The following is a 144,179-nucleotide window of genomic DNA, read 5'->3' on the forward strand; positions in this document are numbered from 1 at the left end:
CCTTAGTCCAAAGACATGCTCCGTTGGTTCCTTGGCGACTCTGAATTCATTGTAGGTGTGAATGTGAGCATGAAAGGTTGTCGGTCTCTATGTGTCAGCCCTGTGATTGACAGGTGACCTGTGCAGGTGTAACCCTGCCTGGTGCTCAATGACAGCTGGGATAGGCTCCAGGCCCACCGTGACCCTGAACAGGGTAAGCGGTATAGATGACGGATAGATGGAAAATGATTAATGTGATTTAAAAGGTTGAGTTGTAAAACAATCCCATGTAAACACGTTTGCTTATGCTGTTAAGTTGGACACTTTAAAATGGGGCCTAATGGGAATCGACTCGCTCTTGGAGCTGGCCTCAAGTGGCCGCTCGAGTAACTGCAGTTTTAGCATTGGCTTCATTTTGCCATCCTGGAGGTTGCCGCTTTTAGCAGACCCAGACCCAGAGATACCCTGCGTACCTTAAGGATTGGCCCACATCCCATTCTTCAGAGGGAGCTGACATGTTTGTTATATCTCAACCATCATTAGGTCCTGTCATTTCCAATGTGTTGGATGGCAGAATGAATCAAACCTAATGTACATGAGATTTACAGCAGGTGAGCTGCCAACATCAAAATGTATTCTGCAGCCGATCTTTCAAATGTAATCTGAGCAATTAATTGCTAAACTTGTTGCATTAAGTGCTTCTCCAGATTGATGGCCTCTTGATAAGATTTGTGCCATAAATAATTAAATCTGATGTTCCTAATAATAACGTTTGGTAGAGTGCAGTTTTAAATCTGTTGTTCTTTTTTGATAACTGCTTCCTGTTACCCCTCAACAAATGCTCCTCAGGATCGTGCATAGCAGTGCTCATTTGTTGTGTAGCATTGCATTGGCCCTGTTAGGAGGGTGGCTGTCCTTGCAGAGATGTAAGATTATGTGGGCCTGTGATGTGTTGCACATAAGATAACCTTGTGAGCACCTTACGAGCCATTACAGTGAGTCAGTTTGTCTTTTAACTGTGTAATTTGAGGGTCGTACATTACAGGAGTGAAAGGTGACGGGGTCAGACATTACAAGACATCTCAGTGGGAAGAAGGGCCAACACGTCTGTCTCCTCTTAAAGATGCATTACCACAGGTGAGAAGGGTTACAGGAAGAGTTTGTGAAGTGATGTCTCATCATCTATGAGGACTCGTACATCTGATGGACCTGCGGGGGTGGATGTTAGCAGAGGTAAACCCTCCGATGTTGGAAGCAGCCTCTTCAAACGCACTCACCTGTGTCCCTGGAGACACTGTGGTCATCAATGGAATCAGTGTAGCATTTTAATTAATAATTGTTGAATTCAACATCCAGCATGATATCTTGTGCATCTGTGAGTCCATCATGACCATCAAGAATTCCACACAAGCCCGTCTGTGTTCATCTGATGTAGATAAACAATAAGCGCGTCCTTCCCTCTCAGTTAACACAGCATGAGTCTTTATAACTTTTATTTTCAGTCATTTTTATTCTCCAGAATTGAAACCACCAACAATAAACATTTTTTCTTTGCTAGAAATTTCTGAGAAGCTTCTTAATTCAGTCCCTCCAGAGTTTTGCTTCCTTTTTCTCTGATAGTTGCAGCCAAAAAGTTGCAATGTTTGGAGTTTTTTTTTCTTCTATTTAACATGATACGATCCAAGGCAAAGATTTCGGTTTTCCAATCGATATACATTCCAACCCTCACCTGTGGTCATGGGCTTTGGGTATTTGGCGGCTGAAATGAGTTTCCTCCGCTGGGTGTCTGGGCTCAGCCTTAGAGAGGGTAAGGAGCTCAGACATCCGGAGGAGGTTGGAGTAGAAACGCTACTCCTTCACAATCGAAAGGAGACAGTTGAGGTGGTCCGGGCATCGTATAAAGGCGCCTCCTTTTTGAGGTTTTCCGGGCACGTCCAACTGGGAGGTGACCTCGGGGCAGACCCAGAGCTCGCTGGAGGGATTATATACCCCGTCTGGCCTGGGAACGCCTTGGGACCCCCAAGGAGGAGCTGGAAAACACAAATTTGTGGCGAAATCGTGGCAATGGACCTAAATTGCAAAGTTGTTGCAAATTGAATTTGCGTGAATTCGCAGGAACTTTGCAACTTCCTGAAGGGACTGTTAGGCCAGAGATATACTTGCTTTTTAAACTTGCATTCGCGTACACAACTGACTGCATCGTGAACATAATTCTTCACATACTTGTCTGTGCACTACACGTGTTACTGGAGGATACCTCCAGAGGGCGCACTAGAGAGCTCAGGCCGAATGCGCAGGATGTAAACAACAGACATGGCGTCACTCGAGGAGGTTACTATGATGTTCATTCTGAGATCACAACAGAAACAGCTTCTGCGTGTTCGGTGGACAGAACACACCGGACTCGGTCTATCAGCTCGTCTTCAGAACTTTCTGCCCTTGTTGTCCCTGCTGCTGTGTCGACCCCGTCACATCCCCTCTACCTCTACACTGCCCCTACTGTTCATGTGCAGACTGCATCTTAAGACTGCGTAGCGTTCATTTTTGAGGATGTGCACAGCCAACACTCATAACAGACACAGGGCAGCCATCATGGAGTTAACAGCAAGAACATATCCAGCCTTCATTTCAAGTTAAAGTAGCGTTTGAAGAGATCTAAGTTTGGTTCTCTGTTGGCATCACCCTTGTGGTCTTAATTGCAGGTATGTTTTCGGACCTCACTTTAACAGAGAACTAAATAGCATCTTAATGTTGAATTTGCATCCTTTGTTTTTAGATTTGCACTTGTTTTTAAAGTTTTATAATCTTTAGTCATCAGTCTTTTTTTGTTTGTTCTGCCTTGAAAATGTGACTAAACTAAAGCTAGGCAGAGACCAGAGCAAATAGGACCTGCTCTCTGTGATGGACAAAGCTTTGCAGGGTGATGAACACTGCACAAAATTTCTCCTGGGTATGTCTACATTAAATAATACCCAAAGAATCCTAAAGGCTTTCATCACTGGGCTGCAGTGTTGATCCACAATGTGTTAAATCATTTGGCAAAAGGAAGTGACTTAGTGTGTAAATCAGGCTGCACGTTAAATTCCACAGCTGAAGATTGCATAAGGCTTTATGAGTCCAATGAAAGAGTGTGTTTCTGTCTTTGTGCACACACTCAGTTTTAGTTGTGAACGTGTGCAGAGTTTCATGCATGTGCCGTGGACTGTGAATCTTTGGAGGAGCAGTTGATAACTTGTTTGTAGGCTTGTGTGTCTGTGAAAGCAGACTCACAGTGTGTAGAGAGGACTGCCTGTGGTGTTAATACAGTACATTTAGGTGTGTGTGTGTGTGTGTGTGTGTGTGTGTGTGAGAGTCGGCCCCCGCTCATGATCTACTAATGACAAATGGATGGAACGAGCCGGAGGAGCCCTCGATGGGGAGCCAGCCGTGTGAAGTCAAGTGCAAAATTGATATTTGAGGACAGCTGATGCATTGTGGGAGCCCGGTCTGCTCAGTGTCATTGGCTCAGTGTCACCGCGATGCTACACTGACTCTGCTTCTATCACGGCTTCATCCACAGAGGTCTCAGTCCCCTCCTCGCCGACCGTGTGTGCACGCTGTCTTTAGAAAACGCTCTCTCTGCCGCAGGGAGGATGTTCACAGCGTGAGCGAAGTGTAGCGAGTTCTGTAGAATGACTCCCATTTACTGAAGCGACTCAAATTAATGTTAACGTTTAGATGACCTGGAGTTACAGCAGATACAGATTCATTTCTACACAGGAGATTATGTTCGATGGAAACGGGAAGCAGAAGAAACAACAGCAGGTTCAGTTAGAAATAGACACATTTTCTGACCTTCAAGACCACCAGAGGCACAAACGATCACTTTTTAAGGATCATTTTTAGGATCATTTCAAGCTGAGATCAATGTAAAGGAAATATTTGGAGATTTAAAAAAAATAAAGGTAGGTAGGTTAGGTGGTAACGCTGAGTTTTTGAGTGTAACTGACAAAGCAAAATATGTTGGGCAGTGTTTTCTGTGGCGCACGGCGGCCTGACAGACGTGCAACAGCATCAGGAGAACAACATTCCTGCTGTGTCAGAGCGAACAGCAGTGTCACGTTGGATGTAAATTAATCACATCCCATAACTTAATACTAGGGAATAATTACCTTGCCCCTCAACCCCTTACAGTACATATAATGATTAAACAGGTTAACAAATACATTTCGTTCACAGATGACAGGCTAACAATGAGGGTGAGACACCGTGCTATTGGATAGATGTGACCAGCTGAATTCTTTATTACACATGAACACAAACAGTAGAAACATACATCTCTATGTACATATCTACATAGATTTGTCACAGCCCGGCTCAGGGGAGGGACAAGAAGGAGAGGACCACACATTACTTTTAACCAAAGATTTATTTAACCAAAGATAAATCGAACACTACCCATGTTAAACAGGTTTATGAGTAATGTAAAGTGTGTTGAATGAGTGTGAATGTAATGTGAGAAACCAAAGGAAACTAAATCAGGAAACAGTCCAACCCAAACAACAAACCCAGGAAGAGAGAGCGAGACTGGCTGAATCCAGCAGCTTATAGCTGAGGAGCAGCAGACACAGGTGCAATGATTAGCTGATTGCACTTCCTGGTTCTCTCCTAACAAAGGAAAAGACCCCACACAGGAAGCCAAGAGGGCTGTCACAATACATACATAAGAAAAAAAACTTTGTACCTTAATTCAAGTCTAAAGTCTCTTCACTCTTTCAACATCAGAGGAAACCAACAATGATTACATCGTGGATAACATGAAAATCATTCCTCCAGCTTTTTGATAATGTCAGGACGACAGCTGATGTCTTCATGACGGCTCAAAACAGTGACAGCAGGAAGTGAGCGAGCTTCATTATATTATATTGAATATATAAAGAAAAAACTTGAAGGGTGCCAGAAGGAAACCCAAAATATTAAACAATTTCTCTCAGAGCAGAAATGTTTTCTTAAGCAGCAAATAAACTCTCAGTCGGACTGTAAATTTAATAAACCCCACAGAAACGCTGCTTTATTACACCCTGAAGAAAAGTTAGATAAAAACCGTCATAATGAGAAACTAAACAACGCAGTCCTCAAATATGATTTTACATGGTTAAATGTAATTTAAAAATCAAGGACAGCGTTTTAATGACATTATTTATAATGAGTAAAAGCAAAACAACAAATAAAGAGAGAAAAAGACACGTTTGAATAACTTATATAATGGGTCCTTGAATTGTTTGTTCCATGTAAATGGAAAGGAAGGAGGGAATGTGCTCCCCTCTGTAAATACATGAATAGTTTTTAACTTAAATGAAGTAAGTAACAGAGATCCGTTTCCCTCCGACGTGATGGATAACTCTAAATTAAACCTGTTTTTGGTCTTTTTCCAGCTGATAGAATAAGAACAGCTTCACCGTCTGGATCCTTCGCGCTCCTTCGACACTGAACGATGAAACTGTCGGCTGATTTATTCCACACAAAACGTTTATTTATCGCAGGGACTCGCGTCCTTCTGCTCTTGTGTGGATTTTAAACAGAAACCTGCAGCGCCGGGAGCTTCCCTCCCGGGACCAAGCAGCCGGCGTGCCTCCCTCCGCGGCCCTGATGGATGATGTGGTGGAGGAACGGGACACGTTTCCCAGGAGGCCGAGCGTCTCACTGCAGGTTAAACAGCACTCAATACAGAGCCGCTCCACAAACATCTTCTGACGGTTTAGAGCAGAAAGCGTTTGTACAAAATCAATAACACAAATGATAAAAGGCATTAATTCACATCTGAAATTGCTGTGAAATTAACGGTGAAATCCAGGGTGCTTCACATGGAAGTGAGAAATGTTTTAAAAGGTCAAGTTGTAACTCGAGCTAGAAGATGATGTCGGACACAAATTACACACACTGAGAGCTGCCTTCAGCCCTCAAACACACCTTTCCACACAATTTGTACACATAAAAATATGCTGTAAAATATAGTAAAATGTCTTGAGAACCAGAAGAAAATTTGCCATGAAATTTGGTACAAGCTATCACGATCCTCAGAGGATGAATCCTACTGACTTTAAAAGGTTAAAACTTGTTTTTTTGAGTGAAATATCTCAACAATTATGAGAAGAGTTGCCATAAAATGTTGGTACACGTATTTATTTTGCACTGACTTTAACTTTTGTGACAACTTTTACCCTCAGATTCCACAGGATCCGTCTCCGGTGCGTTCCGTGTTCGCCGCGACCTCCGGAGTCGATCTCGCCCATTCAAGTCAATGCTCCTGACTCCACAGCACGCGCCGCGGCCCGTCTCCGGCGCGTCTCTCCGCTCTGCTCCGCTAAAGATACGCGCCCGGTCTATTTTTTGACGGAGGCCGCTTCAAGCACGTGTCAAGCTCAACAGAGCAGATCGTTCAAAACAGGAAGTCACACACGAAACCAGCATACAGCATCCGGTCATTTCAAAATAAAACACCATGTACTGACCGGTACAGACTCACGTTTTTTCCGTTTTCATAACAACAACAAAACGAAATCTTGAAAAATTAACACTTTTAATTAAGTGGTGTGCTCAGCCATGGTAGAAGCACAAAAATCACAGAATGATCTCCAGATGAGCAGATGATCAACCTCAGAGGTGGAAACTGAACCGTTGTTCAGCTGCTTGGGGCAGCGCTGCGCTGTGGATCAGACACGCTTCCTGTGGGTTAAGGCTTGAGCTGTTGATGGACCAGAAACGTGGCGCAGACGGAACGCGCCGGACAGATCCTGTGGGATCGAGGGGTTATAGCAGCTGAAATCAATATTTAGCCGTCATGCTGCAACTGTTTTGGTTTTCTCTCAGCTCTTACAGGATCATTTCTCGTCCTTAGCGGGCATTTGTTTTTCAAGAAACCCAGTGTGTACTAGCTTCTCTGCAGACCCAGCTAGAGACAAGCTGGTAAATACAGGACCACACCTCAACCGCGCCTCTTCCGGCATGAACTCAAACCTGCCCCTCTCCTCCTCTTTCGCTCTCGTATCCTCCAGCCCTCCCTCCCACTCTTGCTCTTTTTCCTTCTCTCTCTGTCCTCCTGTCCGTTGGGCCCCATCTTGAAGCTTCCTCAAAACGCTCACTGTAAGATATTCGACCTCTCAACGTCCAAGCATCATTCTCACCACTAAATAAATTGTTACATCATATCCTGTTGATGGTGAGGTCCTTGCTCGTGAATAAGCGGCCAGATATTTCCCTCAGGAGGTGGTGGAGACCAAAAGCAGAGATAAAAGAGGGTGGACCTAAACTCATCACACAGAGATGATAATGCTGCTGTGTCACTGCTGGTTTACAAAAAAAAAGAACTGTCCAAAGAGATGTAATCATTTAGTAGGATAATTCATGCATTATCGGATAGAGCCAGCATTTTGTTTGTCCATTCTAGGCTACTGTAGAAACATAGCAGACTCTGTTGAAGACCTCCTCTCCCTGTAGATATAAAGAGCTAAAGACACGATTAATTCTGTTGATTAAACAATTAGAAATTAATAAAAGTCCTCTAATTTCCTCTAAGTTCAGACTCGCTGAGCTGTAGACTCTTATTATTGTATATTTTTATTTATCCATTTAGTCTTTATGTCTCAATCTCGAAGATTTTCATTTAAATAAATGTCTGTTAAGTCACTGTCTATGGCCGAATGAGGTAACACAATGGTAATTTAGCCTATGGTGCAACTTCACAAGTGGCGCCCAGTAAGTGACGTGAGCCGCATCAGCCAGCAGTGGTTGGTCTGCCAGAGAGGGTAGGCGGAGCTAAGCAGCTGCTTTTCCGGTCTCTGCAAGTGTTGCGAGTAAACAGTAATCTACTATGGCTGAACAAACAAAGAAAAGATGGATGACTACAGATACAACAGTCTGAAAAGGAAAGCGACCGTCAGCCAGGAAAATCAGGAGTTACAGCGAGAGCCAACCGTGGACGTCACACATGCAGCACTGTGTGGATATCTGGGAAGTGTGCTCCTACAATTTATCGCCACAGGTGCCTCCAAAGAAAACTAAACCTTCGAGATTATAACTTTAATCTCTGCGTTTACATTTGTTCGATTAATGGTCTTTAAAGAATCCCGATAAATCCTCTGATAATTCTAATAAAACAAGCAGCTTATAAATAAATCAGTTCCTCTTTTGCTCCTCAGAATCAGGAGCGTACATTAATGTGCAGTTCACTGAAAGGAGTGTGAATAGCTCACGGAGCAGCTGTTACATTAAAAATAAACGTCCACGCTGCCGTTTGCTTTGACCTCATCACTTCCTGGTTCTCATTGGATGAACAGCGGCTCCTGGACCCTCAGCCACACTTTACTTATTGATGTGGATCATCTCCATATGTGATGGTGCGTGGCGTGGCATCACTTCACGTTAACATACGCTCCAATGAAAGAAACATATTTTCCCTTTTAAAGCCGGCCGCTCGCCCCTCGTGGACGGCGCCGCAGCGAGCCGGGCTCCTCGCTGACCTCGTGTACGACGACGCCTGAATCATTCATGTCTCATGTTCGCCTGCTTCTTTCAGCACGGTGATCCTGGAAGAGAGGGATGAACACGAGGAGAGGAGGAGAGAAATCAGCTGTTACAGGAGGGAGACATCACTGATCTGAGTGTTTACTCGTTTATTTTACTCTTCACAGGAATTCTGCTCATTTCTCCTCTTTTTTTACTCTATCCATCCCTCCTTTCCTTCTCAGTTTCTTCCATCCCTGTAGTCTTTTTTCGTTTCTTTCCTTTGTCTGTTCTTGCTTACTTCCTTCCTCTTTTTGCAGTCCTTTCCTTCTTTTCCTGTCTTCTATTATTGCTTCCATTTTTCCTCCATTCTCTCCATTTTTTTCTCACCCTCTTCTTTTTGTAAAGTCATTTCTACCCTCCTGTTATTTTCCTTTCTTAGTTGTTTGTTTTCCATCTTTTTTCAGGCAGTTATTCCTTTCTTTTTCATTCTTTTCATTTACTGACTTTTTTCCCATTTTCCCCTGCCCTCGTTCCTTCTTTCTTTCCTTCCACCTTTTTCTCACAGTCCATCTTAACACTCTTTTTTCCCTCAGTGTTTCATTTTTCCCCCTCTTTTTCTTCCATACTTTCCATCTTTCCTTCCTTTCATCCCTTGCTTTTCCTCCTTCCTTCCGTTTTGGCTTCATTCATTTTTACTTTCATTCCATTTTTCAACGTTTTCTTTCTTTGTTGAGGTTTTTTTTTTCACCTTCTTTTCAGGCAGTTTTTGGTTTCTTTTTCCTTCTTTTCTATTTCTCTCCTTCTTTCATCTCTTCCTTTTAATTCTCTTTTCATTTCCTTACTTCCATTATCTCTGTCTTTCATAATTTTCCTCTGTTCTTTCTTAATTCTTTCTCCTTTTGCCCTTTCTCCTTCCCTCTTTTTCTTCCTTACTTTCCATTTTTCCTTCCTCTCATCCATTGCTTTTCCTCCTTCCTTCCATTTTTCATTTATTTCTGTCCTTTTCCTCGTTCCTCTTGTCTATTGCTTTCCTACCTTTCTTTTTTCTTTTTCTTTTGTGTCTTTTCCTTTCTTTGTAATCTCATGTTTCTACGTCACATTTTTCCTTATTTTACGTTCACGTCCCCGTTTTCATTCCTTCTTGTTTTATTTAACCTTCCTCCAGTTTCTTACTTTATTTATCTTTTCTTTTTCCATTCTTGATTTCCACTTCCCATCCTTTATTCCTCTTCTATTTTCCATCATTGATTTAATTTCTTTTCTCCTTCCCTCTTCTGTCCATTTGTCCTTCTTTCTTTATCCTTTCAAGCTGCTTTCCCGTCCTTTCTGTCTTCCTCACATTTTTCCTTTCTTTCCTTCGTTCCCTCCCTTCCTTTCAATCTGCAGACTGTCCATCGTTCCAAGTCCATCCAAATCCTTTCTCCCTTTCATCCCTCCTTTTCCATTCAGGGATTTCGCCATCCCTTCTTCTCTTGCACCTCGGTCTCCTTTGCGACTGGACCGGAGCGAGACGATGGGAGAAATAGAAAACGGAACGTCACGAATCATGTCAGACACATCTTGCTAAACGTTAGCCTACAAGCTAACGTAACGTTGAGAGCTTCAGTGGAATTTAAGATGAAGTCCTGAGGCTTCGAGTGAAGTTTGAACAAACATGAACTTTTAAAGGGATACTGGAGTTGAAGTCTGTTGCTTCTTTGTCATGTTTGATGTTTCACTGACTTTAGCATTACATCTGTGTGGAGTTAAATCTCTAAGCTGTGTTTGTTGCTTCAGAGCAGAGCGTCCGTCCTCGAGCTCACTGCAGGACAAAATTAGCTTCTTAAAATTCTGAAATCTGCCAAAGAAGCTTTAATTAAGAAAAGAACATTTTGAGTTTCTGCAGATGATAAATGTCTCTGCGGTGTAATTTAGCGCGTGGAGGGAAAGCTGAGGCTGTGGAGGCTCAGGGGAGACGAGTGAAGCTTCATCAGCGGCCTGCTGGGAGTCTCCAAAACGAGTCGCCGCTGCGTCCCTGTCCGCAGGTGTCATGGCGGCGAGCTGGGACCGCCGCCTCAGTCCTCACCTGCCTCAGTCCTCGTCTAACCTTCAACAAGCCGCTCCGACCCCGACATTAATCATCTGCAGGCAGCATCGTCTCCGCGGTCCCCCGACACGTCTCAGAGGGACCGACCTGTCGTGCCTGTCTTACCTCTCGTACCCGTCCTCCCTCCGCTCCTCCTCCCGGGATCTCGCCTCTTTTTTAGCGGTTAACTTTAACCCCCGTCTCCTCGTCCTTCAGGACTCCTCTGAGTCGCTCTGTCCTCGTGACCTCGCTTGTCCTGTCTCTTTAAGGATGTCACATGACCTGTTTGCATAGACCTCACGCATATTCAGGTTTCCTTTAAGCGTCTGGAGAATCCAAACAGAAATATACTGAACAGTACTCGTTGATTTAATTTACAAAACATAACTCTTTCTTAAATTTGGTGCTAAATGTGCAGCATTCAGAGCCTTTAACACCGAGTTTCAGGCAAATCCTTAAAGAAAAACACCAAACAAAACAATTAGCACTTAAATTGTTGTAAATAGTGGATTGGATACACGGGGAGGAAAAGGACGGGCTATCCAGGAATAGTGAAATATAAAGCGGGCACTCTGGGGTCTACAGGGTTAACGTGGGGCTGATGATGTCACAGAGGAAACGTTTCTGCTGTGTTTGTTTTTATTGATCGATGAATCTTTACGATTTTCTCTTATTAAAGATCAGAAGCAGAGAAACGCTAAAGGCCAAACAAAAAAACAAACTCACTCAGTGATTGGTTGTTTGGTTCTCGTCTCTTAGGTCTGCTTCCTGATTGGAGGAGGCTTTTATAGCAGCATGTTCATATCCAAAGTTTTAGAAGCACATGTTCAAATACGGCTGCAGTGTTCAGCTGTCCACAAACTTTGGGCCGTGAAGCGTGTTTGAAATGTGTTTAAGAAGGGAAGCAAAGACACAAGGTCCATGAGACTGCATGAAACAGGTTTTAAAAATCAGAACATGTTTTTGCAAATTAGCATTTTATAACATCTGATTCCTGCTGTCTGCTATATATATGTCTATATTCCTTCTTCTAGTGTTCAGGTTATTTTAACTGTGTATTTATTTTCTCCTGTGCTGTAGTCGCTTTGATAACCTGCTGCTGTAATGCCACAATTTCCTAGTTTCAATAAAGTACATCTAGCTATTTAAAAAAAAGTTTCAGTAGTTAACTACATAAAAAACTACAAAACGTAACATCACTAGAATCACTATGCAAACAGGACAGAGCTGTCGAGGAGGCTGTGAGGCCCCAGTCATTGACATGCGCCTGCTAGCTTCACACACCTGCTCAGCCACCCCATCTCTGGAAGTGTTTAAATTTATCCAGTGATCGCAGTGACTTCTTAAATTCATTTCTCAGCGCTGGACTCGTGTCTACGAAATCTGTCCCCCTGTCGTGCAGCTGACATCGTTTCCCCTTCTCCTCCGTCTTTGCAGTGAGCAGCGAGATAGAGCACACGCAACGTAACGACGGCATATCGACAATGAAAAAACTGAATCTTTTGTTAGGTTAGATTTGTGTGTGTGCATTATGGAATTGACAAACAGGTAGGAGCCGGGCTCCTCGCCGACCTCGTGTACGATGACGGCTGAATCATTTATGTCTCATGGTCGGCTGCTTCTTTCAGCACGGTGATCCTGGAAGAGAGGGAGGAACACGAGGAGAGGAGGAGAGAAATCAGCTGTTACAGGAGGGAGACATCACTGATCTGAGTGTTTACTCGTTTATTTTACTCTTTACAGGAACTCTGCTCATTTCTTCTTCTCTTTTTTTACTCTGTCCATCCCTGTAGTTTTTTCCCCTTTCCTTCTTTGTCTGTTCTTTCTTGCTTCCTTCCTTTCTCTTTTTGCAGTCCTTTCCTCCTTTGCCTGTCAGTTATGCGAGGTGGCAAAGTGTGTGTATTCCCGTTATCAGCGGCACCTCATCCCGGTGTACATTAACGCTATGGCAACATTAACAGACTGTCCACGGAGCGGACGTGCCGCAGACTCTTTGCTAGTAACGGCTACGCCTGCAACGCGCACACAGCGTGAGGTTAGGTTGTGTGTGTGCGATCATTCGGCTTAGGCGCTCCGCAAAAACTCTTAGGTGCTGCGCCTAAGCCTTTATATGGTAGGGAAAACTGAGTTCATCATTCCCCAACACCGTTTCAGCCAGCTAGCTGACTGACCAAGTAAGTTGCTGAATGCTAACGTTAGCAGCTGTCTTATAGCAACTTTAATTTGAAATACAGCCTACTGTCGCTCTCGATTTCGACTATCAATTGTCTTTCCAATTGTTGATCAATCTGGGAGCGGTGCAATGATAATGATTCCTCTACATTGATATGACTAAAGACCTGGAACACAGTTGTATCACATTATAAAAGCACGTTAGCTTCCCACGCTGAGGGGAAATGGCTGGAATGGATAATTAGTTCCTTTAAGATAAATTAAGACTTCTGTTATTTGCTAAAACTATTATAACTACTATGAAATAAATACAGATAATATGATGTTGAATGAACCATCAGCGTTCTAACATCTACGATTGTGTGCACATCAGCTCCTCTGCCATCCCAAACACCCTTTGCTCTTTTCCTCTCACAAAGACATTTCACCACCGAAGCGTAACTCCAGCCTGGAGGATTTATTTTAGTTTGTAAATTCTGCACAAACTCCCGTGCCGTCCCTCGAGTCACATTAACTTTACAGCAGCAGGTTCATCAGTCTGGTTTCATCATTGCTGTTTTTGGGATCGTTCCTGATCCGGGCTCTCGGGGGAGACGCAGCATCTGTCGAGTTTCACTGTCACCTTTTATCAGCGAGTGTTCAGCTGCTAAACGAGGTGAGGGGACGCTCGTCGTACATAAACTGCTGTCAGAGAGAGAGAGACATCTTTGAATCGTGTTTCAGAAGCACGTACGGCGAGGAAAGCAGCTTCTTTGAGTCAAAGTTTATTGTGCAAAGTTAAAAGACGGTGATTTAAAGCGATGCTGACCTCCATGAGACGACAGACAGCTGTTCAATCTGATTCTCCACGCCGCTGCTTCTGACATTTAACCACCACGGAGACGTCGGCGCTGACAGATATCGATCATACATACAGAGACAGTGAGAGGACACAGAACAGATCACTGACCCTGTTTACTGAGCTGATCCTCGTCGACTTTCTAAAGTCCAGGACCGGGATCACGAACTGGATCGGGGACCTTCTGCTCGATCCTAACCCGGGAGATTTTTCTCAGCATGAACATTCTTTTACTTTCCAAAATGTCCCCAAAGGTCAGACACTATTTTTTGTAAATTTCATTCAACTTGTAAAACTTGTAAAAGTGCTGATTGGTCTGCTAACATGCACCGGTGAGGAGGAACATGGCAACTGAAAGATGTGTGCTAAGCAGAGGCGTGTGTCAGGGTCATAATGAAGATTTTAGTAGATAAATTGGCTCCAGTTAAAATCCATGTGAATGATGAAGTTTCAGTTTTAGATTGTGGTTCACTGTTGTGTCGAGTTGGACGGACGAAACTGTTCACCATTAACGTTAATTTTAACTCGTTACCTACCTGCGTCACACGTTAGATTAGTTTTGTGTCACCAAATATTAAACCCCCTCTGCGCCTCGTTCCACACACGTGTCATATTGTCAGGACGGCGTGTCGCCTGCTGTCCGTCTACCTTTGAACACATCGTCTCTACCGTCATTGCATCGCCTCGTTTATCTGTAACTCTGCAGCCTCATGGCAGGACTGACAGACGCAGTATAACCTTTACAGCTCTTTATGATGCTAACAGTCTGACAGTGAACTGGGCAGAGGCATCCAGTATTAGGCGCACCTGTTTCCATGACAACAAAACAACACGGGCTCTTAGGGCAGGCTGTACAACGTGAGGCGCACCACACTTACTTTTTTCAGTTGAAGCCTACGGTTTAAAAAAAGAGCAGCTTGCAGCTTTTTTTTCTCTCCTGTTGTTAAGGCAACCACCGAATCAAGCTGTCACTACTCTAACTGTATCATGAACTGACAGAAGGCTCTCCTTTCATCCGATTGGACAATGAGAAAAAACGCCCATGCCGTCGGGCGCTTTTCTGCTTTGAGTTGAAGTTTTTTCAACTCGAGGCGCAGAGAGCGGAAAAATACGTCAAAAAAGCCGCCCCAGCTGCTGAAACGCGTTCTGTCTGATCGGGCTCTTCGTCCCACCAGTGTCGTGGAGCCGTGTTTAGCTGCAGATGCTTCTTCACGTTTGAAGTCGAGCTCTTCACAGCGGACAAACACTTCTCCTCCAGACACAGCTTACATTTCACCGTCATGTTGTCCTCGTCGCTTTCGCCCGAACATTCAGAATAATGTGAATATTTGCACAAAGTAAACGCCGTCCTCTCTGACAGCTCGCTAGCTGAGTTAGCTAACTACACTTGCGCACTGACACAGCTGTAGGTTTACTGTCACAGGCAAAGTTTGATGACATTTTCTTTTCCATTCACCATCTTTAAACACTGCTGTATACCAGTGTTTACTACACGTGCATCCATTTGTGTGTCTTTAACCTCGTTTTTTCTTGTCTGTCCCTTTTTTCCACAGTAAATGAACCAATGTTAAATTTACCTGTTAGTCCTCCAGAGTCTGTGATCAGAACAGTGTGCCGAGCTACGGTCTGTTCTTCACAGCAGCAGTCTGCTATAAAGAAATAAAGTGACCAATCAGAATCAAGTATTCTACTGTGTAAATACATAGGTCCTTTAATGAAGCGGTTTAACAGAAGTCCATTTAGGGAACTCCACACAGACCTGCGTATTTGCAGCGATCTTCAGATGTGTGTGTTTCCACATATTCTCAATGAAATGAGCGATCGGTGTGCGAGCAGAACATCCAGTAGAGCTTGTTAAGAGAGATGTAGTCAGATGCTCCTCCACCAGCAACACGTCCTTTCTAATAATACCAACCCAGGATTCTCTGGATGTCTCGGTGACCTCCGTGAGCGTGTCCATGTCAGAAACTAAACCCTCCCTCTCCGGGTGACGGAGGCGACGGTGCAGCGGAGGTGTAGTAACAGGATTACAGGAGGCAGGAAGAGGAGGTCTGTTGTTGTGAACAGGCTGGTTGTTTCACAGATCCAGAGACCGAAACTGATCGATTCACAATCTCCTGAATGTCACCTTCCTCTCTGCTTCACCGGACAAACGAGAAAACTAAAGTTTTTTCGACACATCAGTCTCACTTGTGTCTGCGTGTTGGAGAGACACTGATTCTTAACGTGAAGCTGCTTTATTCAGAGTTTTAACCCGTTTTAATTACCAGGATCTGTTTGTTCTGGAGACGAGGAGACTGCTACAGATAATTCAGCTCGCCATCAAGAACAATGCTTAACTTAAAGAGTGACTGCACACTTAAACGTGTTTTGAGCTGTAATCTAAATATCATTTCTGGTGTTAATTCTTACCAAATGTATAAAAATCATTTCATGGGTTGGAAATGGCTCAAACACGCCATCTACTGTAAAATATCCTGATCGAGACACATCACTCACTAGAGTTTACTCTATTTTAGCTAGCAGACTGTACATTAGCCTTCTAGCTAACGTTACGTTACCACTCTGCGCCCGTTCTCTCTTCAGAATCAGGAATAACTGTAACAGGCGGCACATGCGGTCGGCGCTTGTGCACTTGCATTGCCTCGGCTCCGAAAGCTCCGGCTTCAGGCGTTAGCGGGGCTGGAGCCAACAGCTCGGACTGATCGGGACCCCCACGGTCCTCCACCACACTAAAGTGCTCTTCAGGGGACTCTGGAGGGGAGAAGTCCTCCACCTCAAAGAGCCCTCTGTGGCACATGTGCCTTGTGACTCTGTGTCGCTCTCTATTTTTCTCTGACCAGGGGAGGGGACGTCACTGAGCTGCCGGACACACCTGCCCCCCTCCACCCGGCTCTCAGCCCCGTGCCCACTTTGAGCATTTTTCAAAATCGTGCAGTGGGTGGAGTTATGGTCAGACCTGTGGCTGCAGTTACACTTTAATGAGAAACTACTTAATTCAGCGTAGCTTCTACTAACGTTACCTGCTCCTCCAGTTCTTGCTATCGTCACGTGTAAATGAATGGAAACTCTTCCTCTTCTTCTGGAGGCCATAATACAGGTTGATTTTATTCATGGATAAGTAACAGTATCAGAGTGAACAGAGTGGTATACTTCCTGATTCCTCCACGTTTAAGGCAGTATTGGATCCGATACTGTTATTGGCATCAAAACGTAATAACAACTATAGCCACTAGAGATCATGTAACAATACAAACTTAAACATAGGTCAAATTAAGCTTTTGATCAGCATACAGTCATATTTCTGATTAAGACAGACCCTTAAGTACAGTTAAGTAAATGTACTTACTTACCACCACTGCATATAACACTTTCAATGTAGTGCACACTGTACTGTACAGTGCACACAATACCTAAATGCACTTACAAACCTCTGTGACACTATCAATAAGAGCAGCGTGTCAGGTCATTACTCCTACAGGAGCCTGACAGGGACAAAAGCACTGAGTGTACAATAAAGAGAGAAGCCATAAAGATAATAAAGCGGTATGATTCTGCACATCGTGATTTACGTCTAGTCGCAGTGTCAAGGCAGGAGGAGCGGAGCGTCCTTTACGTGTCCTTCATGAAGAGAGGAGGGATGGACGGATAACACATGTGGCTTTTATACGTGCAGGAGGGCAAATTCACATTCTCTTTATCTCGTTATGTTCTGCTCACCTGAAACATACTCTAGCTTCCAGGCAACGCTTCTGCAACATGACGCGCTCCCTCTACACAGAAACATAAACAGATAAATATCAGCTGCAAATGAGTTCAGTGCAGGGATGAGAACATAAATTACAGTCATGAAAATGTGTAATGACTGGAATAAAGAAGAGTTTTAACACGAGAATACACTTCAGCAGAGAATCAAGCTGCCGTGTGTGTGTGTGTGTGTGTGTGTGTGTGTGTGTGTGGGGTGTGGTGTGAAAAAGAGAACATTTACGTGCATCACATCCTGCAACATGAAGCTCCTGATATGAGCTTCAATTATTTAGACTGAAACCCTCACACACACACACACACACACACACAAATCCATACAGTATATATGTACCCAAGCTGTATATAGTGTGCAACATTATTCAGGTTGATGGAAAACGGCATTACTGTGCTGTGAGAAGCCTGCATGTGTTTGATAAAGCATCTGTGTGTGTGTGTCATCATGCTAATGTAACATGTAGGATCTGACTTTTAAGGGAAACTGCTGCATTTTTCATACCTCCTGCATCCTGCTCTGAGGCCGACACGACGACCGTCTCTTATCAGCAGCTATAAGACGAGTTCTCGTCCTGCAGACTGAAAGTGACCTGCAGACGCAGCTGGGAGCGCCGGGCGATAAGAGGAGAACAACAAGAGTTTATCTGCTGTATCATCCGGGAGCCTTTTACTTCACATTCTGACATCGTAACTCAAGCGAAGCAGCTGGACTGTGTTTTTAGGTCGTTTGTTTTTTATGAACCGCGTTTAATCTGTAAGGAACCCTGAGAGGGTAAAATTTAACATCACATGCACAGCATTGAGCGAAAATGCAGATATCAAACCTGATACAGAAGCATGCTGCAAGAAGCAAAGACAACTGATGACACTGATTTATTCAGTGACTGTTTATAAAGATGGAAGATGCTTCTCTACCTCCTCTTACAAAAGTGAAGCCTAAACCCCCCCGGAGGGGGCGCTGCCATCTTGCTCATCTGTATCCAGAGTGTGTGCAGTACTGACGTCCCGCCCCTTCCTCTACCCGACACACACCTTTACCTTGTGTCCTTGCTGTATTGGAGCCCTCAGGTGGGCTCAGTCTGCAGCAGAACAGCTTCTTGTGTCGGTCTGAAGCAGATATTCACGCTGATGGAAAGTTCAGTGACTGTAGTGTTAGTGTTAGTTACGTCTCCTCTCGCCGTTCCTCCTCTACTCTGCTACTCGGGAACAGAACGCTGCAGGAGCCCCATTTGTCAACAGAGCTGTCAATCATGAGGCCACACCCCCTTTTTACAGCATCAAATAACTAATTAATAGTGTCAGAAAAATGAACACTTGGACATAAATCAGCATGATAAGAACTAACTATAATGACAGAAACCATGTTTGAGAAAAATGTATTTGACGTGTATTTTGATTTTATAGTTTGACTCATGTCCCATCTGTTAACATGGAGGAGGCGGGCTTTATGAGCTATACTGCAGCCAGGCAGCAGGGGGCGATAGAGAGGGTTTGGCTTCACTGTTAGGGAGCTGTCATGGCGGCCATGTTTTTATATTTTTATTGGGGGCACAAAAAGTGACATTTAAAACATTGTAAGTTAGAAATCAAGGAGCAGTCATCGATATTAATTTTTCACATTGATATTAAAACAAAGACAAAATCACAAATATCAAATATTCTTGCCACACTTGAAAATGTCTAAAAGCTTAACTTGAATGTAAAGTTGTTGAACTTGTTGAGGAAATACAGCGCAGTTATATTTTTCTTCAGTGCATCAGATTTTCAGAATAAGAGTCTTCTTTTTGATTTCTTCTGACTGAGCTGAGCGGCTGCAACTCTTCCAGATTCCCACACTGGTCTTTAATGGCGAGAAACACTGCTGGAATATCAAACACACTCACACTCACACGCACGCACACACACACACACACGCACACACACACACACGAAGAACACGGGTCACATTTTAATGGCATCATGTCAGTGAAGCTGGCAGGGCTTAATAGAGCTCTGCTGAGCTTTGCCAAGTCTCACAGACGGGTTCACACACACACACACACACACACACACTCACACACACACACACACACACACACACAGAGTTTACAGGACTGTGCGGCTGCAGATCAAAACGTCTTTAACGAGTTTGAATCTTTAATGAGTGGTGAGAAAAAGACGCTCCGCCAGAATCTTCTCCTGCAGATCAGAAGTGTGAAGAAACAAAGAAACAATCTTCACTCATTTCAGCAACAACTTGTGGATGTTGAGGATGTTTATTAGTATTTTTTTCCATCATTTCTATCAATAATACAGACTCAGCAAATAATTAGACTCCGTCGTGACGTCTGCTCGAGGGGTAGTGAGGCCGAGAGCAGGATAGGTGGCGGCCTCATTCTCGAAGCACACGCAGACGGTTAATGCGCCCCAAAGTGCGCTGCAGAGCAAACAGCGTATCTGTGTGGAGGTGCAGACAGCAAAAGAGCAAGAGCAAACTGCACGGAGCTGCAAAACTTCATGGGCGTGTTTGTGCTTCAATATCATCAGTGCAGTTGTGCTTTGCTTGTGAATCGGACCTCGAGACGGAGCAGATAGAGGGTGCAAATGATGCGCAATTTATGGAGCTATCAGCGGCCGCGATTCATCCTCCCCCCCCCTCAGTGTGCTACATGGAAGTGTACTAACAAAGTATCCAAATTGAGGAACAGTAGGAACAAATGCTTGCTTGGAGCAAAATGCCTTTGGAAGATTGGCGGTTCAATCCCTGATTCCTGCAGTCTGAATGTTGCCTTAGACAAGGCTCTAAATTGCTCCTGAATGCATCACCATCAGCGTGTGAATGTGTCTGAATGAGTTAGATTAGATCCTGACTGGCAGGTTGGCATCCTCACCATCAGTGTGTGAATGTGTGTGTGACAGGGTGAATGTGTCAGGAGTGTAAAGCTTTGAGTGGTCAGAGGACGAGAGAGGTGCTTTTCTAAGTGCAGTCCATTCACCACTAAATGCCTCTTTTCAATTAAGAGTGTGTACCTTTGTTCTTAACGTAACAGAGCAGCTGAACAGCGTTTTCCCTGCTGGCTAGTGTGTTAGCGGTTAGCTTGTCATGTGGCCAGACTTTAATGGCTTGAAAGTGGAAGCGTGATGACATCGCTGAAAAGGAGTCTGACAGGTCGCGAGCAGTCAGACGATCAGACACGAGCAACTCACTGTTATTTTTATTACCAATTAATCTGCTGAGCTTTTCTCAGTTCACACACACACACACGCACACACACGCACACACGCAGTGAGAGAGTCTGAGCAGCTGAGGTGTAATAAAAGGTGTTAATGTATTCAGGCTGTTAGTGATGTTAAATGGAGCCTGACGCCTGGCTGACATCAGCTCGACTCCCTGCAGCCACGAGGAGAGAGAAAGAGAGAGAGAGAGAGAGAGAGAGAGAGAGGTGTCTTATCAATGTTTTATTTAAATATTACTTCAATCAATATGAATATGATAACCTATATATCTAACACAAACAACAGAGAGTAATGTTGAATTATTGAGGCTCCTTTAGGCTGGAAATCTTACAAGGAGCTGCAGCCGGAGAATGGTTGTAATTTTAACACCAAAACCTTCATTAATTACCACATTTGTGCCAATTATTTATTCAACTTCCTGGTTAATTAACTAATTGTTTCTAATTGCGTCTCACTGCTTCATACGTTTCTTGATGTGCTAATCATCGTATCTGCTCTGTGAGGATTTCAAACGCTCAAGGAGAGCAGACTCGCATCATTAGACAGACAGTACGTCTCCATACTTTCTTTAGGAGGTGTTTCCACCGTGTCAAAGGGTCCTCATGGACAATCTGTTGCATTGGATCTGTCGTGCCTACACGTCTGTTCCCCAAGTCAGTGCCCTCCCCAGTTGGGGTATGGGTTACGCCTGGATCCCACAGGATCCGTGTCCGTGTCTGAACTGGTCTGTACATGGTGTTTTATTTTGAAATGACCGGATGCTGTATGCTGTTTTCGTGTGTGACTTCCTGTTTGGAACGATCTGCTCTGTTCAGCTCGAAGCGTGCTTGAAGCGGCCTCCGTCAAAAATAGACCCGGCATGTATCTTTAGCGGAACAGAGCGGAGAGACGCTTCAAGTCAACGCCCGTGATACCACACCACACGCCGCGGTCCGTCTCCGACAGATGCGGCCGACAAATACGTCCACAACCAATCCATCGGATGTATCCTTCATGGCCCAACGTGTCCCGAGATTCATTGTGTGCCAATTCAAACGATATGTCTGACTCTCAAGTGCCTGAGGAATAAACTTTATATGTCCGAGAGAAAAAAAAAGAAAAAAAGGGGCCTTGAAACTTCAAATGATCTTAAAGTTAAGTTACATGATGTTAGTTATGTTAGCACAATAGCCAACTAGTCACCTGTTGCTAGGCGACAGGAGCAGCACTTTGTGACGTAAGGCTAACGGCGGGAACAGCTGGTGACGCAAACAGGAAATCCTCCGTGGACGAAACCGTTTCATTTCAGTTCGGCTTTAGCGTCTTCACAGGCTACGAGTGACTCATCCTCCGCAGGCCGCGTCCTTCGAAGGATGCCGCCCCTGATTTGAGACACAGCTTTCATTCAACGGTTATCATGCTAATCTCGAAGCCCATTGGCTAACGATTTAAACTGTGGAAGTGACGGCCAACTTTTAAGTGGCTTCCGGTGTAGCCAGCAGTTTGTGATAAAGGACCTCTGGCCATGACTTTGTTTTCTGCGTGCTGAATTGTTTACAGTCCGACGAGCAACTTGGGAAGTGAGAATAGAGTTGGAGTGGAGACACGATGTAAGGAAAGATTGTTAGCTGCACTTGCATGTAGATATCTGTTTATAGAGATGAATAAAATGCTTAATTGTCAACAGATGGCCGCCGATGGGAGCCGGGGTGGCATCTCTTTCGCTCTGCCATGGACTGTTTCCTTGCATGCATCTAAATCCTGCTGAAACGCTCGATGACAATGCACCAAAAATCCTGTCACATGCCTTCACTTCATCTGACGCCTGAAAACTGCTCATAGAGATTACTGTCATTTACACACACCCACATGTCCCCAAACTCACCTGGCATAGATCTGCACTCTGAGTGCACCTTTTAACCTTTCTTTTATAAAGTCACATCCATAATGCTATGAGTTATGTGCTGTCATCAAACTGAAGGCGGTGACGCAGCCAAGTGAACTCTGTGGAAGTGTGCAGGTCGACTTCAGGCCTCCTGTGAATACGTTCATGAGTCTGATGGTTCAGGGAGGTCCGGACGGTTAGATTCATATGAAATGAGGTGATAAAGTGTTGACAGTATCGTTCAGCTGCTGCTTTAAATCACCCACTTTTTAAATGAATTGGGTAACGTGGAGGAGGAGCGGCTGATTTCCTGTCCTGTGTATCAAAGTGGGCTAATGGTGCTGAGTGGGAGAAGTAGGCCAGGATATAAAGTTAATAAATAAAAGAGGATAATGTAAGAGCAGCGAAGCCTCAGAGAGCTCAGCCTAAATTCTGCTCAGTATTTTTAGTCCATCTGACGCCTGAGAAACTGACGCGCTGCTCACTCTGTGAATTCAGAAGGAAAATGTCTGAAAACGTGTGACGGCTTGTGTTTGACAGGGAGACGAATGAGTCTGTAACACCCGTCAGTCTGACGTCCTGAGGAGCATGACGTGGATACAAATCACCTGCTTACATGTGTGTAGGTGTAATCTGCAGTAAAACCTCTTTATATGTTGTATTATATGTTGTGCGTATCTGTGTTATATGAAGGTCAGGACTTTATTATATTGTTTAGAAATCAAGCAATCATCTTGATGTTAATTATCTCATTATCTGACGACATCAACCCCCTCCTGACGACACTGTCTGAAGGTTAAATCTTAATTATCTGCCTGTAAACACTTAGAGTTCATAATTTGATGTAATAATCAGACAAAAAAACATCTTTATCGCTTCTTCCTGTAAGAAGAAATTAACGTCATCCACTTTTTGTTTATTAAGTTAAAGTTTTTATGTTTCGACTTCCTCTTCCCGAACTCTTTTTCAGTCTTACGCTTGAGCTGATGTTTTAAACTCTCGATGTGGCTCTTCATCTACTTCCTGTTCGCCTCAGCCCACACTTTACGGACTCACATTTGACCTGACACATCCAGCTCCTTCTGTCATTCATGCTGTTTTCACACCACTTCTGAAAAACAGCCGTACACTTTTATCATCTGGATTCAGCACTTTCACTTTAACTCTAAAGTTTGGTTCTATTTACAGTGAAAACTTTACCTCAACCTCACCGTTCAGCATGTACTCGTCTTCTTACAATTCACCGGACAATGTCCTCCTCTTTTATAACTTCATTAGTCACGTGCACTGAAAGTTACTGGAAATTCAGACTCAGAGGAGCCTTCTTACCGTGTAGTCGTATCATCAGGCTGCAGCGTTATGCAGGAAAAACAGTTCGTGAGGAGAGCAAAAGCAAAAGTCATCCCGGCTCCCATCAGCGTGATCTGAAGACGATTGAGCTTCTTATTGATCTCTATAAACAGACATCTGCATGCTAACAGCTAACAATCTGTTCTAGATCTAACATTTAACTTGAGATGAATTCCCTTGATGTTGTGTCACAAAAGCTGTTCAGCGTTTAGATTTCCAGACTTCCTCGAACGCATCAGATCGATCCCACCTCCGTTCAACAAACGAGCATTTTAAAAGTTTCCCTCTCCTCTTGAGGACAGACCTGACAACGCTTCAGTTTTTACTTAACTTTTACCTACAAATCTGCATCATGATGTTGAAATTTGGGCAAAGGTGAGAGCCGTTAATAACAAGTCAATCATAAGTCTCTCTTTCTGTAACGATGCAGCACGCGGAAAAGGAAGGCTTGGCAGGAAGTTGATTATCGCTTACCGCCCAGCATGTTCACCGGTGTCCCCAGAGGCTGTATCGTCTGTTAAAGTTTGACATATTTAGAGATCTGTCCAACTTATAATTTTCGAGTAGTCGGCTGTTAAATACAAAGATTTTATTCTCTTTTTCTTTTTCCTGTATAGCCACACACAAACCGTCTCTCAGCCTACACGAGTCACAGCTTTACCTGTAAGGCGCTGTTAGCGGGACATTAAAGGGGGGGTATTATGCTATTTTAAAGCTTCATATTTCCCTCTGTGATACCTGTGGAGTAGCTTAGCATAATTTACAGTTAAAAAAACTCCTCATGTTTCTCACACTGGTGCTCTGTGCAGGCCCTCATACAGCCTCTGCCTGACATGACTCAGTCAGCTCTGTCCCTTTAAGAAACCCTGCCCCTACAAGCCTGCTTTCTTCTGATTGGCCAGCTCTCCGAAGCCTGCCAAGGGGCAGAACTCAGGCGCTCTAGTCCTCTGGAAAGTAAACGCTGATGTTTCTTAACCAACTGGACGAGCAGACCCGCTGAGCAGAGCGGTGGAGGCCGACTGAGCTGCTGGGTGGGCGTGTCCTTGAACTGTGCCAGGGGCAGGAAGTTCTGCTGTGTCTCGGGCAGATGGCCAAATATAGAGTTCATCCACTTTGTGACATCGCAAAGTGAAGCGTCTGGAGAAGTCTGTCTGGAACCTGGCGTTCACAGCAGCCTGAGACTTTTTTAGCAGGGCATTACTGCAACATACTTTTACTTACAGACTTGAAACTTCACACACATTTAGTCTGGACATCCAACATTGTAACAAATTATATATGTACGTCTTAAAATGTGAAACAGCAAAACACCCCCTCTTTAATGTCGCTGGGTTCATCAAAGTTGCTTAACTAAGCTTTAAATGGCTACTGCTGAAAAGATGCTAACCATATCCAGCATCAGAAACCATTACCATCTACTTATTGATCAAATAATAAAATATAAACATATTCTTAAAGCATATATTGATTGTGTTGAAAGACAATATTGATTAATGCTGCCTTCAAATGGAACTTGACTGGCCGTATTTTCAGTGTGTGAAGAACAAGCTGTTAAACAAGACAGAAAAATTGACTGTGAAAAAGGGTTTTATGACGTGAAATTCTGATCTTGTTCTGGTTCTTTTAACATGTTGAATAAAAGTCCTCCTGAGAGAAACAGAAGTCATGAAAAGAAGACGTGAGGCGTGTTCGTCCTCCTGTCGTCCACATGAAACTCTTTAATCTTTAATCAGAAGAAAACAAGTCAACGTGAGTTTTCTGTTTAATGAAAAGTTCTTAACGGCAGAGCAGCAGAACAGACGCTGAGTTTATCTCCTCCTGTTGATGTGGACCGAGATGAATAAGGCAATGACCTACAGACAAACTGCATTCTGGGATTTGGTGTACACAACCTACTGAAGTAAAACTGAGGCCACTCCTGTAAAACAAAGATGTATAAGCTGTAAATAATGACTTCTAAAGCTTTAGTTTGAAAGGATTCCTCTTGAGCTGGTATCTTCTTAGCTCTTGAATTCAGATTATTTATTAACAAGTGTAATCAACAATGAATTAAACCACCAGCTTATAAATGCTTCATGTCAGAGAGTGGCCTCATAGTCTCAGAGACAGAGCGACTGTCAGAGACCGGGAGCGAGCTTCAAACAGCAGCCACTTCTGGAGCCGCCTGTCAGTCCTGTTCATGATGATTGTTAAATAAAGTTTTCTACAAAGATACAACATAGAAAATATTTAAATATAGAACTTTATGGTTTTGAAAATACATTTAATGCTCCTTCACGACAGCGTGGCGTCTAGTGAGAATGCTTTGCGTCCTTGTTGAATTAAAACCTACCATGCTGAATGCACGATGCTCGAGCATGGCACTGAGGATGTGAAATCTGATTGAATGCATAACGTTGAGGAGGAGAAGAGTCGGAAATCATTCAGAATCCTGCAGTTTTTATGATGAAACATGAAGAACTTTGTGCACCGATATCAAAACTCTGAGAGAATATTTTAAAGTTGGATGTGGTGAGTGAAGATGTTGTCTGTCCACTTTCAGAGCTGATAAACGACTCCATCGTCAGTAAGACCAGGCCTCTGCAGCTGCTGGAATTCTCTGAGCATTCAGAAAGCACGATTTCAAACCTAACTGCACTGCCGAGCGAGCCGGTGCTGTTTGCACAAAATGTTTTTCAGACATTGAATACTGCAAAGAAGACAAGTTCATGTTCATGTTGAAACAACAGAATGTTTTAACTCAGGAAGAGTTCACAGATCAATATCTGGTGAATAACCTGGTTTTTAATCACAGCGTTCATGCATCTCTGCATGCTCTCCACCAGTCTGTCACTGGGCTGCTGGGTGACGTCAGGTCGCTCTTTGTTCGATGGCTTGTGACCGTCCATCTTCCTCTTGATCACATTCAGGAGGTTTTAAGGAATTGCTGATTTAAGGAACATTTGGAGTCATCTCTTACATTTTTTTCCCATCCTAAATTTGGTGCAAAAATGACTAAATTGCCAAAAAAGCACTTGAAAAACACCAGCATGAACTACCCAGCAGCTGTGACTGTGGTCAGGAGAAGACATCATGATGCTATTGTCCTTTATCTATCGAGGGGCAGATTGGATGAGAAAACTTTCCGCCTTTTGGAAACATCCAAGATGGCTGCCACTGATACGGCTGAAATGACGCTGATCTCACCAGTATTAAATCAAGTGGATGGTAGTTCATGTTAGGTTCAAATGATAAATCTTGTCACGCCAAACACCAATGATGTGGACTTGAGACTTGGTGACTTGGACTTGAGTTGACTCGAGTCACTGTTTTTGCCAATAATATCATTATTAGACGGGCTGCTAACACCTTGTGTTTTCTCTTTATAAAGACCGGATACTACAGGTAAGAGTGCTGGATCTTGGGTGGAAAAAAAGTGACTTGACTTGACTTGCCCAAGAAAAAATGACTCGAGACTTGCTTGAGACTTGGACCAAATGACTTGAGCAAAGATGACTTGGTCACAACACTGCCAAACGCTCTTGATTTATGGTCTAGAAGCCAAATGAACTGGATGATGGAACTAGCTACTTCGCCTAGCATCCCTCCGCTGCATCAAATGTTGGGTTGCTCTGATTGGTTGTAATGTCCAGAGACATTTTGGTTTGTCCATCCATCTGTTATCGGTCACACTCACACCTACGGGCAATTTCAGAGTCACCAATGAAGCTAACGAGCATGTGTTTGGACTGTGGGAGGAAGCCGGAGTACCCGGAGGGAACCCACACATGCACGAGGAGAACATGCAGACTCCACACAGAAAGGCCCGCTACGTCTGAACCGGGATTTGAACCTTGTAGCTGTGAGGCGACAGCGCTAACCACTGCACCACCGTGCAGCCTCATTCCAGTTTGTGCCTGTAAATGAGCTGAGAGATGTGACGATGCCGAGAAGGTGCGACAGGAAATGATCCACACTATAATTCATCAGGAGGACAGGAACGTCTGAGTCAAACGTTGTTGATATCTTGTCGTCAGGGAGACAGGAGTTAAGACTGTTAGTCCCAAAAATGTAGAGACGTGATTGGAGATCGTAGGGTGCTTGAATGGGCCAATCAGCATAGGGAAAATATGGGCTCTACAATTAATAGAGGTTGGACAGGGGTGCCTTTTCCACAATATCTGTCTAATTACTGCTGAGAGATCCGCTCACAACCATGTGAGGAAAAGTCAGGGAATCACCAAAGTCAGTGAGTTTAATCTTCTGGGTAACACGAATATCTGCACCAAATTTCACGTCAATCCATTCTGTGGCTTTTGATTTATTACAATCAGGGGAAAAGTGGTGCACCGAGCCATGCTGTGAGCAGCATGGGGGCTCATTCATCAGCTGAATGAATGGTACTACGCCTAACTGTAGACATTTACCTGACTTCACCTGGCGTGAAAGCAACCTTAGTGACATGAAGCCCGACTAAACCATCACCATGTAGAAAATAACATCAAGAAGAGCAACAGAGGCTCAGGATTGTGAACAAGCTGATACATTTGACTGTCTTCAGGTTCATTTCCTGTCTAATTTATGTTTAGTTTTCTGGTAGTACATTCACCTTGTTGCCGTGTTTGATGCTTTTAGTGCCCTGGTTGGCTGTCAGTTTCCCCGGCTGCCTCTCATCTTTAAAATATGTCTCCTGGTGGCTCCCAAAAGTGCACAAAGTTTTATGTCTCATCATAAAAACGTCTGAAGTGATTTTTCACCTTCTCCACTGACTGATGCTGAACGTCCCAACAGAAACACCGAAGCTTCATCTCTCCTCAGACAGATACATGTTTTATCTTTAACTCATATACATGTTTGCTCAGTTAAGTCACTTACTGTATAATATCACAATGTGTGTGTTCTTTACATGTTTCTTATGGTGGAGCGGAGGGGGGGCTTCTGAGAGTCTCTGCCCCTCTGAGGACGTCTCATCGTCGGCTCTGTTCATCTTTGGTCTGTAAAAACGAAACAGAGTTTTGTGCCAAACAAAGCGATCGATCCAGCAGCTCGTCGTGATCCGCTCTCCAGACCTCCTGGAAAACAAAAGGAGTCCCTGTGTTCTCCTCCAGGCTGCAGCTTCCTCAGGTCACCCGCCGTGCGTGAAGCAGGGAGTGCCGGCGTGTCGCCCCGCGGCTCTGATGGCGGCTGATGCTGCGGCAGAGGATGCTCCGCTCGGCGATGATGGGCGATGGACGATGGGAACCAGTCTGTCTCTGGGGAGCGTCTGTTCCTGCCGCCGCTGTCAGGAGACCTGAGGACAGACAGGAGGAGAGACTGTCACAGACTATCAGAGCGTCAGAGAGGAGACGGACTCGAAGAATGTTCAGCTGCTGGAGACGGAGGAGGTCACAAAGGAAGTGAAGTTAACACATGAAGAAACTTGACATTGTTCAGTGTATAAAAGTATCGGCATAAAATAAACTGAAGGTACCAAAAGTAAAATGACTAGTTATGCAGAATGGCCCACTTCAGATGAATACAGCTGCTAAAGATTGAGCTGACTTAATTGATCTTCATACTTCTGGGCAGTGTGTAAATCTTCTCCTATCACATTATGTATAGACGTTTGTAATGCATGCGTCTGAATCCTCAAATGAAGAAATGTTTCTGTAATGTGGAGGAGCAAAACAAACAAGCATTCCACTCTGTTACACTTCTGTTATAAGAACAATAATATCTTTATTGATCCCCAAAGGGAAATTCACTTGTCTGGCATCTCATCTACCATTTACTGAAGAATTAAAAAGTCTGATGGCTGTGGGTAAGATCGTCTATATCTCTCTGTCCACCACCGTTGTTTCTTCGGTCCATCGAGGTGTTATGAAGTGATCCGTGTTGTTTAGAACGGCCTCGACCTTCTTCATATTGCATCTCTCCACCACATCCCCCAGTGAGTCCAACCTGGCTTTGTTCATCAGTTTGTCGGGTCGCCTTGCGTCCTTGTGTCTTATCCTGCCTCCCCAGCAGACTGCAGCATAAAACAGAACACTCACCACCACAGACTGATAAAACATCTGCAGCATCTTACTGCAGATGTCTACAGATCTGAGCCTCCTTAAGGAAAAGAGGCGGTTCTGCCCCTTCTTGTAGAGTGCGTCTGTGTTAAGGGACCAGTCCAACTTGCAAATGGTAGTTTGAGCCGTCTTTTATGGCAAGTACGCTTACAACAAACACACAATGGTGAAACAGTGGCGTACGCTTTTTTCTTATCCACTCTCTTCACTCGCCATCCCGCTCCGACTCTCCCGATCCGCAGCTCCAGGAATAATACATGTTGCTTCAGGCAGAACATCAGTTGGTGTCCATTAAGCATGAGCTCCAAACTGAGCTCATAAGGGAGGGTCCCTTATGATGACACCAGCACTGCGCCCGGACACAATCATACCTGCCATCCTACCGACAGAGTACAGCCACACTCACAGGTGCCTTGCCTGACACGTTACACAAGGAACAACTGATCTTGATCGTATTTACGGATCTTTTTATCCTCTGGATTTTTGTCAAATAAAACACAATGTACAAGAAAGTGTTGATTGTTATTTTCATACACACTGTTCTCACCACACAGAGGAACAAAAGGTGTTCCTTCAGTGTCAGAGGTACAAAACCAACAACGGCTACAACCATTTTAGTTCAGCGCCCGTCAATCGTCGGATGCCAGTATGTCTCTGGGAACGATGGCCAACTTCTCTGTACTTCCGGTGTAGCCATCGGTTAGCCATAAACGGCTTCCAGCCAAGACTTCAAATGAACGTTGCTTCAGAGGCGTCTTTGTACAACACGTATTAGTTTAATACGTAATGTCAAAATAGCTACAATAAATACAAACATGTGCATGGAGCTATTGATTTGAGCTGCTTAATTAAAAACTCTCCAGCCGCTCAGCTTCTCCTCAGCTTTGTGTTTTTCCTCCAGCTGGTGTCGGCGAGCGTCTCGACCTGAGCCACTCTGCTGGGCTTCATTAGCGAAAAGGAGCCTCACACAGACTGCAGAATTAAAACCCACACAGCCCTTCATCCAATTAAAGCAGCTGAGCTGGAACTCAGACTGAATACAGAGTCACTGACAGAATGGGAATTTATACAACAACACGTCTCAGCGTGTCGGAGACGCAGAGGGAGGAGGGAACGAGAGGAGGAACGGGGAGCTGAAATATCGACAGAAAGTGTAACAGAGAGAAACACTGTGAGGACTGCAAACTTAAAGAGATCTCCTCTGTGCTCTTAGAAGAACTGTTCCTCGTGAAACAGAAGGAAGAGAACTTAAAAGAGTTTTTACTTTAAAGCTGAAGACCAACACTGAAAGATTTCGACCAAACCTGCAGTCAGCAGTTTTACCTGAGCCGTCTGAGATTAAACAGGTGTATTATATTCTACCTCTGATTGTTTGTGAGCGCGGCAACAGGCTGCTGCTGAGCTCATCATTCGCCAAAAACAAAACCAGGAGCTGCAGATGTTATTACTTAATTATCAGCTTTTACTTTTAAGCTTGTAGGAAAGAACCTTCAAAGAAGTTTGAGCTGAATCTGCAGCTCCTCTCAGCTGATAGGTGTGTTTCAGCTCACTGTTAAGCCGCCTGGCCTACAACTGTACTGTTTGTGTTCACTCTCAGTCTCTTATTGCGCCATTTTAAGGGAAAAGCACTACAAAGCCACTGTGCACTACCTGCTCAGCACCAGCAGCAGACACACAGTTAGGTCCCGATCAGACAGAGCGTGTGCAGGCTGTAAAACACTGCAGCCCCCTTTTTTTCACCGCGTCATTAGCTGTCATTAACTTAATCGTTATATTGTAAACTGATCAAAGGCCCGCCTCTCCCTTCATCCGATTGGACAATGAGAAAAAACGCTTTTCTGCTTTGAGTTAAGTTTTTTCAGCTTGAGCCGCTCTGAGCGTTTCCTCAAAAATGCGAGGCGCACAGAAACGCAAAAGCAGCGCGCAAAAAGCCTGTCATTAAAAACAACAACAAAAAGCCGCCCCGGTTATCAGGCTGCAGAGTTACAGATTATGGGCCGTAAACAAAGCGATGTAATGACGGTAGAGTCGATATATTCAAAGGTAGCTGTACAGCAGGCTGCACGCCATCCTGACAATATAACGTGTGTAACGAGGCGCAAAGGAGGTTTAATTTTAACGCAGAAGTAATCAAACGTGTTACTGTACTCAGCAGGTAACGCAGTAACATAAGTAACGTAACTCAACATTGCTAGCATCACTAGCAAAACTGTAGAGGTGAATTATTCTCTGTCCTGAACACGTCGTAAGTGTTTTTTGATTTGATCTACATTACACTCGCATTTGACGTTGGCGCCACCCATCATGTGGCGGCTGCATCTCCTGGAGTGCAGACGTGTCCTCCTGAAGGCTCTGAGACTCTGATTAAAAACAGAAAGCTCCCGGGACGAGCGGGCACACTTCATTTCTGCCCCCTCTGTGGAGCCGCAGCTCTCTGTAATTGCTTCCAGGTGAAGACTCGCAAGAAGCAGAAGAAGCGGCAGCAGCAGGAGTGGCGGCACCTCTGAGCCGCTCACCCCTGAATTATTCATGTCCATCCTGTTTGACTGCAGCTGGAATCCTAACAGAGTCGGAGGAGTCAGACAAGGACGAGCTGGATTACACTGAGAACCATGCATCACACCGGAGCGGCATCAGCATTCAGACCGTCCCTAAACGCCCCGCTCACAGCTGATGAAACATGGAGGTGAAGGTGTGTTTGGAACATTTCAGATGTGCTGCTCAAAGTCCTGCTGTCAGAGCGCACGTGGACCGCCTCTCCACGCTTGCTGCTGTGATACGCTGCAGACCAACGTGAACTCTACAGTGTTCTTGTTCTTGTTCACAACACGTCATCTTTATCTCACAATCCAGCTTGTTGGTCACACTTTTCCCTCATGCATACAGGTGAAGAAAGCCTACATTTTTCCAGGTATAATTATAGCAATATCTCTCATATGTAAATGAAGAAAATAACAGCTGCACACGAGCCTGGAAATCATAAAATAGGCAGTCCTAACTCTGTATGTCGCCTCATTATCGTCCAAGTAATCCAGTGATTGTTTCCATGTTTGCAGAGACAGACAGGGACCTCCAGCTGCTAATGCATGATGACTTTCACCGCGCAAAGCCACTAAAAATAAATATAGAGTATGAAGATGGAAACAATTGCACAAGCATGATGAAAGGCCTCATGCAAAATAAAAAACTAAATATATTCATCCCTTAAAGAACAGAGACGCAACCGAGGAGACAAACTCTGCTCGTTATTCTCTTCCTTTGTCACTATGAATTCATTGTCAGACCGAGCCCGGGTTTGAAATGTCCAATCAACATGTTTTCACACACCTGGAACACTGATGCTCTCCTTTATTCATATACCAACAGTTTGTCAGCGTCTCTGCTGAAGGCAAGCAACACATCACAGAAATGTGCGTACCGGACAAACATACCAAGCCATTTTTAGCATCGTGAAATCGTGGTTAGATTTAGGCCGAAACTACTTTGTTAAGTTTAGAAACAAAGATCATGTCTTTGCTAAAATCAGTCACAAAAAACATTGAAAAACATCGTCGACTGGTTTCCTTCTCAACGACACCGAGGCCAAAGTGACTTTATTAAGAACCAACAGGGATCGAGGATAGACCGAGGGGTCCATTTACTGATGACGGATGGTGTTCTTTTCATTTAAACAAACGTCTGTCAAGTCACCGAATGAGGTAACATAATGGTGATTGAGCCAACGGTACGACATTCACAGACAAAAATCCCAAGCGGCGCCCAGTTAGTGACGCGTTTTCCATCAGCCAGCAGTGGTTGGTCTGCCAGAGAGGGTAGGTGGAGCCAAGCGGCTGCTTTTCCGCTCTCTGCAAGTGTTGCGAGTAAACAGTAATCTACTATGGCTGAACAAACAAAGAAAAGATGGATGACTACAGATACAACTTCAACAAGAAGTGAAAATCCAAAGAAGAAGAAACAAACTCGACGCTCAGATGAAGCAAACAGTCTGAAAAGGAAAATCAAGAGTTACAACCGGAGCCAACCGTGGACGTCACACATGCAGCACTGTCTGGATATCTGTGTGCTCACCGTTTATCACCATAGGTGGCGCCAAAGAGAACAAAATTGAGATCTTTGTGATTATAACTTTAAAAAAAACAACATGAAGTCAGATATAATAAAATTCCCTTCATGCTTTGCTGCGATATCGTGGGAATGGACAACACATTCTATTTCCAGGTTGTCAAATACCAGCACCAAAGGTGTCTCAGAAGCCCTTTCTCACACATGCACTCAAATTTCAAGTTGCCCTTTCAGACACGTCCCTCACAGCTGGAGACCAGGGGGTCTAATGAGGCCGGACATGATATAATAACTATGTGATCCTACAACAGGTGAGCAGAAGCTCCTGACTCTCTTCATCGCTCCAGTCTGCAGACATCTTTGCTGTTGTCCTGTTAACGATCCTTCTTCTTCAACCTCGGATGTTTTTAATCATCCTGTTGTTCGTCGCTCTTCTGGTTTCTTAGCGATTGCATGATGTAAACACCATCACCCCGCCCACTCGCTTGCGTTGAATGTTCCTGACTATTACCTGCTGCGTTCACACATCGGCTCACGCTCGACTTGTTGAGGACATTTCTCTTGGAGGATGAAAAATTCTTCTTTTTGTGTTCAGTGTATGTGTGCAAGAGGTTATACAGACGCACAATGAAGGGTTTGTTAAGAGTCTGTTTCAAGTATGTCTTCAGCAGGCTATGGTTAACATTACGGTAACAAGAAAAGGTCTGTTTCATTAGGTTTAGGGACAAAACTTCACGGCTAAATTTGGGAATGGGAACATGTGCTGTGTTCCAATTCAGGGGCTGCAGCCTGCGAAGGACGTAATTGAAGGCTAATTGCGTCACAGCGGTGCGTCGAAGGTGCAGATACGTCCTACGTTTCCCGGGCCACGAAGGATCCATCGGGTGCATCCTTCACGGCCCAACGTATCCTGAGATTCATTGTGCAAACAAAGCTCTTAACGGGCCGGGGAATACACTTTCAAATGTAAAAGTTTTTGGGTTCAATCGAACAGCTGCGATACAAATATCAAAGATAACGAAAGGGCCCTTGAAACAAATTATCTTTGAAATAATAGGTTAAGTTACATGACGTTGGTTATGATAGCTAATTAGCTGGCTAGCTACCTGTTGCTAGGTGCCGCATTTGGTGACGCAAGGTTAAGGGCGGGAACAGCTGGTGACGCAAACAGGAAATCCTCCGTAGACCAGAGTGTCTCATTTCAGTTCGGCCTCAGCGGTCCACACAGACTACGACTGACTCATCCTCCGTCGACCGCATCCTTCAAAGGATGCAGCCCCTGGATTGAGACACAGCTGCGGTTTGGGCTCATATAAAAAGTTGACTTTTGTTTTCCCGAAAGACTCCAATTTAGTCTCCTGAAGTCTGGTGCTAAAGGGCACACTGTGCGTCAACATGAGACGCTGAGAGCTGTGACAGATTGTCAGTGTCTGACGACGTGGGAATCACCACCAAATCTAATCAGTTCATCCTTCAGTCCGAGAGGACTTAGTGCCAGTTTTTAATATATTCCCTCCTGGCATCCTGAGATATTGTGTCACAAGAGCGGAACAGACAACCTGCAAATAAAATCCCTCTGGTGCAGCAGCAGAAGAAGCAGTGCTATCATGTTAGTGCAGTGGTTTATCACACAGTGGTGTTTACTGTTCCCCCAGAAAACAAACGCGTACAAACAACCAGCAGCAGAGAGCTCATTAATTATCATTAATCATCTACAGCTGATCAAATCTGCAGCTGCTGACGTTTGTCCCGACTTTTAATTAGGAGCTTCTACAGCTTCAGTAATTACCCGTACTGCTGACTGTCTCAGGACGTCTGTGGTTCGACGTAAAGTGGGGAGAACACTGAGGATGTAAAATCAGTGCCTTCAAACTCCCTGTGACAGCTAACAGGAGGTTACAGTCAAACTGACCCCTGAGCGTTTCCATCCGAGCGGAAAACGAGGCGAGAACAAGCAGCTGTAATCTTGTTCAAAAAAAAAGACACTTTACAGGCTATTCAGTCGCTGAATTTGCATCATGCCGTGTCCACGTTCACCTTCTCTCCAAGGAGAATTGGATTTCTGTCTGATTGAGCGGACTGTGATTTGTTCCTCTGTCTTTTCCTCCCTGTGCGACCAAAAATAAATTCAACGCACCACCGCTGCAGGTTTCATCCAGACAAGAGACATGCAGAAACACGCAGACAGGTAAAGTCACACGCTGTGTTCAAGGACGGTTACGTTGTGAAGAAACAAAAAAAACTCCAGGCGAGCCGACGCAGCGAGCCACAAATGAGTTCTGCTTTCTGCTGCGACGCCTGATTACACCTTTGCAACGGCAAATTACCCCCCCGCTCCACAGACTGTAATGATCATGTACGAATGTTGGAAATTAAATGTTCAGCACTTTCAGCCGCTCCCAGCTGACTGTTTAAAGGGATGAACAGCAGAGAGCAGGTTTAACCTCTTCACCACTGACGGCTCCATCTTTACGTCTCATTTATTTTAAACCCTCATTTAAATTTCTGTAAAGACTTCAGAGGGAAAAGTGTATCTGCTTTAGAGCCACGCGAACCTGCAAAACTGTTTGTTTGGCTTCTTGGGGGCAACGAGAAGTTAATATTGAACACATCCGGAGGTCAGGGGGCAACGTTATCATTGATCTGGAGTCGAGTTTGTTTCCACCGTATGAATGTAAGTCCTTATAAGCTCTGTTTTTGGTCTCCACCACCTCCTGAGCGAAGCGTCTGGCTCTCTAGCTGCTAAATGCTGCACTACGTTCACTAACTAGTCTCTTACTGTTCCATGCGTCTTAGGCAGTGTACTATATTTTTCTGGAGCTTTTTCTGCTGCCTGCTTTGGCTGCAAAATAAGCTTTAAGAGCCGTGCAAAAATAATGACTAAAACATAATATTTGCAACAATTGTCGTAACTATTGTTAGTTTTAATAATAATGACAATTTCAGCTCCACATGAGTGAAAACATCCGCACTGTAAAAAACACCTGGACGTCTTCAGGTGACCTCACATCTTTAATCAGAGCTGCTGTCGTGAGTCCGCTCGTCTTCAAACACTTCCCGTCTCCTGCTGTCGACTTCACAAAAGCAGCTGCGGGCCACGCAGTTTAAACCTGCGCTCTGATTGGCTCCCGCGCCAGCCAGACGGCCCAATGGGATCAATTACAGGAAGAGGATCAGAAGGCAGCACCTGTCACGCATCACTCTCTCCCGACCCACAGTGGGAGAGTCTTTAATTCACAGCCAGGTGTTTAAACAAGCAGATAACAGAGCCGAGGAGGAACACAGGAAACAAGCAGAGAGTCAGGGAAACACAGGGAGGAAGCCGATACACATACTGAGCGTCTTATAGCTCTGGGTCTGTTCTTCCTGGTTTGGTCTGCTCGAGGCCCCTGTGTACAAAAACATCTGAAAGAGTAATTCTGATATTTTCAAATCTGAGCCCTATTTGGACAAATGCGCCCAAACTGCCTGTTTTTACCTCTCAGGATGTTACTTTGAGTTTCTGACATTACAGAAAGGATCCCGACAGAGATCAACTTTTTTGTCAAGGTAAGATCCTTCTTTGAAAGCAGAAACAGCCGTTACATCACTCCCTTCAAAGCCACCAGACTCCATTGACAAAAACAGTAATTTTATCTCGCAGAGCACAGGAGTTGCTGGTCTACAGTTGCCTCAGTTGGTTGGGTTTTTTGTTTAATTGTGTGTTTCAAAAATATTGTGTTCATTCAAAACTAACCCTTTATCATTAAAGTCACATGATAACATAAACAAACTAACCGGTCGAGGCAGTGGCAGATCAGCAACTTCAGAAAGGTTAAATTACGCTTTTTGTCAATGGAGTCTGGTGGCTTTGAAGAGCTTTAAAAAAGCATCTTCTCTTTCACAAAGGTGTCTCTCTCTGCGGGGATCCTTTCTGGAAAGTTGTTGTGAGGGAAATTCTCCTCTTGAAGATAATTTCTTGAAGAACTGACAAACCCAACAATTTTGACAATTTAGAAACATTTTGAGCTGTGAATAAAAACTCTTGTACATGTGCTTGTACACCTGTAATCGGTTTGAGCCAAATTAGACAGTAAACGGCAAAGAACATGAAGACAGAGTCAGACTGAATGACGGATGTGTCCATTAACAGCTTGGCAGCAGATATTTTCTATACGAATACAATGCAGTTCAGTGTTTATAGCACACAAAAAAACGGCCTCTGCGTCAGCTGTTTTTTGTCACTGCGATCTCAGCTGGAAAGAGTTCAACTTTTGGAACACCGCCACGCTCGTCACTGCCTCCCTCACCGACCAATCAAAATCAAGAAGGGGCGGGACTTCTGATATCAGCTTTGTCAACAACAACGGCGGAGGAGAAGCTAATCCTTTCGTTTTTTCGAGGATACAATTTCCAGGTGTAGAGCAGCTGCTAACGCCAGGACACGACTCCTTTCATTGTTTTTTTGTTTCTTTGTAAAATCTCCTTCAATAGGCGGAAGCTGAACAGCTGCCTGGCAACTTACGCAACCTAGCAACAGTAAGCACCGGTGAGAAGCGCCCTGAAATTGAGGTCGTGGCCGCTGCCAGCACAAAAAACGCTGTTAGTGGACACAGGGCCTTACTGTCACAGTCACTGTTTCCTGTCAGGTACAGATGATGATTTAAACACAGCTATAAAAAATATTTAGTTTCTTACCAATGACGCAAATAGGAGGGTAAATAAGAGCATCATACCAAACAATTATTAGCCGGCCTTCATTACAGGACATTACTTTGTGCTGCTCAGTAACACAAACGCAATTAATAGCAAACAAACAAAATAATTACAGGAGAAGGACCGAAGAACAGCAGACCAAATATATATAAAATAATAAAATCAGGGACGACAGAAAACGGCTCCATTGTGTTGTTTGTTACACATCAGTTAAAATCACATTACTCCTGTAAAACAGCAACAAACAGCCTTCAGTTATCAGATGTGTGTGTGTGTGTGTGTGTGTGTGTGTGTGTGTGTGTGTTTGTGTGTGCGCGCTGCTGTTTCCATGACACTGCAGCGTGGAGTAAACTGGAAAGCAGGCGGCCTTGTTTCCAACATAATTGCTTTATGATGAATTACAGCTCGTGATGAGAAACAATGAGCTGCGTTTCTATTTATTCCTCTTCCAGAGCAGCAACAAGCCAGAAGTCGTCTCATTAATATCACAAAGCTGCGGCTTCGTCAAATATTAAAGAGGGTTTTAAACTCTGCTTTAATGTTCCAGGAGTCTGGAGATGTTTAACATCCTCCAGAGGGATTAAAGTCCGGCTCTGAAACACACAGGTGAGTTTTCAGGTGAAGCTTCTCTTGTGGTGTTTGCAGACAAAAAGCGAAGGCAATTTTCACCTCACCTACTTGTGCAAGTTTGACCGCAATATGAATCGTACTTTTTGCATTAGAAACAACATGAAATATTGACAACTTAACTGCGCCTCGTCTCGGTTTATAACGTCCTCAGCAGCGCTCACATCTCGGTTCTTCTCCAGGAACTGTCTGGATTAACTTTACCGCCAATTCCTGTTACCCGAGTTTGACCTGAGCCCAGTTTAATGACCTGTTAGCTCGGAAAGATGTCACTTTTTTGGGATGGACACCAACTATCTCAGCTGTAGAAAGCCTGTCCAGCTGTCTCTGGTGAGTGGTGGTTACATTATCCGTGAGCCAAAATCATACATACTCACTGCATCTAGCAGGACGTCAGTGAAACACAGGTTTCATTGTGATTTAATTCCAATAAACGGGTCAAAAGGATGCTAAGATAACTACATCGTGATCAGGCCTTCTCTGGTCTTTCCACATACTGCATCTTGCATTCGTGGTCATTATTGACGACGTGCACAGCCGACGCTCAAAACAGATGCAGGGAACGCATGGTTTAAAAGCAAGGACATTTTCGGCTTAATGGTGCAACAAATCCTGCACAGATCCTGGAGCTGAAACCCTGATTGTCTTGTTGAGCCAGCTAACGTAAAAAGAAAAGCCTGCATATGGTGATCTTGTTTGTAGTACAGCCGTCAGAAACGAGGTGTAAAGAGGCCGAAATAGAAGTTTGGGATAAGACAATCACCTTTTTTATTTTGTCTCCACTTTTATGCTTCTATGAGATTAGGGATAAGAAGATGTTCTTACATGAGGCTCGGTGTTAAACGGTCGTGTTTCCCTTTAAGAAGAAAGGTCCGAGCTCTGTCCATAAAGGATCCGTCTACAAGAACAATTGCATCCTTTGAAAAGCCTCTTCATTATTGTACAGAGACATCAGAGAGTGTGAAGCAGCATCGTGAAATCCCCATCCAGCCTCAGAGTATATCTCTAATTACATCCTCTCCACATTCTGTACATCATCCCGCCTGTAAACCTCCTCAGGGCTAATTAAACGTCATTTGTTCCTCTGATCCTGCTTTCGTAGTTTTAATGAACGCTGACTCCTCTGCTCGTGTAAACACAGTAGAGTTTGTGTCGGTCCGCCCACTCAGCGCGGCGTCTCTGTGATTTAATTTGCCTTACAGCGAGGCAATCAGATCTGCTGTCCTTCATTAGCAGAGGAGCTTGTTTGTGTGAAGCTCCTTTAAAAAAGGAGATTTTCTCGTCTGTGTGTTCGGAGCCGAGCCCGCGGCGACGGCAGACGCAACAACGCGCCGACATCTTTCAACCAAATGAAGACAAAGGGATGCAGAGTGTTGTGAGCGTCTGAGCCCGAGGAGACGCTCATCAGAGGGAGGACGAGCTCACAGGATCAAACTGCTTCTCCCAGAATCCTCTGCTTCCATTCTGAGTCTGGATTGAGGTCCAGGTGTTACAGAAACCTCAAATCACCATCAATCCTTCACATTGTGCTGCCAAACATGTTTTAGAGTTATTAAGACTGGAAATGATGTTAAATCTTCCTTTAAGAGAGGATTAGAGATTTATTAATGAGCGAATGCATGGAGGATCTGTTATTAAGGGATTTCTCTAATGCCTTCTGTGTCCAGATTACAGAATTAGGCTGTCAAAATGCAAATTAGACTCATCCAGAATTCATCCTGTAAACTCCCTCTGAACACCTGAGACTGCTTGTGACAAGATCTCAGAGGACAGCGTGGAAAAATCTCGCCAACGACATTTTGCATCAACGTATTTTTAGCTTTTCGTGTAATTCCTGACTTTTGAATGTACATGGATAAAGTCAAGTGACCTCCTTCATCATGTTAACAACAATAAAAATGGGGTTAAGACTGTATATAGTACAACTAGCTGCCATGACGTCACCAAGTGGCAACCTCTGGTGTTGAAAAATGAAGCCAATGCGGAAGTGCAAAAAACTGCAGTTCCTCGAGTGGCCACTTGAGGCTCCAGAAAACAAGCAATTACATTACAGCAGATGGGAAAATTTTTACAGCAGAAATAAACATGTTTACAGCCTGGTACAAAAAACAGTTTTGTTATAAATAGCTAATTTTATTGTTCAAGATAACTGTACGGGTTTAATTATATTAAGCCGTAAATTATAGGGGCGTGGTCACTTGAGTGACAGGTGGATCCTGCTGGCTGTCTGCTAGACACAGACACACAGACACTGAGCTTAAAGGTTTAATAAGCAGGATTTTCCTAGAAAAATAAAATATAGACTTTTACAAATGTAATATGAATCATCACTTCTGGGCCTCTATACATGTGTGTTGGTGAGTGTGTGTGCAGACCCTTCCCTCAGCATCTATTCTGTTGTTTTGCTTTGCACAGGAAGCTTTCAGAAGGGGCTCTGTTGTTCCCTGAGCCAATCACAGCGTACAGGTGAGTGTGGGAGTGGTTTAAGTTAGCAACTGGGCCCCATTCAGACCGGGGAACATGGTGAGAAAGCGATGCAGAGTTGGCCTTCTTTCTGTTGGACAGGTAGGTGCCTCAAACCGGGTAGGACAAACCGGCGGTTAGCATGCTAGCGCAACGGTAACCGTGATGCTGAGAGAGTGAGAGAGAGCTTCTGGTGACGAAGAGTCCAGGAGGAGGGGCCCAGTTTGACAAATGTGATGTGTGTTGTTGACAAAATGCAGGGAAAAATCCTACTTATTAAACCTTTAACTTGTTTGTGTTGTTGGAGCCTTTTGGGGATTTTTTCCTTCAAAGTTTGGACAAACAATCTGTCTCTGTCTCTTCGGGATTTATGGAACGTGGACATGCAAGAAGTCTGTGCTCCAGCTTTTCAGTGAGTTAAATGCTCGTGTTATTGTATTGATATATTTTTAGCAGTAAGTAGCAGGTATACTGTGCTCGCTATAGCTGCTTGTTAGCCTGTTCAGTGTTTATCAAACATTTATTTAATCGTCTGCCAGTAAAGAGGAGTCAGGAGTTGTTGGGTTTTCCCCGGAGAGATTACAGCGGGACGTATTGATGAGAAGATCGGTTATTTTATGTTTCCTGTTACTTGTCGTTCACTCGCTGCTATCTCACCGGGCGAGCGAGAGGCAAGTCCGCTACTTTAGTCTGAAAAAGAAACACCTGCAGTCAGTCACCGTCACGAACAGAATCTCCTCCTGAGAAAGTTAAATGAGCTCATTCACCAGCTAATAGATCAGACACAGACTGTTCACTTTGATAGCTTGGTGTTTTCCACCCCCCGCTCCTCTGCAGCTCCACCCTCTCATCCAAATTTGGTCACTTCAGGCTCCAGTAATCAACATGGCTGCGTCCATATTTCAGCTTCATTTACACAGTCGAGAAACCAATGGGTGACATCACGGTAGCTACATCCATTATTTATACAGTCTGTGGATATCACACACTGGTTTGTGGACAACAGTTTTAAAGTCTTTTGGTTGTCACCAAGGAAACACAATTCAATCAAGTGCGATTTTCTTTTTCAGTCACAGAGAGAGAAAACATCCCCGCATGTATCTGCTATCAGATGTCCTGCAGGGGTGCAGCAGTGTCTGTGTCCTCAGGAGGCCGAGCGGCGACGCTCCAGCGCTGTGACTCTGAGTGTCGTGACGGCGAGCGGCTCCTCGCTCTGCTGTCCATCTTTAAAACAACAAGTTCCCCACGGAGGAGAACCTCTCAGACGGAGCGGACAGGAGGAGGGAGGTCCGTTACCGCGCAGACGTGTGAAAGTCAGCGGCAGTTTGACAGACTTCATTATTCAGAGAGCCGACCGACTCGTCTCGAACCAGCCGACCAGAACGCAGGAGAGAGAGGGAGAGGAAGAGGGAGAGGGAGAGGGAGAGGGAGAGAGGGAGAGAGGGAGAGGGAGGTGTGTTGATGCCCATCAGAGGACCCTCTCAGCTCTGACGTGCAGACAGTTGGTTATAGATCTCTCTTTTAACATAATGTAAGATTGGAGCTAGTTTCCTGTAAGCAGAGGAGGAGATAAACTTCATGTCTCCTGTAAAAAGCTGATTCTTGAGTATTGATGGCCCTAACTGGGGTCAGAATAATTTATGTATTTAGACGTAACACAGGGAAAGTGTCTGATGGCTGGCGGGGCTGAGGACGGAGGCATTATGGTTTCAGCTTGTCTATTTGTCACCATATCTCAGGAACATTTGGAGGAAATATCCTAAAATTAGGCACAAACGTCAACTTGGACTTAAAGATGGACTGATTAGATCTTGGTCATCAAAGGTCAAAGGTCAAGCTTACTGTGACCTTTAGAAATGTGTAAATTTTTCGCCGTAACGCAAAAATTCACACACTGTTTATTACACAAATTTCTTGTAGGAAAAGAGATTTTTTTTTTTAACCCAAAAAGGTCAAAAGTCAACTTCACTCTGACATCATAATGTGACTGATCATATTTTGGTGGTCAAAGGTCAAAGGTCACTTGTATCTTTAAACATTTTTTGGGACATTTCAGCTCAAGTGTCTTATTAGATAAATTATATTTTTACACAAAAGGTCAAAGGTGAACTTCATCTTAATATCCTGAAAAAAAAAACCCTTTCTGGCCATTTCTGCCCCATTCTTGTCAACATGATATATCGCAGTAACGCCAGGAGGAAATACCCTAAAATTTGGACTAAAGTATGAACTGATTGAATTTTCGTGCCCTAAGGTCAAAGGTCAAGGTCACTGTGACCTCACATCCACCCATTCTTGTGTATTCGATTGTTCAGCAATGCCTGGAGGGAAGTTTCTGACATCTGTTTGTTTTTATGATTCCGTCAGCCCAAAAGAAAGAAGAAGAAAACAATCGGCCCACTCTACCGTTTGTTCTGACGTGGTGGGGAAAGTCTACTGATACCACATCATCTGAAGAAACACACACAAACTCCTTACTGAACTTAACTGAAGGTTTTTAAAGGAGCATAATGAAACATGTGAAGCGGATAATGAAGCTCATCAGTTGAAACAGTCTACAGATAAACACGGAGTGACAGAGAACAGAAAGGAGACGAAGAGCTTTTGTAAAAATCATCAAATCTTGAATGGGGTTTGGTTGATGTGATATTATCTGCTGCATTAGGAGGCTTTTGAAACAACTCCTGTTAGTCAGCCGCTGTGAAGAGAAGGTGGCAGATGGACGGGAGAGTGCTCATGGGTAGCAATTATTCAATCAACACACACACACACACACACACACACACACACACACAGGCTGCGACTCTAATAAGGGCCAGCAGCGTCCTCGTTAGATGATGTTTTTATGCTATTAGAAGCTGATGTTAAAATTAGATCTGTGATTGAAATTAAACACAGAGAAGAAGAAAAGGAAGCGATGAAGGGAACTGACACTTTCCAGCCCTGAGTTTTCGATGAATGTTGCATACATTAAAATTTATTATTCGGGAAATGAATATACTTTTGTCTCTGGGAGTGACGGGGACAGGTGGGTGATGAAAAGACGTCTGATAAATCCAACAGCGTGTGTCTGCACTCCTGCCTCTCTCTCAGTGACACCAGTTTTACTCTACCTTAATATTAACACTTTATATTTAATTGATATTATTGGTTTATTATTGTAACTCTTACCCTTTTACTGAATAGGTAATAAAGAGGTCCTATGTAGAATTACTTAATGTTAAGTGTTTCCTGTTGGAAGGGACGATGAGAAATAACAGAACAAAGTGAGTTTAGTGTAAACCGCCCTTCCTCTACCCTAACACACCTTTACCTTGTGTCCTTGGCGTGTTGGAGCCCTCAGGTGGGCTCAGTCTGCAGCAGAACAGCTTCTTGTGTCGGTCTGAAGCAGATATTCACGCTTATGGAAAGTTCAATGACTGTAGTGTTAGTGTTAGTTACGTCTCCTCTCGCCGTTCCTCCTCTACTCTGCTACTCGGGGAACAGAATGCTGCAGGAGCCCCATTTGTCAACAGAGCTGTCAATCATGAGGCCACACCCCCTTTTTACAGCATCAAATAACTAATTAAAAGTAAACTTGTCAGAAAAATGAACACTTGGACATAAATCAGCATGATAAGAACTAACTATAATGACAGAAACCATGTTTGACAAAAATGTATTTGACATGTATTTAGATTTTATAGTTTGACTCATGTCCCATCTGTTAACATGGAGGAGGCGGGCTTTATGAGCTATACTGCAGCCAGTCAGCAGGGGGCGATAGAGAGGGTTTGGCTTCACTTTAAAGGAGCTGTCATGTAATTTATCTTTTTATACAGTCATTGGTCTCACCGTGGTGGTCTTGACTCGGCCTCCTGGTTGCGTGCAGGTCCAGCCCGACTGATTGACCAGGAGATCACAACCTTCATCGTCCAAACACGGAGTCATCTCGCACCACTGTCGAGTCCAGACGATACGCACTACAGAGGAGGAAGAAGACGAGGAGAGACAGGTGAGTTATTTTGATGTTTGTTAACGGCCCTGAATGACTCACTGCTGTGTGACCCAGTTCCTCCTTCACTTTCACTTCATCAAACATTTGTTTTACTGTTGTCAGAAGTAACACACATCCACTCTCAGTTAAATGACTAATTAAATAGTTCATTAACATGTCTGTTTGCAGCCTGTTAGGGTACAAAATGTGAGTATTTTTTATGATTTGTTTCATCCCTCTTACATTGTCAGTCTTATAATAAACAATCCACTGATCCACTGTGACATAATCAGGGTTATCATTGTAGCAGTTCTTCGAGGCTATGTGGTTATTGAGTTAAACGTTAAGTAATTGGTGTAGTGGCCCTTTAAGTCTAGTTTGGCTTCGTTCCCTGTCTGTGAAGTTATATTTATTTAAATAAGCATATTTTCTTATATTTAGGTGTTAAAATTGGATGTTGGATGAGGACCAAAATCACTAAGAGTTTGTCCTGTGGGGGGTCAAAGGTCAGAGGGATGAAGCAGATCATTAAGTATATACTGTTCATTATTCAGCAGAGTACGGACAAACATCTGTCAGCTATTAACAGTATGCTCATCTCATTAAAGATGGCCGCCGGTCCCAGAGGGAGAAAACACACAGAGGAGAACAGAAAGTGTTCTTCATTATAAAGTTGAAAGATACAAGAAGGAAGCATCAAACACGATGACCAATATCAGAGAAGTGTTTCCTGAAACAAATACATGAAGCTGGTTGGCAGGACTCTTCTGTAAGTCTGCCAAATGACACCACTGGCTATAAATTACTCACATTTATTCATTTTGCAGAAAATAAAGGCTATCAGAGACAAAATGTTGTGATACTTAAATTTTGTTCAGCAACCATTCTTTAAAAATGAGTTCTACTTTTGTGAATTTCTAAGCATAAATGCAACTGCCAGTTTAAAAGCTAGCGTTCAGCTAAACACTTACTGCACAGGGCCAGTTAGAACCAAAGTCTTCCAAGTTGTTCATGTTCACAGGGATTCAAGTTCTCCGTCGCTGTGATGGATTTTCATCAGTTTCATGACTGTAATGATATTTTGTGTCACAATCGGACGGGAGAAGAGAAATTGAGGCGAAGGAGGCTCGGTGATTACTTAACCTGTCAACCAGCTCATTAACGTGAACCACACAAGAGTAGTGTTCCATTTCTGGATAATTGTGCAATATGTTGACATAACACTGCATACACTGTTCATTTGTAAATAACTCTTAGAACTTTTTCCACTTATCTCTTATTTTATTGTATATATAATATACTTCTATTATGTCATATATTTCTCTTTGCTTCTCTGTGTCAGAGCAACTGTAACGCACAAATTTCCCCCCGGGGATAAATTAAGTATTTCTGATTCTGATTCAATTTGCTAATCATTACTTTTATCCCCTTCGCTTTGTGATGTCAGGATATCCCACTCTCAATGGCAAAGCTTTTATTTTGGTAGCACTGGCATACATTGCCGTCATCATGTCTGGACTTATGTTCGTGAACCACAGTGCGCCACTTTCTCCGCTCCGGCCAAAGTAGGATGGAGAATGATTGTCCGTCGGTGACATGCCAGAGTCTGCAATGATACAGGTTTAAACACCTGCAGCCAGAGCAAATAACTGCGCAGCGTACCTCTACCAGAAATCCTACGACTGAAAATACGTCGACATAACAGGTAATACAACACTGCAACAAGGATGCCTGGACGTAGGAAGAAACACTTGCAAACTCAGCAAATGGGAGCATCCGATTCCTCCCCCCCTGAAGTAACACCACTGTTCCCATTGTTCCCATTAACTGACCATTTCCGTCCACTCACTGCCTGAGTACGAGCAGGATATTGACTCTAGATTGTCGAGTGTGCATCCACCTAGTTTTCCAACCCTCATTCTGCCTGTCTGATCGATTTCCTGACCCATGTTTTGATGATTCTCTGTCTACCACCTTAATTGGATCTGTGTGCCTGATCTAATTGTCTACCTGCCTTCAGACCAAAATAAAGGTAGGCTTTTAATTTCAACCTGCCTGTCTGCTGTCTGCCAATTGTGCCTTAGACTTCAGCTTCATTTTATTCCTAAACTCTAACAAAGGCATGACATCATTGTCCAACAACGCGCAGCACATTGCAACGCAGCATGACACAACACAGCACGCATTATAAGACATAGCTTTAAAGGAATAATTAATATAAGTGTTTTTTTTACTCATAGTAGGTTATAACAGTCAGCCTGTCAGCCTCAGTTACCCCCTGTCTCTCTCCGTCATCTCGTTTGAAAATGAATTCCTCACTCAGAGGGATTTCCTGCTGTTTGGGCGACGCTTTACTGACCCAATCATTCCCGTTGTTCCAGCCCCGCTCTCATTCCCTGCGTTAAATTAAACTCTGTGAGCCCAGCCGGGGGGAAAGATGAAGAAAATGAAAGTCTGTACAGGCCTGTAATACATAACCAGGTAATCAGTTCTCCCTTTGGAGCGGCGGAGCAGCGGTGTGATTGTGATAGCCCGTTAGCCCCCAATTATCAAACCAATTTCCTATTGAACAGCAGCTCCCCTCAGCCATGGTACTTAATTAAATCCTCACATTGCTCTCGCACCTCTATCATGATGAAGAGAGGAGTCCTCCCACGGAACGAGGAAATACTTCAATTGCTTATGAAAAGGTTATTTAGAATTCCGGTCCAGGGTTCAGATTCTGAATTACAAATAGCATCAAGGTTGGATTAAAATAATATTCCCCATTTACATAAGTGTTCTTGTTCTCTGTCTCCTCCAGAGACAGATGAGAAGACAGATATCTATTGCATTTCAGTACAGCAAAGTCCAGGACATGTTGCCTAGTTTAGCACCAGAGAAAGGGGGGAAGTGCTAGCCTAGCTTAGCACAAAGCCTGGAAGTGAGGGCAAATGCTAGCCTGTTCCTATCAAAGCAAAACAGCATCCTCCTTCTTACAAATCCAAGTCTTACTGATTTATTGTGTTAGCTAACAACCAACTTCCTTTGACCAAGGGGATACGTGACCCTAAGCTAACTTGACCCAAAGGCCTAAGCTAACAAAATGCTGGAGCTAACTTGGTAACTGGAACTACAGGATAACTCTACGCTACTAGACCTTGAGGCTAACTCTGTGCTAGTAGGAGTCAGAAGTTAATTAATGCTAAGGGGACTCAGAAGATCACTTTAATCCAACTTGACTAAGAAACTAGCTGATGGGCCTTGATGTTAAGTGTAAGCTAAGAGATTATTGGATCTAGAAGCTAACTTTAAGCTTATAGGCCCTAACTCTAAGCTAAGGGGCAGAGAATCTGAGCTAACATGAACTAGAGGGTAAGTTTAAGCTGACTTAACCTGAGCTATAAGCTAGCGTGACTTAAAGGAACTCTGAGCTAATTGGAACAAAAAGCTGAACTGTTAGCGTTAGCGATTAGATCGATGGCCTACTGTCAACCTGGAACCCGCTAAATAGCACAAAGACTTGAAGCAGGGTAAACCTATTCACTGAAACATTGTGGTTTCAGCGGCAGTTAGCATTTAAGCTATCGTTCAAGGCATCTCAAATCTCAGCGGGTCAGGTTTGAGCTTTGTCTTCACTTTGTCAACTAAAGGAAAAGTAGAATGTATTTCTAGCGATGCTTAACCCGCTCAAACAGAGCAGTCACTGTAATTTTTGTGTCTAGAAAACGTGAAGGATTGCGTTGTTGGATTGTTGGGAAAAGCCGCGGTCATGAAACAACACAGAGGATTCATTTCTCTCTGAATTTGGACACTCGAATAAAAAGAATATTGTGAAATATAGAAACGGAGCATGATTTAGTTCAAAGCCCTTCTTCTTCTTCTGTTTTCAAAAGGAGGCTGTCAGTGCTTCCAGTGTTTCCAGTCAAACCTGTCGTTTGTGTGTGTGAACAGAGACAACTCATACATAACGGATAACGGAGAACAGATACTGAATGCAATTGGTCGCCTGCTGAGAATTTCATCTAAAACATACAACAGACATTAATTAGCTCGTTAATGTCCCTGCTGTTCACGTCCTCCGTGTCGTCTTGTTTGGCACGTATGGATAGATTTCACCACATCTCTCCCTGTGGCTCAGTAGTACAGCACTGAGCACACTCAGACTCCCCCTGAGACACAATAAAAGGTGTCAGGGAGCAGAGCGGCAGGAAACAGCAGCAGCCTGTTTGTTTCTGAGAAGACGACGTGTAATCACAGCTCCTCCAAGTTTCCTGCTGAGGACGAAGATGGAAGCCGACAGAGGCCGCAGCGTCTGCTGATTCGCCTCTTTCCTTCATCGTCCCGGGGCGCCTGTGCTGAGTGAAAACGCCACATGCTTCCCACCATAACGCCTCCATTACCTCAGCAGTGTGCCTGTGTTTTATCAGACGTCTCACAGTGAGGCTGTAAGTGCTGCTGTTTCCTGAAATCGTCTGGAAACAATCAGACTGAGACGTCGACTCAGAGAGAGAAACAAAATGTCCAACAAGGACCTGAAACACCTCAGACTGAAACATTAACTGGACCGAGCAGATCCAAGTCCAAGGGCCCAGCCTCAAAATGTGACTGTTCATGTCAAGTCATTTCGTACATTTTTAAGATAATCCTAATTGAACTGTAAAACATCATGAAATCCTTGATTTTAAGAAACTTGCATTTTATTGGCAACCTTTTTTTGAGATCAGTGTGCTGCTCAACGTCACATTAACATGCGGACGGGATTGAACCACCGACAAAGCAATCAGTGGACTCCCAACTCCACCATCTGATCTACAACCATCATAAGCAGTTTTAGTTTAGATAATCAAAAGGTTTGCACACTAGCAGCAAATCTCTATGGATGGTAATGTGAATCACTTGGTCCACAACTTTGGACAAAATCAATTATATTCATGGTCCCTGAAGGATAAATGGAGCCTCGGCTGTGCACGTCCTTAAATATTAACACTACGCCTACGTGAGATGCAGTCTGCACATGAGCAGTAGGGGCAGTGTAGAGGCAGAGGGGATGTGACAGGGTCGACACAGCAGCAGGGACAGCAGGGCAGAAAGGTCTGAAGACAAGCCGATAGACCGAACCCACGATTATCCACATCTGTACGATGTGTCGTTGCCGCTGCACAGAGACAAACATGCCTGTCAAACAGCTGCAGACAGATAAGTTCTGTTTTAGAAGTCGACGTGGAAATCTGCAAAACTAAATGGGAACAAGTCCGGGAGCGTTACGTCTGTGCAGGGAGGAACATGTTGGAGAGACGGAGTGGGGATGGTCACAGAAGCTGTTTCTGCTGTGATCTCAGAATGAACATCACAGTAACGTCCTCGAGTGTCTCCATGTCTTTGGTTACTTCCCGCACATACAGTAGCTGCATCCAGCCTGAGCTCTCTGGTGCGCCCTCTAGAGGTATCCTCCAGTAACACGCGTAGTGCACAGACAAGTATGTGAACAATTACGTTCATGGCGCAGACGGTTGCGTTCACAAGGTTAAAAAGCAAGAATTCCTCCGGCCTTAGTGTTAATGAGCAAATGCTAGCATGCTAACATGCTAAACTAAAAGGGGAAACCTGGTAAACTACATTCCCTCGTAAGCGTGTTACCATGCTGATGTAAGCATTAAGTTTAAAGCACCAAATGTGCCTAGCATAGCTGCTAGCATAGCATTACAGCATACTCTTGTTTCTTCCTCTTACCTACCCAACAGAGAATACACTGATGACATTGTGGTTTTAATTCTCTGATGGGAATCATTCTTCAATGGGGACCAAACGTCGCCCAAGTTTTAAGTTCGCCTGATATCAGATACAGGTTCACAGCTGAGCAGAAACTTTAAACTGCACTGGGATTAAATCTTGTCATTAGAATGAAGACATACCTGCAGGTTTCTTACTTTCTGACCAATAAGAACACTAGAATCACTAATCAGGTGGTCAGGATGATGTACCTGGTGTTTCTGGGAGAAATGGTGCGTTTTCAGGTGTTAAATATAGAAAATGGTCAGAAACAGAAAACAGACTCTTACATTAACAAACAATGTGCAGCAGAGACGCAGTGGATTAATCTCAGGTATCAGCGAACACCTGAACACCTGCAAGCGCTTCACCGCCGCACTGATTAATGAACGACCACAACGCAGATCCATCCACCGCCACCGCTCAGCGCAGTTCATTTATCCGAAAAGAGAGGAGGCCATTTTGTAATCACTTCATTCATCAAAGACGGCGTCCAGAAGGAGGGACGCTGCCTCGTTCCCCAAGGACGGCGCGAGCTGAGAGGAAGGAGCGGAAAGGAAACGAGGCAAAGAACAAAAAAAATAAATAATAAACACTGTTTCAGTGTTTACAGGAAGCGGACACAGAATCCAATAATCCTCTTTTAAAGAACATTTTTAGCTTACTCTTGTTTTTCTCTCCTTGTTTTAATCATCTTTTAATTTGATTTTTTCTTATTGTCCTTCTTTACATTTACTTTCCTGAGGGTCATATGCCTGTTTTTTTCTGCAGAAGCACGCTGAATTTAACGGAGATGTTTCCTCTTAATTATGGCTTCAAATGTCCTAATAAAGGCACAGATTGTGTTAGTGCCATATAGCTTTCACAGGACATTAAATACAAGATACTTGTCTCAAAATAGTGAGCTAAATCTCTCACGATTACAAGACAAACATCTGCTGACGGAAGTTTCATTTCTTTCCTTCCCTCTCTCTCCCGTCTCCGGTTCTAAAGTCAGAGCAGGTTTTTAACGTCGCTCAGACTCCAGGAATCTTTCCGAAAGCCTCTGAGCCTGCGGTCCCTGAACGCACCGCCTCTCTGCCCTTTTCAGTTCGTCTCCACCTGACGAGAAACAAAAAGGTCTCGTCTCTCGTTTGTTTGTTTCCCCACAGAGCCTCCGACCATCGTGGCCTTCTTTATTCATCTCTGTCCATCTGACAGGATTAACGTCTGGAAGAAAACAGCAGGAATATTCTAAATAATAACATCAGGGAGTCAGCTGACAGCTCAGATTATTGTGTAATGATTTATGTAAAGAGCAGCTGCTTCAGAGTCGATTATTGACATTTTTTAAATCAGATTTTGAAACGCTTTTCAAGACAAACCAGGATTCAGTAAACACATTATCTGCAGGTGATAATTCCTCCCTGTGTCGCCTCCCGCTGAAATCACCTCCTCACAATAACCAGCACTCACATTTAGAGTCAGCTGAGGTATTCCAGCCGGAGCTCTGAGACGTGCGGAGACAGATGAGAAGTGACGGCGGTCTGATCCTCCCTCTGAGCAGCAGCAGAACAACAGAAAGCAGAGCGAGCGGCTTCCAAAGATACAAACTGACATAAATACCAACGCGCAGCCCTCACCAGCAGCCGAAAGGTCACAGAGATCCAAACGGAGCAGCTGCTGCGGTCCGAGATTTATGCAAGACTTTGTGATCACTGACTGCACAATTAAAATGTTTCTGAAACTCATTTAAGATGACAAAATCAAGGCAGAACATGAAAGATTCATACAGATAATTTACAGAGAGATACAGATGTTAACATTCTAAAAAGTGTTACTTAAATAAAACTGAAAAAAGGAAATAAAGGGAGGGGCAATGAGTTAATGACAATGTTTTGAACCAGTTATATTGTTTCAAATTAAATGCAATTTCTAAACGTATTCCATCTTGTGACTGGCTCATTGCACGGCTGGAACATGTTTTGATTAGGGCTGCAACTGACAGTTATTTTCATTACCGGTTAGGGGAGACCGGGGTTAAATTAGACAGAAGCTTGAGGTGCTGAAACGGGTTTCCCTTTCATGCTTGTAAATTATTTTAACAGCAAATTAAACATCAAAGACACTCATGTCGCCCATCCCTATATTTATCAATGGGGTTTTAGTGGACACCAAATAGTTTTAAAATCAATACAATCTCTATAGTTCTCCTCAGTGCCCTTTGCTTTGTTTGAATTATCCTCTTTAACTAAGTTTAATGAAGCATTTAGTGTTTCAAAAAAGTAAGGGTTGTAAAAACAATGATTCATTTATTTATCAGACTATTTATTTTGTGTTGGTAGGTGTCTGTGTGTGTGTGTGTGTGTGTGTGTGTGTGTGTGTGAAAGAGAGATAGAGAGAGAGAGAGCAAGTGTGTGTGTGCGTTTTAAAGAACGTTAGAGAACATATGGATGATGTAGATGTTAGGTTTGCAGACTTTCTGAACTGATTTGTTAAAAAGAAAAAAAAGACCAGGTAACAGGGTTACAAAACAGTAATCTACTATGGCTGAACAAACAAAGAAAAGATGGATGACTACAGATACAACTTCAACAAGAAGTGAAAATCCAAAGAAAAAGAAACAAACTCGACGCTCAGATGAAGCAAACAGTCTGAAAAGGAAAGCGACCGTCAGCCAGGAAAATCAAGAGTTACAACCGGAGCCAACCGTGGACGTCACACATGCAGCACTGTCTGGATATCTGGGAACAGTGCTCCCGTAATTACCGTTGCTCAGCTGCTGCCAAAGAGAACTAAAGTGAGATCTGAGATTATCACTTAAATCTGAAAAAAAACATCTACATGGAAATTACTCTGACTCTCACCTCAGTGTTCTGAGTGAGCATGGCATCAGGCCAAATGTTTGATGTGGACATGATAAAACAGCATCCTATCGTTTGGCTGTAATTAGCACTTGTGACAATCAACCCCGCCCACCCCGTAAAAATTCCCCCACAGTGCTGTAACGCCTTCAATATGCTTCTTTTATCCCACCCGCAGTCCAAAACTGAGACTCATTTACTTTCATAAATGACCAAGAAAAGCAACAAATCCTCTCGTGTAAAAAGCTGCGAGGAAATGTATTTAGAGCACCAAAGATGTTTTGTTTTGTTTCTGTTTTTTGACTCTTCATGTTGTTTTCCACAGAAACAGTGTCCCCTGTGTTGAATAAATTCAGATTTATTCTGGACTACACCTCTGTTTTCTCTGTGAATCACCGAAGAGACTTCAGAGCTTTTGTTACCTGAGATTGCAACAGAAAACACAAAGTGGCATAAACACCAACATGCAGCTCTGCGTCAGTCAGAGAGGATCAAAGGAAGGTTAAAGTTTGCACAACATCAACACGTCCAATCAGACAGCTCTGTGTCTCTTTTGATGCCAAGCGTGTCAGCTATCTCATATGGCTGGAATATACGGGTGTCCACATACAGAAGGGTTGTTTTAAATGAAAGGTAGTGCTCCGTTTAGTTTGCTCTTTTTAAACAAATACAACTTTTATTTTAATGATATGTAAACAAGCAGCAGAGTTCGTTATCCGACATCTCACAGGATATCTAAGAAACAGCAGCGATGCAGATGTCGCTAAGAGTTTAAGGTTTTTCTGATACATTCAGAGCGGAGAAACAGGAAGTCACTGATGAATCTCTGAGCTCAGAAAACAGGTCGCAGCGCTCAGCGGCGCTCTCACATCGAGTCTGCTGCTGAAAATATCCTCCCAGAGCAGCAGAGCGCGTTCAAACAGCCCCGATCACTGACGGCACAAACTTTAACCTGTTCTGCCCCAAACACTCAAATTAAAACCTCCAACAACACAAACAATGAATTAATGTAAACAATATCCTTTTGTAACAGGTAAGGCATTTAATCTGTCTTGTTTGAGTCAGATGAGTAGGCTATTAATCTCTGTGTATCCAGTGCAGCTAGGCTAGCTCAGCACAAAGACTGGACGCATGGGGAAGAACTGTTAGCTTAGCTCTAGGCAGACACCCTCTCTTCTTTTAAGAGTAGACTTAAAACTTTCCTCTTTGATAAAGCTTATAGTTAGGGCTGGCTCAGGCTTGGACTAGCCCATAGTTATGCTGCTATAGGTTTAGACTGCCGGGGGGATCTGACACACCAAGCTTCTCTCTCTCTCTCTCTCTCTCTCTCTCTCTGACTCTCTGACTCTCTCTCTCTCTCTCTCCCTTCCTCTCTCTCTGACTCTCTGTCTCTCTCTATCTCTATCTGTCATATTAATGCAGCTCATTAACTCTGTATTTTCTGGTCCCATTAACATTACTAACCACATATCTTCCCGGGAGTTCTTGTGCTCCCTTGTCTTGAAGGTTCCTGAGGATCGTTGCTGCAGACCACCTGCTGCTGTGGACCTGCTCGACTGCAACACCTACTAACATCAGCCTTCCCCATAGTATCATTATTGTTGCTGCTAATGCTAATAGTAGACCTGTTGACTTCAACTGTTACAATTACGATTACCTCAGCCTTTATCATTACTCTGCTTCTCTCGCTAATTTATTTATTTATTTATTTATTTAGCCAATCTTCACCCTAGTCTACCACTATTATTGGCATTGTAACCATAAGTATGTGTCTGTTGTTGTTCATGTAACAAGGACATATGTTGTTGTGGTAACAAGAACATATGTTGTTGTTGCTCTCTTTGCCTGTCTCTATCCTGCATCTCCTTCTATCCCATTTTCGGCCCATCCAGTCGAGGCAGATGGCTGTTCAACATGAGTCTGGTTCTGCTCGAGGTTTCTGCCTGTTAAAAGGAAGTTTTTCTGCCAATGTGCCGAATTGCTAAGTGCTACTCATGGTGGATTGATGTTGGGCCTCTCTTTAAATAACTTAACAAAGAGTCGGTCTAGACCTGCTCTTTCTGTAAAGTGTCTCGAAATAACCCTGGTTATGATTTGGCGCTATACAAATAAAATTTGATTGATTGATTGATTGATTGAGCTCTGACAACACTTCAAAAGCCGGTAGGTTTGCAGGGAATTGTCTGATTTTAGGCCAATAGCAGCAGGAAAAAATGTGTAGCCTTACTAAAGCTAAACTAGTACAGATATCAAAATTAGGGACAAACTATGCTAACATTACCAAGCTAGCACAAACGTTATGTAAGACCCACATGTGACAGAGCTAATTTTACAGATTTTACAACCTCAAACATCAGACTGTGGTTGCTAATAAGCTAACAAGTCTTAGCCAGAGAGCAAATGTTACCTAGCTAACATGTTTTCTTGCTAGTAAACTGAACTTTTGGGGTAATCATGGAAAGAAACAGCAAGGGAAAACTGCCAGACTATAGCCGGGTAAAAGTAGCTAGTAGCTAGCAAGCTAATGATGATCTTTGGGAACCTTTCGCAAACAAAGTAATTTTTGACAGTTCAAAGGTGTTTAAAAAACAAACACACTACATTATAGTTTATGAGCTGTCATTATTACAAAGGCTAACAAAGTAGGCAACGACATGTTAGCTTGCTGGTTACAAGTACCTGATGGTCGTAGTTAAAGAACACTTGTGGAGTAGGTTGCGGATGAGTTGAACCTAACTTAGGATAGACTTGACGCAGAGGGAACTGCTTGCCGAGCTCAATCAAAAAGAAGAACATGAAGCAAAAGCAACTAAATTTACAAGTAACCTAATAAACTAGACAGCAATCCATCCTGTAGTGTGACAGTACAGGTGGAGTGAGTGGGTGAAAGCACAGTCTCAGTTATGTATTTGTAAATATGGTCATTTTGGATAGCTTGTGCAAATTGTTATCGCCCTGACTGTAGAAAATCAATGATGATGTAAGAAAAAGCTCATATCTGGAGAAGAGGAAATATTTGAATTTCTGTTGAACTGCAGCTGAGAGAGCGGCAGGAGCGACTGCAGAGGTTCTTTAACTGAGCTAAACAACTGTTCACAGCCTCTGAAAATCACCAGCAGAGCCTGTAAATCCCCGCAGAGCAGACCGAGTCCCTCCAGCTGTTGTCATCGTCTCCAGATGGCAGAAACAAAAAGAGAAAGAGAAAGGAGGAGACAGCCGGTGATGAAATGCGATGCAACTCTGGGCTGTTCCCATCTGGGCTCTGACTTTGTGAACCTGGCAGTCCAGACGAGGAGATGTGGAGGATTCAGAGGGAAGCTGCAGGTATCTCCGTGTTTGTCTCCTTCATAAACTGCGCGTTTAAGCCTCTGCATACCGACAGCGGACATCTTTGTTCAAATATAAGAACAGTGTTAAAATATCTCTCATTAATTTGTAATTTAATCTCAAAATAAACCTCAGCCATCCATCTGGTCTTTGTGATTATTGTCAAGAACAAGACAACCAGCTAGAACAGAGAGCCCTTAAATAATTGAAAAGCTGGAATAAAGAATTTACAGGAATATGTTGGAAGCAGTATGGAGGCCATTTTCCAAGAGGAAAATATTCTTATTTTACTTTATGATATATAGAGTTGGATGTCTTGAATTTTGGACTCTCTAGCAATCAGCAGTAGCGAGACTATCCGGCGGAAAGAGCTGTCCTCCATTAAGGAAGACACCATCGTGTTTTTTTAACAGGTGCACATAATGGACGACAGAGCCACAAAGTTTGCATCAGGAGAAGGTCGGGATGACAGCTGGATCAAGAAACCATCAGACTTTGAAACGAGACATCTGTTTCCTGTGTCGGACCTACAGTCAGCACTCAACCATAAAATGATCATAGTCACCATGACAACAAAGTTCCCCGTCACTTCAATGATGTTAGAAGATGTTTGTTATGAAGGTCACGGTGTCATTTGGCAATTACAGAGTCATACATTCCTGCTGTGACTCGGCCTGGAGACATGACTGTTTGTGTCAATCAGTCGCGGCTTGCCATCTTTCTGGTAGTTGCTACAGGCCAACTTTTATGAACAAGAACATTTAGAACATGTCATATTCCCTCAAGGAAACATCAAAAAGACCGGACAAACCTTTCTTCTGCATCACAGCTCCACCTAGGTCACAAGGAATTAAAGGCGCAGGAATGGTAAGACGCACCATGCAGGATAAAGCAATTGATTGTTGCACCATTCGCCCATTCTTGTCCCGACCTGACGCCCTAAATCTTTCAGGTTGGGTTTTCATTTAGCGGACACGACACAAACTAAATCAAAACATTTTGGTACCCGTCTGAACCATCACTTCTTCAGATCAAAACATGTCAGCTCTTCTCAACAGTGATTTATAACAATTCGGAAAGTCCGCTCATAAAACACGTCCTTGGACAAATATCAGATGTTAATGACTTGGAGGATGATGAGTGTCTTACCGTCTACGCAGGCCGGTCTGGCTCGTGTCGTCCCGGCGATCTGTCCCTTCCTGCAGGCGCAGCGGGCCGTCTGTCGGGCGATGGTCCTCCTTGGCTGGCTGCTGTCCCGGTCCAGAGTGACGATCTCACAGGTCCCCGCCGCCAGCTGACCTGAGGAGAGAGCAGAAATTTTACATTAGTTTCACCTGTTGTCAAGTTTTACAGTCATTTTGTAAATCACTGTACTTTTTGTTTTAGATCTTTTTAGATTTTTTTCTGTTAAGCAACGTTCCAATGGTTCCAACTGAAGAGGCACAAATAGAGCAGAGCTTTTAATCGGGCTGGTTCACCAAGCGATGCAGAATGAGCGTCCTGACGCTTTAACTCCAACTGACTACTGGTGCTAACGAGCTATCAGCTGTTAGCTAGAGAGCAGTACAACTCGTCCAACAACGTTTAAGTCTCTTTGGATGAAGGACAATATTTCAGGGCTTCTCTTGCCAGCAGAGGTCCATGGATAACTGATGGCCAGATATCCAGGCCAAGACTTCCTCTTCTGTCTGCTGGTAGATGTGTAGATATCTGTTTATAGACTCTGATTTAAAGCTTAATTGTTGTCAGATAATGGCAAAGTGTTTCACCTCTTTTGCTCTCAAAATTGACCTGATGTTCCTGAATGTAAGGCAACTCAAACATCCATCTGTCATCTATACCGCTTATCCTGTTGTCATTGGGCATGTCTTACACCTGGACTGATCGGCAGCCAATCACAGGGCTGACACACAGAGACAGACAACCTGTCACGCTCACCTTCACACCTATGTGCAACTTTAAAGTCACCAACGAACCTAACGAGCATGTCTTTGGACTGTGGGAGGAAGCCGGAGTACCCGAAGGGAACCCATGCATGCACGGGGAGAACATGCAGACTCCACACAGAAAGGCCCGCTACGTCTGAACCGGGATTCGAACCAGGAACCTGTGAGGCGACAGGTCACTATTACTGAAACAGAAACCAGAATGCTTCTAAATACCTACAGAGTCTGCGCGTGTATCTGTTTACAGAGATTAGCCGGAGAGTCGTGAGCCTGCTGGTTCCAAACAATTGGAGGGAGGATAAAGGAAGCGCTAACTTTTCTGTGAAATAGGTCGCAGATGTGTTCAGCCAAGCTTGGCATGACGACTGAAAGCAGGGGATTTTGTGTCTCCATCAAATGTGTGTCTGAATAACATATTGTGACCTAATAATGTGGAAACCGATCCACCCGATCGTCTGACAATAGAGCCAGGAAGGAGCTCAAACTGGTTCAAAGAACTGGATAAAGTTGTCCCACTGATTCGGTGAAAATACGGTCCCTGTAACGAGTTGTTGGTTCTGATCATTCTGGATCATTTCTCCTAATTTCAACCATCCCGACTAAAAGAAATCTGATATCTGATAGAAGGAGAAAATGATGAAGATCTATTAAACAGAGAAAGCATCAGGAGAGACGGCAGAGGCTCTTTAACCTCCGCTCAACAACCCTGCACAGAGTCTGAAAACATGCCTGACCTCCCTGTTCTGCAGTTTGCAGGAGCCTCAGTTTAGAGAGTCAAAAATAGATGCGGAGCTTTTGAGTTTGTGCTTGTTAAAAGTGCAGGTCAAACCGGCTGCTTCTCGGAGTGATGCAAAAGCAGCCGCTTAGTGTGAAACCGCTGAGAGGTCAAAACCTACACGGCGCTGTTGTGCAACACCCAAACAGCGGAACAGACGAGCGGATGTTTCGCTAACAGTTCTCGGTCTATTTCTATACAAGGTTACCTCCCAGTGTCACCTGCATGTGGTACCTGTGTTTAAGAGCGCTAATAGTGAACTTCTCTCCTCTGTAGCTGGATTATACATCCAGAAGTAAAAATAGCCCCAGCACTCATTATTAATAGCAGCGGTGCATGCAAAGGTCTGTGGATCAGATGTTCAGATAGGAGTTCACCTGTATCACACAGGGAGTCATTAATAATGAGGAGCTCTGCGACTATATAAGATCCCACCTGTAGGAGAGAGCCTCTGGTCGCCCTCTTGTGTTACTGAGTCATGCTTCTGCTGGATTCATTTTTAAATACCGGACTGTTTTCTCAGCAACAAGCGTGTAGAAAAGGCTGCAAAGTGACAAGTGTGTTGATAATTATCATTAAGTGCCTTTAATTATGTGGGGTCTTTTGTTTTGATGCACTGTTGGTTATTGGTGTATATCGTTAAGATCACACGATTGGGAGCGTACCCACAGGCTCGCTGTATTCAGTGATGTGTGCGTAAATGCATAAGAAGACCACACACGCACACGCGCACACACACACACACACACACACACACACACACACACACACACACACACACACACATACACACGTTATCTTGTATTGCAACTGGATTACCTGTAAGCCTGTCACTACTACGGAGGAAATAAAGCAACATCAACCATCGCTCGCCTCTTCAATACACACTCTTGAGCTTTGGCCTTAAGTGGTGTTCTGGCCGACACACTGACTTGAATCTAGTGATAAACCCCAACTAGCACCCGGATCAAGCGGTTTCCTATTATCTCCACGACGAAGCGAGTAAAAATATTGCTTTTATATTAATGAGGAAGCATCTTTTTTATCACAACAGAGAAAGTGCAGATGTTTAGAGGGACACGGTTTATTCTCACAGCTGACAGATGGAGGTAAAGTATATTTCTTCTGTTTCATTCTGACTCAATAATTTCGGCCATGTCCACACGTACACGAGTATTATTGAAAACAGAGTTTTTGCCTCCTTCGTTTCCAAAAAAAAATCCCGTCCACACAAGCACGGTTATAAAAAATCCCCGTCCAAACGAAACAAACGAACACAACAGAAACGCTGTAATGAGAACGCCACACCAACAGGCGGCGATATAACTCGGTCATGCAAAGAAGAGGAAGCTGCGTTCTGAAAAATACTCCTGTACGTGTGGACATGGCCTAACGCCGGGGACACACCGGACGTGGAAGCGCCGCGAATAGCTGCGAAGCGGAGCCAGTTTCCTTCCGGCGCCCATGTTAACCGATTGTGTCGTTCACCCCAGACCTCCGCTGCCCTGCCACGATCGTTTCGGCGCCTGGTCTATTTTTTGTGCGAGCCGCGAGCGATCGTGTCAATCCTGGCAGGAAGTCACTCGTGAAACAACGAGAGAATCCGGTCAATTTTCAAAATTAAAACAATTTTCAAAATAAAACACCGCGATTGACAAATGCGATGTTACATTTGTGTGCTTTTATATATTTGTCAGTATCTAACAGAGCGCGAGAGAGATGAAGATACACGCACGCACACAGGAGCAGAGGCGCTTGTTGACCGGCGCGGAGAAATGCGCGTCTGGTGTGAACAGTAGTGCTCCGGCTCGCGCACGATTTTTGTTGTGCAGCGCTTCCTCGTCCGGTGTGTCCCCGGCGTAAGATTCACTTCAGTTATTTTCCGTGGTTCATACTGAGTTTGGGTGAATAAGACTCCGGCTGGCACCTCAAAGTCAACAATGCAGACCTTTGCATTTTGTTTGATTCAGCTGCATCAGTGTACACAGAGACTCAGAAGGACCAATCAGAGTTCATTATGAAGGGACTGGTGGAAGCAGATGTACTTTATTAATACCTGAGGGGGAAAAAAACAATGTTTTCACTGTGTAATTACAACATGCTACACACACCCACATGCACAAACAGGGCCCTGTGGACATGTATTATTGCAGAGGTGTCAGAGCGCGGGGGCTGCACATGGACATGTGCCCGAGCAGTTGGGGATACTGTGCCTTGCTCCAGGGCAGAATCAGAGTTCTCTTCTTCTTCTTCTTGAAAACAATCAAACTCTCACTTATTAAAAGCAGTAAAACATTCATTAAAGCAGCTTCATGTTAGAAATCAGTCTCATTCGCTCCCAGGCGTCAGGAGTGCGTCATTCATAAGGTTTTAAAGGGAATCAAATAATCTGTAAAGGTCTCCTTATCTCCCCAAAACAAATTAAATCTGGTTTGAACACTGAATAAAAATCTGCATCTCTCCGGTGGTCTTTAGCAGGGCGTCGGGGGTTTCTGGCTCAGCTGCGCGAACTTGAGCTCAACTTTGTGGTTAAACATTATCGTTAAAAGCTACAGTAACATGACATAAGAATTATTAAGCTGTAAGGTTTTAAAGAGGGGGTAATATGCTGTTTCACATTTTAAAACACATATATAATGTTACAATGTTGGATGTTCAGACTGAACGTGGGTGAAGTTTCAGATCTGTAGGTCAAAGTATGTTGGAGTAATCCCCAGGCATCTCGGCTCAGTCTGCAGGCTGCTGTGAACGCCGGGTTTCTCTACATGCTCAGTGCTGCTGCACACGGGACAAGAGGAGAGAGAGCAACTCGTAGCTGTGGGCAGAGGAGCCGTGAACTGCGATTACTCTGAGCAGCAAACATGGGAATGAATTACAATGTAATATATTTCACTGGTCTGTCACTTTTTAGAAAGAAAGGGTCTGAAAAGTCGCTGAATCTAGCGAGAAAGTCGTTAAGTTGGCAACACTGGAGGAGGGGACGCACTGAGCTGCCGGACACACCCACCCCCTCTCGGCCCCCTCTCGGCCCCCTCTCAGCCCCCTCTCAGCCCCCTCTCAGCCGCTTGCCCACTTTGAGCATTTTTCCAAATCATGCAGTGGGTGGAGTTATGGTCAGCCCTGTGGGTGAAGGACCTCTTTAAACTGCCGATAACAGGCACATTACACTCCTCTGAAACGTCCTCGAAGACCTTTAATACTTCCTCAGTGACCTCTAAAACAACTTCAGGGACATCTTTAATCTTCTCAAGGAACTTTAAAACCCCCACCAGGACGTCTCGAGGACCCTTGGATGCTTTCAGGAGCTCCGTTGTCCCCGAGGCCGACCTAAAACCTCCAAGCAAACAACAGAATCTGACAGATGTTGATGTTTCACTGGATAAGTGAAAACTTCTGTTGCTCCCCCTCTTAAGAAAAGACCGGACCTACAAGAACCAGGAGCTCAGAGTTATGGAGAAAGATGGAGGTCGGTGTTCAGCAGCAACTCATTTAAGACGAGTCTTAACGAGTAGCACAAACTACTCAGAGAACTCAGCAGCCGCTCTGAGACATTTATAAACAATATATATTGTTTGTTTAAAAGCTGTGAAAGACCAAAAGCAAATACATAAAACTATAAAACTATCTTTCTGTTTTTAGTGAAGACACATATATCTGTGAGTTTATGTTGTTATTTTACCTTTTTCTGCACGCTGCCCTCCTTCAACTGTTTAATAAAAATCTATTCTGTCACGTCTGCAGCTGTTTGAAGTCCAGACAGTCGGGGTGAGGAGCTTCAGCTGTCAGCGGGAAACACGACGCAGCAGCAGCAGCGCTCAGGAGCGGAGAGGTTTTGATGTGGCGAGCAGCGTTCGCTGTCAGCAGCGTCTTTGTGAAACACGAATGAAGGCACGGCGCTGTTGTTTCTATCGGCTCAGAGACGCCGCTGCTGTCCGTCACGCGAGTTATCGTTCAGGAGGATTAATGTCTGTCTCCACACAACACACAGGCGGCTCCACTTCTGCAGGAAATGACATCATCACAACAATGAATAAAAGCATCGTATAAAACACGTCTTTATGGACACAAATACTTCCAATGGACGTGGACTTAAGTCAGACTCAGATTGAAGTTTGGTCTTCAAACACTAACAGTGCTCAGATCTGCGTGTTGAGACTCTGCAGTTTTAATGAAGCTCATAATTACATCTGACAGGCTGCATTAGCCCGACTGCTGCTTTCTGTCTGATGTGTTCTCCCCATCCTGTTAGCCTCCAGGCTACATGGAAGCTAATAAACTCTCTGTCTGAGAGCCGCTGTGATGAGAGTTATCACCTCCTCCTCCTCCTCTCTGTCTGAACCCAGACTCAGACCTCTGTGAGCTCTGTAGGAGCAGCAGTCTATGTAGCTTCATGTTAAAGGGGTCAAAGGTCACAGTCTGACAGCTAATGATATGACACACAGAGGAGAGGACGCTTTAACCTTCATTCCTCTGTGTGTGGTCGTATCTGATGCAAAGGTCAAAGGTCAGAGGAGGGAAGCTCTCACATGAAACCACAGAGGAGTGAGGGAGACTCTGAGGAGGAAAAATCTACATTAAACTCGGAGACTCAGACGAGGCCGGACCTCCTTTTGCATCAAGGAGAACCGTTTTTGTTATCTGCCAAATGTTCACTGAAAATGTCTGTTGATCACACTGTATGTCTGGATAACCCAAAGCTAAAGGTCGCGGCTCAGGGACGGTGATGTTCTCTGTTAAAAATCTAAATAAGACATGCACTCTGCCCCTGACATTTTCCAGAGTTGCCCTTTCACGCATGTCCCTCACAACGGGAGATTTTCCCCGTCGAAGGGAGGGCAGGTCTCATGAGGCAGGAAGTACACGCAGTCCGGCGAACGATGTCAGCGTCAGCCTGAAGCCTGAACCTCTTGAATCTTTGCTTTCGTCTTGTTAACGATCCTTCTTCTTCAACCTCGGATGTTTCTCATCATCCTGTTGTGCGTCGCTCTTCTGGTTTCACACCGGTCACATGATATAAATGTCATCGCTTCGCCCACTTGTCGCGGTGAATGTTCCTGCTGCGTTCACACACCGGCTCACCCCGACTTCTTGCAGACATTTAACCAGGAGGCTGCAGGAAAAGTCTGCAGAACGTCGGCTGTTTGCGTTCACATGTGCAGCCCACCCGGACAATGTTAACAAATATTTAGGGTCTCTTATGCATGGGGACACATCTCGCTGTTTCTCCTGTCAATAATAAACCTGTTACACTTAGCGCCCCCTACAGGTTGTTTTGACTGGATTTGCATGTGTTTTCTGGATTTGCAGCGTGTTTGATGTTAATGTATTTGTTTCGTCCCTTTGCAGCACGTTTCTGTAATCGTATTTGTTTTGGACTTTTGCATGTGTTTCTGAATTTGCAGGCTGTTTCTTCTGATGGAAACCGATCGGGCCGTTGCAGCGCGATTGCACTCGTGAGTTTTCAGGAAGAGTTGAAACTTAAATCAATCTATCAGCAGGAGCTTCAGCTGAACAGCTGCGGTGCATTTTTTAAACATCACAGGTCGACTTTTCTGTTCCAGTGATCTTGAACCCTCGGAGCGTTTGGGATCGAGAAGCCCCGGAGCTTTCTGCGGTAATTGGGAGTCAGTCTGTTTGTAGATGACGTCAGAGACGCTGCTCGCTAACAGACATCCCATGATAACCGGAGAGAGCGGCAGTGGCAGGTTTCTGTTTCCTCGTTAGGCGCAGCTCATCATCGGCCCTCTTTAGCTCTCCATCTGTTGTGGCTCACAATGATGAGAAAGTTATTGTTTCTCATCTCTGACAGACTGAGCAGATGATGCTGCGAGAGGACAACAGAGCGCTCGCTGTAAACACGATTAAAGGGAACTTTTTGTAATTGTTGGACGTCTTTAATGATTTAAAAAGCTGCGTCCAGTTTAGTTTTAGAGGAGATTTATCTGTACTTTAAATCTGTTTAATTGCTTCAAACCCTTTTTATAATACGAGCACGAAACAGGTTTTCAGACCGACTCTGCAGCTTCCTTCTTTCTGCTCGGAGCTTTTAGCTGAAGGTCGTCTTATTCTCCCCTGATGAAAAAACAAACACAATCCCTCCTCTGTCGTGACAGGAGTGGATGCTGTGACCCTGTAACATCCTAAAAAAGGAGCTGCTCTGACTCCAGATTAGCAGCTCATCAGGTGGAGTACGCACACAGTAAACACCTCCTACAAAGAAAATAACCATACGGACATATGTAAAGATCGTTAGGTCAGAACAGGTGGCATGAGTCTGGCATAATTTTGACGCCCACGATGGAGTCTTTTTTTCCGCCCTGTTTCCAGCTTGCACCACAAAACGACATCTATAGTAGTCATGCTAACTCCATCTACTCAGCCATGACTTACTCTGCATTTTCCCTTCTTTGTTTTCTGGTGCAAAATGCAGACAAACAAGAATATCTCCTACATCTTCATGTTTTTTCTTCAGCCTCCATTTGTTGATCCCTTGATTTCAAACATAGTCCCCAAATGAAGACTGTGAGAAGCAGCTGAAATGTTATCAAGGCTCCTCAGATTGAGAATAGACTCTTTACGGCTCTGTTGCTTGTTTAGTTCTTTAACTCCCACATGAATCAACCTTTAAGGTCAGCTGTTTTTTACCCACGCATCATCGGAAAAAATCAGACACATCCTGTCTGAAAACGAAGCAGAGAAACTTGTTACTTCTTAGCTGGATTACTGCAACTCTGTTCTATCAGGCGCATTCAGCAAGCTGTCAGTGCCAGTCCAAAATGCTGCTTCAAGTGTCCTGACAGCAAAAGAGATCACATCTCTCCCGTCTTAGCTTCTCTGCTTCCTGTGAAATCTAGAGTAGGTGTTACTGGTCAGGCACCATCACATCTTAAAGAGCTCATAGTGCCATATTACACCTGTAGAACACTGTGCTCCCGGGATGCAGGCCTGCTTGTGGTACCTAAAGTCTCAAAGACGACCTGTCTCCACTTTTTTTTCAACGGCAGAGCCCACAATCTCAATTTCAGAGCGCTTCTCACCGGCGCTCCCTGTTGCTAGGTTGCGAAAGTTGTCTGGCAGCATTTCTGCTCCCCTCTGTAGTGACCGTTAAGTCTGTTTTAAATCACTATGCTGAATATTTGCTTTTATTCAAGGAAATTATACAAAGAAAACAATGAAAGGAGTCGTGTCCTGGCGTCAGCAGCAGATCTACACCTGGAAATGTATCCTCGAAAAAACGAAAGGATTAGCTTCTCCTCCGCCGTCGTTGTTGTTGACAAAGTTGATATCAGAAGTCCTGCCGCTTCTTGATTTTGATGAGCCGGACAAGCGCGGCGGTGTTCCAAAAGTTAAACTATTTCCAACTGATAGCGCTAAGAGCACAGCGACACAGAACAGCTGATGCCGAGGGCGTTTTAGCGCGGAGGACACTGAGCGCTGAACTGCATTGCTTTTGAAGACAAAATAGGTGCTGCCATCGCCGTTAGTGGACGCAGGCCCTCAGTTATCAGCCCCTCTTCTACTAGTTCAGGTCCGCGAGGCATTGACCCTCGAGTTGGCTTAAAACCTTCCTTTTTGGTAGCGCTTCGGACGGGCTCAGGCTTGGACCAGCTCATAGTTATGCTGCAGGCTTAGACTGCCCCTGCCTCTCCTCTCTCTGTCTGCATGTCCCATTAATGAAACGTTGCATCTTCTCGTGTGCTTTCTTGTTTCACAGGAAAATAACTCTTCCCTCCATCGTAATGTTCGTCTACTCTCTAAAAACGCCCACCTGCAGGACATTCTTTATTATGGTCGTAAAGAAAATCCACCATACAGATAATGTCTAATTTACTTTTTATATCTTGTACATAAACGTGCTGCGATGACTTCCTGCCTGCAGGGATCCATTTCCTCCCTCTGATCTCTGCAGTTAAACTTTTACACGTTTATTTGACTTTGTGATTCGGCAGCAGAAGCCTTTCACAGCGTCTGCCTCACGTTACTGCAGAATAATGAAATTACAGCACGATGTTTGGACTTCAGCTCCTTCAATCACAGCTGACATGTAATCTATTCATGAACAAGAGGAACCGAGGTAAACTGACATCTGCTTGATATGAGCGTTTATTACCCGTCTTTTTTTTAATTCCCGGCAAATTGAAAATAAGAACAACAATCACAGGAAAGCCGGAGTCGCCGTGTTTGTCCTGAGAGTGAGAGCAGAGGAATAGTGATGAGGCTGAAATTGGTTTGGACGTGACGCCGAGGCTGTTTGCTGATCCTCCTGATGACGGCTAATGAGTCTCTGCAGCCGGAGACGATTCCAGAATCCAACATGAGGCCGGACACGAAGTCTGTGAAGCTGTTTGGAAACAAAAGCAGCAGAGGACTTTAACACGAGTCAAGGTTGTGACTGTTGGGTGTGTTTAACAGGATTACCGAGAGCAGCTTTCAGACAGCAAGTAGCACCGAAACAGAGAGATCAAAGATAGACTTCCTCTCGTCCTCGGGCCCGCGACCTGGAAATCAATAAAGGTCGGCCATCATCCAGATTCTTAGACGAGCTGGTTACTGTTGGAAGGCCCGCTCCCGAACACGTGGGGTACATTTCACTTCCATGTCTCAACGACCTACACAAAAAAGTTATTCAAGCAGGGAGCAATTTGAGGTGGTTTTCATCCCCTACCCTGCTCTGAACCCGAGCCGCCATTTTGAGCTGCTACTTCCTCCTGCCACCTTCCAAGTTGAGCCTGCGCTTCCCACTTCCAGTTTCCAACTTCCAAGTTGAGCCTGCCCTTCCCACTTCCAGTTTCCAACTTCCAAGAAGCTCTGGTGGAGGATAAAATCTGAAGACATGGATTTTGTTGTTGGTGATGGTCGTAGGAGGAGAACAGCGGGATGCAAAGCCTGCAGCGAGATTAAACTTCAACAGATCCACCACGACTTCATCTGTCACTACAAAACCGAAGCACTGAGGAGGCTCGTGAATAACTGACTTGACGTAAAGAGACTTGACTCTTTGCACTAACTTGAGACCTGTGTGACTTTCTCTCCTCTCTGATGATCTTTAAACCGGAGCAGCCGTTATCAGGCGTGCAAACTGTTGCTTACACATCATGTGACAGTCGGGACGTTCATGTGCTTCATGAGTCACCGTCGTCCCTTCAACATGATGCTCGAGTGAGCGACGCGATGACCTGATTAGGGAGTAAAACTTAATCTCATCATCTCTCTCTCACGTCTCCGTCGGGGAGGAACGAAGGCGAGAGGAAGGGATGAGAGTGAGGAGCTGAATGAGAGCATCGTGTGTAAAAACGATCGTACAATACAGAATATTTAAGAGTGCAGAGACGGAATCATGTATTCATCATAAGGACCCCTCATGATGGAGATGTGTGAGAACGAGCCGACTAAACTCTGCTTCAGTCTTAACTTCAGTCTTAACTCTGTAAGGAGGTTAATGAGAGACAAACATTATTATCAAGAGGAGATTGAGACAAAAGCTCTAAAACAAGAGTCATCAAACAGACACGCGTGTAAAACTGCTCATGGGTCTCAGACACAGAAAATACAAGTCTGTTTTCTCCGTGGATCTGAAGCAGAAGCAGGTTGGCGGCTTCTTTCATGCAGATGTGTCAGATAATCAGTTCTGCTGCAGAAAGATGAAAATCATAAAATCCAGCAGCTGCTCATTGAAATTCAACAGTCGGAGCTCAAACGCAGTCAGCTGTGCAGGTTCAGGCCTCCTGAGAAGCTGCACGGGCTCTTATTTTGAAGGGGTCTGTCAGTGTCAGCGCTGATTTGAAATGTCTGTCCTGGACTTTTTAAGGTTTTTAAATAGAGGAGAGGTGGAGCGTTTTTTTCAGATTTCTTTATTTAAATAGAAATTATGCAAGAATTTGTACCTTTTTGTGATTTCCCTGCAGTTCTAAAGGCTAGTCAAACATTTACTCTTGTTCGGCTTACGCTCTGTTACTTTTCTTTTCTTCCTCCCCGTCAACCTCCTCTTTTGTCTCTTCACCTCAGCTGTGACGTCCGTGCTGAGAATACAGAGCAAAAAGCGGTAAAGGTGGACGTTTTGCTACCAGAGTTTACTGCCTGAGAGCCGAGTTGGAAAGTGTAACCCCTCGATCCCACAGGATCCGTCTGCGCCACGTTTCTGATCCGTCAACGGCGCGAGCCCTCGCCCACAGGAAGCGTGTCTGGTCCGCAGCGCAGCGGAGCGCTGGCCCAAGCGGCTGGATTTGCGAGATCACAAGGCCGCAGGAGAACTACATTAACACGCGAGAACTGAGAAATCACGCGATAACATCAATGCTAACAGAGCAAAACACAAACTACAGTTCAGTTTGCACCTCCGAGGTTGATCATCTGCTTATTTGGAAACCATTCTGTGATTTTTGTGCTTCTACCACGGCTGAGTACACTACTTAATTAAAAGTGTTCTTTTTTCGAGATTTCAGTGTGTTGATCTTAAAATAAACGGGAAAAAACGGGAGTCTGTACCGGTCTGAACATGGACTTCAATGGGCGTGATCGACTCCGCAGGTCGCGGCGCACACGGAGCGTGGCGGAGACAGATCCTGTGGAATCGAGGGGTTACACAGATCTTTGAAGAGGTCACACCTGTGAAACCAAAGTTACATATTGCAGGAACAGACATTAAGGAATGAAAGAGGAACCATTCTTTGTGACCTAAATATGACAGCATCAGAGTAACGGATACTTTAAGAGGATTTACAGAAAAGTCTGTTAATAAAAGTCTTTTTAGAGATCAAAAAGATGAAACTGATTTTTTCCAGGCCCTGCTGTACACGTGACCTTACAGAGAAACACAGAGCTCTTTTGTCCTGAGAACAAACGAAGGTCCCTGCTGGAGGAAAAGTTTAAAGGTCAGCACTAATGCGTTTCCATTAAACAATCTCCTTGAGTGTTTAGCACCGTTTAAGAAATAATCACCGTCCTAACAGGCCTGAAAACACGTAACAAGATGACCGTTCACGTACACGGGGAGTGTGTGATGCAGTGGAAAGGGGACCAACAAGAGGCGCAGGTTTAGCTCAGCGGTCAGAAAGAGCACTCGACGCAGCGGCTCGGGCTCGTCATCCCCCCTCTCCTCACACATTTCCAACACTAGCCACTTTCCTGTCAAATAAAGGCAAAGGCCAACATCCAACAATTAAGGCTTTGCTCAGGTTCTCTCCCTACAAGCAAAGCAGATTACACCGCTGGACATCAGAATCATTCTCCTCTCGCCATTCGTCCTCCACTCTGCTAATCCAGAACTGATCGGCTGCAGGAGCCGTATTGGTCAGCAGAGCTGTCAATCATCATTTTGACAGAATCAAATAACTAATTAAAAGTAAACTTGTCAGAAAAAATGAACACTTGGACGTAAATCAGCATGATAAGAACTAACTATAATGACATGTTTGAGAAAAATGTATTTGACGTGTATTTTGATTTTATAGTTTGACTCATGTCCCATCTGTTAACATGGAGGAGGCGGGCTTTATGAGCTATACTGCAGCCAGTCAGCAGGCGGCGATAGAGAGGGTTTGGCTTCACTTTTAGGGAGCTGACATGTCGGCCATCTTTTTATACAGTCTATAGCCTAGACACTAAAACACAGAATACTTTTCATACTTCATCAGGGCCGGCTGCTTTCCGAACAGCTCTGTTTAAAGGGCTCTAAATACCTGAGTATAGGTGTATGGGTAATGCTTCTAAAGCTTATGAGTTTCACCAAAACATTTATTGTTCATTATATTTCTTATTTCGCTTCCGTTATCCTTCTGTCTGTGCATTTTGGAGTCTGTGTGTGTGTGTGTGTGTGTGTGTGTGGGCGTGGTGACGCAACTACGTGCACGGGCCAAAGACTTCAACATGGCCGGAGGTAGGTTTCCGTTAAGTCACACTTCGCTGATAAATGTTCACATAGTTGTTATTTGGATGCAACCAAACTGCAGTGTTCTGTTCTATGTAATATCCGACTCCGACAGAGTTCGCTAATTTAAGTTTTTAATGAGTTTGGTCTTGAAGATAAAAAGCTAACACTAGTTAGCTTCCTGGCTAGCTCCGTCATCCCTCGATAATGGTGCTTGTTGCTCTTTTATAAAGGGAGATGATGGTTGCAGACCCACAACACACACAGCTCACCGATGTCTGTGTTTCTCTCTGTTGCCACAGCGGCTGAAAGTAAAGAACCAGAGCCCACGTATTGTTTCCTTCATTCACTGCCAGAACACAACGCAGACGTACCACACACACAGGTTAAATAAGCTTTGACACAGCGTGTGTTCCCTCCAATACAAAATTTGGTTCCAGTTTTTTTTACATAAAGTTCCTGACCTCAGAGTTTCCTGTACTTCCTGACTTGGTCACTGCAGAGGCTTTTATTTTGACGCTCTGATTGTTCGGTCACGCAGTCTTTTATTGTCTCGCCTGTGTCTCAGCGATCAGAGGGGGTTTGGACATTTTTTTGTTGTGCACCGAGGAGTCGTGCTCTGTGCTGAATCACTCGCTGATGTTCCTCCTCCAGAAGAATTTATTCAAATCCAATTACACCCTCCGCAGCTTTTTGCTCCGTTAATTTCTGTTTGTTTGTTTTTCTCTCCGCTGCTGATTTGCTCTTTCTTTCTTTTCGCTGTGTGTTCATAATTCCCATGAATATATGTTCGACTTAATGGAGCGTTGAGAATTAATTTGGACTCTGAAGGCTCCTTAGGTAAGCTTTCTGCACCGCGGGCACGACAGTGAATCTGCTGCATAATAGGCTTGTTTCCAGGATCTAAATGAGCTTTATGAGCGGGAGGAGAGAAGAAAAGAGAAACTCAGTAAACAGACAGCGTGAGGGAATTAAACTCAGGGAGCAGTTTGTGCTCATTAAAGCTTTTCACACTGAGATGATCAATGAAGAAAAGACGACAAGAGAGGCACCACCTCCTCAAACTGTTCTTTATGCTCTTTAAAAGCTTCACTTGATTTCCTGTCGGAGTTTTAACGACTGTTTCCCCGAACACGTCCCCGCACGTCTCACCGTGTGCAACATTTACAAGATGAACCGTTAATCCGGTGTAATTAAGAGCGCAAAAGTTCACGACAGATCTGATACTTCACCTGTTTGATGCAACATGAAGAGACAGACCTAATCTCCCGTCAGAGTAAGAGTCTGAGCAGCATCACAGGAAACTGTAACCTGCACAGCGGAGCGTTGGAGCTCTGTTGCATGTCAGTGAGCAGCGGCTGGATTTCTGTGATCTTCCATCTTTCTGCAGCAGCTAGTACATTATTATGTTCCGAGTATAAGTTTATTTATTTATTTAAAGCCAAACCGTGATCTTCTTCCTGAACCTGGTCAACATTTTTGCTGCCTGAACTTTATTAAGTGTTTTTTGTGCTTAAACAGACACAAACTGTGACCGTCTCACAAAATGAACCCGTGTTAACGACTGTAGCACGTCCAAGAGTCATAAAATGTTAAATGATTGTCAATAAGCTTTATTTTGAAAATATGACCAAATGTGTTTATTTACTCTCACAAACTTTTATTTTGAAAGTCTATTTTTAGGCTGCATATTTATAACCTGCAGGTGCAAAACTGACAGGCTGTGAAAAATAAAATATGGCCGACGTGACGGCTCCCTCAGAGTGAAGCCAAACCCTCTCTGTCGCCCCCTGCTGACTGGCTGCAGTATAGCTCATAAAGCCCGCCTCCTCCATGTTAACAGATGGGACATGAGTCAAACTATAAAATCAAAATACACGTCAAATACATTTTTCTCAAACATGGTTTCTGTCATTATAGTTAGTTCTTATCATGCTGATTTATGTCCAAGTGTTCATTTTTCTGACAAGTTTACTTTTAATTAGTTTTTTGATGCTGTAAAAAGGGGGTGTGGCCTCATGATTGACAGCTCTGCTGACAAATGGAGCTCCTGCAGCGTTCTGTTCCCGAGTAGCAGAGTAGAGGAGGAACGGCGAGAGGAGACGTAACTAACACTAACACTACAGTCATTGAACTTTCCATCAGCGTGAATATCTGCTTCAGACCGACACAAGAAGCTGCTCTGCTGCAACACGGCAAGGCCACAAGGTAAAGGTGTGTGTCGGGTAGAGGAAGGGGCGGGACGTCGATACTGCGGCTCCACCAGCCGATCTCTACTGCACACACTCTGGATACAGATGAGCAGGATGACCGCGCCTCGCTCCCGGGGGAGTTAGGCTTCATTTTTGTTCAAGAGGAGGTGGAGACGCGTCGGCCATCTTTATATTTGACTTACATTTCTCCTGTAACTAACACAGGCAGAGGGCTCTGCCCCTTTAATGTAAGTGTGTTTTGAGGACTGCTGCTGCTGTGTATGTGTCAGATTGAGAAAACATGGTTGAAGTTCCCCTTTAATCCTGATAATTTAACATTCAGCTGCATGAGGAATGTTTACTCCTCCTTTATGTCTTTTTAGGAAACGACCTGACGCCTCAAAGTGGACATAAAAGTGTAACGATCATCTGATGTGCTCTGAACTCATAGCGCCTCTTCGGCTCAGCGTGCGTTTAACTCAGCGTTTGTTCTCCAAACTGTCGCCTTCACTTTACATTAAAACATTAGGAGGTTATTAGTGCTGCAGAGCCTCACTGAGGGTTAAAGTGAACACTACAGAGCGCTGTGATAACGAGCTGCACACAGGCTCATTACAGCTCCTGAGGAGGGAAACAGACGCTCTTTGATTTTATTTCATTCCTGTCGTCTTTAAGCTAAAAGCCTCCACACGGATCGCTGAACACTTTTACACTGCGTTACATTTTCTGTTAACTCACAGACTGAACTGGACTCTCCTGAGCTCCAGGACAGAGACTGGGCTGTATGTTACACACAGACGGAGTGCTGTGGATTACTGCAGAGGATTACAACAGCCATCACTGCACTGTAACGCTGCAGGTACAAACAGAGTCATGGCTTTACATCACTGCGATAAAAGACACACAAGAATTAAAACAAGTCGATAAGTTTAAAAAAATAAAAATAAAAAATAGGAAATAACATCTAAATGTTTTTAAACTTTTCAAACTAATTAAAATAACAAAAACTAAACAGACCTGCAGGTTAATCGCAGTTTTATAAAGTCAATTGTTTCAAACATCCATCATCTACATCTTCTCCTGTTCAGGGGCGCAGGGGGGCTGGAGCCTATCCCAGCTGTCACTCGGCGAGAGGCGGGGTTACACCTGGACTGATCACCAGCCAATCACAGGGCTGACACACAGAGACAGACTCTTGCTGTGTTCGAAATGCCGTACTATACTAGCAGTACGTACTGATTCGAAGTAAATCTCCAGTATGCATGGGACCAGTCTGCCTCGCCTTTACCTGAAGAAGCGGCGGTTATTGTTTACTTCTGCCTGGCGTAGCAGACTGCAAAATGAATTAGAAAAGCTCCTCCATACTACAGACTACCGCCGAACGCAGTATGCAGTATATAGCATGTAGTGTGTAGAACAGCCAAGCTTTCACACTCACGCTCACACCTACGGGCAATTTAGAGTCACCAGTGAACCTAACGAGCATGTCTTTGGACTGTGGGAGGAAGCCGGAGTACCCGGAGGGAACCCACGTATGCACGGGGAGAACATGCAGACTCCACACAGAAAGGCCCGCTACGTCTGAACTAGGGGTTTGAACCAGGAACCTTGTAGCTGTGAAGTGACAGCGCTAACCACTGCACCACTGTGCAGCCCGGTGCAAAATGTTGTTGCTTTATTGATAAATTAACTTTACACTTTACTTTGTCGGGCCTCTGACCAAAGATTGTCCTGAGGAAATGGTTCAACCAGTAATAATGAGACTCTTTAGAGACCTGATTAATTATGTCACAAATGTATTTGTATCTCTACTGTAAAAAGAGAAGAGTCCTTACCTGCCAATTCTTTCTCTGATGCTCATTAGTGTTATTTTAGGAGAATACCTGATAAAATAACAACATCGATTTTCCTTTGTTCAGTAGAGGAACTGGAGAAGAGTCAAAAGGAGCGGTTAAAACATGAACTGAGGATCGTTCACCATCAGCGATCTAATCACTAGACTTGGCGCCAACCAGCTGCAGTTTACATCCATCAGTGTCTCCACAGAGTGACAGAGTAACTGTCGCCTGGAGATGGAAAGTATTTTTATATCTGAAAGAATGACTTGCGTACAAACAGCAAAACAGCTGCATAAGTAGAGCTACATGAAACAGGAGCGGTCTCGCCACAATCATTTACAGCAGGGACACGATGCCCGAGAACGTCTCTCTCTGTTTCTCTGCAGAGCGTGTGATTATCCACACAGACCCTCACAAGACGGCAGAACTAGCAGGTAAATGAGGGTAAAAACGGAGGGCAGACTGCGTACAAGCGTAGGTAGCATCGCCTCTCAGACAGGTAACAAATTAAAAGTTAAAAAATGTAGTAAATTCCCTCCAGGCGTCGCTGAGATGTAAGCTGTGTCCTATTTCGAAGGCTGCTTCAGATGCAGCAAATGCGTCCTCCTTTTCCCGGGCCCTGAAGGATCCATCGGGTGTATCCTTCGCAGCCCACCGTATCCAGAGATTCACTGCACGCTAATTCAAACGAGAAGGTGGACTCTCAAGCGGCCGAGGAATACACTTTAAATGTAAAAGCTTTTGGTTTCAACTCAGTCGAATAGCTGTGATACAAATCTTAAAAAAAGAAAACTAAGGGGCCTTGAAAGCTCACATTATCTGACAGGTTAAGTTACCTGACGTTAGTTATGTTAGCTAGTTAGCCCGCTAGCTCCGAAATCCTCCGTAGAACAGACCGTCTCATTTCAGTTCGGCCTTCGCGTTCTACGCAGGCTACCAATGATGCATCCTTTGTGACCTCCCTGAACTGAGACACAGCTATTGTATTCATGGAAGTGGGGCAAACATGAGGTCACAGTGACCTTTAACCTTTAACCTCCAAAATCTTGTGACTTAATCCTCTTTGTGGACGTTTGTGCCAAACTGGATTAAATGAAATCCACCTGTTCCTGTGATATCACGTTCACGTGAATGGGATAATGGGAATAATGGGCAGGAGAGTGGTTTCCCAGAGCGTTATGGTGTCACAGTGAAGTTGACCTTTGACCTTTTTGATTTAAAAAATGTCATGATTTCATGATTTTATCTGTGTGAAATTGTTGTAAATAGCGTATGAGTTCTGGAGCTCTGGATAAAAAAAGTTTGAGTGATCAAAGTGACCTTTGACCTCTAAAATATAAGCTAATCTCTAAGTCTGTGTGGACGTTTTCGCCAAGTCTGAAGAAATAAACCTCCCGCTGTCAGTTTGCAGCGCGGAGGCGTAACAACTGTGGTCATCATTTCTGCATTACTCCTGAGTTATAATCCGTTCACTCTCGAGTCTCAGCGGATGTTTGTTCAAGATGTAATAAAAGGTTTTCACCACACTCTCACAGAAGTTGACGGGCGTGAAATGAAGACCTCAAGCTTTTCCATAGTTTTTCTTTGGACATCAAAAAGTTTTTTGTCTTAGAGACGCAGAAAAAGTCGGTGTAACAATAAATGAAGCTTCGATTAAAGAAGAATAAACATCCGATCTGTGCGGCGGGACGAGGAGGGTTTAAAACCTGAGACAAACACTGAAGTCATATTTACAGTCTGTTTTACATTTTTCTGGATTTAATGGATTTTCTTTCTACGCCTCCTTGTTTTCCTCTTCTTCATGGTTTAATGGAACATCAGAGAGTTAGCACCACCTACTGTTAAACCGTACCAGACGGAAACATACTGCAATCTGCATTTTCTTTTTCATTTATATATTTATTTTTCTGGCGTTTTATGCCTTTATTTGAGAGGACAGTGGGTAGTGTCGGAAACAGAAGAAGAGAGCGTGACACGCTGCAAAGGGCCGAGGGTGGGAGTCGAACCCGGAGCCGCCGCATCGAGGAGCTGGCGTCCCAAATTTGCATTTTGTTTTGACAATTTTCGTTAGCTAGCTATTGATCGGAGAATTTGCTCTCCCGTCCAATTAATGTCTTTGTTACTTTTCTTTGTTCAGCTTTGTTGTCTTTGTTTTTGCCATTTTTCTGAGTAAAAACACTGTGAGCAACTTAAAACCGGAATCAGAGCGTGTTTTTAAATCCTCGACAGGCGAAGCTGGTTTTCGTTTTGTTCTGTCGTAGAATCGGAGCTGTTCAGGGACTCCTCGTTAAAAAGATTCTTTAATAAATCAACTGATTTTAACATTTTTCTGTACCTCATAGTGAAGGGTTACTAAAACATGTTTCGCCTCATAGAACAATTCATTAAAAAATAGATTTTTTGACTGGCAGAAAAGTGATCAACAAAAATGTTGTTGTGTCCGTTTCTTTGTTCAATATGAATGTATATTTAATGTCTTTGACTTCAGGACTGTTAAATACTGTGATGAAGGTTTTCCTGTTTGACTTCTGATGAATCAAGAAATAATCTTGTTTCACTAATAAAAGTGATCATTAGTGACAGTTTATCAGGCTTCCATCTTTGCAATGAATGTGGCAATTATAGAAAATTATTGAGTTTCAATGAGGAGAGGAGCCTGCAGAGAGAGAGAGAGAGAGAGAGAGAGTGTGTGTGTGTGTGTGTGTGTGAGAGAGAGAGAGCGAAAGAGAGAGAGAGAGAGAGAGAGAGAGAGAATCCCTCCAGTGAAAAGCAGCGTCTCTATGCTAAAGCTTAGCCCGTCTCCTGAGTGCCTCAGCTCGGCTAAAAAGCCCAGTCCGGCCCGGTCCGAACCTCCGGCTGGTGTTACATCTTATCTTTTCTCCCTCTCCAACCTTTAAACACCCCCTCACTGCTGAGCACACACGGGACGACAGGTGCGCAAAACACGCACGAGTGCGCACACATGTAGGTTTTAACCCCGTCAGTCCTCAGATCACTAAATTCAGCTGGAAGAAAGATGGACTGTTTATTGTTTGGTCATCCTTTAAGTGACCTGTTGAGGCAATTTGGCTCGCTTAGTTTGACCTCACACAAACACACGCACACACACGTACCTTCTCGGAGGATCTGGCTGTGGAGGAGCAGCAGGAGCAGGAAGCAGACCGCAGCGGCAGTCAGAGCCCAGGCCAGCCGGAGGAGCTGCATGAGGGAGAGCCGCGTGCCGCAAGAAGGAGCCAAAAAAAAGTCCAAAGTGTGATTATCCGCAGGCTGGAGCCTCCTCACTGCGCCACATCCATCCCGAGCAGAGCCAGAGGATCCCCGGGGTATGAAACCATGCACGCGCCTGCAGTGACAAATCCAGAATGAAGTATGTTTGAAGCAGCAGAGAGGTTTGAGTTCCCCTCCCCGGACTCTCCGGGTGTCCCTCCTCGCCTCGCTCACCGGCGCGTCACGGTGCGCAGCGGCGGCCGGCAGCAGATTCCCGGGATGCTCCCCTCCACCACAGCATGTTCATCAACACACAGAATCTGCTCCGAATATCAAGTTTTCCAGTTTTCCGCCTCCAACTTAGAGCTCTCTGCGCGCCGGATCCATCAGCACTCTCCGTCTGCTCGTCCGCGTAAATCCTCCCACAAGTGGATGAACCGACACCGGGCCCGGCTGGAGCTGCTCAGCGGGCATGTTGCACGTTTCCCCGCCGGGTGTGTCGCCCCGCGGACCGGCTGCTCGGTGTCCGGATGGTGAGGAGAGAAGGAGGAGGAGGAGGTGCAGCTGCTGCCTCCGGGTCTGAAGATGCGCCGCGATCTGCACCGTCTCTCTCTCTCTCTCTCTCTCTTCCTCTCTCTCTCGCTCTCTTTCTCATCCCGGACTGACGTCACGCCGGTTACAATAACGCGTGTCAAATCCATCCACAGACACCGGGACAACAGGGGCGGAACACTGGAACCAGAGGGTCACTTAAAGTGTGCGTATTAGTATTTCATGAGTCATCTCTCGAGCATTAATAAGAACCGTTTTTGTGTTGTGACCGTTTAAATTGTTTTCGTTGAACATGCAGCCCAGGGCTACGGTCCTCATTAGGGCTGTCCTTTTTCCAGCATCTGATCTATGAAACAACAGAAAACTGATCAACTGATCAATATTTCTTCAGATAAAGACGTCTCGTTTTGTCTGAGCAGCAGGATAATGGACTGCACCTCTAACCACTTGTTGAAGTGCTGCAGTTTGGTAAAGATTTAAACGGCTTTAGGTATAAAATAAAAACGTTTATATAAAGTTATGTCACATAAGTTTCATTAGAAATGTGACATTAGTGAAGTCACGCAAAGTTTGCATAAATAGTAAAATAGTAAAAAGGTTTATGATATCAAAGATGAGTCTCATGAAGCAATCAGAGTAAAAATAGAAGCTCATATCTGTTAGTAAACGTAGATTAAAAACAGCTAATTTTGCAGTTCAGAAAGTCTCTCCAGACTGGGTGCGGCAGATCAAGTTTTGATTGACATCTGTCTGGCTCCACCCAAAAAAAACCCACGTGAGACAATCAGTGGAGTGTAGCCCTAAACATGTTTGAGTCGTCCAAGTCAGAATCAGAGGAGGAAGGAGAAGCCTGTCATCTGTCACTTATCCACGTCATATCATAGTTAGCAGTTAGCGGTTAGCATACACATGCAACATTAGCTGAGATAACACTATTCATTTTTTAAAGTAAATGGACCGCACTTATTTAGCGCTTTTCTAGTTTCCGACCACGCGCTTTTACAGTACATGTCACATTCACCCATTCACACACACATTCACACACACATTCACACAGTGATGGCAAAGTGCCAATCTCCAATCAGATCAATGCTCATTCATGGAGATGCCTTCAGGAGCAACTTGGGGTAACCTAAGAAGGAAGGACACTTCCAAATGTGACTGGAGCACTCAGGGATCGAACCTCGAACCTTCTGACTGAGACGGCCCACTCTTCCACTGAGCCCTAGCCACCCGCGAATAAAAGCCATGAATAAAAAGCTAAACAGTAGCTCTGTGTAGCTAGTGCTGTATGATTACAGAGCTTTACCCCCCCCAGCCGGCGTTCAACACCTGCCGGTGAAATTAAATCATCAACGGCCCCATTTAAGTCCCACAGCTGAAAAACAGACGGCCGCGGTCGACACCTGCAGCTGTCACCTTCAGGACGAAGCTAACGCTCGGTGTGAACAGCCAACTCGCTGCTGTGCGACTTTTCCTGTGATTTGTTCACATAATTGATCCCATCGTTTCCGTAGTAAATAACCTGATGTAAGCCGACCCTGTTCAACACTTCCTTATACTTTTTAGATTCTCACTTTGACATTAATTATCGTGTTAAAAGGCTGTTGTGGATTTGGTTTCCAGGGGCTCTGAGTGAGACTCTGAATGCAGGACTTTCACTTTTAGTATTTGTACATTGTGATATTTATACTTTGACTCAAGTGAAACATCTGAATAGTTCTACTACAGCTAATTGCTTTTATCTTTCATGCAGGAGTACATAACATATTTTCCACCCCAGCTTTGTGCCTCGTTTATATTCTCATCCTCCTGCTGCTTCCTGCATCATGAAGATCACCACTACAGTCAGATTTAATCCTCCTGTATTCTAATGTTGCTACAAACAGTCTGTTTCTGTGGTTGGAGAAGGAAACGGTTGATTCTCTCTGGGTTGTTGGCGAGCGGCCCTGCCAACATGAATTATTACACAAATCTAGCAGCCAACGACTCTTTTAATGTTTTCCCTGAACTCAGACGTGATTGTGAAGCAGCTCAACAATCTGCTGCTCTTTACGTTCTGCTCTAATTACTGTGTTTTATTATAAAGGAGTAAATTATTCACAACTTCTAAAGAAACTGAGGCTGCAGCGGGCTCAGAGGCTGCAATGATACAACATGACACTTTTCAAAGGACATTTTCACCTCATTCTGTCTCTTCTATATATTCTTATATATTTATTGTTATATAAAAAATATATCATTTATGCAGTTTCTGAAAGTTAACGTCAGATATTAACTGTTAGATCCTAATAAAATTTAACTTGATACATTAAAAACAGTCTTTTAGGATTTGCTTTAAAATGTTACATAATTTAACCTAAAGTTTTATAAACTCACATGAATAAAAACATGACATATTTAATAAGAAACGTGAACATAAAAAGACGCCTTTAAATGTAATATCAATGAAAATAGATCCTCTACTCCGTCTTTAAATTTGAATTAATATCAAATATTTTCATTTTATTGTAACATACAAAAATTGCCTTAATCAAAGAAATAATGATTTTGTTTGATGTCTTTTTATACTTTTATTTTATTTACTAGTTATTTATCTAACAAGCTTATTTCAGCATAACTGTTTATTATCTATTTTATATATATATATCATTTTGTTTTAACTGGAAAGATCTTGCCGAGATTGTTTCCTGCTGAACGATGAGGCGTTCAGGGTCTGCCCTCTCTCCTCGCCTCTCTCGTGGTGCATTTAATTGCACTCTGACTTGTAAGTGATCTGCTGTCTCACAAAACAAAGGTCAGAGCTGAAGGCAACACCTGCCCGCCTCTTCACCTGTCGATAAACCTGCTGAGACGACATGTGCTTTAACTAGGAGCCTTTGGAGAGGAGGAGACTACCTGTGTGTGTGTGTGTGTGTGTGTGTGTGTGTGTGTGTGTGTGTGTGTGTGCTCCACTTCTGTGTTGTGAGCGATGTACCCTAGAAGCACCCATTATTTACAGACACTGTAAAGACAACCTCTCACCCCCATACTGCAAATATGTTAGTCAAGAGTTCCCCGCAGTCATATATTCTTGTAATGTATCTATCATGATTGATGGACACAGCCACCGTGACGTCACCCACTGGTTTGTCGCTCTGCTTTTTTGTAGCCTCAGGTTCAGCATTCTGGCGGCGGCCATGTTGGTTTTCTGGCGCCAATAGTGACAATATTTTGACAAGAGAATGGAGCTGGATAGGAGCTATCAAAGTTATCAAAGCTAAACAGTCAACACCCGAGGCTAGTTTATTAGCTGGTTAATTAGCGAGTTAACCGTCATGTTTCCCACAGAATGAGATTCGATATGTGGTCGTAGTTGTTTATCAGACTAAAGAAGCACAGAGAGCTTGTTGAAAGTAACGGACTCACTGCTGGCTAGCGTGCAGCTTGGTAGGGAGAGCGAGCAGGTGAACGAGACAGACTTTTAAATAACCAATCTTCTCATCAGTCCATTAATGCCAACAGCAATCCTGACTCCCATGCATGGCCCGCAAGAAATATATACATGTAGGAGGAAAACTGAACGAGCTAAAAGGTCCAGGTACGGTGAAACCCCGTAGAGTTGTCACGCATAAAGAAATGAGCTGTAGAGACCAAAACCGTTTGTGTACCAGGCTGTGAACATGTTTCATTCTGCTGTAAAGTTTGGCATTTTATTATAGAGCTTAATGGGAGCCAGCCCCATGTGGCCACCTGAGGAACTGCAGGTTTTGGCACTTCCACGCTTGCTTAATGCTGCTTGGGTGGGACATGATACTGATAGTGTTATGGTCTTAAAGATTCTCTTCCTTGTGTGTTTTACAGTAAAAATATGAGGATGTATCGCGGACGCTTTAAAGTGTGTGCCTCATGAGTCGTTAAGTTACGAGGCACGGCTAACATGCTATGGTGGGAGGATATGATCTTTGCAAACAGGAAATAGAAGCCTTTAAAACGCCTACACAGGGGAGTTACAGCAGTCCAGGCAGGATGACATTAGCATGACACAAATAACACGATTAGTCACAGGCTGTATTAAAATGAAATTACAGTGTAATGTGAAATATATCACCTACCTGTTGGGCTCAGTAGAAGGATGAACTGTAGCTGTCTGGAAACATTAATTCACCAAATCATTTTTCATTAGATGAGCACACAATCATTTCCACAAACATCACATGAAAAATATCCGGCAGTAACATCTGTCCTCCATGCTCAGTGTTTGCAGATGAAAGATGGCAGATGAAGCAGTTGGTTGTTGATGGAGACGTTTGATGATGACAGCAGCAGCGCTGTGCATCTCCTCTCTGAATGAATCCATCCGGCTGATTGATCGTTCAGTTTCAGAGGCCTCAGGTTGTGTTCATGCTCTTATCAAAGCTCTCAGCAGCTCCTGTCTGTCAGACAGACTCCATCTCCGCTGCCCTCCTGCCCTGACGGGGATCCGTCTCCGTCAGGTCGCGCTCTCCGGGCCTCTGGGCGGCGGTGATTATTGCTGATGTTTTCCTGCCATCGATTAGCTTTCCAAGCCGCCGTCAGTCAGCGGTCGGAGGCGTCGTATGAGAAGAGTCTGGGGAGAGAGATCAACACCAACGCTGTCGAGGCTCATCTGGTGTCTGTAACAACACAGGAAATGAAAACTGTCCGTTTGACAGGATGGAGAGTCGGGAGGTGATGAAGACGGTTCAGTCAAAACAGAGACAGCCTGAAATGAACACCTGACACAAAACTCTGACCATAAACTCTGTTGAATAAGCTGCAGACATGGTGGAAGTTTGATCTAACTTTCGCTAACTTTAACACACTGACTGTACAGAAAAAGTGGACGTAGCATCTTAGTTTCAAAAGTGAAGCTAATGTGGAAGTGCCTTAAACCTGCATCCTTCTAATGGCCAGCAGGGGGCGACTTTATTGTTTGCAAAAAACATCTGATTGTCTGCAACGAGATGAGAAAATGGCCTTCTTTCTAAGTTGATTTATTACCTCAGTAAATATTTCACTAATGAGATTGAAAGCAAGCTGTCAATCAGGATAGAGACATGGCAACGTGTATCCACTCTCTCGTCCAAGTACGGTCACTTGTAGTTCACACAGTGGCTACATCCACTTCTTATATAAAGTCTATGCTTGAACTCTCAATCACAGCTCAGCATGTGACACTGTTGATCTAACACAGCTCTCTAGACCAGTTCAAATGTTAATTATTAAAAAGAACTTTGATAAATAAGACTTTGCACATCTGGTGTTCCCCAAGGCTCCGTCCTCGGTCCCTGTTGTTCTGAAGCTATAGGACTTTTTACTTGGTGATATAGTATAGTGAAATAAGTAACGTTAAAAGTTTAGTTAAAGTCATAAGAAATTAAATACAATAATTATGGACAAGTTTAATAAAAAATAGGTAGACTGCGTAATGCTACATAAAAAGTTGAAATTAAAAGCAGGGATTGTTTCTAAAGGATGCATTAATGGAAGCTCTGTCTTCTCACCTCCCGCCCAGATGTCTTCGTTGAGCTGTCAAATAAAAGGTCAAAATGCCCCGAAAAAAGAAGTAAAAAATAAAAGAAATGGAGATCAATACTCTGAAACTTCAATCAATGGCACTGCCCATAAACTGCTGTTCTTTATGTCGTCCTCTGTAAGGCTCTGCTAATATTGGATTTGGCTGCAGCTGCCCTTAAACACGTCTGTCACTCAGGACTGAGACGTATCTGTATAAACCCTATTGAATTGCAGTTTAAACCAGCTCCAGGCTCAAATCTGATTCACATTTAACGTGTTTTCAGCTGTGCAAACTCTCGCACATCTACCTGGGTACAATCTGGATAGATTTGTGCTGGCAGTCTGAACACGGCCCAAGCTTAAAACACTGAGGTAGTTTATTTTTTGGGACCATATTTGTATGAAAGAAGGAAAGGAAAGTGTAAATTCCATTATCTCCTTGGATGTTGATGTGATTTCATGGAAATCAGCTCCACGCGTGCTTCCCCATCCAATGATTTTTTTTAGCCGGCGTGAAGGAAGCAGAGGAAACAAATAAAGGGGGAGTGATTCTCTTGATTCCTTCGACGGAGAATCTTGAACTCTGTTTCTTTAGTGTCCCTGTGTTTGTCTTTAGTGTCTGCGTTTCCATTGTTTCTTTAGTGTTTGTGTTGCTTCTTTAATGTCTGGGTTTGTTTTTGTTCCTCCAGGAGCCAAATTAACTCTGCAGCAGGGACAGATTCACTCTGACGAACACCGTTTATTCGCTGGTGATCAGAAAGCGTGTAAAGCCGGCAGAGAGATCGTACCTGCGACTAATGAGAGTCCTCGATTCAACGATTCAAAGTAAAACACAAAGAAAACATACGCACCTTTTTTTCTTCCTGTGCTACAAAGACAATGTGTTATCAAACCTCGCCTCAGATGGAGACACGGTGGTCAGCCTGGTGGGTTTAAAGGGCTAATTGTGTGACAGTTTGAATCGGGCCGAGGGCCTTTGTTTGCACATCACCTTTTTCATGTTCTGTCTTGTTTTGATGTTTTGTGCATGTTTTCATCAGAAGGATAAAGTCTGCTTCCTTTCACTGTTGATCGTTGTGTTGTGTTGTTAGGCCGTGATCGAGCGAGGTCTGAACTATTTTCAGAAACAATTAACCTTCTAAAACTAAAACTCTGTGTCCATACTAGTGGCTCTGTTGGACTTTGAGCTAACGTTACGACAATGTTAACGTGTGTAATGTTTATTGTGTTCATCACTTTAATCTTAGCATGCTAACATTTGGTGATTAGCTCCACACACAACATACAGCCATTACTCTTGCTACTTTTTAGTCTCATAATTTTTATCTCATGGTCATAGCTGTATCTTTTAGTTTTGATATATATCTCATAATTTTTTGACTTTCTGACTTTCTTATAATTTAGATTTTTCAATCCTAAAACTGTGACTATTTATCTCATAAATATATGATAATATATAATAATATCATATTAATGACTTTCAGTGTTGTGCCTTAACGTGCCAAAAGAGCTCATATTTTAGGTGAACAACACAGTGATTGACTGCTCACGCTCTGAAAGGTACCAAGAGTCTCCGTGCACTGTGTTTCATGGCAGCCGAAGTCGGATTCACAGCACCCGGCTGATGCCGCTAGCATTTCAGACAATGCAGCTACCTCTGCAACTGAAGCCTGTTATTATGAACAAATCAGTGCCGATTCCAAGGGGAAAAATATCACATTTTTTGCAAATCATGCCTTCGGGTCCTAAAAAACAAGTCCAACATCAGTGACATCAGCAACAAATGTGAAACCACACATTGCGTTGACGCATGCGGCTGGTCTCGGGAAATATCTGCGATTGAATGATGACTACGAGAAATGATTACTGATAAAGAGAAGCTCACTGCGGCTAAAAACAAACAACTGAACCTGAACTAGTTCATTTTTATCTGTGTGAACTTATGTCTTCTTTAATTCCATAACCTATTAAAACTTACCGTATAACTTTAGGATATTATTTTGTTCATCTTTATTATTTTACTCGTGGACATGGGCTGTTGTGGGTCATACACCAAAGAGTTCAGACAAACTTCTTCCTCACGGTGGCGCTATATTGAAGGTCATGAGGTCATCAAAGTTAGTGGGAATCATCCTCCTGACGACATGAATGTCTGTAGAAAATGTCATGGTTATCCATTTCACAGCTGATGAGATATTTCCACCTGAATGTTGGACGTTTGGCGCTGCCATCCACAGAGCTGTGAAGCTAGCACGGCGCTAAAGAGGAGTCAAAATGAAATCAACCGGACATATTCTGATGTCTATGTGACGCACAGCAGGAATTAAAACCCCTACAGTACAGTCGACAGCCATCATTGCCTCAGTATAGAGACTGTCACATGAAGCTGCTGTATTGATGATTCCCCCCTGAAAGCCTGAACCTGCCTGCCCTCTGGCTTCATCGTGTTTCTGTGGCGCTCACTGAAGTTCAGCCAGCTGGAAACCTGCTCGATGGCCTTCAGCATGTGACACGTAAAGATGACATTTAGCCAAAGCCCACCAACTTCATGTGATGTGGAGGTGCTCAGTGTGTTTTCACGCTGACCTTTAGAAATGTTAGGCACATGTGAGCCCTGTGGTCCGACTGAGCTCGGATCAGACGCCGAGCGCTCTTCAGTTTAGTTCAAATGCAAATATGAGCATTTTTATGTGACACCAGCGATCACTGCTCACATGCTGGCTTCAGGTATGATGATTCATTTTTACTATTTCAAGCCAAATGTCCAGCTTTGCTCACTGTGATTATCTCTGTGCTTTTGTGTCTGAAGTTTTGCAACAAACCTTTTAAAGTCACTGGCCTGAAGTTAAAAGTTACATCGTTCTGTGCGTCTATTGAACATAAAAACACTCTTTTAATTCTTCCGACCTTTAGGCTCCATATTTCGCAGAGAAACGTAAAGGTGCATAAAAAGATTCATTTCCAGTTCTGCCTGCAGTAAAAATGAGCGATGGATTTTCTAACAAAGCGTCTTAAAAACAAGCAGAGACGTTTCAAAGAGCCACTCTCCTGCAGATATTGCAGCTGTAAAACAACGCTGGGATTTAAACATCGTCCGTACGGGCCGAGAGCGAGGACTGGTTCACTTCTTCACCCGGAGGAGAGAGAGAGAAAGAGGTGAAACAAGTTTAATGTTCCCATAAAAAGAGGAGGATGCAGTGAATGAAACTGGCCCCAGGTCAGCAGTGAGCACATTTCATCCAAATTCAGTCTGAAATTTACATTCTGTTGCCTGGCATTGCTATGCAGCGCACAGAGCTTCTCAAGGCAACACATGAAATATCTGGAAGGAGTGAGAGAAACTTGACTTTGTTTCTTTCTTCCTCTCTCGCTCTGCGTTTCTCTGCAGAACTCCAGCAGCAAAATGTGCAGAAATTACAAATAAAGTAAAAAACGTGATCAAAGATGCTTTTTTTTGGTTCTTTTCACACATTTGCACCACAAAATAAAACACATTTCTCCGGCTGATAGTGAAGCTGTAGAATAGATCACCTTAACGATAACAGGAGATTATTTAATGCCGTGTTTTACGGCCGGAAGAAAACAAAATAAAACATTCATGATCAATTTAATTGTCTCCCACAAATTACAGTTAAACTTCTAGTCTGCAACAAAAAAGGATTTGAGAGAAACATTGTCGCCTTTCATGAGATTTAATAACAAAACATTTCACTGTCAATATTGACATCTGTACAAAGGTATTTCAACACTATTTCAATTTTTTTTTCATTTAAAACACAAATTACAGCCAAAAACACACAAATTACAGCCTACCATCTGTTTTCACCTTCAAGTTTGCAATCCTGCTAGCTGCTAGCTAGCGTTAGCTGGCAGCCTACGGTAACTACGATTGTTGTGAGGGTGGCGGCCGCGATGGCGATCATGACGGTGCGTGTCCGTGACGAAGCGTTAACAACAATCAAGTTAGCTTTCACAGAACAGCACTGCAGCATATTGTACATAGGCGAAATCATTCTTCTTCAGGTCGGAGAAGTTGGACCCACAAACAGTTTACGTCACCACTTAATAACCGGATAGTGCCATCGTCTGGGTAAAATATTGTAACACAATAACACACCTCTCTCTGCATTTTATACTGTTATACTGGCCGCACCGGTTTATAGGACGCAGCCCACTTTTTGGATGGAAAGAAAAGGTTTGTGGCCTTTGTGAATATTCAGATAATCAACAAAAACTTACAGTCACATATCAGTCTGATAAGATTTAACTAAAACATAACTCAACCCAACTTCTTATGCTGCCGAAAGCTGAACCTGAATAAAACATAAAACTAGGTGTTGTTTTGGAGTGCGTAAAGTGCATGTGTAACAGGGTCATATATGTATCTTTATCTCTCATTGTCGTGTTGCTCTTGCTGTCTTGTTGTAAACGTGAGGCCCCCCAAACTCCATAACGTACTAATGTCCTCCAACTGTATTTCTTCTTCTGTGGTAGTTTCTGTATTTTCCTTTTGCCTCCTCCCTCTCATACATTTCCCCTGTGGATGTCATTTATTTCAGCTCATGTATAATCCTAATCCAACCACTTATTTATCTTATTGATTTGTGTATATTTGTATCTCCCACAATGTTTTGATGTCTGTCCCATAGCATCTGTTGCAGCTGGTTTAAAGCTACGGCCAGCTGAGCTAACATCTGTTCTATTTATTGTAATTTTGTAGGAGTTGGAGTGGGCAGTAGAATTAACATGGAGGATCTGTTTCACTATGCGTTTATCAGAATTACAACGGTCAACCATAAAGAGATCCCTGCTCACAGCAATCTTTCCTCTAAGACCAACACAACACAAGACACACACCAGTTACACATGCTTCTGTGAGCACGTTAACCTCCAATAAAATATACAGCCTCATATTTTAAACTGTAACCAATCACGAGTTCAACCTTCAAACAGTGAAGTATTAAACTAACATAACTCAAATCTGGCATCAAACTTCACAAAACATTTTTCCAAAGAAGAAAACAAAACTTACCCACGATGCTCCAAGAGACAAGCGTCGTCACGCACGTGTCACTGGATTAACTCCTTAAAATGCATTTAAACACAAAGCACATGCTCTCTTACTTCCTGATTGCCTGTCACATGACTACCTGTAACTGACTTCCGGTGATTCTTAAAGGGACCACGCCAAAAACATAAACGCCTTAAAGTAAAAAAATAAAACAGAGAAAACACTTTAAACACGTTATCTTAACTGTAACAGCACAATTAGAGTTTGTTTGAGGTTGAATTTGACATCTTAAGAATAAGACTGACTTGTTTTATGACTCTTTTTTGACTTGTGTTAACATGATTTAAACTTTCCCAAATCTAACCAGGTATTCATGGTGAGCAAACTGCGACCGTTTCACAACCCTTGTCTAACACACCTGTTGCTGGCACCCTCTAACAAACATATACATAGTTTTTCAACCATTGGCAGTTTATTCTGTTATCAAGGTAAAATTAAGGTGTTGGTATGACCTGTTCTGAAATCTGCATTAAAGTGATACTGTACAGACTTTTGAGGTCAATGACTAAATTTCAGGTGAGTTTTTCTCTCCCCTAGGTTAACCCCACAGCCCAGAAGAAGCCCCTCCCCCGCCCTGACCCCGCCCCCTGCTGCATCCCTCCTTATCATCTAATAGCCACATTATTCAGCCGCCGTCTCTAAAGGCTGTGCTGCAGCTGGATTTATGGTCCAGCTTTAAGTCAGAGGTAGAGCAGCACATTAGGCAGATCAGAGCGGCCTGTGTGGAATTATTATGCTCACTTTACTGCACAGGAGGAGGATTAATTAAAGGAAACAAAGAGGTGATACATCACCGGGACGTCACTTTATTTCCCACCACAGACGCACACACAGACTGTGGTTACACTGGATGCAGAACACAGAGTGAGGCTGCGGCACATCAAGCACCACAAAGAGAACTCACTGCAGATATCAGGCTTCATATTTCAGTGAAGGAGTCCTGGATAGTGCCACACAGCTCCTGCTGCTATGGTGGAAAACATTAAACATATTTAAAAGTTTATGTTTTATACTTAAATGCACACAAAGTTGGGTTTGGTGAATAAGCATGAGATGGCTCATAAGAGGGGCGACCCCAGAGCTCATTATATTGGATAATCTCAATGTTTAGTCCCGTTACTACTGAACCCTAGATGGACGACATGACAGCTCCCTAACAGTGAAGCCAAACCCTCTCTATCGCCCCCTGCTGACTGGCTGCAGTATATCTCATAAAGCCCGCCTCCTCCATGTTAACAGATGGGACATGAGTCAAAGTATAAAATCAAAATACACGTCAAATACATTTTTCTGTCATTATAGTTAGTTCTTATCATACTGATTTATGTACTTACCTTGTACTTGCTCCCTTGATGGTGACAGGTGTCCAGATGGTTTCAAATTGGTCCACGAGAGAAATTCAGACGACGGTACGCAAGCGAGACACAACGAAACGAGTGAGTTTAGGTTTTATGTATCGCATTGAGTGGGAGTCACACACCTTTGTTTGTGACAGCCGAGGTTCGATCCCACGTCTCCGTGTTGTTGGTCGGTGTCCTTCCCCACTGGACTATCTTCAGCATTGAGGAACGAAAAGAACCAGAGAGAGAACGAAGATCAGACTGACGGAGGAATCTGCATAAAATTCACCTTTATAAATCTGCAGAGAAAAACCTCCAGAGTCAGACTGGACTTTTTTGGGATAATTATGGATATAAATGTCAGCTGATGTTTTAACTTCAAGGACCCCTCTTGTTGGTAACTGTTTGTAAAGGCTCAGGTAGCTCACCTGGATAATCTGGTGATCACTAACTCTGAGATTACAGGTTCAAATCCCTTTTGTAACCTCTTTTACAAACAGCCTTTGGGTCCAATCGAGAAACATTTATTTCTAGATTATTTACGCAGATTATTATAAGATTTAGAGTTTTAGAGATAAACACATTTTAGCACCATGACACACCTGCTTCTGCTCCATTATTATATCAGTATGAAGCTTAAACCGCTGAAAATCTTATCATGTCTTAATTGCTGTCATGGCTTTATTCTCCATGTTTTTATCCCAGCTTCAGGTATTATTGTTGTTTCTGTGATAGCCTGTTAATCCGGTTGTAGTAGCTCAACTGACTGCTGGGCTGCTTTTTAGTCCAGAGATTGAGGGATCGAGACCTGTTAGTGACTGTTGTGTTCTTTACTCTGCCACAAAAGATCATTTACTGCTGTAGTATTTATGTTAAAAGGATTATAGAAGAGATTAGGAAAATCTCTCGGCAACATGATACTCTCTGGTTTATATCAGAAAATACGACTAGATCACCGTGATGACAAAATCTTATGGCTGTTCTCATCTAAACAACAGACTGTCAAAATACAAATGAAAATAACAAAGATAATGTAGTTTCAGTTTGCAACTTAATGTAGTTCGACATGTTAACCAATGGTTTTGAAACACGGAAGTTGTTGGTTCAAATCCTGTTTGGAAAAACAAATCTGTTTCTCATTGCCCATTTTGTTTATACTTCAAGACAACGCACATGTGCAGAAAGAGCCAGGAAGTAATCTGGTGAAAAGCTTACTGATTAAACTACCCCTTTGCAACCAGTTAAACTTTCACTCAGTTTGGGCCCTCTTCTAATTGAGGTGTTAATAAGGAGCATTTGTATTCAGTTTGGGCTTCTAAACCAGTTTAATCTGAATATTAGGCCCCTTTTAAATGCAGATTTTGGCTCCTGGGTCAATATCACTATAAAGTGCCTTTGGTGTCCTCATCAGAATCACTCAGTCATCATGAAAATGTAGTAGAATAATGAAACTCTGAGGTCTTATTATAAATGGCCAAACATTTACACACATATCAGTACAATGGTAAGTCTCTTGAAATGTGTTTCCTTCATTTTATACCATTTTTTTTAATTGGATGTATGTGATTTTGGCATGTCCCACACACTGCTCTGCTTACTACAGTGTCTGTAATAAGTGGTTAAATGATACTAAATCAAAAATTTTTTTACATGGTTGTATTGTCCACAACAAGTTATTTGATAAAGTGAGTAATTTTGATTATGTATATTCTATTTTCATAATCATATTAAACATTTTGCATGTGTCCCTGAAATTGCTGTCCACCCTGTCATTATGGGGTAACTGCCCTTTTAAGAACCGCTCTGATGTCATCAGGGACGTTACTACCACCAATTTGTCTTTCTTCAGTGGAGGCTGAAACAGTGGCTAGTTGCAGAGTAAGTATTTATACTTATATTTCGTAATTTTCATCATATTATGTGTGTAGTTGGATGTTGTCAAGCTTAACATGTCCACTCTGTCATAGTGAAATATCAATTAATATAAAAACCTTTCAGAAATTTGAAATATATTTGTTAAACGGTACACAGTCACCTTGCTAACTGAATCATCTTGCTAACTGAAGGTCCACCATGTGCTCATTAAATGCTAACATTAGCCAAAAATGTCCACCCTGTCATTGTCCACCCTGTCAGCAAGCCTTCCATGACAGGGTGGACATGGTTCGTGACAGGGTGGACATGCGCATAGTTTACGCCACATGCTGATAATGTTACACATATTACAACTATTGCACACATAAAAGAGTGGACAATATGGACTTTTTTGGCAATATCGGTATTAGCAAGCCTAGTTTGATAAGGCAAGCCTAGTTTACCTGGACCGCCAACCCCTCTGGGGTTGACAGACGCTCCAAATCCAAATCACTTGACGATTTAAGATGACGTAGCAGCAACACGCAGCCTCAGTGAGTCTCCGTTTCAATTTATGGGAAGGTTCGGCCTTCAAACTATATACCAGTTTTAAATTGTGTTGATAGGCCAAGTAAAACTGGACTTACGATAAATAATGTACGCTTTTCGTGAATATTGCCCTCACGTTTGGTGCATTTGGTGCAGGAAGAAACAGTAAAAACAGGCTTTTCTCACGAAAGTGTTTGCAAGCAGGAAGTGCTTGCAAGCAAAAAACACCTGAAATCCCCTTATTATATGGCAAAGCACGTGATTTGGTTGCTGAGGAACAGGGGGAAGTTGTGGGAGGGACAGCGGCAAAAGAGTGACAGCGACAATGACTGTGATAGAGCGATAGAGATAGCGAATTTTGAGAGTTGAGAGATTTGTGATATTTAGCGTGTTTGGAGTGTATAGTTAGTGTGTTATGTAATGTGTAGTGTGTTCAGTGTGTAGTGTAGTCATTTTTTTGGTTTGTGTGTCAAAACAATGAGGGTTAGGGTTAAATCAAAAGTAGTCAAAAACAGCCAATTATAAGCTGGACCAGTGTGTAAGGGAACATTTTGATTTGTCTTTTTCAAGGAATGAGCTCAAAAGGAGCTGAGATAGCAAGGAGATATAGGGAACGTCGTGATGCTGACCCGGACAGAAGAAGAAAGTACCTTGAGAAAGAGAGGGACAAATGGAAGAAAGACAGAGAGACTGGAAAGAAGAAGGGTGTCAATGAGCTCAGTGAGAGAGAGAAGAGGGCAAAAAGAAAGAAATGGAGAGAGGGAAAAAGTCAAGCCAGAGCAAGAAACAGGGCCAGTGCTTTGCTACAGTCAGAGACACCACCCAACTCCCCTGCAGCTCCTGAAACTCCTGAAAATCAGCCTGAGCCAGGGCACTCCAGGTTAGATCACTGGAAGTTTAGCTGATGAGACTTATTAGAAAGTTTAGATTTATTTGAAGGACAATTATCAACTGTTTATGTCCCCATAAAATTACACATTGATAGCTAACTCGCTAAACTCTAACTAAAAATCCTTACAAATATTTTGTGTTTCAGGCAACGGCGTCAAGGGGAAAGCATTCGAAGGAGTTCGAAGAGGAAACTGAAAAAACAGATCAAAATATTGGAGGCACAGCTCGCAAAAGAGAAAACTAAAACTGAGAAATATAAGAAGAGGTTCCATAGGGCCAAGAAAGAAAGTGCGTCCAAATCACCACGTGCAAAAGTCAAGGCTTTGTTGGGACGTCAAAAAGTGAATTCACCCATCAAAAGAGCTCTTCTTTTCCATACATCCCTGATTGAAGATATTAGAAGTAAATATGCAAAAAACAAACAGAGAGAAGCAGTTGATTGCAAAAGTGGTCAGTGGAAACATTCTGAATAAGTACAAGCTCCAAAAGCATGCCCAGACTTATTTTGGCTACTCTAAGAAGAGAGCAAAGTATCCTGTGGATCTCACCTACCATGGGAGGAGGTGCGTCAGTCAAAATGAGATTAGGAAGAAAGTTACATCATTTTTTCTTCGAGATGATGTTAGTCGAATGACGACTGGCCGCAAACAAACAGTCACGCGGCTGAAGAAGAAGATGCAGAAGAGGTTGCATACCGATACAATGAAGAACTTGCATAGGAGGTTTCTCTCTGAGCACATTGGCCACATGTCATACACCTCCTTTTGCCATCTCAGACCCTTTTGGGTGGTAACCCCCTCTTCCTCTGACCGTGACACATGTCTCTGCAAAAAACATGAGAACTTGCAATTCATGGCCAATGCCTTGCAGAGCCAAGGGTTGCTGTCCTCAAGAAACATTGAGGAAATGTCTGAAGTAACCATGTGCGACCCGAAAGCCAAGGTCTGTGCTTACGGTGAGTGCAGTGAATGCCTCCTAACTTGTCACCCGATGCTGAAAACTCCTGGGGAAGGGAACATTCGTTTATCTCAGTGGATGACAGAGAAAATCACAAAGGATGAGAAGGTGTCAACAATCACAGTGAAAAGGGAGATAACAACAAAGGAGCATGACCTTAACACAGATTTCCAGGAGAGGCTTCTCCATTTTAGGCGCCATGTCTTCAACATTAAATGGCAGTTTGATGCCTACAGGGAGCTCAGGAGGAGCCTGAAGCACAATGAGTCCCTCTTGCATGTAGATTTTAGCGAAAATTACTCATGCAAGTACAGCGAAGAAATACAATCTGTGCATTTTGGAGGCTCACATCAGCAGGCCAGTCTGCACACTGGAGTGCTTTACACCGCTGGTGAACAAGCGCCACACACCTTTTGCTCCATATCACCCTCCAGAAGACACGACCCTGTGGCCATCTGGGCCCACCTTGATCCAGTGCTGAAGGTAGTGAGAGAACGACACCCTCAAGTCAGCATACTTCATTTTTTCAGCGACGGGCCTGCAACGCAGTATCGACAAAAGGGAAATTTCTTCTACCTCTCAACGGAACCCTACAAGTATGGCTTCAAAGAAATAACATGGAATTTTTTTGAGGCTAGTCATGGGAAGGGGGCACCAGACGGTGTGGGTGGGGCCCTCAAGAGGTCAGCAGACCGGATTGTGGCCCATGGAGGAGACATCCCTGATGCCCAGAGCTTGTATGAAAAGCTGAAAAGCCTGGACACATCTGTCGAGCTGTTCTTCGTCCCAGAGAGGGATATTGAATCAAAGACTGAGGTAAAAGCTATAATCCATTATCCAATGCAACCCATAGTCCTTCTGTCCCGGTTTCTCTCCCATCCAGATTACAGACTAGTTTTGTCAAATCTGATCTTTTCATGTGTTGTGGTTAAGTAAAATGTATTAATGTTTGATTTTCCACCCCCTCACTATAGGTACCTGCAATAGCTGCCATAAAAGGCACTATGAGAATCCACCAAGCTATCAGTCTGACACCCGGCCAGATGAAATACCGAGACATTTCATGTCTGTGTAAAAGGGAGGAAGGTGTTTTGGACTGCCCCTGCTTTAACCTTCACGAGGTCACTCTAGCTGATGTTCCTGTTTCATCTGAGTCCCCAGCATGTGGAAAGACACCAGATAACCCTAGGAGACCAGAAATGATTGAGGCAAAGCACATTGGCGAGTGGTGCGTCGTAAATTACGACAATGAAGCATACCCAGGTTTCATCATGGATGCAGAAGGGCACAGTGTGAAAGTAAAGTGTATGCACCGCAATTGCATAAACAAGTTCCACTGGCCAAGTCTCCGGGAGGACATCTGTTGGTACCATGACGGGCAGGTACTTTGCCTAATACCAGAACCACAGGCTCTGAACAAGCGCTCTGTACAGATTGAAGCGTCTGCTTGGAAGTATGTGGAACAGCAACTGCAGAATTGAGCCACATATCTGCAGAAAGGGAGAGACTGTTTGGTGTGTGATCCCTCTGTAACATGCGTTTTTTTTAAATCAACCATTCTCCACTTAAAAACATTTTTCTTCTTCTTCTACAGTTGAATGTTTGACTTTTACTGTGCAGAATGATGTACAAAGTTTAACACATTTTAAGTTTAGTTTACATGGGAAAAGGACCTCTGACATTTTTTTTTTATACATCACTTACTTTAGAATTATTGCATTTATGAGGCCAGTCGATGACTTTTCACAACGTGTCCACCCTGTCATGTCCAAGGTCCACCCTTCCATGTCATTGTCCACCCTGTGATGTTCATGTTTTATGAAAATTAACCAAATATTTTCACAAGTTAGTGAAACCTTTTGTATGGTTCCTTTTTAAACTAATTAGCCCCAAATAGTATTGTTTGAAAGTTTGACCAGATATCTTTGTTGTTAGATTTTATTTAGAAAAGAAAGTGCAACTCTTGCAGATTTTATAGAGAAACAAATAGTTTGCCATAATTTCATTATTATCCTAATACTTTTCCCATTAACTAAAATATATTGTTTAGAAAGGGACTAAATGGCTTTCTGAAAATGTACATTTTATAATCATTATGTAATTACAATGTATTTACTCTACTTTGAATTTGTCCACGACATATTTTGCTGTTTGCATGGACATTGTCTGCTTGCAGTTAATTAATGAAAAGTGTTGGAGCTTGACCAACATGCATTTCTAACAGCATAACATCTACTTAATACAATGAATATGAAGTTCGATGGAAAATCTCAGCTTTTTATTTTGGAAATGGGGAAGTCTCAAAGGCACCTTATGGTGATATTGACTCTCCTATGTGTCTCTATAAAACCATTTCTTCTTCACTCTCTTGGCTTTTTTTATTTTTCCAAGTGTAGATGAAATAGAAATCAACTTTCTCCGTGCAAATAAGTAAAAGTCTTGTTGGCTCATTGGGTAAGAGATAGCTTAGAAAGTCACAGGTTGCAGGTTCTTTTCCTGTCTTGGACTGAAAATCTAATCATTGTCAAAAATTGACCCATGTAAGAGTTAAACTAAGAAAAGTGCTCTTTGATGTACATCGTTATATTTAGCACAGAATCTTCACAATAGCCACACGGCGGCCATTTTTCTTCTGACGTCACGCTCAGGATGAGAGAATGAAAATGGGAATCTGATTAACCAGCAACTGAAAAGACAATTCATATAAATTGTATTTCAAGTTTAAATGCCATAGTTACCCATTAGCTTCAACAGATAACCTGAGTGTTTCCAAGCTAACATTAAATTCATCTTGGAATTTATGGCTGAATGCTAACATAATGTTTGTAGCTGGTGTTGTTAGCTAGCAAACATTATACTAAGCTAGGAATTTAGCCTTTATTAAGTTAAATATCAAAGCCTATTTAAGCATTCATCAGGTTCCTAGCTAATGTTGTGCTGAGCAAACGTTAAATTAAGCTAATGTAAATATTCAGCCTAACCCTCCTGGCTAAAATTCTAGCTAACGTTAGCTAGGAGGTGGCTGAATGCTGACATTAGCTGTTTTTTTTTTATTAAACTATGGCCTGATTTTCCTCAAGAAGTTCACAGTTCATTTTCTTTTCAGTTGCTGAAAGTAGTGAAATTATAAGTGCGAGATTATAAAAGCGCCTTAGCTTCCACCATGAGCGTGACATCAGAGGGAAATGGCCGCTGTGGGAATATTGTTCAAGCTTCCTTTTTTAGCACAATGTTTTGGTTAACATGTAACTTACTCAGTAGCTTCTTATTTCCCCCTGTTCTGGCGTTCAAACCCAGAGCAGGAGCCTCTTCAGGATGTTTGATGACGCTCTCTGGCAGCTCATTCGTCTGAGCATGAGCAGTAAACAAAAGAGCAATAAGAGCTCCTCTGATAAGACTTTGATTCATCCTGTTCTCTTATCGCCTGCTTTTCAGAATCACCTGCAGGCCTTCTTTCCATCGACACACCGAACCCTCCCCACCACAGCTGTTCATCTGAGGAGTTTAGGGTAGCAGACAGGAAGACGGCGCCCTGCGTGTCACAGATGATGATATCCTGGGAATTTTACTGACAGGCTGTGATACCTGGATAAAAACACCTTGAAATGACACCTGCTGCACGGAGGATTGAAACAAAATCACAGCTGGAAAACAAGCCGGGGAACAGGACTAAAAGTCTAACAAAAGTAGAAGAAAGAGTGATATCCCCAATCTCAGTTTTCATGCTGCTTTACAAACCTTACTGCTGATAACTGAGATTATTCTTGCAAACGTGTTACACTTTCTACAGTATAGGCTCCACTGGCACTTACTGAGAGCAGATGCTAATAAGCTTGTTAGCTCATTGGCTAAATCCATGCTAACTTTGGAAAATCTGTTTATCACAACTATACATTTTTATATATAAGGATCCACAACCTCAATGAAAAAAGTCTGAATCCTTTCTTACAGCTTTTTAACACTCACTGTTTTACAGCTCTCAGCCCCAGTGACACCGACCGGGAGTTCAACGTTGAAATTCAATAGAAAACGGTGAAATCAGGTCTGTATGTCTCCTCGTTTCAACCGGCTAAAATACAGCTACAACATCAACATGTCAGAAACACATTTTTGTTTAATCGTTTTGTTCATTTTAGCAAAGACAGGGTGACGAAAGTGATGACTGTACCGGCATTTCTCCAAAATCATTTGCAGCGGCCGGTTAAATCCGGTCTACACAAAGGCGTAATTACAACACATTTTATTTTTCATACAGGTTTTGATCTTTCCCTGGAGAAGAAGAAAAAAGAAGACCCCTGGATGCTGACGGAGTTCATTAACACCTGACCAATCTGGGATCCCATCCGCTATACTCTGAGACGATGTAGCCTCTGGGGACACCTGTGAACGTGCCGGGCGGTAAGCGATAAAAGCCTTCCCGTCAAGACTTCCTTTTCTGCGTGCTGCATTGTTACAGAAAGAGAAACTTGTGATTTACTTGTTATTAACGGTTCTTACCTTTGCCGAAATTTCAGCATCATGTAGCAGATTTGTAAGAAGGTCAGATTGATCAAATGCATTCGAGGAAGTCGGGAAGTCTGAGCAGCTTTCGTGACACAGCGTCAAGGGAATTCATGTCAAGTTGAATTTTAGATCTAGATCAGATTGTTAGCTGTCATGCAACTGAATCCAAATCAACCCATTTAGCAAAAAAACGTTGTTGGTGACTGTGATGCACTGCTCACTTAAATAATCATTTTAGCCGCTATGTGACGTGAAAATTATGTGTGTGAATGTGTGATGAATCTTGTGACAGAAGCAGGTGAAGTCTGGTCTTCAAATAGTCGCTGAAAAAAACATTTGCTTTTTTTGAACGTCTTTTCAGCGGGGGCCATAGTTATCATTTAATCATCTTTTCAACGGGAAAAGGTTCGCTGGGTTTCCCTGAGAGCAGTAACCATATTGTTGTGCTTCAAAAGAGGGCTTTTTTTCTCTTCATGTTTTTGCTTTGAAGAGTCCAACAAGTCGTTTTTTTAATCTCCACCAGTGAAAAACAAACCTGTTGACCTGATGTCGCTCACTAATTACTGCATTACAAAAAGCACTTCAGTACTGAGACGTCAGCTTAAGAGCTGGACCTCTGAGCCTCTTCACTGTATTATGTACTGTATCTATATATAGCTGTCTATGCACAGAACATACTTCACACTTAATTTAATTTGCAGTATGATAAAGGATCTGAGTATCAGGACATCCATTATAATTTATCAGCTTCATGAAGCATTCATCATTTTTTTAGGTGAGTCCTCTTCTCTGTGTTCTCCAGAGGCAGATCAGTTTCATCTCTGTGTGTCCAAGGTATGTTTAGCCTAGCTTAGCACAAAGACTGAAAGCAGGGGGAAACTGTTAGCCTATAGCTTAATGACTATCTTTCTCTTTGCTCGCCTTGATCAACGTTTTGTTTACTGGAAAGGTTAGATAAATATTTGCTTAAAGACGTTAAAATAAGTTAAAATAAGTACATGTTTTATTTTTAAGAAAGATCTAAATATGATCTGTCAAAAAACGTTGTGCAGTTAAAGATATAATCTGGAAGATCTTAGTTTCGTTCTCTTTGGTGGCATCCATGACGGTAACAAGGGCCACAGACGTCCCAGATAACCAGACGTTTCTGGTTGGCTCCCTTTGTTACGGTTGTAACTCCTGATTTTCCTGGCTGACGGTCGCTTTCCTTTTTAGACTGTTTGTTTCTTTTTCTTTGGATTTTCACTTCTTGTTGAAGTTGTATCTGTAGTCATCCATCTTTTCTTTGTTTGTTCAGCCATAGTAGATTACTGTTTACTCGCAACACTTGCCGCTTAGCTCCGCCTACCCTCACTGGCAGACCAACCACTGCTGGCTGATGGAAAACGCATCACTAACTGGGCGCCACTTGTGAATTTTTCCATGAATGTCACCACAGACACCCAGTCTGTAATACTGCAAATGCAAAGGCTTTCCTCAGTGGGCCATAGGCTCAATCACTGTTGTGTTACCTCATTCTGTGAAAGATAGTGAGTTAACAGACATTTATTTAGAAGAAAATCTTTGAGATAATTACTTTAATTGTAACATTTGCCTCTGAGGGGCTGTGGCGTAAAAGTATAAAGAAGAAGAGTACAGTGGTGTCCTTAGTAACTTTCAAACACAGGAGACGGTCGTCTGTGAAGAAGTCTAAAAGGTTACAAGTGAATTAGATTCAGGAGAGAAACATTTTTGCAGCTGTGATCTGGTGGATATTCTTCTGCATCTGAAAGACCCCTGCTGATTATTTACAGAGTAAAACACGTCTGCTCCCCTACTGAGCAGAAACGTCTTATTCTCCGTCTGTCCTGAAGGTAATAATCCTTCACAAACCGCCGTCTTTCTGTGAGTCCACGCTGCCAAACAAAACAAAATCACGGTTATGGTATTTCATGACAGTAAAGGCGCCGGGTCGGCTCTGTGTGGATCTGATTCAGACAGCTGTGTGTGCTAAATGTGCTCCGTTCAGAGGGAAGTGGATTAACTGGAATATAAAAAGTTTCTTCCAAAGTTTCCCCTTAAACTCAAACTGTTCATATTTCTGCTGTAATAAGATATCAGGATAAATGTCGGCAGGGATTAACTGTCTCAGAGTGAAACAGAAGGCAAAGTTTAGAGTTTATCCTCGGCTCTGTCGAGGTGTAACATCTCCAGAAGCGGCTGAGCGAACAGCCTCTGAGCAAGGCACCGAACCATATCTGTCTATAGCAGCAGAAGGAGCAGAACCAGTCGGCTCCCACGACAGGTTGCGTTCAACTTGTTTCCCACCTGAAACGCCAGGTGTGCCAGTTTAGCTCTGATGATAGATACAATCACGTATCAGCAGGCTTTAAGTAGGAAAACCGGAATACAGATCAAAAGCAGGTGGAACATGATGACACCCCGGCTCCCATCAGCAGTCATCTGACGACGATTTAGCTTCATTACAGGCTGTCATGTCTGCACCTTAGTTAAGTTTTTTGTTCATGTATCATGTTTCCTGTTTTATTTTGGAGATCACTCACCCTTGTCTCTGTTTCAGGTCGGTGTCCTGTCCCTTCCCCCGTCGTGTGCTCACCTGCTCCTGACTGTCTCTTCCCCAGCTGTGTCTAATCACTCCTCATTACCTCTCGTATTTAAACCTCATGTCTCCTCATGTCTCGTCGCCAGTTCGTTGTACCTTGTTGTCACTTCCCAGCATTCTCATAGCATTCTGATTCACGTAAGCCTGGTTTGTTTTCTGACCTGCCTCTTGCCTCACAATTTTGACACTGCTGCCTTGTCGGATTGATTACCCGTGTACCGAACTTCCTGAGTCGAGTTATGCAATTGCGTCCTCCGTCAGTTCAGCTTAAAATCTGTTCTAGATCAAAAATTTGCTTGACGCTGTGTCACGAAAGCCGTTAGGAGTTTAGATTTCCCAACTTCCCTGAATGCATCAGAAATGATGGATCCGACCTCCGTTCACCAAACTCCTCATTTTAAATTATTCTCCTCTTGAGGACAGGCCTGACAAAGCTTCATTTGACTTGTTACTAATCATGATGTTATTTCAGCAGACTTAAGAACCAGTGTCGGGGGTAACAAAGTCAATCGACACAAAATCACTGGTTCCGGTCGTCTTGAATTTGGCACTGGAGCTTGAATGTTAAATTGTCTCTTGGAGTTTTTGAGGAGACTTTTTTTTATTCTAGACCGAAGAGTCAATCAGTTAATCAAAGAACAAAAGAACCAATGAATCAATCATGTTAATAATCATTTGTAGTACAGACCTAGTTGTCCTGGCTTTTTCAGTGTCGTGTCAGAAAAGGACCCAGGACAACAAAGTTTGTTGAGTCCAAAACAGAACCACAATACAACCGGAATCTAAGCCCGGGCCTTAGACACCGAACAGGCTAACACAGAGCATGAGCTTATGTTCCCTGAGGACGCCCCGCCTGCTGTGGGCTCACAGAAAACTCCCATCTTTTAATATTATGTCTATTGCCTGATTATTCTTAACCGTGTCAACGAAACCTTTTGGACAGTAAATGTCAAGTTTCCGGTTGATGTCTGGTTTGTACTTGTGTTATAACCCTCTGCTATCGTTTGCTAATGTCTGGAAAACATCCAACACGGTTATTTCTGACCAGAGGTCCGAGTGAATTTTTAAAAATAATTAAAACAAATTATTTTTTCAGCATTAAGCAGATTGATTTCAAACCCTTTACTTGATATATGTTTGTCACACAGATAATACCTTCTTTATTCTGGTAATAAAGTTTACTTTCACCTTCAAGATGGTTATGCAGGCTTCAGGAATTTTTCCAACATCAGATGCAAAATCTTCAGTATCTCATCTTCTGAAGTCCCGTCATTGATGTGAGACAGGAAGGAAGTGAGAGCCCGTCCTCGCTCTCCCCAGGATGAGAGATGCAGAACAGAGGTGACGATTTATGAGGGCCACATCCGATACTGTCTGCTGTCCAAACCAAGGCTAGAATAGTTTTGAAATTTTCTTTTGTTTTTATTTTTATTTCGTTTTTCAATTTCAGTTTGGTTTTAATATGTTTTAGTTTTTGTGTTAAGTTGAATACTTAAAGGGCCAGAAAAAAGACCCAGCACTGCGCTATTAAAGTTTGTGTAAGTTTGTGTAATACCGGTGAGTTAACATTCATAGCCTGCAACGTCAGTTATAACGTAAAGCAACCGATCGTTATCACAGGCATCCAACAGCTGGTACTTTCAAAATGAAGGCCAACACGGTCAGCTGCAGCCGTCATGTCGGTGGGATCATTGAGTCAGAGGCGCTGTTACGCCAGTCGGCTTTTCAGTAAATAGTTTAAATTTGACAAACAGAAACGCAGTTGGCACAATTGGGAAACCTTCATTGCGGACAGTTTGGATATCATTTTTAAAAAATATATTTACACTGGAAAAGCTGAAGATAAAAAACATACATTTGTAAACAATACACTGATATATTAAGTTTATTTAAACCGATTGCATTGCAGAGTCTGCAAGTCTTAAAACAGCTCATATCAATGCACTTATAGATATCCTGAGAATAAATAGAAAACAATATACATGAAATCTCAAATTATTAAGTATTTATTGTCTCATTTTTTATTTTAATTTAAAGGTTGTGAATTTTAGTCTACAGTCTTTCACAGAGAGCACGCCGCAACTGACCAAATAATCTCGACAGCAAGAAAAGTAAATAATCTAGCCTGCTTCTGGTTGCAGCTAAAATATTTAACTTCTCATGACATCAGAGTCTTTGGGGTTTTGGCACTGTGGCAAGGAAAAACTCCCTTCAGAAGAGCCAAATGAGGAAGAAACCTTGGGAGGAACCAGGCTCTCTGGGGGCCCATCCTCGTATGGGCTGGGGGACCTGCTGGGTCTACTGGGTGTAGTCTTTGTCGGTCGTAGATGGTTGATGGTAGATGGTAAATGGACTGTACTTATATAGGGCTTTTCGAGTGTTGCACCACTTAAAACTTTTACACTACGTCACATTCACCCTTTCACACTCACATTCACACACGGATGGCAGAGGCCGAAGTGCTAGTCTCCAATCAGGATCTATGCCCACTCATATCCAACGACTATTCCACCGGGAGCTATTTGGGGTTCAGTGTCTCGCCTAAGGACACTTTGACATGTGACTGTAGCTGTCAGGGATTGAACTACCGACCTTCTGATTGAGAGATGACTGACTCTACCACTGAGCCACAGCTGCCCATCGTCGAATATGTGTAGTTTTCGTCAGGCGTCTACTGTGTGTAGTTTTCGTCAGTCGTCTACTGTGTAGTTATCGTCAGTCGTCTACTGTGTGTAGTTTTCGTCAGTCGTCTACTGTGTAGTTATCGTCAGTCGTCTACTGTGTGTAGTCTTTGTCAGTCGTCTACTATGTAGTTATCGTCAGTCGTCTACTGTGTGTAGTTTTTGTCAGTCGTCTACTGTGTGTAGTTTTTGTCAGTCGTCTACTGTGTGTAGTCTTTGTCAGTCGTCTACTGTGTAGTTTTTGTCAGTCGTCTACTGTGTGTAGTCCTTGTCAGTCGTCTACTGTGTAGTTTTTGTCAGTCGTCTACTGCGTCTAGTCTTTGTCAATTGTCTACTCGTCTTGGGGCGGTTGTGGCTCAGTGGTAGAGTCGGTCCTCTCTCAATCAGAAGGTTGGGGGTTTGATCCCCGACTGCTACAGTCACATGTCGAAGTGTCCTTGGGCAAGACCTCATATTGCTCCAGGTGGCATAGCCATCGGGTATGAATGGGCATAGACCGGCACTTAAGCCACTTCATCCTCTGCCATCAGTGCGTGAATGAGTGTGTGAATGGGTGAATGTGGCATGTAGTGTAAAAGCAGCTTCGAGTGGTGGAAAGACTAGAAAAGCCTGATATAAGTACAGTCCATTTACCACTTAGCATTTACCATCATATGTAGTCTTTGTCTGTGTGTATGTGTATGAACGTCCCTTCGCTGGATGTGTTCCTCCTCCGTCCCTCCTGCTGTCATCCAACGTTGCAACAATACTTAGTCCTGTGAATATCAACACAACACATCCAGGTGTTAGAGTATTGTTCTCCTAAACTTCCCATCTACCCTACCCTTCCTAAAAATGTTCCCTTCAGTGCACATGTGATGGTATTTTTATCTCACCAGTCTTTTGTAAAACAGGATGTAGGCACTTTTCTTCCGCAGTTTCGTGACAGAGGACCTGCTGGTTTTTTTGACCCTGGCATCATCGTAAGTGAACCAGCGGTCGGTTGGGTCCTCCATTTTCCCGTCGGGGTCCACGGCGTCACAGATGTAGTGTCCTACAGGTGAAGAAAAATGGTTAGATAGGCTGTCTTAAGACTTAGTGGATGGTAACAGTGATTCAGTCCATATGAAAGTAAAAACAATACAATGACTAAATAGGATGTTGTGACAGAAAAACAATTTGTCTGATATTTGGTGCGATATCGAAGACATGGATGGATTATCTTACCATATCCTGGTTTGGAGCCACAGTGATTGATGACGCTGACCAGACTGTAGCAGCAACCATCCTGAAAAGGTAAAGCAAAAATGAGAGTTAGTACACCCAGTCCACACATTGACTTCTAAAGGCAATAGTCTGATTATATTGTTTGTAGTCACATCACTTAGTTTTTACTTACCTGGTTTGATGAAACCACCAGTTCGCTGTTCAGGTGGATGGGATCACGGACCTTCTTCAGCTTGAATGATGGCGTGAACCTGAAGCGTTTCAGGTGTAAGACCAGCACTCTGTAGATACACAGAAAGAAAAGTGGCAAAACTTGGTTAAAAATGAGGTCAAACACAGGAAGAGTGGAGCCAAGTTTGACACCACTGGGTTAACAGGTATCATCATTTTGCACAGGATTTGTGATGGATGTGATGTTGCATACCTTGGAAAGGTTTCAAAAGAGGACTGCTGGCCTGAAACGGTGGAACCACACTGGCATCTGTACTCCAAATCAGTCTCCTGCAAAACAGCAAAGAACATGTTTTAATTTGATGCTGCATTTACACAAACCAAACAATTATACACATGGACATATTTCATACCTTCAGGTAGTTCTCGAGCATCTGGTCCACCGTCTTACATCCAGGGACCAGGTCGAGGGACAGGTTAGTGAACTCTTCCTGTCTTCTGGATCCTGCTCCACAGCTGCACATTCAAAAGATAATACACTTATAATACAGGTTACAACAAGTTCTACTGTAGAAGATTCACCTTAATAATTCTATGTGATGATCCAGTTGAATGAAGGATTTCACCAAGTGTGAGTGATTCGATGTCAGACATTTGTCATCAGTGTAAATATTTCGCCCTCCCTCAAATGATTTCAGAATCAGAATCAGGTTTATTGCCAAGTAGGCTGACGCATACAAGGAATTTGTTGTGGTGATTTTGGTGAAGAACAATTAACACAGAACTACAATAAAAATAAGTAAAAAACTACACGTATAATACAAAATATGTACAACAGGTGTGATTAAAAACTGTTCAGATGTGCAGGATATTAGTGAGTGCAAAAGCTTACAGTATAAAGTTAAGTTCAAAATAAAAATAATGCAGTGTACAGACAATAGAAGAGTCTAGTGTGCGTTCGTGTAATGCATAGTCTGAACTGGAGTCTTAAACATTCGTGGAACGTTGAGTGACTGAGGGGCTGGATGAGAGTCCGTGACACTTGGGGGCGTGGTTGTTGACGAGGCTGGCAGCAGACGGAAAGAGACTGTTCTTGTGTCGGGAGGTTTTGGTCCCGATGGAGCGCAGCCTCTTGCCAGAGGGGAGGGTCTCAAAGAGACCGAGCTGAGAGGGGTCGGCCACACTCTTACCTGCGAGCCTCAGGGTCACCCTCTTCAGACATAGTATTATGGGTGAAACTGTGTTGTCATACCTTCTGCAGGTCCTGGTGTTCTTCATCTTGAACACCATGTGATGTTCAATGGGACACATGAAGCTTTGTCCCATGCTGCTGGCCCTCTTGTGCAGCAGTGGGCCCAAAGTCCTCATGTGCTCGAACACAGCGATCAGGAACTCGTGTGCGTCCTGCAGATACACAATGAAAATAACACAGAGGAGTTTGAGAAGAGATGAATCTATGAGGAAGTGGTGAAACAACAAAGCATGAAACCACTTTACTTACTTTCTGATGGTGATCTCTGAACTCTGGAGTGTAGCTGGAGACTACACTCTTGAAGGCAGTGAGGAGCTGGAGTTTTTGGCGGCAGTCCTTCGAGAAGTGAGCCTTCTTAATTTCCATAAACGACCTGCAAAGATAGGAAAAAGGTTTAGAGGCATTGTCTTTGCGTTAAAGTTTTGGAAATCATGATACAACTTGAGGAAAAAATGTAGTGATTGCATCTGATAGGTGCTGTACCTGAGGAGTTCTGCATCTGGCACAGAACCCCAAAACTGCTCCTGACCAGTGATGGTACTGATGAAGTCCTCAAGGGTCAGGAGGCTCTGCAGGCAGGAGTTCATGTAGCAGTTGTTTCCTGGGTTGGGGAACCTGAAATACAAAAAGGAGAAATAAAACGCATCAATATGATAATTCTTTAATAAAAAACAACTTTTTAAAACTTTGAATGGATGAATTTGTGCTTCCTGCATGTGTAGATGTACTTACCCAAGACACTTGAACCGCTCCTTCCTGCAGAGCTTGGTGACGATGGTGGAGGGGCCTTCACAGACGTCTATTCTGAGAACAGTTGGATCTTCTCTGGTTTCCTCCTGCTGGTTCTTCTCCAACTCGTCCTGGTGATGGGTGGGAAGGCGCTTCTCCTTCTGGCAGAGTTCTTCTTCCTTCGGTGGTTTGAGCTCCACCACCTTGTCCTGGTGAGGAGCGGTCCAGCACTGCTTCCTCTGGCACTGTTCCTCCTCCAATGGTGCCACCTGACATCTTTTCTGTTGGAGCAAAGACATACTTTGTTTGACTAATGTTCAGACACATGAATCTACTAATAATTATCTAGTTCATGTTAAGTTCTTGACTTTATGTCAAAATACATACCTTGCTGAACCACCAAGGCTTGCTAGGCTTTTTCTTGGCGGTTGGGTTGTCGGTTGTTTGTTTGTTGGTGGTTTTTTTGTTTTGTTTACTCTGAAAACAAAAGCACAGGATTTAGAATCACCTGTCTCAAATATGTCTGTGGACATTTACAAAATAAAGGTCCAAGTAGAGTTCGTACAAACAAAAGTCTGCTTAATATGAAGGCTTGAAACTTCATCAACATACCAAAGGTTGTCCGAAGAGTCGATGCCACCAAGCTGTCTTTGGTTCCTTGTTGGTTGTGGCAGCTGGAGCGTCATGTTGAGTGACACTGGTGATAAAGAGACATAACGTGGGTTAGGTTTGGAGTCATGCAAACATTTAAATACATACATACACACAAACATGCATACACACAAACATTCATACAACACATACATACATAAATATATTTATACACATATACATATAAAAGGATGGATCACTGTCTATTTCCTTGTGAATTCAGCTTTGTACTACAAAAAGTTATTACATTTATGTTCCTCCACCAATTATTGTTTTGCAGAATACAAGGCAAATTGCTTGTTTTCAAATATCAGCTGACAACTGAAATATATCTCACAGGAGACATGTCCAGGTCAGCTGTCCAGTCTCAGGTCTACAGCTGTGATACTCAAAGGGCCCGGACTAAGCTCTTTGTTCCCTGACCTTGGACACAAACATGGAAATCTCTCATGTGTTTGTATAAAATCATTCATCAGACTTGACAAGGAAACTATAACCAGGTCCATGAAGTTAAATACACTGTTAGGATATATGTACTTACCTCCTCGGAGAGCTTTCGATTGGTCTGCTCTCCGCCACCACACTTACAACAGGAACTGACTTCTGTAGAGAAAACAGAAAAGATGAAAATGTTTAATATTTAATGTTTCTACACAGTGGATTTAAACTGGCTTCACACAAGGTTTCTACTAAATACTATAAATGTCATATTAACAGTGGAGACATGAAAGACAATGTCTATTTGGATGGATCTAGAAAACACACCTTTCCACAAAAGAATCGAAACATCTTTGTGATCGTTGGTAAAGTTAAACCTGATGAAGTTTGGGAGCTAACTGCTTCACTGCTGACGGTCAGGTTAACTGAACTAAACTACTTCTAACTTCAAGGTCTGGTTAACTCAACTAAACTGCTTCTCACTTGAAGGTCTGGCGAACTGTACTAAACTAGTTCAACTTAAAGGACAGGGTAACTGAATTCATGATGTCAGAAGTGAGATCAAAGCTGTTCTAGAATGTTTCTGTCATGTTCTCTTGTCATAGTCCAACATGGAATTTAGAGTTGGAGTTACCATGGTAACAAACATGTTTATTTTAGAAATGCATGTATGTTGAAATGTTACAAGTAGGCCTGTATATGTTATAAAACTGATAAAAACAGTAGATTGGTGGCCTAAAAAAGGCCCAAACTACAATAATGTAAAAATCATATGAAAACAAAGTGAAACAGAAACCCGGTTTAAGCTGCTGCTTTGGGCCCAAACTACATCTCTAAATGATCTTAGTAAACGTAACATTATATTGGTTATTATTATTATATTAATCATATTATCCCCCTTTTCAAGTACATGAACTGCATATGTGGGTTTTGTAACAGGGACATTTAAAGCTATTTTTCTGAACTACCTCGCTACCGTTTACAGGAGTCAAACACATATTGAAGTCCTTTGTAGGACAACTTTATCTAAAAGTTATGAACACTATGAGGACAGCAAAATTACTCAAATCAGTCCCGGGAGAGACTCGTGAGCGGGGTGAGAGCTCCGCTTGAAGCGTCCAGTTCAGTCGATGGTGACTCCAACCTCTGTCACAGCATCTCTCTCCTTACAAGCAGAAAAGAGAGCAAGGAGACAGATCGTCTTTACAGGGCTGAGGAACATCAAACAATCACTTAAGAAATAACTTGAGAAGGTTGATGAGACACAAGAAGCATAATACATTTAGTTAAAACCCAACAAGCTGCAATTTGCATTTATTGAAGGCGTACTATTTGTCAAAAAAGACACAAACATATGAGGTAAGAAACGTAAGTGTTACATGTTTTTTACATGTCATCTGGACATTTTATGGGTAGGGATTTTCCCTTGGTTTTCTGTGATCAAAAAAATAAACACTTGCAGAAATTCAACTGAACCATCTTTGATAATTCCATCATTAAACAGTCCTTTCCCACATATTAGATAACCATTTGCAACTCTTACAGCTAACATAAGCAGCCTATTTAACCACTTCCTAGCTAACATTACCTGCTAGCTGGGAATTGCTTGAATGCTAACATTAGCAGGGAGCCGGGGAGCGCTGGGCTGAAGCGCTTGTGCGGTGAGAGAAGAAACGCTGCAGGCTGGTTTTGTTTCTATGACAACAATAAGTTTAACTTACGACACAGCTAACAACAAGCTAACAACAAGCTTACAACGCGTAGGCCAGCAATGTTTAGTGTTGGGTTGCCTGAAAAAAACTGCGGTGACGTCATTGGCGCCTTTCTGAGAAATTCAGAGATTTTAAACTTGAAGCGGCCGCACAAAAAAGGCAGTGCGCTCTGAAAAAAAGACACTGGGTGCAGCGCTGTTTCTCTAGGCGGCTGCATGCGCTCTGTCCTCATTGGGAACAAATGAAAAAAGACGCTATGTGGACACGGGGCCTAACATTACCTTTAGCGAGCTAAAAACATTAGCTAGTAATGTCATGTCAGCAGAGGAGACTGTAGGAAGCTGTTTGTTTTAGCCCAGTTGTGTGGCGCTGCCGGCCTTTCTTTTTTTAAAGTTACAATCTTGAATATTTAAATTTTCGTGCCACTCACTGGCGATAATCAGGATTACGGGAGCACACTTCCCAATTCTTGATTTTCCTCACTTACGTTTGTAGATTGTCTGACTTCATCTGAGCGAGTTTGTTTCTTCTTCTTTGGATTTTCACTTCTTGTTGAAGTTGTATCTGTAGTCATCCATCTTTTCCCCGTTTGTTCAGCCATAGTAGATTACTGTTTACTCGCAACACTTGCAGAGACCAGAAGTGCAGCCTCTTAGCTCCGCCTACCCTCTCTGGCAGACCAACCACTGCTGGTTTATGTAAAACGCGTCACTAACTGGGCGTTGCTTGTGATTTTTTATGTGAATGTCACCACAGACACCCAGTCTGTAACTAGAGAAATTGCATTTTGATGCATGGGCATGCTGAGAGCTGGAGGCTGAAAAGCAATTGCTTAATGCTGCTGAAAATGCAAAACGCTGTTGAAAATGCAGAAATGTGAAATGAACTGCTGAAAGCTGTTGAAAAGCTTAAAAAGGTGAGGAAGATTAGGCGCAATGTGAGGAAGAAGCAGAAGGTGTGGAGACTTTAAGGTATTTATTCAAATGATAAAGTGCGACTTTTTTTTTCTGTAACTGTGATGTGAGCTCACGTGTCCCTCCAGATATTCACTTGACTGTCTGTAGTCTTTTCATTGCTGATCAGTTGAAAAGCAGTTAAATAATAACTGGTCAGATTCCTCTATACGTACAGTATATATGATATACAAACATGAAACACAGCCGTATGACAATATAACAGCATCTTAGCGTTTGACCCTGATCGTGGCGTCAGAGGAAAATGGCTGCTGTGTGACTATGGTAGATTGAAGTAACACAAAGTAATCCGTTAGAGATTACTTTTTTGTTGTAACATAAAGTGTTACTTTTGCAATTCAAATAATCCGTTACTCCGGGAAAAAAGCCGTATTCCCCTTATCCGTTTGTGTTTCTCTCCTACTTCTTGGCTGGTTCGAGTTGCAACGGGGTAATTTTTAAATATCGGTAAATGCAAAAGTACTCCAATGCGTTACTTTTCTCAGTGGGTAACGCAGAAACGTAAACACTGTTAAGCCGTTAATTAAAGTCAATCACAAGAAAATCTGTTTCTGTTTGGGTTTCATCCCGCTGAAGTCAGCCAGAGTGCAGCCTCTGTGTAACTTACTGTTTACAGTGAAACTGAGACTCAGCACAGACAGATGAACGGGCGCTCCTCTGGGGCATGGGACGAACCAAGAGATGAGGGAGAATTTAACTTTGATCTGAACACATGGTCACTTCTCAAGCTAACTGGTAAATGGACTGTACTTATATATCGCTTTTCTAGTCTATGCGACCACTCAAAGCTGCTTTTACTCTACATATCACATTCACCTACATAATAATTCTCCTCGACCTTTGACTGCAGGTTTTTCTCTGGAGGACAAGATCTGATCTCAACGAGTACAACATGAACCACCTGTTAAACACAAAATCTTCCCTTTCAGCTTTGAATGCACTTCCTTTGTGTCACTAACCTGTGTGTTACCATGTGAGCTACTGGCCCTTCAGGGTTCATGCACAAGCTCTCACTAACTAAGCTATTTAGTTGTTCAGGTTTGAGAAGTTAAGATAAAACATGGAAAATGACGCCATGACAGCATGAAGACATACAGCTGTAGAGGATCCTCCACACTGATAACAATGCTGGTTATGGAGCCAGAGATAGTGCGTCATGGTGTCACTAAAGCCCATCATCATATCAGCCAGAAAAAAATGGAAATAAATGTTTTTTTTTAATCGAAGGCAGAAAAGTTTGTGTGAAGAATAAAGTGACAGAAGAGATTTGAACCCACCATGTCCGATTTAAAAGACAGGCAAGCTGCTCAGCCACCTGTCCTTTATTGTTTTCATAAAACATTTGTAGTACAGACCTAGTTGTCCTGGCTTTTTCAGTGTCGTGTCAGAAAAGGACCCAGGACAACAAAGTTTGTTGAGTCCAAAACAGAACCACAATACAACCGGAATCTAAGCCCGGGCCTTAGACACTGAACAGGCTAACACAGAGCATGAGCTTATGTTCCCTGAGGACGCCCCGCCTGCTGTGGGCTCACAGAAAACTCCCATTTTTTAATATTATGTCTATTGCCTGATTATTCTTAACCGTGTCAACGAAACCTTTTGGACAGTAAATGTCAAGTTTCCGGTTGATGTCTGGTTTGTACTTGTGTTATAACCCTCTGCTATCGTTTGCTAATGTCTGGAAAACATCCAACACGGTTATTTCTGACCAGAGGTCCGAGTGAATTTTTAAAAATAATTAAAACAAATTATTTTTTCAGCATTAAGCAGATTGATTTCAAACCCTTTACTTGATATATGTTTGTCACACAGATAATACCTTCTTTATTCTGGTAATAAAGTTTACTTTCACCTTCAAGATGGTTATGCAGGCTTCAGGAATTTTTCCAACATCAGATGCAAAATCTTCAGTATCTCATCTTCTGAAGTCCCGTCATTGATGTGAGACAGGAAGGAAGTGAGAGCCCGTCCTCGCTCTCCCCAGGATGAGAGATGCAGAACAGAGGTGACGATTTATGAGGGCCACATCCGATACTGTCTGCTGTCCAAACCAAGGCTAGAATAGTTTTGAAATGTTCTTTTGTTTTTATTTTTATTTCGTTTTTCAATTTCAGTTTGGTTTTAATATGTTTTAGTTTTTGTGTTAAGTTGAATACTTAAAGGGCCAGAAAAGTATTATAAAATAAAAACTCAAAACATCATAAATCATTGTTTATATTTATATTAACTTTGTCCCTCTTCAGCCTGCCATGACTGTCACTGTAAATCTGAACTACACAACACTTCAGGATGTATCTCCATCTGTGTGACTCGTCTCAGAAGATAAAAATTACAAACACTGAACATAAGTCCTTCTGTAGTGCACTACAAGAGTAGGCTACATAACAATAATAATAATAACATTAATTTAAAGAGCACTTTTCCAAATAAAAGCTACATAGTGCTTCATAAAGGCAGAAACATTAAACAGGCAGGTCATAAAAAATGTTTTTCACACAGCAGTACGTCTACAGTGAACACATCACACATGCAAACCGTTCATTGAGGGGGTTTATGTGTTTCTCTGCGTCACTGCTTCACCTGCAGCACAGGTGTGTGTGAGTCACAGCAAAACAACAAACGGTGAGCTTTTGTTTTGGGATTAGGTCTTCAGTTTTTGGACCCAGCACTGCGCTATTAAAGTTTGTGTAAGTTTGTGTAATACCGGTGAGTTAACATTCATAGCCTGCAACGTCAGTTATAACGTAAAGCAACCGATCATTATCACAGGCATCCAACAGCTGGTACTTTCAAAATGAAGGCCAACACGGTCAGCTGCAGCCGTCATGTCGGTGGGATCATTGAGTCAGAGGCGCTGTTACGCCAGTCGGCTTTTCAGTAAATAGTTTAAATTTGACAAACAGAAACGCAGTTGGCACAATTGGGAAACCTTCATTGCTGACAGTTTGGATATCATTTTTAAAAAATATATTTACACTGGAAAAGCTGAAGATAAAAAACATACATTTGTAAACAATACACTGATATATTAAGTTTATTTAAACCGATTGCATTGCAGAGTCTGCAAGTCTTAAAACAGCTCATATCAATGCACTTATAGATATCCTGAGAATAAATAGAAAACAATATACATGAAATCTCAAATTATTAAGTATTTATTGTCTCATTTTTTATTTTAATTTAAAGGTTGTGAATTTTAGTCTACAGTCTTTCACAGAGAGCACGCCGCAACTGACCAAATAATCTCGACAGCAAGAAAAGTAAATAATCTAGCCTGCTTTTGGTTGCAGCTAAAATATTTAACTTCTCATGACATCAGAGTCTTTGGGGTTTTGGCACTGTGGCAAGGAAAAACTCCCTTCAGAAGAGTCAAATGAGGAAGAAACCTTGGGAGGAACCAGGCTCTCTGGGGGCCCATCCTCGTATGGGCTGGGGGACCTGCTGGGTCTACTGGGTGTAGTCTTTGTCGGTCGTAGATGGTTGATGGTAGATGGTAAATGGACTGTACTTATATAGGGCTTTTCGAGTGTTGCACCACTTAAAACTTTTACACTACGTCACATTCACCCTTTCACACTCACATTCACACACGGATGGCAGAGGCCGAAGTGCTAGTCTCCAATCAGGATCTATGCCCACTCATATCCAACGGCTATTCCACCGGGAGCTATTTGGGGTTCAGTGTCTCGCCTAAGGACACTTTGACATGTGACTGTAGCTGTCAGGGATTGAACCACCGACCTTCTGATTGAGAGATGACTGACTCTACCACTGAGCCACAGCCGCCCATCGTCCAATATGTGTAGTTTTCGTCAGTCGTCTGCTGTGTGTAGTTTTCGTCAGTCGTCTACTGTGTGTAGTTTTCGTCAGTCGTCTACTGTGTGTAGTTTTCGTCAGTCGTCTACTGTGTAGTTATCGTCAGTCGTCTACTGTGTGTAGTTTTCGTCAGTCGTCTACTGCGTGTAGTTTCTGTCAGTCGTCTACTGTGTGTAGTTATCGTCAGTCGTCTACTGTGTGTAGTTTTCGTCAGTCGTCTACTGTGTGTAGTTTCTGTCAGTCGTCTACTGTGTAGTTATCGTCAGTCGTCTACTGTGTGTAGTCTTTGTCAGTCGTCTACTGTGTAGTCCTTGTCAGTCGTCTACTGTGTAGTTTTCGTCAGTCGTCTACTGTGTAGTTTTCGTCAGTCGTCTACTGCGTGTAGTTTTCGTCAGTCGTCTACTGCGTCTAGTCTTTGTCAACTGTCTACTCGTCTTTGGGCAGCTGTGGCTCAGTGGTAGAGTCGGTCCTCTCTCAATCAGAAGGTTGGGGGTTTGATCCTCGACTGCTACAGTCACATGTCGAAGTGTCCTTGGGCAAGACCTCATATTGCTCCAGGTGGCATAGCCATCGGGTATGAATGGGCATAGACCGGCACTTAAGCCACTTCATCCTCTGCCATCAGTGCGTGAATGAGTGTGTGAATGGGTGAATGTGGCATGTAGTGTAAAAGCAGCTTCGAGTGGTGGAAAGACTAGAAAAGCCTGATATAAGTACAGTCCATTTACCACTTAGCATTTACCATCATATGTAGTCTTTGTCTGTGTGTATGTGTATGAACGTCCCTTCGCTGGATGTGTTCCTCCTCCGTCCCTCCTGCTGTCATCCAACGTTGCAACAATACTTAGTCCTGTGAATATCAACACAACACATCCAGGTGTTAGAGTATTGTTCTCCTAAACTTCCCATCTACCCTACCCTTCCTAAAAATGTTTCCCTTCAGTGCACATGTGATGGTATTTTTATCTCACCAGTCTTTTGTAAAACAGGATGTAGGCACTTTTCTTCCGCAGTTTCGTGACAGAGGACCTGCTGGTTTTTTTGACCCTGGCATCATCGTAAGTGAACCAGCGGTCGGTTGGGTCCTCCATTTTCTCGTCGGGGTCCACGGCGTCACAGATGTAGTGTCCTACAGGTGAAGAAAAATGGTTAGATAGGCTGTCTTAAGACTTAGTGGATGGTAACAGTGATTCAGTCCATATTAAAGTAAAAACAAAACAATGACTAAATAGGATGTTGTGACAGAAAAACAATTTGTCTGATATTTGGTGCAATATCGAAGACATGGATGGATTATCTTACCATATCCTGGTTTGGAGCCACAGTGATTGATGACGCTGACCAGACTGTAGCAGCAACCATCCTGAAAAGGTAAAGCAAAAATGAGAGTTAGTACACCCCGTCCACACATTGACTTCTAAAGGCAATAGTCTGATTATATTGTTTGTAGTCACATCAGTTAGTTTTTACTTACCTGGTTTGATGAAACCACCAGTTCGCTGTTCAGGTGGATGGGATCACAGACCTTCTTCAGCTTGAATGATGGCGTGAACCTGAAGCGTTTCAGGTGTAAGACCAGCACTCTGTAGATACACAGAAAGAAAAGTGGCAAAACTTGGTTAAAAATGAGGTCAAACACAGGAAGAGTGGAGCCAAGTTTGACACCACTGGGTTAACAGGTATCATCATTTTGCACAGGATTTGTGATGGATGTGATGTTGCATACCTTGGAAAGGTTTCAAAAGAGGACTGCTGGCCTGAAACGGTGGAACCACACTGGCATCTGTACTCCAAATCAGTCTCCTGCAAAACAGCAAAGAACATGTTTTAATTTGATGCTGCATTTACACAAACCAAACAATTATACACATGGACATATTTCATACCTTCAGGTAGTTCTCGAGCATCTGGTCCACCGTCTTACATCCAGGGACCAGGTCGAGGGACAGGTTAGTGAACTCTTCCTGTCTTCTGGATCCTGCTCCACAGCTGCACATTCAAAAGATAATACACTTATAATACAGGTTACAACAAGTTCTACTGTAGAAGATTCACCTCAACAATTCTATGTGATGATCCAGTTGAATGAAGGATTTCACCAAGTGTGAGTGATTCGATGTCAGACATTTGTCATCAGTGTAAATATTTCGCCCTCCCTCAAATGATTTCAGAATCAGAATCAGGTTTATTGCCAAGTAGGCTGACGCATACAAGGAATTTGTTGTGGTGATTTTGGTGAAGAACAATTAACACAGAACTACAATAAAAATAAGTAAAAGACTTATATATAAAAAAACTACACGTATAATACAAAATATGTACAACAGGTGTGATTAAAAACTGTTCAGAGGTGCAGGATATTAGTGAGTGCAAAAGCTTACAGTATAAAGTTAAGTTCAAAATAATAATAATGCAGTGTACAGACAATAGAAGAGTCTAGTGTGCGTTCGTGTAACGCATAGTCTGAACTGGAGTCTTAAACATTCGTGGAACGTTGAGTGACTGAGGGGCTGGATGAGAGTCCTGTGGGAGCGTGGTTGTTGACGATGCTGGCAGCAGACGGAAAGAGACTGTTCTTGTGTCGGGAGGTTTTGGTCCCGATGGAGCGCAGCCTCTTGCCAGAGGGGAGGGTCTCAAAGAGACTGTGACCGGGCTGAGAGGGGTCGGCCACAATCTTACCTGCGAGCCTCAGGGTCACCCTCTTCAGACATAGTATTATGGGTGAAACTGTGTTGTCATACCTTCTGCAGGTCCTGGTGTTCTTCATCTTGAACACCATGTGATGTTCAATGGGACACATGAAGCTTTGTCCCATGCTGCTGGCCCTCTTGTGCAGCAGTGGGCCCAAAGTCCTCATGTGCTCGAACACAGCGATCAGGAACTCGTGTGCGTCCTGCAGATACACAATGAAAATAACACAGAGGAGTTTGAGAAGAGATGAATCTATGAGGAAGTGGTGAAACAACAAAGCATGAAACCACTTTACTTACTTTCTGATGGTGATCTCTGAACTCTGGAGCGTAGCTGGAGACTACACTCTTGAAGGCAGTGAGGAGCTGGAGTTTTTGGCGGGAGTCCTTCGAGAAGTGAGCCTTCTTAATTTCCATAAACGACCTGCAAAGATAGGAAAAAGGTTTAGAGGCATTGTCTTTGCGTTAAAGTTTTGGAAATCATGATACAACTTGAGGAAAAAATGTAGTGATTGCATCTGATAGGTGCTGTACCTGAGGAGTTCTGCATCTGGCACAGAACCCCAAAACTGCTCCTGACCAGTGATGGTGCTGATGAAGTCCTCAAGGGTCAGGAGGCTCTGCAGGCAGGAGTTCATATAGCAGTTGTTTCCTGGGTTGGGGAACCTGAAATACAAAAAGGAGAAATAAAACGCATCAATATGATAATTCTTTAATAAAAAACAACTTTTTAAAACTTTGAATGGATGAATTTGTGCTTCCTGCATGTGTAGATGTACTTACCCAAGACACTTGAACCGCTCCTTCCTGCAGAGCTTGGTGACGATGGTGGAGGGGCCTTCACAGACGTCTATTCTGAGAACAGTTGGATCTTTTCTGGTTTCCTCCTGCTGGTTCTTCTCCAACTCGTCCTGGTGATGGGTGGGAAGGCGCTTCTCCTTCTGGCAGAGTTCTTCTTCCTTTGGTGGTTTGAGCTCCACCACCTTGTCCTGGTGAGGAGCGGTCCAGCACTGCTTCCTCTGGCACTGTTCCTCCTCCAATGGTGCCACCCGACATCTTTTCTGTTGGAGCAAAGACATACTTTGTTTGACTAATGTTCAGACACATGAATCAACTAATAATTATCTAGTTCATGTTAAGTTCTTGATTTTATGTCAAAATACATACCTTGCTGAACCACCAAGGCTTGCTAGGCTTTTTCTTGGCGGTTGGGTTGTCGGTTGTTTGTTTGTTGGTGGTTTTGTTGTTTTTTTTGTTTTGTTTACTCTGAAAACAAAAGCACAGCATTTAGAATCACCTGTCTCAAATATGTCTGTGGACATTTACAAAATAAAGGTCCAAGTAGAATTCGTACAAACAAAAGTCTGCTTAATATGAAGGCTTGAAACTTCATCAACATACCAAAGGTTGTCCGAAGAGTCGATGCCACCAAGCTGTCTTTGGTTCCTTGTTGGTTGTGGCAGCTGGAGCGTCATGTTGAGTGACACTGGTGATAAAGAGACATAACGTGGGTTAGGTTTGGAGTCATGCAAACATTTAAATACATACATACACACAAACATGCATACACACAAACATTCATACAACACATACATACATAAATATATTTATACACATATACATATAAAAGGATGGATCACTGTCTATTTCCTTGTGAATTCAGCTTTGTACTACAAAAAGTTATTACATTTATGTTCCTCCACCAATTATTGTTTTGCAGAATACAAGGCAAATTGCTTGTTTTCAAATATCAGCTGACAACTGAAATATATCTCACAGGAGACATGTCCAGGTCAGCTGTCCAGTCTCAGGTCTACAGCTGTGATACTCAAAGGGCCCGGACTAAGCTCTTTGTTCCCTGACCTTGGACACAAACATGGAAATCTCTCATGTGTTTGTATAAAATCATTCATCAGACTTAACAAGGAAACTATAACCAGGTCCATGAAGTTAAATACACTGTTAGGATATATGTACTTACCTCCTCGGAGAGCTTTCGATTGGTCTGCTCTCCGCCACCACACTTACAACAGGAACTGACTTCTGTAGAGAAAACAGAAAAGATGAAAATGTTTAATATTTAATGTTTCTACACAGTGGATTTAAACTGGCTTCACACAAGGTTTCTACTAAATACTATAAATGTCATATTAACAGTGGAGACATGAAAGACAATGTCTATTTGGATGGATCTAGAAAACACACCTTTCCACAAAAGAATCGAAACATCTTTTTGATCGTTGGTAAAGTTAAACCTGATGAAGTTTGGGAGCTAACTGCTTCACTGCTGACGGTCAGGTTAACTGAACTAAACTACTTCTAACTTCAAGGTCTGGTTAACTCAACTAAACTGCTTCTCACTTGAAGGTCTGGCGAACTGTACTAAACTAGTTCAACTTAAAGGACAGGGTAACTGAATTCATGATGTCAGAAGTGAGATCAAAGCTGTTCTAGAATGTTTCTGTCATGTTCTCTTGTCATAGTCCAACATGGAATTTAGAGTTGGAGTTACCATGGTAACAAACATGTTTATTTTAGAAATGCATGTATGTTGAAATGTTACAAGTAGGCCTGTATATGTTATAAAACTGATAAAAACAGTAGATTGGTGGCCTAAAAAAGGCCCAAACTACAATAATGTAAAAATCATATGAAAACAAAGTGAAACAGAAACCCGGTTTAAGCTGCTGCTTTGGGCCCAAACTACATCTCTAAATGATCTTAGTAAACGTAACATTATATTGGTTATTATTATTATATTAATCATATTATCCCCCTTTTCAAGTACATGAACTGCATATGTGGGTTTTGTAACAGGGACATTTAAAGCTATTTTTCTGAACTACCTCGCTACCGTTTACAGGAGTCAAACACATATTGAAGTCCTTTGTAGGACAACTTTATCTAAAAGTTATGAACACTATGAGGACAGCAAAATTACTCAAATCAGTCCCGGGAGAGACTCGTGAGCGGGGTGAGAGCTCCGCTTGAAGCGTCCAGTTCAGTCGATGGTGACTCCAACCTCTGTCACAGCGTCTCTCTCCTTACAAGCAGAAAAGAGAGCAAGGAGACAGATCGTCTTTACAGGGCTGAGGAACATCAAACAATCACTTAAGAAATAACTTGAGAAGGTTGATGAGACACAAGAAGCATAATACATTTTGTTAAAACCCAACAAGCTGCAATTTGCATTTATTGAAGGCGTACTATTTGTCAAAAAAGACACAAACATATGAGGTAAGAAACGTAAGTGTTACATGTTTTTTACATGTCATCTGGACATTTTATGGGTAGGGATTTTCCCTTGGTTTTCTGTGATCAAAAAAATAAACACTTGCAGAAATTCAACTGAACCATCTTTGATAATTCCATCATTAAACAGTCCTTTCCCACATATTAGATAACCATTTGCAACTCTTACAGCTAACATAAGCAGCCTATTTAACCACTTCCTAGCTAACATTACCTGCTAGCTGGGAATTGCTTGAATGCTAACATTAGCAGGGAGCCGGGGAGCGCTGGGCTGAAGCGCTTGTGCGGTGAGAGAAGAAACGCTGCAGGCTGGTTTTGTTTCTATGACAACAATAAGTTTAACTTACGACACAGCTAACAACAAGCTAACAACAAGCTTACAACGCGTAGGCCAGCAACGTTTAGTGTCCGGCTGTCTGCTCCCACAAATGTGCTTTTCAGTCTCTATCGTGATACTGTTTGTTTGTCGCATCGTACAGCTCCGGGTAGACAAAAAAAAGGTTGCTCCTCCATATTTGTTGGTAACCAGGGTGACAAGTGGCACCCTATGTGTTGGGTTGCCTGAAAAAAACTGCGGTGACGTCATTGGCGCCTTTCTGAGAAATTCAGAGATTTTAAACTTGAAGCGGCCGCACAAAAAAGGCAGTGCGCTCTGAAAAAAAGACACTGGGTGCAGCGCTGTTTCTCTAGGCGGCTGCATGCGCTCTGTCCTCATTGGGAACAAATGAAAAAAGACGCTATGTGGACACGGGGCCTAACATTACCTTTAGCGAGCTAAAAACATTAGCTAGTAATGTCATGTCAGCAGAGGAGACTGTAGGAAGCTGTTTGTTTTAGCCCAGTTGTGTGGCGCTGCCGGCCTTTCTTTTTTTAAAGTTACAATCTTGAATATTTAAATTTTCGTGCCACTCACTGGCGATAATCAGGATTACGGGAGCACACTTCCCAATTCTTGATTTTCCTCACTTACGTTTGTAGATTGTCTGACTTCATCTGAGCGAGTTTGTTTCTTCTTCTTTGGATTTTCACTTCTTGTTGAAGTTGTATCTGTAGTCATCCATCTTTTCCCCGTTTGTTCAGCCATAGTAGATTACTGTTTACTCGCAACACTTGCAGAGACCAGAAGTGCAGCCTCTTAGCTCCGCCTACCCTCTCTGGCAGACCAACCACTGCTGGTTTATGTAAAACGCGTCACTAACTGGGCGTTGCTTGTGATTTTTTATGTGAATGTCACCACAGACACCCAGTCTGTAACTAGAGAAATTGCATTTTGATGCATGGGCATGCTGAGAGCTGGAGGCTGAAAAGCAATTGCTTAATGCTGCTGAAAATGCAAAACGCTGTTGAAAATGCAGAAATGTGAAATGAACTGCTGAAAGCTGTTGAAAAGCTTAAAAAGGTGAGGAAGATTAGGCGCAATGTGAGGAAGAAGCAGAAGGTGTGGAGACTTTAAGGTATTTATTCAAATGATAAAGTGCAACTTTTTTTTTCTGTAACTGTGATGTGAGCTCACGTGTCCCTCCAGATATTCACTTGACTGTCTGTAGTCTTTTCATTGCTGATCAGTTGAAAAGCAGTTAAATAATAACTGGTCAGATTCCTCTATACGTACAGTATATATGATATACAAACATGAAACACAGCCGTATGACAATATAACAGCATCTTAGCGTTTGACCCTGATCGTGGCGTCAGAGGAAAATGGCTGCTGTGTGACTATGGTAGATTGAAGTAACACAAAGTAATCCGTTAGAGATTACTTTTTTGTTTTAACATAAAGTGTTACTTTTGCAATTCAAATAATCCGTTACTCCGGGAAAAAAGCCGTATTCCCCTTATCCGTTTGTGTTTCTCTCCTACTTCTTGGCTGGTTCGAGTTGCAACGGGGTAATTTTTAAATATCGGTAAATGCAAAAGTACTCCAATGCGTTACTTTTCTCAGTGGGTAACGCAGAAACGTAAACACTGTTAAGCCGTTAATTAAAGTCAATCACAAGAAAATCTGTTTCTGTTTGGGTTTCATCCCGCTGAAGTCAGCCAGAGTGCAGCCTCTGTGTAACTTACTGTTTACAGTGAAACTGAGACTCAGCACAGACAGATGAACGGGTGCTCCTCTGGGGCATGGGACGAACCAAGAGATGACAGTGTTTATTTAGCAGACACATCTGGAGGGAGAATTTAACTTTGATCTGAACACATGGTCACTTCTCAAGCTAACTGGTAAATGGACTGTACTTATATATCGCTTTTCTAGTCTATGCGACCACTCAAAGCTGCTTTTACTCTACATATCACATTCACCTACATAATAATTCTCCTCGACCTTTGACTGCAGGTTTTTCTCTGGAGGACAAGATCTGATCTCAACGAGTACAACATGAACCACCTGTTAAACACAAAATCTTCCCTTTCAGCTTTGAATGCACTTCCTTTGTGTCACTAACCTGTGTGTTACCATGTGAGCTACTGGCCCTTCAGGGTTCATGCACAAGCTCTCACTAACTAAGCTATTTAGTTGTTCAGGTTTGAGAAGTTAAGATAAAACATGGAAAATGACGCCATGACAGCATGAAGACATACAGCTGTAGAGGATCCTCCACACTGATAACAATGCTGGTTATGGAGCCAGAGATAGTGCGTCATGGTGTCACTAAAGCCCATCATCATATCAGCCAGAAAAAAATGGAAATAAATGGGTTTTTTTAATCGAAGGCAGAAAAGTTTGTGTGAAGAATAAAGTGACAGAAGAGATTTGAACCCACGATGTCCGATTTAAAAGACAGGCAAGCTGCTCAGCCACCTGTCCTTTGGAAAGTAAAATAGGAAATCTAGGAATAGGAAGTTTAAATGTATCTTCAGTTGGTCATGTGTAAGTGTGAAAACGTTTTAGTCAGAAGTCTGTTTAGGTTTTTTTCAGCAGATTCCTCCGTCAGTCTGATCTTCTTTCTCTCTCTGGTTCTTCTCACTCCTTAGTGCTGAAGATTGTCCAGTGGGGAAGGACACTGACCAACAACATGGAGATGTAGGATCAAACCTTGGCTGTCACAAACCTAGCTTAGCAAGCCAGCTAGTTTTGCTTGATTGTTTGTTTGTTTTTTACTTTTAAACTGGGCAAGCTTTGTTTTTGTGGCTTACTAGCCTGTTAGCGGTTAGCTAGCTTAGAGTGGCCATAAATCTGTAATTGTCCCACATTTGCCCTGTGACTGACCGGCGATAAGTCCAGGGTGTAACCCCGCCTCTCGCCCAATGACAGCTGGGATAGGCTCCATTCCCCCACGACCCTGACCAGGATAAGCGCTATAGAGATGGATGGATGGATGTCCCACTTTTAAGTTCAAGTCCAAACAAATATCTAAAACACAAAAATTAACCAGTTTTCAATATTTAATACGAAACTGACCCAGTTTTCATCAGAATTTAAGTAATAATTATAATATTTGACTTATTTTGAGCACTTATAAAAACCTTCTTAAAGTCGAGGTGAAATGGAAAATGTCATTTTAATCCTTTTAGATCACATCCCTCGTAATATTGTGCATCTATTTGACAATAGAGGCCAAAAAAAATACAGAAAATCCATTTCTTCGTATTCTTATATCAAAATCTGATAATTTTTTCTTCCAGTAAAACTAAATTTCACACTGTGAAGGAAATTTTTATGTTAACCTGTTTGATCATGTGGTAAAATTTCTTAAATATTGTAGACTTAATTATCATGGTATAATCAGCTAAGGTTGTCTGCTCCTCTCTAGGGTCTTGTGCATGATTTACTGTTGCTCCTTCTGTCTTAGAGAGATAGTTGGTGGCCTTGTCTGGGCTGAGAGCTCCAGGACAAGGGGTAAACTCTAGATAGTCAGGCGCCTCAGCTAAAGTCATAACAATAACACCTTACTTTGTCTCTGTGAGAGGGAGTTCTTTCTGTAATGTATAACATACACTGTGAACCTTGATTCTGTGTTAGTCAGCTAGACAGCTGCGTGCTGTGTAGTACTGGTCTGACCCAGCTCAAGTTGTTAATTGCTTTTACTCGTATTTTAATATTCTTCAATTAAATGACATCAAAAGACAACTTTGTTTCCCTGAGAACTTTATTGGTCTCGTCATCAGAAATTGCCACCACACACGCGTGCTTACGTAAGTTAGCACCAAACAATTTCAACCAATCAATCTGCAACATTTAGCCGCAGAGCACCAAGAACGCTCGGTCAGTTAGCTAGCTACTGTGCTGTGGAGAACATCTGTCTACGCCACGATACGGAAGCTAGATACTCGACTTTTAAGACATTTCAAGCCAGCTAGCTTTTGCTTGTTTAATAGTTTATAGCAAACCTAAGCTAAGCTGTTGCTTCTATGACTAATTAACACCAGCATGTTAGCAGTTAGCTCATTGTTTGCCTGATTACGGTGTATTACTGAAACGTTGCAAATAAATATCATTTCTGCAAGTTAGACAGTGTGCAGGATTTTCCCCTCTTTGACCTGGTCCTCTCCTACGCACCTGCTTTGAAACCTGTTTTTTCAACATTGTATAGCAGTTAGGCTGCAAACTGGCCTAAAAGAAGGACACCAAGCCTCCAGCTGTTGAGATCACAAAAACATGTATTCAGAGCAGTCATTTAATAGATTATTAGTGTAACAGAAATGTAACCACATTTTTTTAAGGATTTATTTTTTGTTTTAAGTCAGATTTTAAAGACCTTTCCAAAATGAGTTGGTTTCAGCTTAACTTATTAAAAATAAACTTGTGATAAAAATGAACACTTGGACATAAATCAGCATGATAAGAACTAACTAGAATGACAGAAACCATGTTTGAGAAAAATGTATTTGACGTGTATTTTGATTTTATAGTTTGACTCATGTCCCATCTGTTAACATGGAGGAGGCGGGCTTTATGACCTATACTGCAGCCTGTCAGCAGGGGGCGATAGAGAGGGTTTGGCTTCCCTTGTAGGGAGCTGTCATGTCGTCCATCTTTTTATTCTGGCTGGTTTAGAATTACAGTAAAGGAGGAGAGAGGAGAAGGAGCAAAAAAAAGATGGAGGGGAAAAAACTATAAATGTGTCATCCGTTACGTTCTGACTGAATCAGATTACAGAGGAAATATTCAAGGAGTGAAAAATGTTTTGTTTCAAAAATAGAGTCAAATGACTGTAATGAGTAGATATTAGGATGAGTGCACATCTGCTGCACAGGACTTAAATAGCTCCAGTCTTTAATAACTCCATGAACCACCGTTACATAAAGCTGCTGTACATGAAGGAGCCTGTACGTCTAAAAGAACTCAGACACACAAGACACAAAACAGGATTGTTTATTATTATAATGATGTTATTTTTCTGTAGTTTATGACAAAAGTTCTTTTATAGACCCTTCTTTAAAGTGTTTTGTTAGAGCAGCAGTTGTACGTCTGCTGCACAGATGTTTGCTTTATGAAGCAGAGACTCGAGTCCTTCAAACTTCTCTTTCCATGTCTAAGTGCTCCGCTCTGTCTCGAGTCATCAAACTAAATTTCCAAGTTCATTCAAACATGATTCAGGCGACTGACTGCAGGGCGCTTTGTGTTTTTACAGACGAGGTTAAGCTGATTACATCACAGACGGAGAGCCGAGCGTGGTCAACGACACGAGGCTGATGACTGTCAGACGATCTGCAAGAAGAGGAAACAACTGTGAAAGCAGCCATAAAGAAAATGTTCACAGTGGAGTTTGTTCACTGGGAGGCTGAATCCCTTTAGTTTGCACCCATAAATTCTGTTAATGCACCACTTTATACTGATGCAACCAAGAGTCAGAGTTTGCAGGCAAGCGAGCAACTCAGTGAGGCTGCACTTAGCATCAGCTCGCTAACACGCTGAGATGATAACATGTTGATTTTAAGAGGGTATCTTGTTACCCAGTTTACAAGCAGAGAAATAAAGTCGATATCAATTAATAACCTTTATTTAAACATGTTAAATTCATTCATTTGTGCACCTAGCCCAGTTAGTGTAGTAAGTGTCTGCTAGTGGACTTAAACAGCATGTGCATCCAGGATATTTGTACATTTAACAAAGTTTATAACAATTTTTTTACAATCCAAACTAGTTTGTTCGTTTTACTTTTTGCAGATTTCAAATTTTTTACCAAGTTTGTTTTTTTGTAAACAAACTAAACAAAACTTTTCTTACAGGCAAGCTGATGTAGCGTCTGAGGTGTATGGGCTTCGAATATTCTCTTTAGGTAGAAAAACTCAGGAACTTGTTCTCTTGGAGCGCCATTTTATTTCCAACACAACACGTCGCCTCCCAACCGACGTCACTCGTCTGCGCCCGCTCATTCCAGGCTAACTAATCAAAAGCTGTTCAATCCATCGCCTACACTGGCAGCGAGTCTGCTACTTTTGACAAGCTCCCTTAGCTTCTTTAGTCTGACCAACAAACTAGCTCACTCGCCAGCTAATGAATTAGCCATGACAACAGACTGGTTGGCGTTTGCTATCCCCTCACTCTTCTGCAGCTCCACCCTGTGGTCTAAATATGGCCACTTCTGGCTCCAGAACAAACCAACATGGCGGCGAGCAAAATGCCAAAAAGGCAGTTGACAAAACAATGGGGAGATCACGATGGCTTCATTCATTATTTATACAGTCTGTGGAAGAGACTCAGGACCTGTGGCTAGCCCTCTACAGTGGCGGGGTAGTGTTGAAATCTGCATGAGACGGATGTGGGGAATAACCCTCAGTTTGCTGCATCATTTCTGAACTGTCTCTGCAGACAGTGCATCGGATGTTGTGTTTACTGACCCGCTGCCTCCAAGAGTTAAACAATCCTCTAATGGAGGTTAAAGAATGATCCATTTTTTTAAATCCTTTTTCACTGCAGATGGAAACAAACAGGACAAAAGCACTTCAGACGACTTCAGGCTGTTCTAACATTTACATTTGATAAAGTACTTCACAATGTTCGTATAGAGAACAGCAGTTTGTGTTATTTCCTCTTTATTCACATGAATAAATCTGATGTTAAACTGACAGATGTCTCTCAGTGTGATGGTCTGACTGCAGCTGCACCGGCACTAATGTTAACCAGCAGGAGCTCCATAAATCCATCAGTGATACTGACTGATTGGTCTGCCGTGTCGCCTCCTGGAGCTCTAAACAGCAGCTTCCAGCAGTCAGATAACAACCGCCATCGTCTCAGCAGCAGCAGCAGCAGAAATAGCAAAGCCATTATCCTGCTGTGTGTTATCAGGGACGGATGAGGAGGCAGGATATCAGCTCCTAATCTCCCCCTCGCTGCTGTCGCTCGCAACGCCGCCGCCGCCACCATCGCCACAGCTGCAGCAGCAGGCCGAAGAAAATGGATTCTTCACTCTCACCAACAAAACATCCCTCCTCCTCCTCCTCCTCCCTTCTTCCTCCTGGCCAACAGTGTGGTGGAAGATGAAACGATGGCAGGAGAGAGAGGAGAAGCGGCGCTCTGTGGCCACAAACAAACAATCAGTCTGACTTTTAATTAAAGTAAAGAGAGACAAACTTCTCTGCTTCAGAAGAGGGAGCTGGAATGAAGTACAGGGCTGCCAAACAACACAAACACACATTTTATTCATTTAACCACTTTTTATAAGTAAGTTTTATTCCCTTCATGGAAGTGAGTTAAACATGTAGTCTTCTGCTGTAGAGTCCATTTCTGCCAGTAAAACGATTATAAAGAGTCTCGTACATGGACAGTGTCAGTCAGCACAAATCATAAACTGATATAACCAAGTGGAGGTATATTCTGTACCTGCAACATGAAAGCTGTTAGGAAGTCAGGTGTCTTAGTTTGTAGAGTGCACAGTCTAAAGTGCATGGTGCAAGGTCTATTAGGGCGTGTCTAATCTCTATTTACAGATTCTACATAGAAATCTGTACGCAGGGACGTTTCTGGGGCGGCAAGTGTTCTTGTTTCTGTTTGTGGTACGCGTGTAGTCCGAGTAATACTGACCAATCATGTCAGCAGGCTGCGGCGTATGCAGAAACAACAGTAGGTGGAACGTAATGCGCCGTAATGACATCCTGGCTCCCATCAGCGTGATCTGACGACGATTCAGCTTCTTATTAATCTCTATAAACAGACATCTGCATGAAAACAGAAACAAAAATTACACTTCAGTTAAATTCCCCGACGCTATCTCACGAAAGCCGTTCAGATTTCCCGACTCCCTCGAATGCAGCAGGAATGATCGATCCGACCTCCGTTCAACAAACAAGCATTTTAAAGTAGTTTTTCCTCCTCCTGAGGACAGACCTGACAAAGCTTCATTTTGACTTTTTACTAATCGGCATCATGAAATTTTGGCGAAGGTAAGACACGTTAAGGGTTAAGTCAATGACAACAAAAAAAAACGGGTTATTTTTCTGTAAACAACGCTGCGCGCGGAAAAGGAAGTTGTTTATCGCTAACCGTCAGCTACATGCCGCGGCATGTTCACCGTTGAGCCCAGAAGCTACATCTTCATCAGACTGTAGCCAGAGATTGGGGTGTCAGACTACCTTTTGCTAGTTCAGCAGCAAAAAGCGGTTGTATTAAGTCTCTTGATTATTCATATGTGTGTTTTGGCAAAAGCATGAATCGAACGTAGCCAATCTTTCATCCATCCATCCTTTATCTAGACCGCTTATCCTGCTCAGGGTCGCGGGGGGCTGGAGCCAATCCCAGCTGTCGTTGGGTGAGAGGCGGGGTTACACCTGGACTGATCGCCAGTCAATCACAGGGCTGACACACAGAGACAGACGACCTTTCATGCTCACACTCACACCTACGGGCAATTTAGAGTCACCAAGGAACCAAACAAGCATGTCTTTGGACTGTGGGAGGAAGCCGGAGTACACGGAGGGAACCCACGCATGCACGGGGAGAACATGCAAACTCCACACAGAAAGGCCCACTACGTCTGAACCAGGAACCTTGTAGCTGTGAGGCGACAGCGCTAACCACTGCAGCACCGTGCAGCCCGGCTCTAAACATATGTTTACTTATTTTTGCTGCTGAAAAAAAACCATGACTATATCCTCGACAGCGGGCCTAATGGACACTGGACAATCTGTATGAATATCTGTGGGCCAGATTGTTGCCGATAGTTATGATTGAGGATTATAATAAATCTAGTTTGAGTCCCATTTGAGTTATTTACTGAACAAATACCTCAACTTTGACACAAACAGAAGTCCAAATAAGTATATTTTTAGCTTAATCTGTTGTTCTTCCACAGATGCCAAATATGAAATGACTGAAAGACTCGCTGGGCTGTGAAATGTTTTGTCTTCCTGCAGGTTCAGTTTAGCTTCATATGAGCTGAAAACTGAGTCAAAGAAGGAGAACAAAGACAAAGAGCCGAGACTCGCTGCAGCTGAAAAATCCTCCAGAGGGGTTTATAAAAATGTCAAAGAGGAGGAGACGCGGGAGGTGAAGATAACCAACAATGACACAGACGGCGGCAGGTTTCTGACCTTTGAACGCTTCAGAGAACTTTACAGTGAAGACGTGTGAAGCTGTTTAGGAAGGATGACATCGGCTCTGATACTCCGGAAAACTGTGGAAAACTGAATAATTACAGGGCAGAGTCTCAGACGAAGCGCAGGAGGAGACGCGTCGTCCATCTTTAGATACAGTCAATGGTCAAATTATATTCACATCATGTCAACCCTACACAATGTTTGTGGTTTGGATGTTTGTTGCAGAGGAACCTCATGGGATGGTGTTTTTTCCTGTTGTTAGTCAAACCCTGTAGTGTTAACACAGAAACCGAAATATGGCTTTTATACGCAGTAACTCTTATTTGTTTTACTTTATTTAACAAGTGTCCATGCTTTTATCAGATTTAGGCTCTTTGAAGTCTAAGTAATCTGGGATTTATGGATGAAAGCGCAGGTCGGATGGGTCCGGCCTCCAGGCCCTCCTTGAATTCCTAAAACCATCGACCTTGCTGGATATTACCTCTTACTGATGTACCGTTAGGGGCATCTGACGGGTCATCTTCTCGTGTTTCCACCAGTGTTTTGTGCTCATGCGGAGGCCTAAACTCTGCTGCAGAAACTCCGTTCCTCATGTCGCTCTTTCTGACTGTTGAATCAGCTGCCAGTCACTCACAGCCTTTTCTTCAGCTGTTGTGAATCATCTGTAACCCGCCCGTCAACAGTTGACGTGTGAATAAAGATTTAATCACTGCAGACGACACGCAAAGTGATGATTGTTTACAAAATTGATGAGGGAACCATTGAACACACGGCTGCCAAACACGAGCTGCTCCAACGCCAGCAGTGTAAAACACACACAGTTTATTTATGAAGCTGGACTCTGATTTATTCACTCTGCTGGTTTGGATTTACTCTGAGATAATAAATGTTGATCAGTCACAGAGGCGACAGCTCGGATCAGAAGCTGCAGCTTACACAGAGGTCATGTACTTCATCACAGAGGAGCTGGTGTGAGTTTGATCAGTGATTGGAGTATTAAAGGATTAAACATGGAGAGTTTTTACAGTCAAATCTGTGTCATTATACTTTAGAGACTGTGATGAAGATGATTGGTTCCCTCCTCGTGAAGAACCCACTTCTAATCGGCTCCAATGTACGGAAGCCCAAAGTGGACATGCATCCATACATTTTATTTTTTTTCCGGATGTTTTCTCGAGGTTGCGACTTATTTATCTCGAGATAACAAAGCTTGTTTTCTCTCGTGATAACGGGATCATTTTCTGTCGATGTTACAGAGCAGGACATGCCATGCTGCCATCGCCCACACTGATGAGGTACGTTAAGCCTGTTTCTATGTTTGTTTTGTGCTTTTGTAGCTCTGGGGATACGAGCTATGATCATCTGATGTTAACGGTGCTGCAGCGTTGTTATCTCGAGATAAAAAACCGACCAGTAATGACTGGTTATCAAAGGAAAAGGGAGTAAATAAAATGTATGGATGCATGTCCACTTAGGGCTGAAGTTTACCAAAACGTTTTGCATATTTTAGCAACCTGAATTATTTCAATCACAATATTTACAATAATATTTACATCATCAAGGAGAAACACAAATGTAGAACTGATCATCATCTTAAAAATGAGCTTACTTTAAAAAATATATAAAATGTGTTTGTTTCTACATTTAGACATTTAGTCTTATTTTGCAACATTTGTTGTAAAAAATAAAAAAAGTATTATTTTATTTTTAATTTCTGAATCAATTACAATTCTTCTCTTTTAGTTTCGGTTGTACAAACTCTATGAAGCATTTAAAAATATCACAATCATTTCAAATAACCATAAAGGTGCTGGTGACCGTTTCCTTTTCTGAGTTCAAAGGATTTTTTTTAAAGGGAAGGACACAAAATGTTCTTGTGGAATCTGAAAATTGTAATACTGTATTGATCTGATTATAATATGTATAATAATGTATGATTTTTTTGAAGACCAAATTTGGTTTTATAAAGAAAACAACTTTTATTTTACTTTTTAAATAACCTTTTTATTATCTTGTACATTAAATTGTCACATTTAAATTAAATAAAATGCCTTTCAACATTTAAAATGAATCATTAACCGTCGAGGTGACCGTCGCAGCTCTGCTAACGGGCCGACCTTCGTCCTGTTGTTCAGTAACACACTCACACACTCTCATGTCAGTCTCTCTGAAGCGGCTGCTTTGACGACGATTTTCTCTGTTAGCATCTGTTAGCTCAGACTGTTAGACACTCACTGTATCTATTGGCTGCTCGACAGCTGTTCAATGACTCTGCTGCTTTGATAACCATTATATTAAAATTGGCATCATAACTTGTTTAACTTGGCCGACTTTTGAGCCATTTGTTCCAGACGGTCACCGTGTCCACCTCCATCCTTCGTCCTCCTGGCTCTGTAGTTGTGTAGCGGGTCCAAATCTCTTATCTTCCAGTCATTTTGAAGTCTCTTCCAAGTGAGGGGAGCAGAGAACAATTCGGTCCTTGCGCTCGGAACAGACATCTGCTGTGAACGTATAGTGGCATTTAAAAGTCTAGACCCCGGATATAAGACGATCCCACTTTTTCAGACGTATTTAATAGAAACAAAAACCTGTGTTATATTCGAACAAACACGGTACCACCTACTTTTCTCTCAACTACAACACGATAGATTTAGAGCCTCCTCAACTGCACTCAAACCGGCCCCCATATTAGATAAACAGTTTTGATTGGTCCGACCAGAACACGGTCAGATGGAAATCTGTCTGAACTGTGTGGTGACAAAATGGGTCAGCCAGAGCATATCAAACACACGCTCACAGATCCACCCGTTTCCCTGAGCAGGTCCTCACAAGTATAGAAATGTTAATGTGTGTAAGAGTGTGTTTGAGGGATGACTGTTGCAGCTTTGATGATTTTATTTATGACATTTCAAGTCAAGGAGAAACCATGAAAATCAATAGATCAAAGGTTTGTGTGTGTGTGTGTGTGTGTGTGTGTGTGTGTGAGTGTGTGTGAGTGTGTGTGTGTGTGTGTGTGTGTGTGTGGACCTTTATAATTTATACTTTCTGAGACTGTCTCCAGCTCTGAACACACAAACACACACTCCTCCTCCCTGCAGTTTACTGACCCCAGTGTGGTGAACTCACTGATTCATCAATACAACACCATCGTCCTCGTCTCCTTCTTCTTCCTCTTCCTCTTCTTCCTCTTCCTGTTCTTCTTCTTCCTCTTCTTCCTCCAGCAAATCACAGGATGACAAATCTGTACATCCTTAATGTTCATTTTAAAATCAAGTCCTCCTGACAGACTGCAGTGGAAGGAAACTCAATAATCTGACGCCTCGCACTGTCGTTTTCTGTCCTCTCCGGTCTGACTCAATGTAAGACGTGGATGTAGCTACCATGATACACCCGGTGGTTTTTGGACTGCCTTTGAAGCTCTGAGACTGGTATGCAAAAGTAAACATGTTTGAGAGAGGGTGGATACCCCTGAGGGGAAGAGCAGTGTCTTAATTAGCTGAGGTGACACCTAGCAGCTCCCGCCTCTCGCTCAGAGCTGCCACGGCCCTAACAAGCATAACTCTGAGCCTTAAAATAATTCAAACCCCCCTGTACAGTTTCTATGAATAGCAAAATGAGCTATAGACACTGAAAAAGGTTGTACCAGGCTGCAAACTTCTTTAACTCTGCCGTTAAGTTCAGCATTTTAAAATGGGGCTGTATGGGGACTGACAAACTTTTGGAGGCAGCCTCAAGTGGACAAGAGAGGAACTGCAGTTTTGGCCATTTCTACAAAACAAAAGAAACAAGATAAAAAAGGAAAAGTAGAATTATTAAAGTGTAGTCAGTATGACATAATGATGAATTAAAACATGAAGGAAGATTTGTGTGTCTCAGTCGCCATAAAAGAGAAGCTTCTTAGATTATGTTATGTATTTGAAAGATGTTTCAAACCTTATCAGAAGTGAGAGAGCCCACACACACGACGACAGATACTGACAGATTGAACAGTTTTGTTCTTGTAGTGTGTGGAGAGCAACGATGTGACCCAAACAGATTCATTCACCAACAACCAGAGTCCGACTCTCACAGCTGGAAATCTCGTTACATCTCTGGCGATCAAACGAGACTTCAGAGTAAACAAACATGGCGGACGACGGGGAGGAGGCCTTTTTACTGAAAATTCAGGAAGAACAACAAACCGTGGATGAAGTGTTTGAGACGGCGTGAACACGGGCTGGACATGTTACTTTACGCTTTATGGCTGTGGTTGCTGTGTTTCCTTCTTCAGTCAGCTTGCTTCCTGATTGACTCTCATTCGGCTTCACGTGATGATCCACGGAGTGCATGCTCGGTTGTCCTCTGGGTTCCCCACACACAACAGGATATCGGATCATAAATATTGAACATGTTTAATATTTAAAATCGGTTCGGCCATGGCGTTCTTCGGAGCAGCTTGAGGGAAGTAAAATCACTCTTCACATCCCTCCCACCACAGGAACATCTGAGAGATCATCTTGAGAACCATCAGAACATCAGGACTTTTGTCTGAAGGTGGGAATCGGGCCCAAAATCAGCTTGGTTATCTTCTGTGTACCCCGCTTCATAGGGAAATAGACATTAAGGCCAGGCTTTAACATTTAGAATGACAGTTGTGTCATTTTAAGCACCATAAAGTAAAAGATATTTAACTCTGATGTTCAGCTGATAAACTGAGTGAAACCCTGGATGGACAGACGATCCTCTGCGTTGAAATGAAACCACATTTTCAGCGTTTTCGTCCTTTCCTTAAGATAATCGATCTGTTTGTTTTGGGAAGTGGAACGATGTGGCCGCTGGATGATCCTGTTTCCTGAGAACTCACAGCGTTAAAAATTAAACTCTCATCAATAATAGAAGAGCTGAACTCTCTCTGTGTGTGTGTGTGTGTGTGTGTGTGTGTGTGTGTGTGTGTTTGTGGAGCTGATTAGTCTCTGTTACTGCTGCTCAAATTGATACTGTTTTGAGGTCAAAGCTGCTGTCATAAAATATTTTCTTCACTTTCCAACATCAGCAAATGTGACTCTCCAAAAACACGCCACTTTGCCTGAGTTGGTGCCTTACATCCTGCGTCACACAAAATACCAACTGCACATTATCCGCAGCTCGAGTCACCACATTTTGGATAATCCAGCAAAACCCAACAACCTACAGGAGACCTCACTACCTTTATTGGTGGGGGGCAAACAGACTAAAGCACAAGGAAGTGATGCCACTCAATCACAGACTCTTGCTTAATCGCTCCAGCAGGTCGACGGTCCAGTACTCACGGTTCCAGCCCAGGAACCAGACGAAGTTCAAATCCCTGTTTCACGTCACCCTGGGAGTACGAGGGTCTCTGTCCGCGGGGTCGCTCCTGATGTACTTGACAGCTGATGCTGCGGTCTCCGTCTTCTCCTCCTCTCGAGCATCGTCTGTGATCCAAACTAGCATCTGGTCCCAGGCATCCAAGGTCATGACATCATCAGGAACGAGGTCATCATGCGTCAGCTCACCTGGAACCTCCATCAGGAAGTTTCAAGTCTTGTTGGAGCTAGAGGTCTTCACGGGTCCAAAATTTTGTGCCCGAATCCTAAGAGGCCCATAATTGTGCGACCCGGAACCGAACCGGTCCCGTCTATTGTTTGAAAGTTGGGGCCCGAACTGAACTATGTCGGACTCGACCCTGGCCAAGCGAAACAGACCTGATCAGCACCGACTTCACATCTGATTTCAGCTGTCTAAACAAACCCACCTGTGTGACGCAGTCTTCTCCCCTGCGCCTGGCCGTGCATATAATCCATCCTCCGCCAAGAAAGTTCATTTAACACATCCAGGTTTCCTGGTATCCATGTTGTGTTGAAAAAAACAGCGATGCTAATCCACGAGTTATTTCAGATTAAAAGTTCACTTGCTGTCACGCAGACGGATGACAAACGCGCTGCTCGTATAGAAGCCACGCAAGTGTTACACGTAACTGTGCTCACTTTCTTCTCATCTTTGTCCACAATTTACATAAACAAGGTTCATCAGCGAGGAAGGTATCCATCTTTACCAGCTTTGGCTTCAACTTTTCTCTGAACCTGCAGTCACGTGACGTGTCACTCAACTTGTTGTTGCTTTCTTCTGTTTTTTTCCACTTTATTTACCGCACGTTCTCATGCGAATGACGCACACAGACACACACAGCACTTTAATCATGACCAACGTTTTCTAATCACGGTCTCCCCGGATCCACTCGGGTATTACACATAATGCTGAACAGACCCAGAACCGAGGGTTATAGATCGAGTCCCAAACCGGACCCGTTCTACCACCACCGAGTTGGAGCAGGCAAACAAGCAAATTGTAACTTCAAACAGAGATGGACAGAAACTCTCCACACTGAGGTTGTTGAGGAAGCCCGATGGTGTCCTTATCTTTGATGTCCGTCACAAACAAGCATCCATAAACCTACACAGCAATTAGAGAAAATAAATTCAATCTTACAACCTTTATATGAATTTCATATCTAAAGGCCTGAACCTGTAAAATCAGTGAAACTGTGACTGAGCAGCAGAACGTCAGTGTCCTCAGTCTGTGTTTTTACTATCCGATGACCCGAGTGTTTAAACTGCTGCAGCTCGGCGGGTGCAGATTCAACCCGGAGCTGAGAGTGTTCGGGGCTCAGTGAAGAGTCATTACTGTGAATAATGACTTGCTGAAGGCGCTCTTGGCCTTCGCCTTATTAGAGCGCTGATGATGACACCTCCAGTGGGGAGAACAGAGCCAAGCGACGGGGGGCAGAGGAAGACCAGCATCCAATTACCACCAGAGCTGAAAGCTCTCTGTGGGCGAGCGGCGGCCTTTTCTCCAGGCAGCGGCGGCACAGGAAGGTTTTTGTCCTCAAGGTCAGGCGGCGGTAAAGAGCTCGGAGACAGTTATCCAGGTCAGAGAGGGGAAAAAAGATGTGTGAGTTTCATCTCTGTTGGAGGTCACAAATGACATCCTGGTACTGGATACATATATGTAATCCTTTGTAAAAGCACTCGAACTGCTGCGACCTTTGACCTTGTCTTTCTGTGTGAGATGGACTACAAGGAGGAGAAGAGAGAGAGGGAGTACAAGCAGAGGTTATCCTTAAAATAACTGACACCCTCTTTTTAAAGGCCCATCTGCCTTCATTAAAGGCACCTTCATCTGCAACTTAAATTCCTGCAACAACAATCAATATTTTTCATTCCTACACTAAATTAATTGAGTACTTAGAAGTTCTGCAGCTTTATGGTTTGAATGTTAAGAGGAAAAAAGACTCAATATTTCAGAAATTAGGAGATTTTTACGCCTAATATTACAAGAAAAAGCCTCATTATTGGTATTACAAGGGACACAATTGTTTTCATCTGCTTGGGTAAGCTTGATTACATGCGAGTTAAGCCCTGTAGGTGCAACCCAATAGCACCTGAGTGTGTTTTGTAACTGCACATAACACCAGAAAGAGAGGACATTAGCAGTTTGGCAGTTGAATTAAAACAAAAACAGTTTTGCTAGTAAGCAAACAACTATTTTAAAACACACAAACCAATGATATTTATTGGTCCTGCAAGAATAACTACAGAAGGTTTTGTCCTCTTGATCCTCTAATATCCTTATAAATAAATCATGAGCTGTTTTATAGCTTTAATAACAGTAAACAAGCAATGATAAATTCTTCCAGAGACTAGTTGAAACAGCCACATTATGAAGAATACATATATTTTTGTATTGGAACGATGGATGTGTTTACACCTCTTCAGCATCAGGATATAACTGACACAAACCAACCTGTGAACATTAGCTCATTAGCTTGTCCTGTTAGCCTATAAAGCTAACATCCGTGTCTACACACGTAAATCTTTATCTGAGTTATTTTGCTCCTCTTCAGCTTCATCATCACGTCCTCGCTGTCTCTGCAGTAAATATAAAGCAACCTCATATATATTTTAACATTTCTGACTGCAGTTGGGTTCCGTGTGTGATCCTCGTGTTTCTCTGAGCAGCTGATATAAATCTGATGATTACGTGTCCTCAGAAAACCAAACACATGTTTTATTCATGACTCCATCAGTTTCTTTTCCTCTGAAGAATTCGATTCCTTCAGTTACGGGACAAAAACAGCACGCTAACCGGGAGAAAAGGCCGGAAAAACACAATTCTGCTTCCTTCAAAATGCCTCTGTTATTTGAACCCTTTCATCTTTGTTTTCATTTCCTCCATCTGTTAAAAGAAGGAGATGATTTGAAATAATGTGATAATTACTGCTGCAGAGAGATGTCAGAGGGTTAACGAGCAGTTTCACATGCAGGAAGAATAAAAGTGTAGATAATTAAGGACTGATTTTAATTGGGTTTTAACATCCAACTTCTTCAATTATGCACATCTTTTCAAAAAGAGCAAGATTTTAACACTGAATGATAATTAAAACACTTGTATTTACACTCAAATGTTAAATTAACATTTTAATTTAAAGAGCCGTTAAGCTTTTAAGACGTATTATAAGCTGCAGAGTAAAGTCACAGCGGCCATCAATGATTATGCAGGTACCCAGTAAAGTCAAACGATAACCAGGAACTGACACGAATTTAACATTTTTTCAAGGTGTTTTTTTCTGGATGTTATGTTTGAAAAGTGGACTTATATTTAGTATGACGACCAAGACATAAAAAATGATTCTCAACAGTAGACGGCTTGTTTAGAGGAGACTTCAAAGAGCTAATCCTGTCAGTCCATAAAGCTAATATTTTACCGTTAGCTTGTCCAGTCAGCCTGTAATGCTACCGTTAGCTTGTGAGCTCTTACTGACAGTTTTTGAAGCTCACATCAGCTCTTTAGCTCATCATGTCACTTTTTAGCTAATAAACGTGTGAGCTTGTAAGCTTGTTCGAAGTAGACAGCAGCTCAGTCTGTAGGGACTTGGCTTAGGCAGAGAGTGGCTGGTTCAAGTCCCGGTACGGGCAAAGCACGCAATTGGGACTGGTAGCTGGAGAGGTGCCAGTTCATTTCCTTGGCTCTGTCGAGGTGCCCTTGAGCAACGCACCGAATCCCCCACTGCTTGGGGCACATATCCATGTGCAGCCCCCTCACTCTGACATTTCTCCATTAATTCATGTCCTGTTTGTGCATGTCTGTATTCCGGGCCTTTGTGTGTGTAGCATGTTTGTAAAAAACAGAGTGAAACGATTGAATTTCCCTCTCGGGATTAATAAAGTATTCTTCTTCTTCGCTTGACCTGTCAGTCTGTGAAGCTAGCACTAGCTGTTAGCTCATGCTGTCAATCTGAAGCTAAGATTAATTTCATACCTTGTCCTGTCAGTCTGTAAAGCTTACATTAGCTTGTTAGCCCCTTCTTTTAGCCTGTGAGCTAACACAGGCTAGTTTACTTATCCTGTCAGTCTGTGACGCTAACATTAACTTGTTAGCTTATCTTGTCAGCCTAAAGCTAATTAACTTGTCAGTTTGTCCTGGCAGTCTATAAGCTAACAGTTCTTTAGCTTTTTCTGTAATAAGCTAAGTCTGTGGAGCTAGCATTTGAGTAACTATTTTCATGATACATAGAGTCCACTCTCTATAGGGTATATTTAGGCTATAAGGTATCCCATTAAACATTTGCATAGCACTTTAAAAGGGCTAACCCACTAAAAAGAGGACTATTTGAGTAGTGACTAATTTCAGCTTGTCCTTTCAGTCTGTTAAGCCAACATTTGCTCGTTAGCTTGTCCTGTCTGTTTGGTGAAGCTAACATTAGCACCATCGCCAGCTACAACATTTCTTAGCTATGGTGTCATGCTTTTTGAATATTTAGAGTAATTTAAAAAACGACTGATTATAGTGGTTATAAAAACAACTGCATTGTTTTATAATAATTCTTGAATTTTAACCATGAAGTTGTCATTATGCTATGTACAAACTGGCCTTTGTTAATAAAATGTAGAGATAACTTTAATTTATAGTAAATACTTGTAGTTTTAATGTCAGAAAAGTCATATTCCTCAAACATTTCAGGCCTGGGTTCTGTAGTCGAGGTGATTTCAGTTCATTCTTATTTTGAGTCCTCACAGTTGTTTATTTTATGTCCTCTGCATATCTACTGAGTCTGGGTCGGATGTTGTGAACCAGAATCCATCAGCATGCTGTCACTGCTGTTAGAAACAAACTGCTCTCCTTTGAGTTTCCTCCACACACAAATGCACCTCACCGTGAATATGAAGTGGAGGAGAAGAAGGCTCACTGATGTCTAAAAGAGTCGTTTTCTGTCAGAGAGGAAAGAAGTAGGAGAAGCTCAGCGGGAGGCAGCCGACTCTGGAGACTGAAAAATACCTTCACTTCAGAAACAAAGAGAAGAACTCGGCTTGTAAAGCTCAGGTTTTTAACATGTCGCTGTGACGGAGCAATCGGAGGTCGTCTGAGGCAGAGCAGCTTTAAAAGTGTCAGTTCTCTCCAGGTGAATATAAAACAGTCTCAAGTTGGACAGAGAAAACTGAGCTCCTATAGAGCCTTGTTCATGTGCATGATTGTATCCGTCTCTTTTTTTTAGCCCTGATTTTTGAAAGAACAGTACACAATGTTTGTTTACAGTTACGTCAGGATAGAAAACTCCTTGAAATCTAAAGCAGAGCAGACGAGGCAAAGGGAGAATTTTAGGCATTGTTGTGTATGGTGTTGCCTGTTAACAAAGAAATAGAAAGCGTTCAAATTGTTCAAGGAGTTGAAGAGAGAACGTTACTGTTCAGAATTTAGGTTGTTAAGCTAACGCTCTGTTTTTAAATGTTAGCATTGGTTGAAATAGAGAGACCATTCTTTCACAGTTCGTGTTTGTGGTTTAAAAGTATAACAGCAATCAGTAAGTTAGTCTAGTTGATTTTGCTAATGTTTAAGGATTGTGTTGTGTCAAGATTGTGTTTAAGCTAGCTAATGTTTAAGGGCTCAAGATTGTGTTTAAGCTAGCTAATGTTTAAGGGCTCAAGATTGTGTTTAAACTAGCTAATGTTTAAGGGCTCATAAATGTGTTTAAGCTATGTTTAAGAGCTCAAGATTGTGTTTAAGCTAGCTAATGTTTAAGTGCTCAATATTGTGTTTAAGCTATGTTAAAGGGCTCAATATTGTGTTTAAGCTAGCTAATGTTTAAGGGATCAAGACTGTAAAAGTTAGCTAATTTGTATTGTGCTAAAGTTAGCTAATGTTTAAAGGCTGAAGATTGTGTTGAAGTTAGCGAACCTTTAAGATTACGTTAAAGTTTGCTAATGTTCAAGGGGTCGAGATTGTGTTAAACTTAGGTGATGTATCAGGGCTCACACACCGATTTGCTGTGGTGTTTTAGCCCCAATTTGTTCAATATACTTGTAATTTTCTGATATTCCCTGTTTTTAAACCACAATTAGTCCAAATGTCTTATCCCTAGATATGTTGCATGTTCTCAGTAATTAGCCAAATGTTGTCTTATATATTTCTAATTTCTTTGCCTTAGTTTTCTTGATATTCCTTGGTCTTTTGCCAATGGATTTGTCCAGTATTCCCATTTTTTTTAGCCCTGGTTTGTCCAATAATCTATACCCTAGACATGTTTGTTTTGTCTCTTGATTTTTTGGCCTCATTTTTTTACTCTGATATTTTATTCTCTTTTTTCCCGAACTCAAACAAAAACACACTTGCTCTCCTTCCTCAGTCCACCGATTGATCAATATCTCCTCTCCCCTGATGCTCCTCTCCCTGACCCTTCTTCATTTTCAGCACTTGATCTTTGACCTCAGTATGGATCCAGACCTCCTCGGTTAATTTTGTGCTCACTGAGAGCCTTATGTTGTTGTCAGGCACCAGAAACCATTCACTGATCCAATTTAGACAGTCAGGGGTCAAAGGTTAATGGGATCATGAGCTGATCAGAAGTATCAGTTTGTCAGATTAACTGAGGGGATATTGATTACTGCACCTGTGATATAGTTCTGTTGT

The 144,179-nt window shown here is 43.0% G+C and overlaps 1 protein-coding gene across 1 annotated transcript; it reads right to left on the bottom strand.

Annotated features, from left to right (window-relative positions):
• Positions 1 to 28,829: 28,829 nt before the first annotated feature.
• Positions 28,830 to 79,327, bottom strand: LOC138612630 (chemokine-like protein TAFA-5). The gene is made up of 4 exons (XM_069685993.1): positions 79,237 to 79,327; positions 58,656 to 58,805; positions 45,444 to 45,571; positions 28,830 to 29,078 (listed from the first exon to the last, which is right to left on the bottom strand). Exons 1-4 carry the CDS (start codon positions 79,325 to 79,327, stop codon positions 28,830 to 28,832), a joined length of 618 nt encoding a protein of 205 aa, XP_069542094.1.
• Positions 79,328 to 144,179: the final 64,852 nt, after the last annotated feature.

This window comes from Semicossyphus pulcher, unplaced genomic scaffold (assembly GCF_022749685.1).
Source record: "Semicossyphus pulcher isolate SPU_LCO1_2020_fin unplaced genomic scaffold, fSemPul1.0.p SCAF_8, whole genome shotgun sequence".
Classification (NCBI taxonomy): domain Eukaryota; kingdom Metazoa; phylum Chordata; class Actinopteri; order Labriformes; family Labridae; genus Semicossyphus; species Semicossyphus pulcher.

Bases quoted from the DNA above. Each gene is read 5' to 3' on its own strand.
- LOC138612630 (XM_069685993.1), bottom strand. From the start codon at position 79,327: ATGCAGCTCCTCCGGCTGGCCTGGGCTCTGACTGCCGCTGCGGTCTGC. The intron at 58,806-79,236 runs GTACGTGTGTGT...CTCTCTCCTCAG, and splicing joins CAGCCAGATCCTCCGAGAAG to GTCAGCTGGCGGCGGGGACC. The intron at 29,079-45,443 runs GTGAGACCAATG...CTCCGTCTCCAG, and splicing joins GCCGAGTCAAGACCACCACG to CAGCTGAACATTCTTCGAGT.